This window comes from Trachypithecus francoisi, unplaced genomic scaffold, assembly GCF_009764315.1.
Source record: "Trachypithecus francoisi isolate TF-2019V2 unplaced genomic scaffold, Tfra_2.0 Lachesis_group10, whole genome shotgun sequence".
NCBI classification, from domain to species: Eukaryota; Metazoa; Chordata; class Mammalia; order Primates; family Cercopithecidae; genus Trachypithecus; species Trachypithecus francoisi.
This window is the reverse complement of record NW_022681455.1, coordinates 82,947,701-83,063,453: the sequence shown is the minus strand read 5'-3', so window position 1 is coordinate 83,063,453 and position 115,753 is coordinate 82,947,701. Positions and strand designations below refer to the sequence as shown.

Here is a 115,753-nt window from a genome sequence, read left to right as displayed (position 1 = left end):
CCAAAAATGCCCGCGACAAGCTTCTAGGGCAGTTCTCGCCAGTCTCTCTGGAGGGAGCCTGCGGGCTTCTGCGACGTTTCTCGCACTTGCTCCCTGGCCTTGCTCCCGTTTCCACCCTTCCCGCGGAGGTTTTCCTTCCCTGTGGCCCCTTCCTTGGGTGTACCTTTGGTACGCCCCCACCCTGGCGGGGAGCTGCGTGGCGGGCGCCCGCTTGGCCACTGCGCATGCGGACCCGTCCGCGGGGCGGGGCCGCGCGGGGAGGAGGGTCGGGGACGAAAGCGCGGAGCACGGACCCCGCCCCTTCGCGGCCCCGCAGGTGACGTCGCGGGGGGCGCCGGCCTCCGCCCGGCCCGGAGTGGTAAGAGCGAGCGGCTGGCGGATCCGACGCGCGAGACCGGGAGGGGACGAGGGTGTTGCAGTCGTTCGGGGCGGGAGCTTTCCGGGGAGGGGGTGCTCAGGTGCACCAGCGGCCGCGGACCCCCAGGCTCTACCCTCCCCTCCCTTTAACCCGCTTCCAGCTGGACGGGAGGCGGGGCAGGGCTGAGCATTTGTGACACCTGCATTTCCGTGGCTCCCTCCTTCTCCCCCCACCGCTGTTTATCTCTTCGCCTTCCAGAAGTTCTTTTCCATCAGGCTGTCGCACCTTGTGTGGGAAGGAGCACCCCACTTGGAAGCAGGAGGCAGGGTTCAGACCTTGGCCCTACCCCTCCTATGTTAAAGTCCGCGAGTATTTTTTGCCTCGCCTTACCCGGTTTTGAGAATCTGTACGAGAAAGAGAAAGGAAATGGACATCTGTTGAATTCTGCATGGCCAAATACCACGCAGATTGCTTCATCCACCACGTTTAATCCTTATTACTTGGTGTTCTTAGAACTCCCATTTCATGGATTCTTAAGCTCACAGAGTCAGTGAGTAACAGAAAGGGATTCAGATCTAGCTGTTTAGCTGCACAGTGGAGTTCTTCTCCAGAATTTTCCCTTGTCTGGGCTATTCCTCAGCCAAACCCTCGCCCCAGAACAGTGCTTCCTGTTTCTCCAGCTGAGAAGTCTCCCTTTCGGGTTCCTTCTAGCACGGAGTGCCCTGCTCTGCCTCCATTTAGATTACTTCAGAAATTAAATGCAGCAAATATTTATCCAGCAGTGCAGGGAGATGAACTTTTGGGGTCGGGAACCTTGGATTCGTGTTCTGGCTCTGCCACTTACTGTGTGGCCTTGGGAAGTCCCTTGTCTTCTCTGAGCTTTCTTTTCTCTGCGTAAAAGAGGTGCTTTTGTCCCATTCTTCCTCCCTGTTCCCCAGCAGGCTCTCTCCGGAGGTTCAGCCCCCTCTGCTCCCCATGGGCAACTGCCAGGCAGGGCACAACCTGCACCTGTGTCTGGCCCACCACCCACCTCTGGTCTGTGCCACCTTGATCCTGCTGCTCCTTGGCCTCTCTGGCCTGGGCCTTGGCAGCTTCCTCCTCACCCACAGGACTGGCCTGCGCAGCCCTGACATCCCTCAGGTAAGTTCCCCACCCCATACCTGCTCTTCCTTCTAACCTAGACAGGCTTTTGCTGCTAATCTCATCTCACCCGTCTCCCACTCTTCTTTTGCTCACAGGACTGGGTCTCTTTTTTGAGATCTTTTGGCCAGCTGACCCTGTGTCCCAGGAATGGGACAGTCACAGGGAAGTGGCGAGGGTCTCACGTCGTGGGCTTACTGACCACCTTGAACTTCGGAGACGGTCCAGACAGGAACAAGACCCGGATATTCCAGGCCACGGTCCTGGGTAGTCAGATGGGATTGAAAGGTGAGATCAGAGGCTGGGCTTGGTGTCTCACACCTGTAATCCCAACACTTTGGGAAGCTGAGGTAGGTGGATCATTTGAGATCAGGAGTTCGAGACCAGCGTGGCCAACATGGTGAAACCCCGTCTCTACTAAAAATACAAAAATTAGCCAGACATGGTGGCAGGTACATCTAATCCCAACTACTTGGGAGGTTGAGGCAGGAGAATCACTTGAACCCAGGAGGCTGAAGTTGCAGTGTACCAAGATTGCACCATTGCACTACAGCCTGGGTGACAGAGCGAGACTCTGTCTCAAAAAAAAAAAAAAAGTTAAGAATAGGACAGGCACGGTGGCTCATGCCTATAATCCCAGCACTTTGGGAGTCTGAGGAGGGCGGATCACAAGGTTAGGAGTTGGAGACCAGCCTGGCCAATATGGTGAAACCCCATCTCTACTAAAAATACAAAAATTAGCCAGACATGGTGGCAGGTACATCTAATCCCAACTACTTGGGAGGCTGAGGCAGGAGAATCGCTTGAACCCAGGAGGCTGAAGTTGCAGTGAACCAAGAATGCACCATTGCACTACAGCCTGGGTGACAGAGCAAGACTCTGTCTCAAAAAAAAAAATTAAGAATAGTACAGGCCCGGTGGCTCATGCCTATAATCCCAGCACTTTGGGAGTCTGAGGAGGGTGAATCACGAGATTAGGAGTTTGAGACCAACCTGGCCAACATGGTGAAACCCCATTTCTTTTTTTTTTTTTTTTTTGAGACGGAGTGTCGCTCTGTTGCCCAGGCTGGAGTGCAGTGGCTGGATCTCAACTCACTGCAAGCTCCGCCTCCTGGGTTTATGCCATTCTCCTGCCTCAGCCTCTAGAGTAGCTGGGACTATAGGCGCCCGCCACCACGCCCGGCTAGTTTTTTGTATTTTTTAGTAGAGACGGGGTTTCACCGTGTTAGCCAGGTTGGTCTCGATCTCCTGACCTCGTGATCCGCCCGTTTCGGCCTCCCAAAGTGCTGGGATTACAGGCTTGGGCCACCGCACCTGGCCATGAAACCCCATTTCTACTAGAAATACAAAAATTAACTGGGTAGGCTGGTCACAGTGGTTCACACCGGTAATCCCAGCACTTTGGGAGGCCGAGGCGGGCAGATCACGAGGTCAGGAGTTCGAGTCCAGCCTGACCAACATGGTGAAACCCCATGTCTAGTAAAAATGCAAAAATTAGCTGGACATGGTGGCACACGCCTGTGATCCCAGCTACTCGGGAGGCTGAGGCAGGAGAATCACTTGAACCTGGAAGGCGGAGGTTGCAGTGAGCTGAGATTGTACCACTGCACTCCAGCCTGGACGACAGAGCAAGACTCAGTCTCAAAAAAAAATTAGCCAGGCTTGGTGGTGCGTGCCTGTAGTCCCAGCTACTCGGGAGGCTGAGCCAGGAGAATTGCTTGAACCCGGGAGGTGGAGGTTGCAGTGAACCAAGATCATGCCACTGCACTGCAGCCTAGGAGACAGAGTGAGACTCCGTCTCAAACAAACAAACAAAAATACAAAAATTAGCCAGGTGTGGTGGCAGGCGCCTGTAGTCCCAGCTACTTGGGAGGCTGAGGCAGAAGAATCTCTTGAACCTGGAAGGCTGAGGTTGCAATAAGCAGAGATCACACCATTGCACTCTAGCCTGCGCGACAGAGAGAGACTGTCCCACCAAAAAAAAGTAAGGTGAGATCACAGAGGACTGTGGGGTCGGTCATCAGAACACTCAGGGCTGGACCCTGCCTCTGACCTCACCAATGATGACCTTGGGCACATCCCTGGACTTTAGTCACTTCTGTGATTCGGGCTTTCAGTGAACATGCTGCCAACAGGGTAGGTTTTCTATGAATGCTTTCTTTCTCTGCCAGTTCTGACGTTCTTTGAGTCTGTCCTTGGAGGTAGGATGAAATGGGCTAGTTTGACCTAATGTTTTCTCATCCTTTAGCCACCTCCTCTTAGAGACCCCTTTTTCCTCAGGGATATCAGAGAAGCATATTCAATTAAACCAGTGTCATAAGGGCCTGCTATGTGCTTAGCATAGTTCTGTATGCCACAAAGGATGCAGAAAAAAATTAGACAACATAAATTTCCAAAGAGCTATAGTGTTCTGGGAAAATGACAAGCGAGAGAGACAGAAAGTGAAAATGTCAGTGAATGCCATTAATCCCTGTGTGACATTTGCCATATCTAAAATATGCTGAGATAAAGAGGGATGGAAGAGGGTGGTATTTTCTGACTTCTGAGGTCCTTTACAACACTATCATTCTAAGATTCTCCTATGAGTATGTATGTGTTGGGGGAGTGGGTCTCTGCCTGTCCAGGTGTACGTGTATGTTAACAAAAATAAGGAATGTGTCTGATATATGCAGACTTGGGACAATTCTTTCTCATTCTTTTTACTTTTAAATAGATATATAATAGTTTTATTGAGATATGATTCATGCCGGGCGCAGTGGCTCAAGCCTGTAATCCCAGCACTTTGGGAGGCCGAGACGGGCGGATCACAAGGTCAGGAGATCGAGACCATCCTGGCTAACCCGGTGAAACTCTGTCTCTACTAAAAAATACAAAAAAACTAGCCAGGTGAGGTGGCGGGCGCCTGCAGTCCCAGCTACTCGGGAGGCTGAGGCAGGAGAATGGCATAAAACCGGGAGGCGGAGCTTGCAGTGAGCTGAGATCCGGCCACTGCACTCCAGCCTGGGTGGCAGAGCAAGACTCCGTCTCAAAAAAAAAAAAAAAAAAAAAAAGATATGATTCATACACAATACAATTCACTCATTGGAAGTGTACAGTTAGGGCCAGACGTGGTGGCTCACGCCTGTAATCCCAGCACTTTGGGAGGCCAAGGCAGGCAGATTGCTTGAGCTCAGGAGTTTGAGATCAGCCTGGACAACATGGCAAGACTCTGTCTCTACTAAAAATACAAAAAAAAAAAAAAATAGCCAGGCATGGTGGCACACGTCTGTGGTCCCAGCTGCTTAGAAGGCTAAGGTAGGAGGATTGTTTATCCCTGGGAGGCAGGACTTGCAGTAAGCATTCTCCCGCCTCAGCCTCCTGAGTAGCTGGGATTACAGGTGCTCACCATCATGCCCAGCTAATTTTTTTTTTTCCCCGAGATGGAGTCTCGCTCTGTCACCCAGACTGGAGGGCAGTGGTGCGATCTCAGCTCACTACAACCTCTGCCTCCCAGTTTCAAGAGATTTTCCTGCCTTAACCTCCCAAGTAGCTGGGATTACAGGCACGTGGCACCATGCCCAGCTAATTTTTGTATTTTTTGTACAGATGGCGTTTCACCATGTTGGCCAGGCTGGTCTTGAACTCCTGACCTTGTGATCCGCCCGCCTCGGCCTCCTGAAGTGCTGGGATTACAGGCGTGAGCCACCGCGCCTGGCCAATTTTTTTATTTTTTGTAGAGATGGGGTCTCACTATGTTGCCCAGGCTAGTTTCAAACTACTGGGCTCAAGTGATACCCCTGCCTCACCTCCCAAAGTGCTGGGATTACAGGCATGAGCTACCAGGTCTGGCCTATTACCCAATTGTTTTAATTTACTTTCTCCTGATTGCTAGTAAGGTTGAACCTCTTCTTATGGTTTATTGTCTGTTTTCATGTTGTCTGTGAATTACCTGTTTGTTTCCTTTGTTCATTTTTCTAAGTTATTTGTCTTTGTCTTCTTGATTTGTAGAAGGTCTTTATTCTGGATAGTAATCCTTTTTGTCATTTAAATATAGGTATTTTCGGCCGGGCGCGGTGGCTCAAGCCTGTAATCCCAGCACTTTGGGAGGCCGAGACGGGCGGATCACGAGGTCAGGAGATCGAGACCATCCTGGCTAACACGGTGAAACCCCGTCTCTACTAAAAAAAAAATACAAAAAATTAGCCGGGCGAGATGGCGGGCGCCTGTAGTCCCAGCTACTCGGGAGGCTGAGGCGAGAGAATGGCGTAAACCCGGGAGGCGGAGCTTGCAGTGAGCTGAGATCCGGCCACTGCACTCCAGCCTGGGCGACAGAGCGAGACTCCGTCTCAACAACAAAAAAAAAATAAATAAATAAAAAAATAAAAATAAATAAATAAATAAATAAATAAATATAGGTATTTTCAATCAATATGTTACTTGTTTTTTTAACTTACCTTTCATTGCATAGAAGTCTTTAATTTTTATGAGGTTAGGTTTGTCACTCTTGTCCTTTAGTAAGACTTTCAGGTTTTGTGTCTTTCATAGGAAGGCCTTCCTCATTTTAAAATTAGAAAATATTCTGGCCAGGCATGGTGGCTCATTGCTGTAATCCCAGCCTTTGGGAGGCTGAGGCAGGTGGATCACCTGAGGTCAGGAGTTCTAGACCGGCCTGGCCAACATGATGAAACCCCGACTCTACTAAAAATACAAAAAATTAGCTGGGGCATGGTGGTGGGTGCCTGTAATCCCAGCTACTCTCAAGGCTGAGGCAGGAGAATCGCTTAAACCTAGGAGGCGGAGGTTGCAGTGAGCCGAGATCGTGCCACTGCACTCCAGCCTGGGCAAAAACAGGAGTGAAACTCTATCTCAAAAATAATAAAATAAAATGGCTGGGCGCGGTGGCTCATGCCTGTAATCCCAGCCTTTGGGAGGCTGAGGCAGGTGGATCACCTGAGGTCAGGAGTTCTAGACCGGCCTGGCCAACATGATGAAACCCCGACTCTACTAAAAATACAAAAAATTAGCCGGGCGTGGTGGCGAGCACCTGTAGTCCCAGCTACTCGGGAGGCTGAGGCAGGAGAATGGTGTGAACCCAGGAGGCGGAGCTTGCAGTGAGCCGAGATTGTGCCACTGCACTCCACCCTGGGGGACAGAGCAAGACTCCATCTCAAAAAAATAATAATAATAATAAAATAAAATATACTGTATTTTCTTTTAATACTTTTTTTTTTTTTAGTTTGTATAGTTCTTTAATACATCTGGACTTTATTTTATATTATAGGATAACAGTTTGACGCTATGTTTTTTTCTACATGGAAATTTTCCCAAGGCCATTTACTGAGGCCATCCTTTCCCCACTAATTTAAAATAGGGCGAGAACCTTTCAGTGGATTTTGGTACCAAGTGAGAAACTGCTTTCTTAAAAAGGATGAGCTAGTTTATGCAAACTGACATGGGCAATGTGTATCTGCCCATTTCACTGCAGCCTTGCGAGTATTGGTATGGTTGTTGTATTGATTGTAATTTAAATTAATTTAAATTACAACTTAATTTGTGTTTATATTGATACAAAGTTATTTTCATTTCTCAGTGATATAAATAATGGTATATGGAATACTTTATTGAATAGAATCAATACCAAAACACCTGGTATTAAAGAAAGCCTTAAAAAATGAATAGGGCCAGGCATGGTGGCTCATTGCTGTAATCCCAGCCTTTGGGAGGCTGAGGCAGGTGGATCACCTGAGGTCAGGAGTTCTAGACCGGCCTGGCCAACATGATGAAACCCCGACTCTACTAAAAATACAAAAAATTAGCCGGGCGTGGTGGCGAGCACCTGTAGTCCCAGCTACTCGGGAGGCTGAGGCAGGAGAATGGTGTGAACCCAGGAGGCGGAGCTTGCAGTGAGCCGAGATTGTGCCACTGCACTCCACCCTGGGGGACAGAGCAAGACTCCATCTCAAAAAAATAATAATAATAATAAAATAAAATATACTGTATTTTCTTTTAATACTTTTTTTTTTTTTAGTTTGTATAGTTCTTTAATACATCTGGACTTTATTTTATATTATAGGATAACAGTTTGACGCTATGTTTTTTTCTACATGGAAATTTTCCCAAGGCCATTTACTGAGGCCATCCTTTCCCCACTAATTTAAAATAGGGCGAGAACCTTTCAGTGGATTTTGGTACCAAGTGAGAAACTGCTTTCTTAAAAAGGATGAGCTAGTTTATGCAAACTGACATGGGCAATGTGTATCTGCCCATTTCACTGCAGCCTTGCGAGTATTGGTATGGTTGTTGTATTGATTGTAATTTAAATTAATTTAAATTACAACTTAATTTGTGTTTATATTGATACAAAGTTATTTTCATTTCTCAGTGATATAAATAATGGTATATGGAATACTTTATTGAATAGAATCAATACCAAAACACCTGGTATTAAAGAAAGCCTTAAAAAATGAATAGGGCCAGGCATGGTGGTTCATGCCTGGAATACCAACATTTTAGGAGGTCAAGATAGCAGGATGACTTAAGCCCAGGAGTTTGAGTCCAGCCCGGGCAATACAGTGATACCCTGTCTCTACAAAAAAATTTTAAAATTAGCGAGGCGGGTGGCGCATGCTTGTAGTCCCACCTACTCGGGAGACTGAGGTGGGAGGATCACTTGAGCCCAGGAGGTTGAGGCTCCAGTGAGCTGGGATCGTGTTACTGCACTCCAACCTGCACGACAAAGTGAGACCCCATCTCAAAAAAATAAAGAAAGAAAAGAAGAGAAGTGTGAAGACAGAGGCTCCCGCGTCACCCCTCATTTTCTTCCATCTTTTGTGCCTTTCACAGGATCTTCTGCAGGACAACTGGTCCTTATCACAGCCAGGGTGACCACAGAAAGGACTGCAGGAACCTGCCTGTATTTTAGTGCTGTTCCAGGAATCCTACCCTCCAGTCAGCCACCCATATCCTGCTCAGAGGAGGGGGCTGGAAATGCCACCCTGAGCCCTAGAATGGGTGAGGAGTGCGTTAGTGTCTGGAGCCACGAAGGCCTTGTGCTGACCAAGCTGCTGACCTCGGTAAGAGCCTCGGATGGGTCGCCAGGGTTTTGTGGACTGCCTGCTGACTGCTGTATCTTGAAGGCCCCTGGAAACAATTCTACATTGTAGAAAAAGCACAGGTTTTATAACCCTGCCTTGGGGGCTGTGTGACTTAGAACAAGTGTCTAAACATCTGAGTGTCAGCTTCCTCATCTGTAAAACAGAAAACATGACCCTATCTCTTAATTCCACCAAATAAGGACTAAATGGGAATGGGATTAAGTGCCCAGCACAATGCCTGGGACATAAAGAGTTGATAAGTGACAGCTATTATTGTTTACTATTGTCTTTAAAACATTCTACCTCAAAGGAGTTCCGAAGCTGTAATAAGAGGCAAATGGGCTAATTGCTATTAGAAAGATGTGAGCAAAGTGTTATGCAAACACAGAGTAAGGAGCCATTAACCCTAACTTGAACATTTGTGGAGAGTGCTTCACACAGAAGGTGGCATTTACCAAAGAGCATTGTGTACAGCAGTTTATAATGCACAAAGTGCTCTTAGGGTTCATTAATTCATTTGATCTTAAAATAGCCTTTTGAGGTAGGTGTTATTATCCCATTTTGCAGATGAGGAAGCAGGTTTAGAGAGAGGGAATGAATTGCCGAAGGCCACACAACTGGTTAAGTGGCAGAGCCAGGATTGCAACCCACACCTTCCGTCAGGTCAGGATGATCCTTGAAAATCCATCTCAAAAAAAAAAAAGGAAGAGAACCCCCATGAGGAACGTAACCTAGGACTTGGAATCAGAGATCTGGTTTCTAGATCTAGCACTGCTTGCACTTTTTTTTTTTTTTTTTTTGAGATGGAGTCTCACTCTGTCACCCAGGCTAAAGTGCAGTGGCGCAATCTCGGCTCACCGCAAGCTCTGCCTGCCAGGTTCATGCCATTCTCCTGCCTCCTCCTTCCAAGTAGCTGGAACTACCAGGCGCCCACCACCACACCCAGCTAATTTTTTGTATTTTTAGTAGAGACGGGGTTTCACCATGTTAGCCAGGATGGTCTCGATCTCCTGACCTCATGATCCACCCGCCTCAGCCTTCCAAAATGCTGGGATTACAGGCGTGAGCCACCACGCCCGGCCGCTTACACATCTTTAAAATGTGGATCATAATGAAGTTTCCTATCTCTTGGAGTCATGATGGGGGTTCAGGTTGATAGCTGGGCAAGAAAGTAGTTTTTAAATCATCAAGACAAATGTTCGAGCCTGGGCAACACGGCGAAACCCTATCTCTACAAAAAATACAAAAAAAATTAGCTGGGCATGGTGGCACATACCTGTGGTCCCAGCTACTCAGGAGGCTGAGGTGGGAAGATCACTGGAGCCCAGGAGGTGGAGGTTGCAGTGAGCCAAGATCGCACCACTGTACTCTAGCCTGGGTGACAGAGTGAGACCCTGTGTAAAAATAAATAAATAAATAAATAAATGTCAACTTATATGAAAATAACATTTTCCCTTTAGTTGCTCCCTAGATATGGAGAGCCCTCTCCCTCATGGAGGCTCCCTCTATAGCCCTTGGGCTGGATTAAGATCTTCTTCTCCTCCCCTCCCTGTACCCCTCTGTAGGAGGAGCTGGCTCTGTGTGGCTCCAGGCTGCTGGTCTTGGGCTCCTTCCTGCTTCTCTTCTGTGGCCTTCTCTGCTGTGTCACTGCTATGTGCTTCCACCCGCGCCGGGAGTCCCACTGGTCTAGAACCCGGCTCTGAGGGCACTGGCCTAGTTCCCGACTTGTTTCTCAGGTGAGGTTCTTTGCTCCAGTCCTGCGGGAGCAGGGAATGAGGTGGGGGTGGAGGTTGTAACTGGGGTAAAGCAGATCCTTGGACTTTTCCTCAAAGACTGCTGCTTCTGAGTCCCCGAGAACCTCTTCAACCACAGCTTTCCCTTAGGGACTGGGAACAATTTGACACTGTCAGCATTCAATATTTTTCTAATTACTTTAACTTTTTTACTCTAAAATATTTAACACTTATGTAGAAAAGTCCAATACCATAAAAGGACAGCTTGGCAAATTATTATAAAGTGGATACTTATAAATACCACTGAGGAAAGGAATAGAATATTACCAGCAGTCCACAAACCCCCATGGTCCCTTCCTTCCTGACTATGCCCTCCCTCTCCCTAGAAATAACTACTGTCCTGCTTTATAATTTATTGCCAAGTATGTATTCCTAAATAATATAGTTTGGTTTTACTTATTTTTGAACCTATGTAGACAGAATCATACACATTCTTTTGTGGCTGACTTCTTTCAAGCAACATTGTGATTTTAAGACTCACCCATAACGAGTTCACATCCAAGCATTTGGGTAACAATGGTGAGTTAAGAGGGTTCGCATTTGATGATTCGTCCTGGATATGAACCATGTTTGTCTTGCTTTTGTCCTGAAATTCCGATACCCAGTTTTATGATGAAAATTTTGTAAAATTCAACTTGAACTGCTCAGAAGAGTCTAATTGATGATACCCATTTACTGGGGACATAGTATGTGCCCAAGAACTTGACATGCACCTTCTCTCTTCCATTTAGTCATCGTTACTTTTAGAAAAAGCTGATTCTGTTAATAAGATCTTTGGAGGGAATCAGCTTCACAAACGTAGCAGTGGGTGGGGGTCATATTGGTTCACATGTCAGCTCACTAAGGGAAAAAATATTTCTGCAAAAAATCTTCACTTGTCAGAGGGAGGGTGCATGTAATCTGAGAGCCATGTTTTATGCATCCAGCTCTTGAACTGGTCTCAGCTTCAGCTGGCTGCGGTGCCCTAGGAAGTTACTATGGGAAAAGTGGAAATAGTTCAGGCTCAGGAAACTGATCGGGCCAGAGGAACTGGAAGCTCAAGATCAACTCTGCTTATTTTGCTGATGGCTGGACCTAAATGCCCCAGCCACCTACTTGGGACAGGAAATGACAGGACCCTCTCAACCTTGGACTGGGAAAGGAGGGCTTCCTGCCCCTGGCAGACCCTGGGGTCCTGAGGCTACCTTAGTTGGGATCAAATGCCTGTATTGGTCTCTAGCTGTCACTCCCTCTGCTCGTTCCTCAATTTCTGCACACATCTCAGAGCTTCCTCTAGCAACTCTCCGACCTGTTTTGTTGTTTTCTTTTCTTTCTCCTTAGGTGTGAATCAACTTCTTGGGCCTTGGCTCTGAGTTGGAAAAGATTTTTAGAAAAAGCGAAGAGCTGGAATGTGGGGGAAAATAAAAAGCTTTTTTGCCCAGTGGCGTGTATGGTGTTTATTGGGGGTTGGATTGAGGTGGGGATTTTAGGGTAGGCAGGCTTACAAGTTTTGGGGGACTCTTTTCTGTTGACTCTTTAATTTGGACACAGGTTGCCATAGGGCATAGGTTACTTGAGCTCTCCCCATGGTTAACTTGGCTTTGGTAAACACCTGTCTTGTTTTCTTCTACGAAATAAAATGGATATAATTACAGTTAGTTGGGCGGGTGGGGTGTCAGGTCATGGAAATGCTGTGACATAAATGCACCGTGACCTTGGCAAGTCTTGCAACCTACAGCGCCTCAATTTCCGTAAGAGATTTGACCTATTGAGTTTTCCCAGCGTCGACGCGCAAAGATTCCTCGCACTTGGGGGCCCTCGTCCAGGCTAGATGGTCGCTAACCTCGGAGCAGTCTATTTTCCCGCTTTTTCCGTCCCCAGCAGCGGCTTCCCTCGCCCCTCCCAACTTCCACCCTGCGCGCAGGCGCAGATCGCCGCTGCTGTCCGTCCACCCGCGCCCCCTCAAAGCTTCCCCTAGCAACAACCTCGGGCTGAGAGCAAAGGCGGGGCGAACGCATGCGCTGCAGCTTTGTCCACCGCCAGTCGTGGGACAGAGTGCCGGGCTCCTCCCCTTGCAAGCCTAGCCCCTCTCCCCGCCTCCTCCGGCCCGGGGTCCGCGTGGCGGGGCGCGCGCGCACCCGGGCTCGGCGGCTGCTGATCTCCCAGGCCGCGACAGTGAGAGGAGAGGGCGGGGCTGAGTCCTTCGCTGCTCCGCCCCCTTTGGCCCGGCGTCCCTACCGCGCCTGCGCGCTCCCGCCCGGTCTCCATCTTGGAATTGGGAGGAAGAGGGAGAGGGAGACCGGGACGAGAGGTGGGCTGTGGTGCGGAGAGAGGCTGAGACGGAGAAGAGGAGAGGCAGAGAGGGCGCGGGGACCGTCAGCAGCGCCTTAGCTATAATCTTTCAGCTATTCTCGGAAGAGAGAAGGGAGAGAGAGGAGGCCGGGGCGGGAGTGGGGGCTGTCACCCTCGGACCCCGGCGTGAGAGGGGCCGTGCGGCCGGACGTCCTCGGGGTGGGCCCCCAGTCGGTGGCCGAAGACCTAGGGCTCAGGCTCCTGGTCCCAAATTTCCGGGCTTTGCCCCTCGCTTCTCAGATACCCGGGTATCAGTTCTCGTAGTCCAGATATCCGGGACTTGGGTCCCAACCTCTCTAAACCTGGGTCTCTGTTTCATAGAATTTCAAATATCGGGTTCAGGCCCCTGCGTGCACCAGTATCCGGGGTTCATTCCCCAGGCGTTCAAATATCGGATTCAGTCTCCATCCCGTTCAAATATTCGGGGTTCAGACCCCACAATCAGAAATCCGGAATTCGGCAGCTGTCGCCCTCGAGGAGGGGGAGGACTGGACCGCGAGGTCAGATTAGGTTGTCACCCCCTCCCCTCCAGGGGAGGCTTCCCGGGCCCGCCCCTCAGGAAGGGCGAAAGCCGAGGAAGAGGTGGCAAGGGGAAAGGTCTCCTTGCCCCTCTCCCTACTTGGCAGAGCCGCTGGAGGACCCCAGGCGGAAGCGGAGGCGCTGGGGCACCATAGTGACCCCTAACAGGTGAGACACGGGGTGCAGGGGCGCGGGTCCCTGTGTCTAGCTCTGAGAAGAAAGGGTGCGCCTTTCTGAGAAGCTGGACTTGGGTAGGCCGTCTCCTCAGGATGGGGAAGCCTAGCTCAGCCAGTGGTCAGCCTCTGGCTAGCCTTGCCTTCTGTTGCCACCCCCTTCCCCTTCCTCTTCCCTTCATTGTGTCTGGTTGGTGGGGGACCTCAGGTGACAGGGTCTCTGATGTCACCGGGGTTCACACCCTAGGGCGCTTCAGCTAATCAGATGGATTTGCACTTCAGTCTTCTCGCCTTCACTTTGCCCCTCACAGCCGCCTCTCCTCCCTGATATGCCCCTTTCTCCTGCCTGTTCTGCGGTGTTGAATCCCATGCCTCTGATTCCGCTGGTGGGTCTGCTTATCTGCTTTTCAGGTCTGGTCTGGTTGAATTTCTTGTCCTTGCAAGGAAGTGTGTGTATATGTGTTTGTGTGTATGCGTGTGTGTATGCTTGTGTGTGTGCTTGGAGGTGCCTGGCAGTGTTTTCCCCCAGCTGCAGTTACCTTCCAATCTCTTGCTCTGATGGTATCAATAATCTCATCTATTTGTCAAACGATCTGTCTTTTGCAAAGTGCTTTGACAGCCATTCTCTCATGTGACATCCCCGCATTCACCCTGTGGGGGCCTCTTTTATTGGCATCTTCCCATTTTACAGTTGAGAACGTTGAGGCCCAGAGAGGTTGCCCAAGGTCACACAGTGGCAAAGCCAGAATTTGAACTCAAGTCCTCAATCACATCTTTCCCTGATGCATGCCTGTTTCTTGCCATCTCTTTTCCTGGGCTTGGCCAGGGGTCCCCAGGAGACCAGGCTGGGATGAGGTTTAAGAATGAGGGTGAGATGAGCTTCCTTTCCAGGAGGGCTCTACTCAGAAGCTTTTCCTGGTGGGAGGCTCTGGTTTTTGCCACTGCCTCATAGAGTTTTCATCCACTGTGACCTTCATCTTTACCCTGATCCCAGGGTTTGGCCTGGATTCCTGAGCGGGCTCGCTCCTGACAAATGGTAGCACTACTGGCATCTTTTAACTGTTCAAGCCAAGCTGTTGGGGTAGAATGATCCCCCAAAGGATTAAAGCTTTGTGGGGACCTTGGAGGCAGGGAAGGAAAAACCCATATGCTGAGTGTCTGCATGGTGTTCCTAAGTATGAGATCTCGTTAAAATCTTACAACACCTCCATGCTGTAATCCATTTCACTGAAGAGAAGACCAAGAACTAGAAGGAACTTATTCAAAGCCCTGTTGCTGTACATTGCAGATGGGATGTACTGGTAGCATAGCTTAGGAACAGATTGATATGGGTTTCCTCATCTATAGAATGGAGATAACGTTGTCCATTTTGGAAGGTGGTTATGATTTAGCACTGACCTTTGTTATTGTTCAAGTGTTTGTTGTTATTATGGGGAAGGGGACCTGCATGATGTTTTGCCAGTGGGTGGCACCCCTTCCATGTGGCCTTGGGTCCTAGGTTAGCATTCTGGGACCCTGTATTGGTAAAGAGGTCAGGAAGATTCCTTTGGCAAGTTGAGAGCACCTGCCTTTGTGTGTGGGTGTGTGGTGCTGGTGAGGGGTGCTTGGCACTATTGCTGGCAGAAGAGAGAAAAGGGCCTTACTTTGAGCAACCTGGGAGCTGCTGAGGGCTGAGCAGAGAGCAATCAATCAGTCTCCAGGCTATTCTGAGCCCGCACCCTGGGGGCCCACTGGAGAGTCAGGCTCCCTCCTTGTCCTCCAGCTTCCAGTTGGACTGAGGAGACAAAATTAACAACACAACAGGAAACAATGCATGACAGAATAAATTACATGCTAAAATTGTTAGGTGCTTTTAAGTAGCTAGAACTCTGCCCCAGGGGTCCAGCTCTGCTGAAGGCCCCTTTGTGCCCAAATTCTGACAAGTGCTTAGGTTGGAGACTGTTGGGAATCTCCTTGAGGGTTTTGATTCTGGTATCCTGCAGGAACTTTCTCTGGGTGTTTGGCTGGGTGCCCTAGGCACTCTTCCCAATGGCTGGAGTGGTCAGGACAGGCTTCCTGCAAGAGGGAAGCTGAACTTGGGGTGACAACTGAGAGAGTAATGGGCAGGCCTAACCAGGGAGCAGAAGGTTCTATTCTCTGACCTTGGAGAAGTCCTTTTTCTTCTCTGTGCCTCAGTGATCTCACCTAGGAAATGGTGATCATGATTCTGCCCTGTCTGTTTTGAAGGGCTCTGAAATCATAATGATGGAGGACCAGCTTTGGACAAGGCACTTAACCTTGCTGAGCCTGTTTCTTTATCTGTAATGTAGGGGAAATCCTAATACTTGCTTCATAAGGTTGTGGTGAGGACTGAATAAGAGATAATGCATGTAAGATGCTCAATAAATGTTATTTGTACCCTGCAAATGTACCTGTGTGTGATGCTTATGCAATTGGACAGGACAAGTAAGGTGGCCCAGACCACAGAGAGGCCCTCACAGCCAGATGCCATTTATATCCCTATTCTTCCTATTCTAGATCTCCCCCTGCCCTTTTTGAGAGTGACTCTGCGGGCCCCTCTGGGCCAGTACCCACTTCTAACAATGGACGGATTTCCACCGCCTCCGGCCTGGCCATTTCCTGTTCTCTTCCAGGGTGTGAGAGGTTGAGGGAGGAGGGGGCCTCAGCGCCAAGGGGAACAGAAAGGTGCCTGGAAACAGTTGGGGTATGGGACTTATGGGACAGGAAGGACACTTGGGGCTCTGGAGTGCTGCCTGGGAGGCAGAATGTTTTATCCTTGAGGGGAGATACAGGGGCTATAGGGAAATGAGAACTTGTTGAGTGCTGAAGGGGGTGGTGAGGATGCTTAGCTTCCCAGAATCTTCCTAGCAGTTTTAGGGACTCCAGGGACCTATCCCGCGTGATCTGGTTGCCAGGGCAACTTCATTTTTTGGAGCTTTGATGTCGTTCCTAATCTCCCCCTCCCCTTCCTCAGCAGTGCCTCCCCCTCATCAGGGAATGAGGGGAGGAGATGGCAGAAACTTGATGGGTCCCTTCCTCTCCCTGAAGGCTCAGTCCTTGCTCTAAGGGTCCCATTTCCATTCCCCAGGCCAGGCCCCACTCTCAGGGCCCCCAGGGGCCACCATGCCAGCTGGGGGCCGGGCCGGGAGCCTGAAGGACCCAGATGTGGCTGAGCTCTTCTTCAAAGATGACCCAGAAAAGCTCTTCTCTGACCTCCGGGAAATTGGCCATGGCAGCTTTGGAGCCGTATACTTTGTGAGTTGGGTCCTGGGACGGTATAATAGAGATGGGGACTCTTCCTACCCCTGTGGACCTCCCAACAGCCCTTGCACACTACTCCATCACACTGGTCTTTCCTGCCTTCTTCTGCTGGGCCAGCAAGTCTTCCCATGCCTGGCTCTCACTGGGGCCTTCAACACCTTCTGGTCTGGTCCTCTAGGCCCGGGATGTCCGGAATAGTGAGGTGGTGGCCATCAAGAAGATGTCCTACAGTGGAAAGCAGTCCAATGAGGTAGGCCAGGTGCAATACAGCCAGGTTGGGGACAGGGGACCCCTGTCTCAAGGTGCAGGCTGAGTAACCTCTCCGTACCCTGACCCCCTAGAAATGGCAAGACATCATCAAGGAGGTGCGGTTTTTACAGAAGCTCCGGCATCCCAACACCATTCAGTACCGGGGCTGTTACCTGAGGGAGCACACGGCTTGGGTGAGCTGGTGCCAGACTCCGACCTGATCTTTACCCCATTCATGCCGGTCCTTATCCTGGTCCAGTGTCTTAGGTGGGCCCTGTTCATGGTGCTGTTGTGGGATCTTGGAAAGGAGGAAGTCTCTTTTGACTGCTTTAGTCCTCAGACATAGCCACTGAGCAGAAGCCTGGCTCAGAGTGACATAGGCTATTAGCAGTTGGGACAGGTCACTGTGGGTTGGAGGAGGCGGAGATTGAATGGGAGTTTGAAGGGATTCAGATGGGTGGTGGTGAATGTCTTGGGCCTGGACTCTGAAACTCTCCCACCACCCCCTCATTGTCTCCAGTTGCCCTTCCTCCCTGTTATCACCCCGGGGACATAGCTTGAGTGCAGGACACTCGAGGAAGCTCTGTTTTGAGTCCCTGCCCAGGAGACTCTGATCTCTGACCCTTGTCTCTTCCTTAGCTGGTGATGGAGTATTGCCTGGGCTCAGCTTCTGACCTTCTAGAAGGTAAGTGACTCATGGGCCAATAAGTGGAGAAGGGAGAAGAGCAGGGGAGTCATAGGGAAGGGTTAAGGGGAACTTATTCCAGTCCCACCCTTGCGCTCCCTCGGGTTGATGTTCTTCCTCACTCTCCAGTGCACAAGAAACCCCTTCAGGAGGTAGAGATCGCAGCCGTGACCCACGGGGCGCTTCAGGGCCTGGCGTATCTGCACTCCCACAACATGATCCATAGGTACAAGCAGCACCGGCAATGTCTGGGAGGGGATTGCTATCTGCACCACCTGTCACTTAACTGGGCTGCCTCTGCCTGGCTTTCCTGAGACACATGTCTCATCCCTCTACTTTGCCTCTGGCAGGGATGTGAAGGCTGGAAACATCCTGCTGTCAGAGCCAGGGTTAGTGAAGCTGGGGGACTTTGGTTCTGCGTCCATCATGGCACCTGCCAACTCCTTCGTGGGCACCCCATACTGGTGAGTGAGTGAGTGGTGGTGACTGGAGAGAGCTCCCAGGATGTTTGGAGTACGAGTGACAGGGTCTCGGCGGGTGATTTGCCTCTCTCTCCTGACCATTCTCCCAGGATGGCACCCGAGGTGATCCTGGCCATGGATGAGGGGCAGTATGATGGCAAAGTGGACGTCTGGTCCTTGGGGATAACCTGCATTGAGCTGGGTAAGAACATCCTCTCTGTTCCCTCATCTTCTTTTCCGTTCTCTTCTGTTACTTCCCAGACTACCCCATTCTCCTAGGGATAGGATCCCACGCCTCCAAGTTCCTGTCCATTGTGACCCTACCCTGGAGCCCCAATACAGGCAGCTGGCAAATTCTGCCAGCTCTTAGGCCTAGAGATTTTGTAGCATTCATCTCTTCCTGTCCACTATCCTGGTTCTAAATCTTTTCTTAGTGCCCATCATGTGTAGTGCCATGGACTGTGATTCTGGAGGGATAGCAGTGAATGAGTATCCTGCCCTCATGGAACTTACATTTGATTTAGGGAAACCAGGCAGGCATGTTTTCTTTCAATGTGATGAATGCTGTCTGTAGAAGTTACAGGAGCGGTTCAAATGTAAAACAAGGGACTTGACCTAGTTTAAGGGCTGAAGAAGGCCTCCTTGTAGCAGAATGTTGAAGCCAATCTACAAGATAAATAATAGCTGTTTGCAGAATGCAGGGAGAGCTTTCCAGGCAGAGAGAACAGCATGTGAGAGGCGTAGAGGTAAGAGCAGGCCTGGGGAACTGGGACTAGCTTCAGTTATTTGGAACCTAGCATGTAATGCAGAGAATAAGGCCAGAGAGTTAGGCCCAAGTGAGTTCCTAAGGCCTTGAGGCCATGTCAAGGTTCTTATCTCTGTCAGCCAGCACTATTGAAACAATTCTTTAATGAGGTAGATAACCTTTATAAAGCTTTCAACATAATGTCAGGCACAAAATAGTTGCCTAAGAAAGAGCTGCTGTTAGTTTCTCTTACAACAACCTCCTGCAATGATCTCTCCAGTCTCTTCTCCCTTCCAGTGTGTCTTAAGTACTGATGCCAGAGAGGTCTACATAAGCTCAGTGCTGTCATTTCACTCCCTGTTTGGAGCCATGATTGGCCCCCTGTTACCTTCAAGACTGAAGCCATCCCCATCCTTCCTCGCACCAACCTAGAGGCTTTGTTTCCTAAAGGCTGGCCCTTTCCTTCATGGGCCCCACGCTTTGAGTGTGTCATGAACTTTTCCACTTCCTTGCCTTGGTTCGTATTAGGTCCTCTGCCCGAAGTCAGAGATTTGGACAAGCCCTTTTCCTCCATCTTCACTGTCTCCATTTACCATTTGATGCCAGGCCCAGACAGTTGATGAAAAATGTAAGAAACAGACCCAAGTATAAGAAAAAACTAGATCTGTCCATTTTATTTCTAGTTTTTGGAAGAGATGTGAATACTAAGAAATATTACTCTACTATTTGAAAAAAAAAAAGCAAGTCTGATTATAAATGTCAACTCATACTAAGTATCAGGGAAGCAATGTGGAGGAGGCTGTGGCAAACTGGAGATTGCTGTTTCCATAGAAAGAGGGCAGCTAATGCTTATCTCAGACCATTGTTATGCAGTAATGTAGACTCCATTTCAACAGATCTAATTCTTAAGGAGAAACTGGAAATTTATATTATTATTTGATTATTACTGTTGGCAGTTAATTTAAAAAATCACCATTTAGGCTAAAACAACATGACGTTTGTCTGGGCTACAAGGGACTCTTAGGGACTCGTAGCTTGCATTTTCCTTTCTAATCTCAGGGCTTTTTACAAAGCCCTTCTCTGAATTCCCTGAAGATATACTAGCTTGAAGGCCCACTGCATACTCTCAACTTCCCAGCCACTTCCCTGTTTCCCTCTTATACCAGTTAATACTTTGATGTTATTTTTTCAGTCCTATTTAATCTTCTTTTTTAGACTGAAAGTTCCTTGAGGGCAGGGCCTAATTCTTGTTTTTATCTTCTCCATAGCAATTATCAAGTTATCTGCTCGCTTTGGTACCTAAGAAGTATTAGTTGGGGTGATAACTGAATGGCTGTCCTTCTGGCTTCATTACTGCTTTGGTGGATGTTATTTTCTTTGACCCCTGTTCCACCTGTGTGCAGTGGAGAGGATGGGTGTTGTATTTTACAGAGGAAGGAATTAATTGACATGCAAGAGGATGACGGGAACTTTTCAAGGTCATGTAGCAAGGAAGTCAAGGAACTGGGGTTTGAACCCAAGTCGTCTCAGTTTCATTCCATTGTCCTCTACCCCCTGCCACCTCTCACCTTCTTCCCTTTCACCTTTTTCTGTAGCGGAACGGAAACCACCGCTGTTTAATATGAATGCGATGAGTGCCTTATACCACATTGCACAGAACGAATCCCCCGTGCTCCAGTCAGGACACTGGTGAGGACTGAGATTCCGAATCTGGGCCCAGGGGTTAGGCCATGGGGTACAGATGCCTGGCTCATGCCTTCCCCACCCCTCTCCCACCCCCTGTGACTTTCAGGTCTGAGTACTTCCGGAATTTTGTCGACTCCTGTCTTCAGAAAATCCCTCAAGACAGACCAACCTCAGAGGTCCTCCTGAAGGTGAGGGCCTGCTGGCCTAGCATTCTCTTGGAACTGTAGCTTGTTAAAGCCACAAGAACCCCTAGGGAAATTAGTGGTTCCCAGTTCCTCCTCCACCAAGAGCTTCGTTGATTAATTCCCACCCCATCCCCAATGCCCAGTGGACTCTGTGTTTTATGAGATTTTATCTACCAGACTGCCTTAATTTATTAAGTAATAATCTGTTTTCCCATCTTTTATTAATCAAAGACTTACGTAATTGCCAGCCAGAGCTTCTGGTCAGCGTGCGATAACCAGGGTTGCCCCACTGATCTGATGTAATGCAAGCCAAAAGCCTGTGTAGCCTTATCATGGGTAAATGTATGATTTCCCTTAGGTGTTTTTTGAGTTGTCAAAAATAGAGGGGCCCCATTCGCTTCACAGACCCATAGGGACCTGAGGAGCCTTAGTTGGAAACTTCAGATTATGTAGTTGGACCTACTTGTTTTATAATTGTAGGATACTGTATGAAGCCCAGAGGGGCTTCATGACATGTCCAAGGTCACATAGCCCTTTAGTAGAGGAGCTGGACAAGAATCCAGATCTCCTGACTGTTCCTGCCTGTCAGCCATGCTTAGAGGAAGAAGAGTCTGGGGAGTAGGTACTAGGTGGTACAGAAAATTATTGTGGGAGAAGGGCTTGGGACAAGGCCAGCATCAACCCATGGTGGGCATGGGCCCCAGAAGAGTGCCTCAGGCTGGAGGGAATGCCAAGGGCTGTGGGTTGTAGGGGGAAGGGGAGTTGGCAGCAGGCCTCAGTGTCCTCTTCCCCCAGCACCGCTTTGTGCTCCGGGAACGGCCACCCACAGTCATCATGGACCTGATCCAGAGGACCAAGGATGCCGTGCGGGAGCTGGACAACCTGCAGTACCGCAAGATGAAGAAGATCCTGTTCCAAGAGGCACCCAACGGCCCTGGTGCTGAGGCCCCAGAAGAGGAAGAGGTGACCCAGCTTGCCCTGACACCCCTCCTTATGCCCCCTGTGTGCCTACCTCCTGCAGCTGCTTGGCCCCTTCCCCAGCCCTACTCACACCACCATCTCCCCATGCTACCTCCATGCATATGCCCCAGGGCTTCCCCTTCCCTGCCCAGCAGCCTATGCCCTATTTGCAGGAGGCCGAGCCCTACATGCACCGGGCCGGGACTCTGACCAGTCTAGAGAGTAGCCACTCAGTGCCCAGCATGTCCATCAGCGCCTCCAGCCAGAGCAGCTCTGTCAACAGCCTAGCAGATGCCTCCGACAACGAGGAAGAGGAGGAGGAGGAGGAGGAAGAGGAGGAGGAGGAAGAAGGCCCCGAAGCCCGGGAGATGGCCATGATGCAGGAGGGGGAGCACACGGTCACCTCTCACAGCTCCATTATTCACCGGCTGCCGGTACACAGCTCACCCTTGGGGGGCCTGAGCCACCTGCTCTAGAACCACCTGGGTCCTCGCCCTTGCTCCCTAAGCACAGCACTCCTCTGAGTCTGAGTGGCTCTCCTTAGGCCACTCTCTTTGGACCCAGTGGCCTCTGAGCCTTGAGTGTTCCTTCTGTCTCCCTCTAGGGCTCTGACAATCTATATGATGACCCCTACCAGCCAGAGATAACCCCCAGCCCTCTCCAGCCGCCTGCAGCCCCAGCTCCCACCTCCACCACCTCTTCTGCCCGCCGCCGGGCCTACTGCCGAAACCGGGACCACTTTGCCACCATCCGAACTGCCTCCCTGGTGAGTGTAGCCATCCTCACTCGTCCTGCTTGCTGTCTGTTTTTTAAGTCTAGAAATGATTTCCTCCCTGTGGCATGGGATCGAGTCCGAATTCTACCCTCATTTTCTGTTGCTGGCTCCTGCCTGCTCCCCTTAACCCTCCAGCTTCCCTCCTCTTCCCAGTGGACTGTTTTGGTCACATGGCCCAATCTGGGTGTTTCTAGCTTGGCAAACTCTTACTCCATTTTTGTGGCCTGACCTAACTGACATCTCCTGGGTTGCCTGCCCAGGCTCCTCTGGCAAGTCAGGTACTTCACAGTTGTGTGCTGGGGGAGCCCAGTGCGGGGGGAGCCTGTGCTTGTGTAGCCCTGTGCCAGGGGTGTCCAGTGCCGGGGGTGCCCTGTGCTTGGGTGGTCCTGAACAGCATCATGATAGGTTTGCCGGATTCTGTGCCCCAGAGGGCAGGGATGGTGTTCAGGTGTCTGTCTCATGCCAGCAGTTAACTCTCAGGCTTACACACAGGCCTATGTTAATCCTCCCAGCTCCCCTGGGAGGGAGAGGGTAGGATCCCATTGGAGAAAGGAGGCACCTGTGGCTCAGAGAGGCCACTTGCCCCAGTGCCTTTGGTGGCTCCGCTCCTATAAGTAGGCCCTTAGTCCTCTCCTAAAATCAACTCAGGCCGGGCGCGGTGGCTCAAGCCTGTAATCCCAGCACTTTGGGAGGTCGAGACGGGCGGATCACGAGGTCAGGAGATCGAGACCATCCTGGCTAACACGGTGAAACCCCCGTCTCTACTAAAATATACAAAAAATTAGCCGGGCGAGATGGCGGGCGCCTGTAGTCCCAGCTACTCGGGAGGCTGAGGCGAGAGAATGGCCTAAACCCGGGAGGCGGAGCTTGCAGTGAGCTGAGATCCGGCCACTGCACTCCAGCCTGGGCGACAGAGCGAGACTCCGTCTCAAAAAAAAAAAAAAAAAAAAAAAAAAATCAACTCATGGCAATCTTTTTCTCAGTTCACAGGTTAGGCTTATCATAAAACATAGCTTTTCATCCATGTTTTTAATAAGCCTTTAGATCACATTCCTGCTCAGCTGCATTTGAGCGTCAGCAATCCCCTTAGAGGCCACTGATTCAGTCTAGTATGTTCTTATGGCCTTTGCTTGGGGCTGGTTGTGTTCCAACAACTCTTCAGATCCCATGGCGTTTTGCGGTACTGTGCAGAGAGGTCTTGACTGCCAGGAGCTTGGCTGCCGGGACTAGTTTAAGAGCCACACATAGAGTCAATTGAGATTGAGACCTGAGATCAGACTTTGGATGAAGGTGTCCAAGCCCAGTGTTCTTGTTATTCCAGCATCTTGTGGCCCCGATCCCAGCTCAATACCTGGGGAGTGATAGGCCCACCATGTTTGCTAAAAGGGAAGGAAGCCAACACTTATTAGATAGAGTCTGAACTTACCCCACAGCCTCTATGAGGAGGTATTATTTCCCGTTTAACAGATGAGGGAACTGGTGCTTTGAGAAGTTAACTTACTTGAGATCACGTGATTGTTAAGTGGCAAAGCTGGGATTTGATCCTAGGTCTGTCTGACTCACTGTTTCAAATTAGTATGGATTGTTCCTACTTTTGTGCCAGGCCCTGTGCTTGCCACCTTTTATCATTCAGTCACACCAATTTGTGAAGTAGATAATACCACCATTATCCAGTTGAGGAAACAGGCTAGAGAGGCTGTGTGTGAGGAAGGTGCTAAATGAGAATGAAACTCATGAGTTGAAAACCCATGTTATTCCCCATGGAAGACCCTTTGTGTTAATTAACTAGGGGCCAAGCTGAGCCCCAGCTCTCACCCTCTCTCCTGCCCCAGGTTAGCCGTCAGATCCAGGAGCATGAGCAGGACTCTGCACTGCGGGAGCAGCTGAGTGGTTATAAGCGGATGCGACGACAGCACCAGAAGCAGCTGCTGGCCCTGGAGTCGCGTCTGAGGGGTGAACGGGAGGAGCACAGTGCACGGCTGCAGCGGGAGCTTGAGGCGCAGCGGGCTGGCTTTGGGGCGGAGGCAGAAAAGCTGGCCCGGCGGCACCAGGCCATCGGTGAGAAGGAGGCACGAGCTGCCCAGGCCGAGGAGCGGAAGTTCCAGCAGCACATCCTTGGTCAACAGAAGAAGGAGCTGGCTGCTCTGCTGGAGGCGCAGAAGCGGACCTACAAACTTCGCAAGGAGCAGCTGAAGGAGGTGAGCTAGGGCTGCTCGGGGGTGGGACCAATGGCGGGCCAGGTGGGCCCTGACCCTGCTCCCCTCTACCCTCACCCAGGAGCTCCAGGAGAACCCCAGCACTCCCAAGCGGGAGAAGGCCGAGTGGCTGCTGCGGCAGAAGGAGCAGCTCCAGCAGTGCCAGGCGGAGGAGGAGGCAGGGCTGCTGCGGCGGCAGCGCCAGTACTTTGAGCTGCAGTGTCGCCAGTACAAGCGCAAGATGTTGCTGGCTCGGCACAGCCTGGACCAGGACCTGCTGCGGGAGGTAGGCATCCCAGTCTCCATTCTCCTCCCGCTCACTCATGGATCCCAGGGACCCAGCCTTTTCCATTGGCCTCATTCTTGTCTTCTTTCCCCTTGGCCCTCGAGTGTTAGAGTTCATCTTTACTTCAGTGCCCCTTTTACTTCTCATCCCCAACAGATCCTGCCAGAATTTCCTTAGGCCTCTCTGTTCCCAAGACAGGCAGGAGCTTGCCTCCCCTACACCCTCATCTCCTGCCATCCCCAGCTCCCTCTGCCAAGGAGCCCTGGCCCCTCACTTTGTTGATACTGACCAGGCCCCGGGTCCTGCATTTCTTCTGCCTCAGGACCTGAACAAGAAGCAGACCCAGAAAGACTTGGAGTGTGCACTGCTGCTTCGGCAGCACGAGGCCACGCGGGAGCTGGAGCTGCGGCAGCTCCAGGCCGTGCAGCGCACGCGGGCTGAGCTCACCCGCCTGCAGCACCAGACGGAGCTGGGCAACCAGCTGGAGTACAACAAGCGGCGTGAGCAAGAGTTGCGGCAGAAGCACGCGGCCCAGGTTCGCCAGCAGCCCAAGAGCCTCAAAGTACGTGCAGGCCAGCGCCCCCCGGGCCTCCCACTCCCCATTCCTGGGGCTCTGGACCCACCTAGCACAGGCACCCCTATAGAAGAGCAGCCCTGCTCACCTGGCCAGGAGGCAGTCCTGTACCAAAGAATGCTGGGCAAGGAGGAGGAAGCAGTTGGAGAGAGAAGGATTCTGGGAAAGGAAGGGGCCACTTTGGAGCCCAAGCAGCAGAGAATTCTGGGGGAAGAATCAGGAGCCCCTAGTCCCAGTCCACAAAAACATGGGAGCCTGGTTGATGAGGAAGTTTGGGGTCTGCCTGAGGAGGAGATAGAGGAGCTTAGGGTGCCCTCCCTTGTACCCCAGGAGAGGAGCATTGTTGGCCAGGAGGAGGCTGGGACGTGGAGCTTGTGGGGGAAGGAGGATGGGAGTCTTCTGGATGAGGAGTTTGAGCTTGGCTGGGTCCAGGGCCCAGCACTGACTCCAGTCCCCGAGGAGGAGGAAGAGGAGGAACAGGGGGCTCCGATTGGGACCCCTAGGGATCCTGGAGATGGTTGTCCTTCCCCCGACATCCCTCCTGAACCCCCTCCAACCCACCTGAGGCCCGGCCCTGCCAGCCAGCTCCCTGGACTCCTGTCCCATGGCCTCCTGGCTGGCCTCTCCTTTGCAGTGGGGTCCTCCTCTGGCCTCCTGCCCCTCCTGCTGCTGCTGCTGCTTCCATTGCTGGCAGCCCAGGGTGGGGGTGGCCTGCAGGCAGCGCTGCTGGCCCTGGAGGTGGGGCTGGTGGGTCTGGGGGCCTCCTACCTGCTCCTTTGTACAGCCCTGCACCTGCCCTCCAGTCTTTTCCTACTCCTGGCCCAGGGTACCGCACTAGGGGCCGTCCTGGGCCTGAGCTGGCGCCGAGGCCTCATGGGTGTTCCCCTGGGCCTTGGAGCTGCCTGGCTCCTAGCTTGGCCAGGCCTGGCTCTACCTCTGGTGGCTATGGCAGCGGGGGGCAGATGGGTGCGGCAGCAGGGCCCCCGGGTGCGCCGGGGCATATCTCGACTCTGGTTGCGGGTTCTGCTGCGCCTGTCACCCATGGCCTTCCGGGCCCTGCAGGGCTGTGGGGCTGTGGGGGACCGGGGTCTGTTTGCACTCTACCCCAAAACCAACAAGGATGGCTTCCGCAGCCGCCTGCCCATCCCTGGGCCCCGGCGGCGTAATCCCCGCACCACCCAACACCCACTAGCCTTGTTGGCAAGGGTCTGGGCCCTGTGCAAGGGCTGGAACTGGCGTCTGGCACGGGCCAGCCAGGGTTTAGCATCCCACTTGCCCCCATGGGCCATCCACACACTGGCCAGCTGGGGCCTGCTTCGGGGTGAACGGCCCACCCGAATCCCCCGGCTACTACCACGCAGCCAGCGCCAGCTAGGGTCCCCTGTCTCCCGCCAGCCACTGCCAGGGACTCTAGCCGGGCGGAGATCCCGCACCCGCCAGTCCCGGGCCCTGCCTCCCTGGAGGTAGCTGACTACAACCCTTCCAGCCCAAATCTAGAGCATTGAGCACTTTATCTCCCACGACTCAGTGAAGTTTCTCCAGTCCCTAGTCCTTTCTTTTCACCCACCTTCCTCAGTTTGCTCACTCACCCCAGGCCCAGTCCTTCAGACCTGTAGACAGGCAGTCTCCTCGGCCGTGGAGTCCAGCAGTCACTCTGTGCTCTCCTGGCGCTCCTCCCCTAAGTTATTGCTGTTCCCCGGCTGTGTGTGCTCATCCTCACCTTCATTGACTCAGACCTGGGGCCAGGGGTGGTGGAGGGTGGGAAGAGTCATGTTTTTTTTTCTCCTCTTTGATTTTGTTTTTCTGTCTCCCTTCCAACCTGTCCCCTTCCCCCCACCAAAAAAAGAAAAAGACAAACACAAATAAAATATCTGAGCGGAACTGTGCCTTTGGCCCAGGCTGCCTCTGTCTGCTTTGTCCTGCCGCCTAGCCTCCCCGGTATGCCCCCAGGCTGACCCTCGGCCCGGCTCCATGACCTCTTCACCCCATCTCCGTTATCTCAGCCCCTCTCACTCCTCAGCCTCATGCTCTCTGCCTTCATAGCTTCATTGCACCATGACCACCACCGGCTCTGGGGTCTGGGCCCCTGTAGAACTTCACCGAACTTGTTGGTCCCTCAGAGCCCCTGTTGGCGGGTTCCTTCCAGAGTTCTTAGTTTCCAGGCCCTTGGTCTCCTCATGCCCTGCATTTTCTCCCAACCCGTTCCCTCCATGGTACCCGGCTACAGGGGGCCAAATTGCTCTCCTGCATCAGGCATTACCCTAGTGGGTTGGGGGATGGGGCTGCAGACCCTCCACAGTAGGGGGTGCTGAGCTGGGGGCAACCAGGCGGAGTATGAGGGCTGTGGCAGCAGGACTGGGTGTGGGCCTGGAGTGGGAGCTGAGTGTGTGAGGGGCCGGGCTGGAATGTGCATCTGGTCAGGGTGGCAGCTGCTGGCCGGTTGAACTTGTCAGGCCCTTTCTGGCCACCTCCTTTGCCCCTTTCTCCTCTGTGGCCCAAAATGGGGCAGCCCCTTCTTACCCATTTCTCAGCTCGGTGCTTCTCCTCCTTCCCTGCCTTCCTCCCTGAGCTGCTGGACCTGGGACTTCCTGTGTCTGTCCTTAATTGTGTTGCTTTTTCTTCACGGCTGTTTTGTGTGACTGGTTCTTCTCGCTTGTTCTTATGCACGTTCTCATATTTGCTCACGTGCTTCTATCTCTAGGTCACAGTCTCTCCCTCTTTGCCTGGTCAGAGCTTCCAAGATCCTCAGTTCCCTGTCCAGTAACTCTGATGTTTTCTCGTGGGTATCCCACCCACCCAACTCCGTGCACGTGCTTTGGAACCTCTTGTCTTCTCCGCATCTCTTGCCCATCGAGACCTTCCTGATCTCTCTCAACACGATCCCACCTCTCCATGTCTGTCTGTATACAGCTCCCCCAACCCCCTCTGTCTAACATGTTTTCTGTTTCTCTCCCTCTCCCTGTCTCTGCTTCTGTCTCCTCTCCTCTTCTCTCTCTTCTCCCCGTTTTCCCTGGTTGTTCCTCCTCCTCCTCCTTTTCCTCTTCCTCTTCCCCGCTGCCCCCATCTCCCCTTGATCCGTCCACTGCATAGTCTAAGGAGCTGCAGATCAAGAAGCAGTTCCAGGAGACGTGTAAGATCCAGACTCGGCAGTACAAGGCTCTGCGAGCACACTTGCTGGAGACCACGCCCAAAGCTCAGCACAAGAGCCTCCTTAAGCGGCTCAAGGAAGAGCAGACCCGCAAGCTGGCGATCTTGGCCGAGCAGTATGACCAGTCCATCTCAGAGATGCTCAGCTCACAGGCGGTGAGGCCTGGGGTCCAGGGAGGGAGCGCGCTAGAGGCCGGGCTCTGTACTTCGCTTTAGAGAATTGGATGGTGTAGGGCATGCACAGAGCTAGGGCTTTTGTACTTGGGAAACTCACATACTCTCCTTCTGTTCGTGTTCTCCACAATGATTTATTTCATATTCTCCTCAGTGATTTTATTCTTTCTGTTAGTATTTTCTTAAGGTCTTGACAAAGCCATGTGCCTATTCCCTAGAACCACCAAGGAAAAGAGTGGCTATTATTTTTTCCTGGCCCTGAGTTAGTTTAATGGATAAACAGGGTGCAGATTAAAGTGAGTGTGGCCCTCAAGCCCATTTACTCAGACTTCTGGAGGATTTTGAAAGTTGCTGTTCTAAAAAATGATCACACTAACACTGGAATGGGCCACTTAAAATGTGCAGAGAGGGTAGAGAGTGGAAATGCCCCACCCAAGGCCGTTCTCTCACCCAGTCCCACTTTTCCTAGGCAACTTGTTAATAATTACCTGTATTTTGTATTTTTTCAGTGCACATTTTGAAAGAATATATGAATTTTAAACACAGATGGAATCATACTTTACATTTACTATTCTCTAACTTCCTTTTTCCACTTAATACTTCCTGGACATCTTCCCCTGTCAGTACTCCTGTCTCATTTTTTTTACAGCGTAGAATTTTCCACGATATAGCTGTACCATAATTTATTTAACCCATCCCTTATTGGTGGACATCTAGGTTGTTTCCAGTATTTTGCTATCACAACGCTTCCGTGAACACCTCGAGCACATGTGCAAGTATACGTGGGGGATAGATTCTGCAGTGTAATTGCTGTGCCACAGGGTATGACCATCTTCCATTCTGATAGATGTTGAGACCGCTGCTTCTTGAAACCTTAGGGCCCAGCCCTACCTGGGGCAGGGGAGGATAGTGGGGGTGGGGGAGGAGATTCCTACAACTGGTTGTTCATCTTCCCCAGCTACGACTTGATGAGACCCAGGAGGCAGAGTTCCAGGCCCTTCGGCAGCAGCTTCAACAGGAGCTGGAGCTGCTCAACGCTTACCAGAGCAAGATCAAGATCCGCACAGAGAGCCAGCATGAGAGGGAACTGCGGGAGCTGGAGCAGAGGGTCGCGCTGCGGCGGGCACTGCTGGAGCAGCGGGTAAGGGGCCCAGCCTCCAAGACTGGGGAGGGAGAGTGGGCTCCCGCCCCTGACTCTAACCTCTGTTCCGGATGCCCCAGGTGGAAGAGGAGCTGCTGGCCCTGCAGACAGGGCGCTCTGAGCGAATCCGGAGTCTGCTTGAGCGGCAGGCCCGTGAGATTGAGGCCTTTGATGCAGAAAGCATGAGGCTGGGCTTCTCCAGCATGGCTCTGGGGGGCATCCCGGCCGAGGCTGCTGCCCAGGGCTATCCCGCTCCACCCCCTGCCCCAGCCTGGCCCTCCCGTCCCGTTCCCCGTTCCGGGGCACACTGGAGTCATGGCCCTCCTCCACCAGGCATGCCCCCTCCAGCCTGGCGTCAGCCGTCTCTGCTGGCCCCCCCAGGCCCCCCAAACTGGCTGGGGCCCCCCACACAGAGTGGGACACCCCGTGGCGGAGCCCTGCTGCTGCTAAGAAACAGCCCCCAGCCCCTGCGGCGGGCAGCCTCAGGGGGCAGTGGCAGTGAGAACGTGGGCCCCCCTGCTGCCGCAGTGCCTGGGCCCCTGAGTCGCAGCACCAGTGTTGCTTCCCACATCCTCAATGGTTCTTCCCACTTCTATTCCTGAAGTGCAGTGGGGAGGAGCAGATAAGCTGGGCAGGGCAGGGGTGGGTGGAGCCTGACGCTGGAGGGCACTGAGCTGGAGGCCCCCACAAGGGTAGAGGACAGGATGTTGGCTCCAGCTCCCCTCACACCTCCTCATCTCATGAGCTTCTTGGGGCTGGCCAGTGGCCCAGGGCTAGCTTGGGGATAGGTGCCTCAAGGCTGCCTGGGAGCCCCGCCTCCCCACCATGGTGCCAGGGTCTCCCTCCGCCACCTGGGAAAGGAGGGAGATGTGCGTGTCAAATATTCATCTAGTCCCCTGGGGGAGGGGAAGGGTGGGTCTAGACATACTATATTCAGAGAACTATACTACCCTCACAGTGGGGCCCTCAGACCTGCCACTGGGCAGAGCAGATCTGGGGCCTGAGGTGGGGAGAATGAGAGGCCACCTTACTGGCAAGAAGGATCAGGATGGGGTCTTGGGGTCAGGATGCCTGGGTCTCCCCATTCCCCTGTTACTGTCTGACGTCCTGTGCCGTCTTGTTCTTTTTTTTTTTTTTTTTTTTTTAATTGGGATCAGGGCTGGGGCGGGGAAACAAGGGAAGGACCTTGGGGAAGGGTCTGCTCCTGGGCCTAGGGGCAGTCGTGGGAGCCCCTCTCAGCTGTGGGGCTGGCACAGAGCCCCAGGCAAGCTTTTAATAAACTGTTGGTTATTCTAACAGACCTCAGGATTCACCCTTTCTGTCTTTGGTGTGCGTGAAGGACTTGCTCAGTGGCTGGTGAATAGTACTGCTTGTACTTTTTTAAAAAAGAGAATTTATTGGGCTGTGTATCTAAACATTTCAGTGATTTTAATGACTTCAGGTGTGACCAGATCAGATCTCAAAGGTGGTCTTCAATCCCTTGACCTCTAATTCCTGTTTTCTTTGCTTTGGCTTCAAAGATTCTTAGGTTTGCTTTCCACACAGACCCCGGGCAGCTCTATGCTTACATCTTCCCGCAAGCCTCAGCAGCCAGAGTTCAGTGGAGACCTCATGTGACTGCTGTAGGCAGAGGCCTAGAGGGCTGAGACTGGCCCAGGAAGTCAGGGCTTTTCCCCACCCCTTCGAGGCTAACAGCCCCTGGACAAAGTGGCTGTTTGCAGAAGAAGGGGGAAGGGTTAAGCACCGGCTGCCCTCAAGTCATTCTATCCCCCTCCCAAGTGGGCATTAGGTTATCAGACCAGGCTAAAAGCAGAGGGGCCACTGGGCAGGCTGGCAGCACAGGAGCCACACACCCTTCTCCAGTGGGTCTGGAGGCAGGGACTTCTTCCAGGAACCCGGGAGAAATTAAAGGGAACCACGCCAGGGGAGGAGGTGGAGGCAGTGACTCCTCAGTTTCCTGGCCCAAAATACAGGAGGTGAGAATGGGGGACCAGATTTGATGAGGTGATTATGAACACTCCTTTATTGATTCTTAAAAAAGAAACACCTTAAATGGAGAGCGTGAAGCTGAGAAGTAGCATCCCAACTGCTTGCGTCCTCAGGAGCGGCAGTCTTCTCTGAAGAAAGCTGCTTCTGTTCCACAGACACCGGGCAAGGGGTGTTATGTATGCTTTGTACATGGATCAAGGGTCCCTCCTGGGGGTGGCAGAGCTCAGTTACTCTCGCCATCACTGCTGATGATGCCACGCATATGTGACCAGTCCGGGGGTGCAGGACGGTGCCGCTCTTCGTCTGAGTCCAGGGTCCGACGGTACAGCTCCCCTGGGGGTGCTGCTTCTCCTAAAGGGTTCCAGGCTGTACGTCTGCGTGGCCGGCCTAGGGGAAAGGGGAAATGAGAGATCAGATATCTGAGAACGTCCAACCTCACCTATCTGCTCCCGGGCAACGAGAGGAAATCCCTTACCCGAGCCACTGATGATGTTCGCAACATCCAAGGAGGCTACCTCAGCTGCCTCCTCCCTCTGCTCTTTCAGGGCCCGACACTTCTCTAGGGAAGGGGTACCTGGGGCAGAAGAAGCTGGTGATCCTCTCCTCCCCAGCAGCAAGGCCCTCTACTGCAGCCCCCAGGGCACGCCGGGCCTCACCCTTCATGCCTAGGGCTTCCAGTTCTGCCCGGAGGATACTCAGGCGCTCCTTGTGTGAGCAACAGGAGCCCAATAGCTTCTTGTAGTTTCGATGGGCACCACAGGCCCGAATGTAGCGCTTTAGCCTCATCACAGCTGGGTGGTCCTCTCCACGGCGACCTGAGCCAGCCTAGCAAGGAAAGACAGCAGCTGAAGGCGAAGCCTGCTGAGCCTGAGGCAGGGTCTCCCTCTTCCCTAATGGTGGCCTCCCACCCCTCCTCACCCTCACCTTCCCTCCTTTGGCCTCTGGACTTCCGTCTGAGGAGGAAGAGGAGCTTCGTGTCCTGCCTTTCCTGGAGCTCTTCTTGGAAGAGCGGTTCTTCCTCTCTCCCTGGGGGTCGCCTCCTGCCTCGATGTCACTCACTTCCCTCTCCAAGTCACTCTCCTCACCACTGGTGCTGCCCAGTGTGGCCGTCTTTCTAGAGCCTTTAGCTGTGGGTTCCCCCTTCCCACTGTCTTCCTCGTCCTCGCTGCTTCCACTCAACCCCTTCCCATCCTTAAGCTGGGTCCTGTCCTTGCTCTTCTGCACTGGGGGTTCTCCATCTCTCCCACTGTCATCCCCACTGCCTGCTGCCTCTTTCTGCTCTTCCTTGCTGTCTGAGTCTCCCATGAGCCTCTTTGCCTGGCTTTTCGGCTTACAGCTCCTCTCCTCCCTAGCTGACTTTCTCCTGCCATTGCTCCTGGCTCTGGGTTTCCAATCCTCCTTTTTCTCCTCCCCTTCTTTCTCTTCCTCCCTTGCTTCCTCCTCTCTGTGCTCTTTCTTCCCAGCTAGGATCTCCTCCTCCTCTTCACTTAGCTGTTCACTTTCCTTCAGGCTTTTAGTTCCTTTATTTCCCTCCACCTTCTTTGCTGTCCTCTGAACGGGTTCTTCCTCGCTCTCCTCGCTTTCTTCCCTGGTCTGCTTCCTGCTGACTGAGGCCTTGCCTGGTGCCTGCTTCTTTGCCACAGGTTTCTTCTTCCTAGTCTTCCCCTTGTCCCCCTTTTCCTCCTCCTCACTGCTCTCCTCTCCCCTCTGTGCGGGCAGGTCCCTCTGCCGTTCCTCATCACTGCTCTCCTCAACTGCCTTCTTTGAGGCTCGCCTTGGATTCTCCTCCTTGGCTGGGCTGACTTCTGCTGCCACCCCATTCTTTGCTGGGGGTCCAAAGTAGTCTGGGCTGGAGGCTTCAGAGCCGGACTCTGGAATATGGACAGGAGAGAGGGTTGAGACAGGCTCCTCCTGTCCCTTCTCCCTTCACTTCGGATAGGTTGTCTCGAGCCCTGCCCTGACAGTTGGAGGGGCAGCAGGAAACAGCTATCTGTCCTCACTGTTCCCGGTTCCTGCCTCACTGGCCTCGCTCCCTCATCTAAGGCCTGGGGACATAAGAGATGCGCAGTGAATGCTTCTTGAGTGAACCAACGATGCAGAAGTCCCCCATAGCAGGTAGGAAGCACTAACCCGACTCTGAATTGAAGCGGAACCTTTTTCTCTCCGGGTCGCTACAAGGGGTGGGAGGCCTCTTGCCCTTCTTGGTAAGGTCCAGTTTCTCCTCCCTGGAAGCGGCTTCATCCACCTGTGTGTGCGCCAAGAGGGCGAACTATGCACCAAGGCGGCGTTCACCGCGCCCCGTCAGGCCCCTCCTCCTCGGCAGCAAGCCCCGCCTCCGCCTCCCGCGGCCCAGGCTCCGGCCCGGCACACCTGCATCTTCAGCAGCTCCTCCTCCACCAGCCGCTTCAGTGCCTGCTTCTCCTCTGGCTCTAAGTGGTCGCGGCCCGAGTGAGCCAGGTACCTCCGCCGCACGATGGAATGCGTGAGTGTGCTGCGGGGACAGGGTGTCAGGACGGAGTCCCGTCCCACCCGCGCCCTTTCCAACCCCGTCTCCAACTCCCTGGGCACCTGAGGTCCGGGCGGCCTCGGAAGAAGCTACGGGTGAACTCCTGCATCTCCTTCTCCCGCGCCATTTTGCTCAACCCAGGATTGGCGGCTCCCGCCTTTTTTTCTTCTCGGCCTCCGTCAGCGCGTTTGACAGCGGTTCGCGCACGCGCAGTGCTGCGGCACCATGGGGCAAGAAACCGTTGGCCTTTGGCCGCGGACCGCGTGGGCTGATAACTTCGCCAGACGAGACTTGTTTTCCCTGGGCAGTTGGAGGGTCTCGCGGCTCCTACCCTTTCTTGGAACGAATCATTTTTAAATTTCTCGTTAGAAACCCATTCGGAGCCGGCAACCTTTGGGTGAAACGTAATCAGCCCGCGACGCTGCCTTCCTTCCTGGTCACCAGCACCAGCTAGGCCGCTATTATTTCGCAAGGCAGAAGAGAAAAGGCATCCTTGCGAGGAGACGAGGAACCTCGAGGGAAAATCCTTTTGTGGCTTCAAGTGTCTAAGCACATTAGAGTCAGGAACGGCGCCCTCCAGCGTCCGCCATTTTTGTGGCGTCACTGCGTCACTGCTACGCCATCCCCAGCGCAGCCACTCGCCACCGCGCTCTTTTCCCAGTATTCCCCGGCAGGGCGGCCCTTGCGGTGACGCCGCCTGGGCGCCCGGTATGCCGGGAGTTGTAGTCCCAGCGGCATAGCCTTGCAGAGTGTCCGGAAGTGGAGGCGTGAGCGACGGGGCAGCGCCTGCTTGGGGTAGCGGGACTGCAGAAGCTGGGCGCCACTGCCAGGCCGGTCATGAACGGGCCGGCGGACGGCGAAGTGGACTACAAAAAGAAATACCGGAATCTGAAACGGAAGCTCAAGTTCCTCATCTACGTGAGTGCTGCCGCGGGAAGGCTATAGAGGGGGGAGGCCTGGCGCGGACAAAATCTCAGTTTACCCAGGTGTAAAGTGGGTGGGGCGAGCGGCTGCCGGTTCCCGGGCCCTTCACGGAGGACCGTTGGCCCAGCGCACCCCTTGTCCGTGATACAGGAGCACGAGTGCTTCCAGGAGGAGCTGAGGAAAGCGCAAAGGAAATTACTGAAGGTGTCCCGGGACAAGAGGTGAGGCACGTTGCAGGGGCGGAGGGCGATGTGGTTCCTAGGCAATCTGCATTCGGATCCCATCCCCGAGTAGGGCCACAAGTGCATGGGCTCTTTCAAGGATCCGATGGGCCTGCTGGGAGGGTCGGGCCCGGGGGACATTGCTGCGCTGGGAAATCACTGTCCATCTCTCCTCTCTCCTCAGTTTCCTCCTAGACCGACTTCTGCAGTACGAGAACGTGGATGAAGACTCTTCGGGTGAGCAAGGTCTTGAAAAATTGGTGGAGGGCGTGGTTCCTGGCACTTAGCAAGCTTCCTGGGCCCCTGCCTTTTAGGCAGTGGCAGCTCATGCAGCCCCCAGTGGTCCTTAAGCCTAGTTGCTTGCCTTTCAACTCCACCGTTCTTTTATTCAGGCACTTACTGAGCACCTATTGTGTTTCAGGCACTGTGCTTGGCACGGGGGATACAGCAGAGGCAGAGACAGGCAAAGCCCTTGGTCTCTTGTAATTTATATTCTAGTTGGGAAGAATGAGTAAATGAAGACAATACACTAGAATTTTAGGTCATAGTAAGGACTTGAAGGTAATGAAAGCAGTTACGTGGTAATGATTATAGTAGAACCGGGGTTGATGAATTGTTTCTGCAACGGGCCAGATGGTAAGTAAGCTTTCTGCAACATACAATCTTTGAAGCACCTACTGAACTCTGCCATTGTCGTAGCAGCCATACCCCATAGGCAAATGAATGAGTATGGCTATGTTTCCATAAAACTTTATAGGTATCGAAATTTGAATTTCGTATTATTTCCATACGAAAAATTTTTCTTTAGTTTTTTTTTTTTTTTTTTCAAACATTTAAAAGCTTAAAAGCCATTCTTGGCCGGGCACGATGGCTCACGCCTGTAATCCCAGCACTTTGGTAGGCCGAAGTGGGTGGATCACAAGGTCGAGAGTTCAAGACCAGCCTGACCAACATGGTGAAACCCCGTCTCTACTAAAGATACAAAAATTAGCTGAGTGTGGTGGCGTGTGCCTGTAATCCCAGCTGCTGGGGAGGCTGAGGCAGGAGAATCATTTGAACCCTGGAGGCAGAGGTTGCAGTGAGCCGAGATCGCCGCCACTGCATTCCACAGGGCAAGACTCCGTCTCAAAAAAAGAAAAAAAAAGCCATTCTTAGCTTGCAGGCAGCAGGCAACGTCTGAATAGAGTACTCAAGAAAGGCCTTTCACGGAGTAACGTTTGAGTTGGGACCAGATAAGAAACCAGCCTTCCATCCTGGGCAACATAATGAGACCCCATCTCAATTAAACAACAAAAAAAGCCATGTATAGTGGTGTATACATGTGGTCCCAGCTACTTGGGAGGCAGAACCAGGAGGATCCCTTGCCTGAAAGGTCAAGGCTGCAGTGAGTCATGATAGCACCACTGTGCTCCAGCCTGGGTGACAGAGCAAGACTGTCTCAAAAAAAAAAAAGAAAGAAACCCCATCCTGGCTAACACGGTGAAACCCCATCTCTACTAAAAATACAAAAAATTAGCCGGGCATGGCAGGAGGCACCTGTAGTCCCAGCTACTCGGGAGGCTGAGGCAGGAGAATGGGCTTGAGAACCTGGGAGGCGGAGCTTGTGGTGAGCTGAGATTGCGCCACTGCACTCCAGCCTGGGCAACCAAGTGAGACTCCATCCAAAAAAAAAAAAAAAAACCAATCTTGTGAAGAAGTGAGCTGGAGCTGCCCCAGCAGAATAATAAATGCAGCTACCCTGAGGTAAGAACAGGCCAGGCTTGGTTGAAAAGCAGAGGGATGAAAAAGACAGAACACTGTTTTCATCCCTTTATTTGAATATTGTCTGCAGTTAACTCTATTTTCCATCATAACCCGAGCCCCACATGCATACCTACACAGCAAAGTTTAATGAAACATTTTTAAGATCACTGTGTCCAATTCATCCTGATACTTTTTAGATTGCTTTTTTTCCCTTCTTTTAGTGCTGGTTGCACACCAGTAAATTGATTTCATGACTCACTAATGGATTGAGACCCACAGTTTGAAAAAACCCTAAGGTGAGCATTTGTGGGCCTCTTCCTGGGTGGGGCCCTCATAAGCCATGTCATGTAGAATCACCTCTCTCCAAGGTGCCTTTAAACACTGGTCTGAGGCAGGGATCGGCATGTAGTAGCCAGCCAAGTTTTGGGACATACTGTTTTGTCAGAACGCATGATACCCATTCGCTTGCTATGATAGGAGGATTGTAGATAAGGTTAGGGAAATAGGAGCTTACTCAGGTAGGTCATAGTAGGAGGTTTGGCTTTTATTGTAGCCTCTCATCCCCTGCCTCTCCCTTCCCTAGGGTCTTCCAGTTAACATCCTGTTTGAGGGGAATTCAGGGCAGGAGGTGGGAGAGGACCCAGCATGTTCATGGCTAGAGTGGGTTGCATCTGAGGAGCAAAGGCCAGCAATATCAGCCCCACTCCTGTCATGGGGGCCCACACCCTGGCCAGGGAGACACGTGCAAATGACACTTTTCAGCACAGTGTGAGCGCAGCCATGATGAGTAAGAGTAGAGGGTTCCAGGAGAGCCTGCAGCTAATTGGGCTTGAGGGATTCTGGAAGACTTCCCAGAGGCGGTGGCATTTGATCTGCTTCTTAAAGGGTCTCTTTGAGCAGAGACATTGGTAATGGCTTCTATAGGTGTATCAGTCATTTGTTCCATGAAAGATGGCCCTTCTAGGCAGAGGCACTGAACTAGGAAATACATTTCTTTTTTGACGAAATAGGTCAGTGTGCTGTAAAGAATACAGTTACGTTAATTGATCGGAAAGGTGTGTTGAAGCCAGATTAAGCAGCACCATGAATTCGTGCAGGTAGTAGGGGATGTCATCAAGAAGGATGTGACCAGGTTTGTTTTAGCTCACTGTGGGGTTGAGGGTGGACAGTGGATGGCAGGGTGATGTGAGACTGCTTAGCAGGTAATTTTGACATGCTGGTGGCCTGACCTGTGTTAGTTGCCGTGGGGAGCAGTGGATGAAGGGGAGGACTTCAGGGGTGGATGAACAGGACGCTGGTTATGGGGAGTGGGGCAGAGGCAGGAGCTGAAGACAGCTTAGCTCAGAGGCAAGGAACCAGTGGCATCAAATAGCCAAGGAGTCAGAGTCTCAGCCTCACGCCTTACTTTCTGAGCCTCGGTGACCTCATGTGACAAGTGGAGGTGCTGCCCTTCCCATCTTTCCTTGGATCTGATGACAAGGAGAGGTGGTGAGTGGGAAGGAGCCCGGCACCCTGGCCATGCATGGCAGGTGTGTTACGGAGAATCAGAGCGGGAGGGGCGCTGGGGAGGCTGGAGAGGCTATGGGCCTCCCTGGGACAGCTCAGGTGTGTGGTGCATGTGCGTGCCCACTAGCTGGTGAGTCAGAATCCCCCCTGGGAGCCCTTCTGTTGGGTTTTTGGTTTGTTTTGTTTTTTTGAGGCAGGGTCTTGCTCTGTCACCCGGGCTAGTGTGCAGTGTTACAATCACAGCTCACTGCAGCTTCAATCTCCAAGCAATTCTCCTGCCTCAGCCTCCTGAGTAGCTGGGACTACAGGCACACGCCACCATGCTCGGATAATTGCTTTTGTTTTTAATAGAGATGAGGTCTCGCTAGGTTGTCCAGGCTGCTCTTGAACTCCTGGCCTCAAGCGATCTGGCCACCTCAGCCTCTCACAGTGCTGGGATTCCGGGCGTGAGCCCCGCACCTGGTCCTCCGGTGCCCTTCTGTAGTGTGGAGGAGGTTATACCCTTCTGGGATGGACTGGGATCCCCCCACCCCCACTGACCATCTGTCCCCGTCACAGACTCAGATGCCACTGCATCATCAGATAACAGCGAGACCGAGGGGACACCCAAGTTGTCTGACACACCGGCCCCTAAGAGGTGAGAAGAAGATGCATTCCTCTCGCTGGGGAGGGTCAGGTGGGGCGCCTGGGCTCCTAGCCACCTCTGACGCCACCCTGTCCTTTCTCCAGGAAGAGAAGCCCTCCGCTGGGGGGGGCCCCCTCTCCCTCCAGCCTCTCCCTGCCTCCTTCAACAGGGTTTCCCCTTCAGGCCTCCGGGGTCCCCTCCCCATACCTGAGCTCGGTGAGTTGGGGTCAGGGGCGGGAAGTGGTGAACTAATATGCCTAGGAGTAAGGTGGGCGTCGTTTGGGCAGAAGGGCTGGGCTTCCGGGCAAGGCCTGCCCAACTTTGGGGACATCTGTCTGGGTGTGGCCCAAGTGTCCCGTGGAGGGTGTGAGTGGGGGCTGCCCCCTTCTCTCTGGTATAGGAATGGGGCCAGGCGTGACTGAGGAGAGCAAAGCCCAGGACAGCATCCTGCTGGCCCTTCTGTGTTCGGGAGCCCCGGGAGCCGCACTCATCACCATCTCTTTTGTTTTTCCATCTTCCTCCTGTTTGCATTTCTTTCCCCACCCTCACCCCGGTCCACTCCACCTCCCATCTCCATCCCTGCTCCCGCCCGCAGCTGGCCTCCCCCCGCTATCCCCCATTCCCTTCTGACTACCTGGCCCTGCAGCTGCCCGAGCCCAGCCCCTTGAGGCCCAAGCGGGAGAAACGGCCCCGCCTGCCCCGGAAACTCAAGGTACCCTGACGTGGGGGCGCTAGGGAGGGGCAGGACGGCAGGAGGACAGCCACCTGAGGGAGGCTCAAGGCGGGGGCCTGTCAGAGAATCATGAATGATTTGGGGACCCAGTCAGCACTTAGCACTGAGGGGTGGATCAGAGAAATCTCGGCTCACAGGCTTGTATGGAGACAAATCAGGGCAGAACCAGCCTTGGGGGACCTGGCGTGCGGATGCCAGGGGTCCCACCCTTTCACGGCTGCAGTGTAGCGGGGCCAGGCTCATTTTCCCAGGGGGGGCGTGTTTTGTGATGCCAGGTAGCCCCAGAAGAGGGCAGGATTACTGGATCTAGTCAAGTCAAGACTGCCTATTAGAAACCACGTGGCCTTCAGCAAGTCTTTGTTACCCTCTAGGCCTCCTAGGCTTGGCACCTATAAGGCTAGTGGTCCTACTCGATATGACCAGCAAGCGCCCCTGGAGCACCTCCTGTTACACGGCAGTGCACAAAGCAGACCAGTGCCTGCCCTCACAGAGCTCACATTCTAGCAAGATAGGTAGAAAACATACTAGAAAAATAGGTACTTGTGGAGAAGAACAGAGTGAGGTCCAGAGCACGGGGACGCCAGGGGGACGAGGCTGACACTTAGGGCCCAACAGTTTGGAATGTTCTTTGAGCAGAGACTTACAGGAAGTGGCAGCAAACCGTGTGGCTCCTGGGCAGTGTTTCTGTCAGGCAGAGACCCTGGGAGGGTGTGAGCTGGGCTTGTTCGAGGGTCTGGAAGGAGTCGGTGTCGGGAAGGAAAGTAAGCAGGGAAGTGGGTCCTGGAGCAGGTCAGAGGGGAGCTCCTGAGGCGCCAGTGTGCAGGATTCGCTGTGAATGAAGCCTTGGAGAAGGCAGTTCCCTGGCGGGGCACAGGTTGCAAGCATGAAGCAGGAGTGATCTAATTGCATCTTAACAAAATTGCAGACACTGGTGGTCAGAGAACAGACTGGGTGGGCGGTGGGGTGAGTTGGGATGGGAGTGAGGAGGCCACCGCGGTAAACCAGGCCGAGGGCAGAGGGTCCAGAGGGGGCTGCAGACCCATTTCGGAGAATGAGGGTGGGAGTTCCTGGAGGACCCTGTGTGGGCTGTGCGGGAGAGAGGCCAGGATGCCTCCAGGGCTTTAGTCTGAGCAAGAGTGGAGTCTCCCTCCCTCGAGATGGGAGGGCTGTGGGAGCACAGGCTTGGAGGGAAGCTGAGTCTGACCGCGGATGTGTCAGGTGCCACCTGGAAAGGAAGCTAGACAGCAGCCCGTGAGGGGCTGCGCGTTTGGAAGCCACCAGGCTGGTGGTAGATGCGAGCCTTGGGAGAGATGGGGGATGGGCTGAGGGGCAAAGCGGCATGGGGACCAGCTGGGTGGCTCCCAGGGTTCTGGAGCCGGAAGCAGAATGAGAGTCCGCATTTGCGGTGGCCTGGAGTACAGGATCTGGAGCTTCAATCCCAACTCTGCCATTTTCTCCGTGGGACCTTGGCCCTGTGAGGCTTCACCTCTTGAGTCTGAGTAGCAGAGGTGACAGTACTGGCCCTGGTCCTTAGCAGGGGGGTGGCGGGCAGGGTGGGGAGTGGCGCAGCATGGAGGGGCACTTGGAAGCTTTCTTGCCGGGTGCTGAGTCCTGAAGCAGAGTTGTGTCTGGGAGCAAAGTTCTAGACATTCTGGAGAGAAGATTTGGGAGGGCGGCCCAGGTCCATAGCTGTCGGGGAAGGTGGGGAGAAGCCAGGAAAGGCCTCAGTGAGGAGAACGTGTGAGCCCAGGGTGAGCAGATTTGGATATTCCTGGCTGAAGTCATGGTGGGAAGGGAGCCAGGGCCACAGTGAAAGCACTCTCTGGGCCAGAGCAGGAGTGGTAAGAAATTGACAAGAAGAACCAGGTGGGGCGGCGTCATGGAAGGCCTGGACGCTGGCCTGAAGTGGGAGTTTGTTACTGTCAGGGGAGCGAGGAGATGGAAGGAAGGGAGTCCAAGCAGAGAAGGGATAACTGTGAAGACAGAAGCAGGTTGGTTCTGTCAGGCCTGAGTCAGACTTGGCCGACTTTGAATCCCAGCTCTTCCAGTACTCACCATGCGACCTCAGCGTGTCATTTCACGCTTGGAGCCACAGCTCTCTTTCTCTGTTCAGTGGCGTCCTTGTGTGGAGAATGTGAGTGAAGGGATGAAAATCGCTTGGCCCATGCCTGGCCCCTAGTAAGCCACAGAGAAACGTGAGCCACTGCCAGTCAGGCTGAGAGGATGCCACTGAGGAAGTCCAGGCCAGGGTGGGACATGCTGCGCACAGTGGGGAAGGAGAGGGGGTGGCCAGAGAAAGGGATAGTGCTTTCCAGTCATACACACATGTCTGCTCCCGTGTGTACATGTGGGGGCCTGGTGCAGGGCGCGGGGGTGCTGTTCAGAGTTGGACCCCCTGTTACCCATCCTACCAGCCTCCTATACCCTGAGGCCTGACCCACCCTGGCCCCCACGCCACCCCAGCAGCAGAGATGAGGGTGAGGGCTCCTTAGAAAGCAGAGAGGAGGCCACAGGGCCAAATGTGACACTCAGAAGGGCCACTGGAGACCACACATGGCGTTTCCTGCCAGCCCACCCAGCATCTAGCCCAGGGCCAGACTGGACACTGCCACTGCCCCGCAGGACCCAGCGGGCCTGTGCCTCAGGACCTCCATGTCCACACCAGGTTCAGCCTCCTCCGCTGGCACGTGACCTCTCCCCGCTCCCCAGTGTCCTGGGGCTGGGAGGGCATTCACAGAAACCACCTGGCACATAGCCTGTGCCCAGTTTGTGCCCACAGACAAAGCATGGGGACTGCGGAGGAGACCCACAGAGCTCTCTGGGGAGGGTTTGTGAGGATCTGGCAGCTGAGGGTGCTGAAGGGTTGGGCAGGGCAGAGGCCACTTCCCAGCCTCAGAGGACAAAGCAGGACTTCTGACAAATAGAGCAGGATGCCCAGGTGGAGGGGCCGCCTGTCATCCGGCAGGCAGCACTCCCGTCCCGAGGCCCTGAGTAGCGCGGTGACGCGCTCAGGTCTGTGTTTTAGAGCGCGCGCTCTGGCTGCAGTGCGGAGGAGCTGGATCTGGGAGAGGCTGCAGGCAGGGAGTCCAGTTAGGAGGCTGGGACGGCAGCCCAGGTGAGCTGAGAGGAGGGCTGGGCCTAGGTAACGGCTGCGGGGATACCGAGGAGGGGCCCATCCAAGACATAATAGAAGCTTCTGGGGGGCAGAGAAGCCACCGGGGCTCTTGGCTCAGGCAGCCTGCAATACCCCCTGCCGAACCAGTGAGTTCCGCAGAAGAGGGAGAGGAGGAGGAGGGAGAGGAAGCCAGTGGCGGCAGGTGGCACCTTCGGGGCCCAGTGGCAGGCAGGCAAGCACTCCAGGCTGACTCCGCCTCTGGCTTAACCCCTGGCTCAGGGCAGCCCAGGCACCTCCCTGGAGAGGGCAGGGCCGGACCTTTCCCTCCCGGTTTCCTGTGAGGCACCCCATCCCCTCATCTCACCTCCATCACCACCCCCAGGCACTTGCTGGTTTGAGGCTCTCGAGGGGCTGGGGGCGGGCAGGCCCTGAGTGCAGCATAGGTTGGCCTGGCTGTGCCCAGGGCCCCTTCCCCATCCCCAGAGCTGCCCTGGGGGGCAGGGCCTGGTCTCCTGAGGTCCCAGTGCCTCCCTGACTAGCCCCCCTGTGTTTCTTCCCCTGCTGCAGATGGCGGTGGGGCCCCCTGACTGCCCTGTGGGAGGACCGCTGACCTTCCCTGGCCGGGGTTCTGGGGCTGGGGTCGGGACAGCCCTGACCCCCCTCCCACCCCCCAAGATGCCCCCCCCAACGATCCTGAGCACGGTCCCTCGGCAGATGTTCAGCGACACAGGTAGCGGGGATGATGCCCTGGATGGGGACGATGACCTGGTGATCGACATCCCGGAGTGACCGCGACATCATGCCATGCCCACCACAGCCCTGCCCAGCACCCTCCCCGTGCCAGCACACACGAGCCCAGCTTCCTCGGAGGTGTTTATTGATGCCCAGCTGCCATGCTCCGGCCACTGACACAACCAGAAAAGGCGTAAACATGCACGGGTGTCCCCCAGGAGGGTGGCAAGGGCCCTGCCTTCAAACTCTGGCCCCCTCCAGGGGACAGTTATTTAAACGAGTGGCCGGGAGCATCTGCCACCTTCTGGGGAGGCAGAGACCCTGCGATGGCCACCCCTTTAAAAGGGCAGCTGTACAGGGCTAGGTTTTTTCAATGAAGTTTCTGTATTAAAGGAGTGGCTCTGGGTGTGTTTTTTGTCCTTTTCTTTTTTTGAGGCATTCTCCTCCTCTGAACCTCCCCTAATCCGACCTCCTCCCTGTGGGGGGAGAGGGACGGGGCAGCGTGGAGAGGCAGGAGCGAGGAGCGTGGGGGCCTGGGGCCGGGCTCTGAGCACTGCCCGGGTGTGCAGAGGATGGGGGCTTTGCATATTTGCAGGGACTAGCGAGTCAGGCAGGAGGTTTGCATATATGAATATAGAACTCCACAGCCCCTCACGAGCAGACAGACCTAGGTCACGGAGATTCACAGAAATAAGACAGGTAGTGCAGGGTGGGGGCAGCCCACCCCATGTAAACGTGCAACACACTCGTGCGAAGGTTGGGTACTGCACCTGGCCCGATGGGCCTGTGCCAGGACACTGCTGTCCACTCAGGCTGAGGACAGAGTCCCGGCCGCGGGGGGCAGCTCGCTGGTCAGGGTGTGCCAGCGCTCCAGGGCCGCGTCCGGCTGCTGCAGGCAGTCACTCCAGTGCTTCCGAGCCTCGCCTCGGGCACCTGACCCCAGGGACACGCCACCTGGGGGAGCAAGTGGCAGGGTCAGGGCCACCTCCCTGCCACTCACCCTCCCTCAGCACCCTCAGCCAGCTCCTCCCTCACCGATGAAGTCATTGGATTTGCCAATGTCATAGTCCCAGACGGTGACTTCCAGGGTCTTGGTGGCCAGAGTGGAGAGCTCTATCTCGTAGAAAAACTCCTGAGAACAAGGCCAGCCACCCATTCGTGAGCCGACTCCCCAGCCCCTCCCTGGCCTCCCTCTGCATCCCGTCCCCACCCGGGTACCTCGTTAAATTCTGGGTTGAGAGTCTTCTTCTTCACGCATGTCTTATGCTTGGATTTCTTGTCCACATCAGGCCTCAGGTACCTAGAGGTGGGGTGGAGGGAGAGGAACTGAGGGGTCAGGGACAGGCCAGGCCCAACTCGGGCCAGGGCAGGCTCCCTGGGGAGGAGAGGGTCAGGGTGAGGGCTCACGTCTTGACGTAGGGGTCCGAGTAACCGTTGACGTCCATGGCAGCCAGATGGGCGCAGCGCAAGATGCCTACCAGCAGTCCCCGGCGCCGCGAGCTGTAGCTGAGACTCAGCAGGATGCGGCCGCGCTCCTCCAGCAGCCCCGGCCCCTGCTCCGCCTGCTCCAACTGCGGGGCACGGACGCAGGGTCAGCCTGGGCCCCTGCCGCCTTCCACCCACATGCATCCCCATCCCTGTGAGATGCCTCACCTCCTTCAGGTAACAGGAGATGCCCCTCAGCGCAGCCGACATGGAAGAGGGGGACGCCAGCTGAGGGGGCAAAGAGAAGGTTCTGGAAGCCTGGCCTCCCCAGGGTCCCCTCCCCCGGCGCCCCTGCAGCTCCCCGCACACACCGGGACCTGGCGCTCGAGGCAGATGTTAAAATGTTTCTTCTGCGAAGGCTTCAGGCGGCGGAGGGGCACGCGGATCTCCCCAATAAACTCATTGTGACTCAGCTTGTCCTCATCACAGACGGCAATCCTGGTGGGGAACTGCAGCGTCAGGGTCCCTGGGGTACCTGAGCCCCGTTCTGGGGTGTAGGAAGGGCCTTGAACCAGCCCAGCTCTGCCCTACACACTACGTCTCATCTGGAAGACAGGCTGGCACTTGAGAAGGACAAGCGGATTTGCCCATTCCTCTGTCCCTCCCTGTGCAGCCAACCGGCTGTCCCTGGTCCATCAGAACGTGCTCGGCCATTGTAGGAAGCCCTCAGAAATCTTGGAGCACCCCGATCACTGCCTCCATTCAGGGCCTGGGGGCAGGAGCCAAACACCACAGTGGATGTGGCCATAGACACAGGCCGTGAGAGCCTTGGACAGCCAGACGAGGACCCCATGCCTCCTCGGGAACCCCCGTCCTTTTCCTGCATGCAGCAGAGAGCCAGCCCCACAGGGACTCGCTAAGAAATGATTGCTCTCCGGCCACCTGTCCTCCTGCAGCCCCTGTCCTGCCTCTGCAGTGACCCACTACCAGATTGGGCATCTGTGGCATGGAGGATGGGCAGATCCCCAACCCTGCAACTTCTGAGCCACCTCTGTGACCTTGGGCAAGTCACTTGATCACCCTACGCCTCAATTCCCATCTGTAAATGGAGATGGTCAAGGGAAAGAAAGAAATGTGAACATACTAAGCCCAGGCTGGGCCCTGGTGAGCGCTGATTTTTAGGTCTCATTCTGGTTTTGGCCTCTTGGCCTCCCCTCCATTCCACCCGCACACCCGACACCAAGGTGGCCTCCCTGCTACACAGCCCTGACCATCAGGGAAGGTCCCAAATGCAAATCCAAGCACAAAGGCAGAGGTCTCTCTAGAGCCTGGGTCTCGCTGCCCGCTACCTGACTTGAGGGAATACTCTCCTCATATCTCCATCTCCTGGGATGACCGAGCAAGTTCCCTGTCCCTGAAGACTTCACTCCTTAAGAGATTTTAGGGGAACTCAAGGCACGGAAGGGGCAGACCAAAGCTGCAGAGGTCTGACTTCAGCCAAGGCTCTGAGAAGGAGTCTCGGCAACCCAGGAACGCTTTTGGGAGGGGCCGGAGCTTGGACTGAGCCTCAAATGAGCGGAATTTAGGCTGGCAGGAAGGAGCTCTCCAGATAGAAAACAAGAAGATAAGTTCAGGAGTTGTTGAACTGGCCAGTTGGAAGAAGGGAGTCCTCTGTTTGAGGGGCAGGAGATATTTTTGTTTTTGAGACAGTCTCCCTCTATCATCCAGACTGGAGTGCAGTGGTGCAATCTCGGCTCACTGCAACCTCTGTCTCCTGGGTTCAAGCGACCCTCCTGCCTCAGCCTCCCAAGTAGCTGGGATTTACAGGCACATGCCACCATGCCCAGCTAATTTTTGTATTTTTAGTACAGACGGTGTTTCACCAAGTTGGCCAGGCTGGTCTCAAACTCCTGACCTCAAGTGATCCCGCCCACCTTGGCCTCCCAAAGTGCTGGGATTACAGGTGTGGCAGGAGAGATTGGGGGGCAGGAATGGCAGGGAAATATTTTGGCCTGCTGCCAGAGGGGCTAGGGAGCTGCTGATGGTTCTTGAGCATCAGAGAGGTACAGGCTTAATGGAACATAGATCGACCAACCAGCAGTTACAATGTCAGCTGTCCCTGAGCTGCTGCTGGACCTGGGTGGTGTGGAGGGGGGCCCTCACCTGAGCACCTTGTGCGTGATGTCATCATCCGTGATCCCGCTGTACGTCAGGTCCTCATTCCACACGGGATTCAGCGTGTTCCTCTGAGTCTTCGTTTTTAGCTTATTAGCCTGGGGTGTGGGGATGAAAGGTTCTCAATACCTGTCCTCCAGCCCCACAGGCTGGAGGCATGGGCTGGGCGGAGCAGGGCCAGGAGGCTGTTACCTTACAGGCTCCAGGCAGCAGGTGCAGCTTGACGTAGGGGTCGGCGAGGCCATTGAAATCCATGGGCTTGAGGCCCTGGAGAGGAGGGCAGGGGAGAGGGCTGGAGGCTCCCGGCACCTTTCTCCCTCTTGTAGAGCTGGACCCTGGAGGAGCCCAGAAGGGGGTTGCAAGGGCAGGAGGAAGGAGCAGGCCTGGGAAGGGAAGGAGGAATGGGCCCCCTCTGGGGCCTGCACGCAAACCGGCCCGGGCTGGGGCAGCAGGGAGTGCCCACCTTGGCCCTGAGGATGCTACAGTGCAGAGTGCAGGAGGCCCGGTCATAGAGCAGGTCAAACTCCAGCATGCCCAGGGCGGCTGCAGAGAGAGGAAAGGCAGCAGGGGTCGGTTTGGAGACAGGTGTGTGTGAGAGGCCAGCAGGTGGGCACTGGCTGTGTCTCTCTCTCTCTCTCTCTTGCCAGCCGGCGAGTGTGAGTGCAAGAGGCTGAGTGGGCCCATGTGTGTGTGCGTCTGGGTCCCTAGCTCGGCCGCAACTGGGGCTGTGTGGGTGGTGGAGTGTCTCAGCAGAAATACTGAATATTGAGCCTTGCTGAAGCTGTAATCTCCACACCGACTGCAGCTGTGGCAGCCATCCCTGCCACCCCCCCCACCACTGCCCTCCTCCCCTACCTACATGCACAGCCAGCAGGGCCCGTCCCCCTCCCCCTGCACGGCAAGCCTGGAGACCCCCACCAGCACATGGGGCCTCCAAGCCCACAGACTCACTGGCATCATCCGAGTCATAGCTGTCCACTTCCGCACCATCCTCAGGCGTGGTGGCCCCAAGGAGGGCTGCAGGGGGGGCCAGAGCCAGGGGGGCCAGATGGGTGGGGGCCTCCCCGCTGCCCCCTTCAGGTCCTGGTCCCCGGCGGGGGAAGTAGTCAGAGATCTGGCGGATGGGCCGGATGGGCCCGGGGCACACGTTGATGGCCATGTGCTCCTGGATGTTGATGGTCATGCGGTCGCCCCTGCGGCCCCTCATGCAGCACCCCTGGCTGGGAGAGGGCGTGTGAGCCAGTGAGCCCATCATACCTAGCCATTCTGGCTGAGGGCCAGGCGACAGCCTCCTCGGTCTGCAGGGCCCTCACTAGCCTCCCTTCCTAGGTGTCGAGGGAGAGGGTGGCCTGTGCCAGCCGGTGGCAGGCAGGAGGCCTGGGCCCTGCAGACCCCACGCTGGCTCCACAGGGGCTGGGCTGCCAACCCACTCCCCGCAGAAGTCGAAGTTGCACCACCCCGTCCTCATCCACCCACCTCCAAGTTGTCCCTGTATCATCTTGCCAGCTCCTTCCTCTCCTCCCGGGCTCCCCTCTGCTCCTGAGCCTGCCTGTTCCCCAAGGGACCCTGCAGAGCCCCGCCTCTGTTTCTCGTAGGCTCTGTCCTCCTCTGCACCAGGCGCTGGTCTAGTCAAGGTGTCACCCAACCCTCTAGGCTCCCACTGCCCACTGTCCCTTCATTCAGCCCCAGGACCTGTCTGCCTGCCTGGTTCCCCCGCTCGCTCACCACAGCCCCCGGTGGAGACCCCAGCCTCAGATGCCACCCCTGGCTCCCCAGGGGAGCCAGAAATTGCAGCCGCAGGAGAGCCGAACACCCCGTAGCGCACACAGGCTGGCACTCTCCCCCGCACTCTCACGCCCCCGGCCTGCCCAGCCCCCTGCACCTGCCTCTGCCTCCAACAGGTGCCCAGGCAATGGGGGGACGGCGGGCGCAGGCTGGGCGGCGGCGGCCGGCTAGAAGAGCGCGGAGTCCGGCTGTGCGAGCCGAGAGGGAGGGAGCGCCGAGAAAGTGCGGGGAGGTGGGGGTGAGCGAGGTGGAGGCGAGGATGCAGCCGGCGCCGGCAGCGGGGAGGGGGGGGTGCCGGGAGGGGCGCCGGGGCTGGGGAGGGGGCGGGATCTCGGACTCCCACCCGGGGCCCGCTCGGGAGCGCACGCGAGCGCACACACAGGCACGTGTGCTCGCGCGCGCACACTTACGCAGGGGCACGCGGGCCGGAACACACTGTTGTGCACACATCCAGCCGGGCACCCCCACGCGCACACGCCCGTGCCCACGTGTGCACGCTCACACCCTTGCACACCCCCAGGCGCGCGCTGGCACACTTACCCGGAGAACTTCGCACGCACACGCACTCGCAAACACGCGGGCTCCCTGCGCCACCAGGAAGCAGCCGCCAGAATCGCCGGGTGTTCCCCAACTACTCCTGGGAGACCCGGGCCCCCGCTCCCGCCAGCGCGTGCGGCCACTACTCCTCCTTCCCTCCCGGGTCCCCAGGGCCGGACCACCGGCCTCGTCGTCATGGCGACACCGGCTCATCTCCCCCCAACCTCGCGCGTCTTCACGCCCCTCCCCCGCAGGGAGCTGGGGCTTCCGTCCTCCCCTCCCCATGTCTGTAGGGACCCAGAGGCGGACAGGAGCAGGGGGTCTGATCCGCCTGCTGTCGCCGGCCGGGGATCTCCGGGTCCCCCGAGCCGGGCTGGGGAGCCTCACGATCTGATGGAGGAGGCAGAGGTCTGACGCTGCGGCTTCCCGCACGCCTCCTCCCTTTGGCCATTCAGGCCTCTCTCCCTGTGGCCCAACCCAACTCCCAGGGGCCCATGTCCCCTTACCAGGGACCGCATCTCCTTTAGGAACCAACCTCCCTCACCTTTCCCCCTGCCATCTCCAGTTCTGCCCCGCAGGTGGGAAGGGGCGTCGGGGCTTGGCTCTGAAGGCTCCCGAGCCCTGCGTTCGTTCCCCATGGGCTGCCATTTCTCACCCAAACCCTGCCACCCCCAAGCCGCGCCCCTGCCCTGCCCTGCGCCTGCCACGAAGTGTCAGCCCACCCCTGGCTTTCCGTCTTCACTCACCTGTGCCCCAAACTTACCATCCTGAAAACAGGAAAGGCCTTAACACCCCCGCTGCCCACCACTGACTCACCCAACCGTTTCCTGCAGTTCCTGGGACACACCTAGACGGCTCAGGCCTAAGGATCTTGGCTCACATGCGCTCCTCTACCAGGGACCGGCGTTTCCTTAGGGAGTCACCCTGGGTCCCCTCTTCCTAGGAACCTTCCTGGGGCATCCCACACTGCCCCTCAGCTCCAGCGCCGTCAGGACTCCGCTCAGCACCGTTTCGCCAGTGCCTCCCCCACCAGCAGGGAGTTCCACGGGAGCGGCTGATTCATCTGGGAGTCCCTGGTGTCCCAAACTGGGCCTGGCACGAAGTTGGCATCTCTAAGTGCTGTTATTTAAAAGAGAAATATGGTTGCACGACAAAGTGAACATACCGAACACCACCTAATCTTACCCTTAAAAATGGTGAAGATGGTACATATCGATGTGTGTATTTCACTGCAGTTTTTTTTTCTAAGTCAGAGAAATGGGGTCCAGCCTGGTGGCAGATGCCTGTAATCCCAGCTACTCCAGGGACTGCCACGAGAGGATCACTTGAGTGAAGCCAGCCTGGGCAACACGGTGAGACACAGTCTCTTAAAAATAAAAAAAAAGAATAGGCCGGGCGCGGTGGCTCAAGCCTGTAATCCCAGCACTTTGGGAGGCCGAGACGGGCGGATCACGAGGTCAGGAGATCGAGACCATCCTGGCTAATACGGTGAAACCCCGTCTCTACTAAAAAAATACAAAAAACTAGCCGGGCGACGAGGCGGGCGCCTGTAGTCCTAGCTACTCGGGAGGCTGAGACAGGAGAATGGCGTGAACCCGGGAGGCGGAGCTTGCAGTGAGCTGAGAGCCGGCACTGCACTCCAGCCGGGCGGCAGAGCAAGACTCCGTCTCAAAAAAAAAAAAAAAAAAAAAAAAAAAAAAAAAAAAAAAGAATAAAATAAAAGTAAGAGAAATGTAAAGTCAACAACACTGAGGGGGTGAGGCACTGTGGCTCACACCTATAATCCCAACGCTTTGGGAGGCCGAGGCAGGTGGATCACCTGAGGTCAGGAGTTTGAGACCAGCCTGGCCAACATGGTGAAACCCCATCTCTGCTAAAAATACAAAAAATTAGCCAAGCGTGGTGGCATGTGCCTTGGGAGACTGAGGCAGGAAGATCACTTGAACCTGGGAGGTAGAGGTTGCAGTGAGCTGAGATCATACCACTGTACTCCAACCTGGGCTGTAAGAGCAAAACTCAGTCTCAAAACAAACAAAAACCCCTGAGAAATCACTTATTACCCGTAAAATGGGCAAAATCAAAGTGTTTGGGCCAGTGGTGGTGGCTCACACCTGTAATCCCAGCACTTTGGGAGGCTGAGGTGGGCTGATCCCTTGAGCTTAGAAGTTCAAGACCAGCCTGGGCAACATGGTGAGGCCCTGTCTCTACAAAAAAAAAAAAAAAAAAAGCCAGGCATAGTGGTGTGTGCCTGTGGTCCCAGCTACTGAAGAGGCTGAGGTGGGAGGATCTCTCCTTTTTTTTTTTTTGAGATGGAGTCTTGCTCTGTCGCCCAGGCTGGAGTGCAGTGGCACGATCTCGGCTCACTGCAAGCTCCGCCCCCCGGGTTCACACCGTTCTCCTGCCTCAGCCTCCCAAGTAGCTGAGACTGCAGGTGCCCGCCACCATGCCCGGCTAAATTTTGTATTTTTAGTAGAGATGGGGTTTCACCTTGTTAGCCAGGATGGTCTTGATCTCCTGACCTCGTGATGATGGGAGGATCTCTTGAGACCAGGAGGTCAAGGCTGTAGTAAGCTATAATCACTCCACTGCACTCCAGCCTGGGTAACAGTGAGACCCTGTCTCAAAAAAAAAAAAAAAAGTGTGTATATATATATATACACACACACACACACACACACATATCCTTAGACCCAGAAATTCCACTTTTAGAATTTTATCTTATAGATATGCTGACCCATGAGCCAAATAATAGAAGTTCAAATTCTTTTTTTTTTTTTTTGAGACAGAGTTTCGCCCTTGTTGCCCAGGCTGGAGTGCAATGGCGCAATCTTGGCTCACCGCAACCTCTACCTCCCGGGTTCAAGCAATTCTCCTACCTCAGCTTCCCAAGTAGCTGGGATTACAGGGGCGCGCGCCACCACACCTGGCTAAATTTTTGTGTTTTTAGTAGAGACAGCATTTCACCATCTTGGCCACACTTGTCTTGAACTCCTGACCTCATGATCCATCTGCTTCAGCCTCTCAAAGTCCTGGGATTACAGCCGTGAGCCACCGCGCCCTGCCAAGAAGTTCAAGATTCTTAAATGTAACATGTTCCAGAAGATTGGAAACAACTGAGATACCCAGAAGTAGAAGACCAGTTAAATCAGTCATGATGTAATTCCATACAGTGAAATAGTGTGCAGCCACAAGAGGCTATTTGGCTCTTGCTTAGAATCATCTTTTTTTTTTTTTTAAACATACAAGGTCTTTGAGGTCTCACTACTTTGCCCAAGCTGGTCTAAAATTCCTGGACTCAAGCAATCCTCCCGCCTCGGCCTCCCAAAGTCCTGGGATTACAGGCGTGAGCCGCTGTGCCTGGCTCTAGAATCATTTCACAGTTTCATTTTAACTTAGAAAAGCAAAGTGCAGGCTGGGCGCGGTGGCTCACACCTGTAATCCCAGCACTTTGGGAGGCCAAAGCAGGTGGATCACGAAGTCAGGAGATCAAGACCATCCTGGCTAACACAGTGAAACCCCATCTCTACTAAAAATACAAAAAATTAGCCGGGCATGGCAGCAGGCGCCTGTAGTCCCAGCTACTCGGGAGGCTGAGGCAAGAGAATGGCGTGAACCCGGGAAGCGGAGCTTGCAGTGAGCTGAGATCATGCCACTGCACTCCAGCCTGGGCAACAGAGCAAGACTCCATCTCAGAAGAAAAGAGAAAAAAGAAATCAAAAAAGAAAAGCAAGTGCAGAGAAGCATGGTTGGAATACTGCCGTTTGAGAGGGAAAGAGTTTAGCCGTGTTTGCTTAGTTGTTCACATATTGTTTCTGGAGGCCTGCACAAGAAAATGGTAACTGTGTCCCTTGACAAGCTGAGTGAAAAAAATAATAAAAAAGAATAATAAATACACAAAAGAAAACATAACTATGGTGACCTCTGGGGAGACAGGGCAGGAAGAGGAAAGACTTACTTTTCTTTTTTCTTTCTTTTTTTTTTTTTTTGAGACGGAGTCTAGTTCTGTCGCCCAGGCTGGAGTGCAGTGGCCAGATCTCAGCTCACTGCAAGCTCCGCCTCCCGGGTTTAGGCCATTCTCCTGCCTCAGCCTCCCGAGTAGCTGGGACTACAGGCACCCGCCACCTCGTCCGGCTAGTTTTTTGTATTTTTTAGTAGAGACGGGGTTTCACCGTGTTAGCCAGGATGGTCTCGATCTCCTGACCTCCTGATCTGCCCGTCTCGGCCTCCCAAAGTGCTGGGATTACAGGCGTGAGCCACCACACCAGGCCAATATTTCTAAAGTAAAGGCAACCATTAGGTTTCCTTCGTGGCTCTCCAGGATAAGAAAGGAGGCAGAACTAAGGGAGATGCTGTGCAGTGTGACAATCGGTGAGTTTAGCAAGAGGGTGTCCATGACCTGGGCGCAGGGGGCCTGCAGTGAAGGGAGGGGGACACTCTGGCCAAGGAGCCTGCTGAGTCCTGTCTCCTGTGCTCTCTTCCCACGGTGCTTGCTCAACCCCAGCCCTGCCTGCCTCCAGAAGAACTTGCTGAAGGCAGGTGAGGATGAGGCTGGAGTTCAAGCCAATTTCAGAGGAAAATGATGGACAGTGTTGAGCCCTGCTTTGTCCAGAGTGGGGAGGCTTTTGCACCAGTCACCCAGTCATTCAGTAAATATTGGCTGAATATCGACTATAGATTGTGGGATACAACCAGGACCAAGGTCAATGAGCTGTGACTTCACAGCCTCATAGGGAAGACAGACAAATATACAGACAACCCTCATCCAGGGAAACTGACGTGGGGACAGGGGATGGTCAGAAAGCCATGGGAACTCCGGGTCCTATGAGGCAGGAGGAAACAAAGATTAACACCTTACTTCCCAGAAGAGGAGCTATCTCAGCTGAAACCCGAAAGATGAGGAGGAGTTAGCCAGGTCAAGCATGGGGGCAAGTGTATTCCAGGCAGAGGTGTGTGCCAAGGCTGGGAGGCAGTCCAGAGCATGGCATATTCAGAAATCATTCTACCAGCCTGGTCAACAGGAAGAAACCCTGTCTAAAAAAAAAAAATTAACCAGGAGTGGCCGCACGCACCCGTAGTCTCAGCTACTCGGGAGGCCGAGGCAGGACGATCCCTTGAGCCCAGGAGTGTGAGGCTTCAGTGAGCAGAGATCAAGCCACTATACTCCAGCCTGAGTGACAGAGTGAGGCCCTGCCTCAAAAAAAAAAAAAAAGAAAAAGAAAAAGAAAGAAAAAAATCATTCTACCAAGAAGACGCCTGCACTGTGTGTTTATTGCAGCACTATTCACAATAGCAAAGACACAGAATCAACCTAGGTGCCCACCAACAGTGGACTGGATAAAGAAACTGTGATACGTATATGCCATGGAATAGTATGCAGCCACAAAAAAGATGAAATTATATCCCTTGCAGCAACATGGATGCAGCTGGAGGCCATTATCCTACCTGAATTAATGCAGAAACAGAAAATCAAATACCACATGTTATCGTAAGTGGGAGCTAAACATTGGGTACCTATGGACATAAAGATGAGAATAATAGACACTGGGGACTCCTAAAAAGAGGAGGGAGGGAAAAGGTCGAAAAACTACCTATTGCTGGCACAGTGGCTCACGCCTGTAATCCCAGCACTTCAGGAGGCCGAGGTGGGAGAATTGCTTGAGGCCAGGAGTTCAAGAGCAGCCTGGCCAACATGGCGAAACCCCATCTCTACTAAAAATACAAAAATAATTAGGTGGGCTTGGTGGCACGCATCTGTAATTCCAGCTACTCAGAAGGCTGAGGCACAAGAATCAGTTGAACCTGGGAGGCAGAGGTTGCAATGAGCTGAGATCACGCCACTGCACTCCAGCCTGGGCAACAGAGTGAAACTCCATCTTGGAAGAAAAAAAAAAGAAAATTGAGGCTGGGTGCTATAATCCCAGCACTTTGGGAGGCCAAGGCAGGAGGATCCCTTGAGCCCTGGAGTTCAAGACCAGCCTGGGCAACATAGTGAAATCCTATTTCTACCAACACAAAAAACAAAAAAAGGCCGGGCGCGGTGGCTCAAGCCTGTAATCCCAGCACTTTGGGAGGCTGAGACGGGCGGATCACGAGGTCAGGAGATCGAGACCATCCTGGCTAACATGGTGAAACCCCATCTCTACTAAAAAAACTACAAAAAACTAGCCGGGCGAGGTGGCGGGCGCCTGTAGTCCCAGCTACTCCGGAGGCTAAGGCAGGAGAATGGCGTGAACCCGGGAGGTGGAGCTTGCAGTGAACCGAGATCGCGCCACTGCACTCCAGCCTGGGTGACAGAGCAAGACTCCGTCTCAAAAAAAAAAAAAAAAAAAAAAAAAAATTAGTTGGGCGTGGTGACTTGATCATGCAGTTCCAGCTACTTGGGAGGCTGAGGTGAGAGGATCGCTTGAGCCTGGGAGGTCGATGCTGCACTGAGCTATGATTGCACCACTGCACTCCAGCCTAGGCAACAGAGTGAAATGCTGTCTCAAAAAAAAAGAAAGAAAGAAAGAAAGAAAAGAACATTAAACCAACAGATCTTTTTATTCTTATTTTTTTACAGATGTGATTCTCTGTCACCGAGGTTGGAGTGTAGCAGCACAATCATGGCTCACTTGAACCTTGAACTCCTGGCCTCCAGTGATCCTCCCACCTTGGCTTCCCAAATTGCTGGGATTACAGGCATGAGCCCACAAACCTGGCCTAACAGGTCTCAATTTGGGGCTCATTAGGTGAGAGATAAGGATTCAGGATGATTCCTAGGTTTCTGTGTTGAGCAGACCATCTAGAGGAATGATGGGACCATCCACTGAGATGAAAAGATGGGAGCAGAGCAGGTCTGGAGTAAGACTCCATTTATGATCCATTGCCTTGGAGATGTATTTGGACATCACAAACAGACATCTCAGAGTCTGGAGCTCCGAGGAGAGGTCTGGGCTGGAAATATACATTTGTGAGTCACTGGCATATAGATGGTATTTAAAGCCACGAGTATGGATGAGATCACCTAAGCAGAGAATATAGATAGCAAGACAAGGCCCCAAGCTGAGTTGGCTGGAGAAGGAGTCCTAAGAATTGGTGAGTGTGGCTCCGGGGCTCTGAGTCAGGGACAGGTGCACCTGCTGGGAGGCAGACAGAATGGAAAGAGAGAGAACCATTTGATTTGACAGATTATGAGCTCTTTCATGGACTTGATCAAAGCGGCTTCAGTGGATCGGTGGGAACAAAGCCAGATTAGAAGAGGTCAAAGATTGGCCAGGCGCGGTGGCTCACGCCTGTAATCCCAGCACTTTGGGAGGCAGAGGCAGGCAGATCACCTGAGGTCAGGAGTTTGAAACCAGCTTGGCCAACGTGGCGAAACCCCATCTCTACCAAAAATACAAAAATTAGCTGGGCGTGGTGGTGGGTGCCTATAATCCCAGCTACTCAGGAGGCCAAAGTGGGAGAATCATTTGAACCCGGGAGACAGAGGTTGCGGTGAGCCGAGATCACGCCACTGCACTCTAGCCTGCGTGACTGAATGAGACTCCATCTCAAAAAAAGAAGAGATCGAAGAGTCCATTAAAGGTGAGGGAGTGGAGACAGCAGGTGTAGATGACCCAGAGTTGCCCGTCTACTCTAGAATGATGCGCATCTATGAGCTCTCTCCCTTGTCACTCTTGAGGGCAAGGACCATGCCCTGGTGATTTCTGAGCCATAAATGGAGTCCGGCCAGTGCATAGCAGGAGCTCAGCACATTTATGTCATGGATGGATAAATGGATGAATGGATAATGCATTGTTTGGGTCGAAACGGCCTTTTCTGGTAGAGATAGTAGCTGTATGTTTTTGAAGCATTTAAGAAAACAAAAAAAAGTCAACCCCAAAGGCCATAGGCTCTGTGTCCCTCCTCCCAGCTAACCTCAAGGAGCAGTTGCATGTGGGCCTGGGGCACAAGCCCTGACCCAGCATCAGGAACCAGGTTATTTATTTATTTATTGAGATAGAGTCTCGAGTGTCAACCAGGCTGGAGTGCAGTGGCATGATCTCGGCTCACTGCAACCTCCACCTACTGGGCTCAAGTGATTCTCCTGCCTTAGAGTCCTGATTAGCTGGGACTATAGGCGCGCATCACCACGCCTGGCTAATTTTTTTTTTTTTTTTTTGAGATGAAGTTTCACTCTGTCACCCAGGCTGGAGTGCAGTGGTACAATTTAGGCTCACTGCAACCTCTCTCTCCTGGGTTCAAGCAGTTCTCCTGTCTCAGCCTCCCGAGTAACTGGGACTACAGGCACATGCTACCATGCCTGGCTAATTTTTGTATTTTTAGTAAAGACGGGGTTTCACCATATTGGTCAGTCTGGTCTTGAACTCCTGACCTCAGGTGATCCACCCGCCTTGGCCTCCCAAAGTGCTGGGATTATAGGTGTGAGCCACCACGCCCAGCCTTTTTTTGGATTGTTAGACAGGATTTCATCATGTTGGGCAGGCTGGTCTTGAACTCCTGGCCTCAAGTGATCCACCCATCTCGGCCTCCCAAAGTGCTGGGATCATAGGCGTGAGCACCGCGCCTGACCCAAAAACCACGTTACTCAGTCCCTTCTGCCGCCTCTCATATGCCCTGCGGCTTTGGATAAATCGCTTCCTCTTTCTTATAAGTGACCTGCGTGGCGGCTCACAACTGTCATCCCAGCATTTTGGGAGGCGAGAGTGGGAGGATCACTTATGCCCAGAAGTTTGAGACCAGCCTGGGCAACATAGCAAGACCCCGTCTCTACAAAGAAAAAGTAAGTAGGCTGGGCACAGTCGCTCATGCCTGTAATCCCAGCATTGTAAGAGACCGCCAAGGGTAGATCACTTGAAATCAGGAGTTTGAGACCAGACTGGCCAACATGATGAAACCCCGTCTCTACTAAAAAAACTACAAAAATCAGCCAGGTATGGTGGCACATGCTTTTAATCCCAGCTACTCGGGAGACTGACGCAGGAGAATCGCTTGAACCAAGGAGGCTGAGCTTGCAGTGAGCCAAGATCGCGCCACTGCACTCCAGGATGGCCAACAGAGCGAAACTCCATCTCAAAAAAACAAAACAAAAAATAAGCAGGTGTGGTGGTGCACGCCCATCGTGCCAGCTACTTGGGAGGCTGAGGTGAGAGGATCACTTGAGCCCAGGAGGTCGAGGCTGCACTCCAGCCTGGGTGGCAGACAGAGCAATATCCTGTCTCAAAAAAAAAAAAAAAAAAAAGGAAGCCATCAGCGCAGCACAGGGGAAGCAGCCTACGTGAGCCAGTCCCATAGATATTGGTTTCCCTCCTTCCCCACCCCTGCCCCGCCGCCCCCTTTTTTTTCTCTCTCTCTGGGCTTTTTACTTGTTTAGGAACTCGAAGCGGTTCATGGCAAGTACCCCGAGTCCTAGCCCACCTGTTCTCTGCATAGAGTTGCTGCAGAGCACCTCACACGCGCACAGATACACGCCTGGCTTTGGGGGAAGTCGCGACACTGGGTCTGCAGAGTCCGCTGAGCACGCGTCTTCGTCATGAAACTAAGGAGACCCTGGAGTGTCCTTGGGCTTGGGTGGGATGGAACATGCCCGTGACAGACAGGCCCACCTGCCAATCAGAAGGGAGCTCTCCTTAGCCGATATGGGACCGCAGGAGTGGAAATGGCTGTTGGGAGGTGGCAGAGACGGGAGATGGGGTGGCCACAGGGGAGCTGCCGGCCACAGAAGAGGAAACGGAGGTGCAGGGAGCGGAGTCTGCGAAAGATGCGTGAATGGCCGAGATGTGCCTCGGAAAGGGCCTAGAGACTTCCTCTGACCAACCCCCGACGGCCATTCCCAGCCATCCGTTTTCCTGCAGCCTCAGATGCAACCTGTGGAAGACGCGGGAGGAAGCCCGGGAGTCCGCCCGGCTACGCCTTCCCTAGGGTGGGAGCGGGGACTCAGGCGCGGACGCTGCTGCCACCTAGTGGGAGAAGCCTGCTACTCCTCTCGGTTCCTAACCCCAGGGTAGTTCCTAGCTGAGCACTGAGGCAGGATCGGGGGAGGATGGTGAGAGCCCTGTGCCCCTTGATCTGCGGACACGATGCGAGGGGGAGCCTCAGAGAGGAACCCCAGGCCCCAGGAAGTGTGCATTGCCCACACTACATTTCCCCTCTGGGCCATGATTTCCTCCCGTGTATAAGGGAGGCAAGAGTACCTGATTCTGGGCTGGGCTTGGTGGCTCATGCCTGTAATCCCAACACTTTGGGAGGCCGAAGCGGACGGATCATCTGAGTTCAGGAGTTCAAGACCAGCCCGGCCAACATGGTGAAACCCCATCTCTACTAAAAATACAAAAATTGGCCGGACAGTGGTGGTGCGTGTCTATAATCCCACTATTCAGGAGGCTGAGGCAGGAGAATCGCTTGAACCCAAGAGGCGGAGGTTGCAGTGAGCTGAGATTGTGCCTCTGCCCTCCAGCCTGGCCAACAGAGTGAAACTTCATCTCAAAAAAAAAACAAAACAAACAAACAAAAAAGGCCGGGCGCAGTGGCTCACGCCTGTAATCTCAGTACTTTGGAAGGTCGAGGCCGGCGGATCACGATGTCAGGAGATCGAGACCATACTGGCTAAGACGGTGAAACGCCGTCTCTACTAAAAATACAAAAAAATTAGCGGGGCGTTTTGGTGGGTGCCTGTAGTCTCAGTTATTCGGGAGGTTGAGGCAGGAGAATGGCGTGAACCTGGGAGGCAGAGTTTGCAGTGAGCCGAGATCATGCCACTGCACTCTAGCCTGGGCGACTGAGCAAGACCCTGTCTCAAAAAAAAAAAAAAAAAAAGAGTACCTGCCTCTGAGGGTCAGTGCAAGGGTAAATTAACCAATTTGTGCAAGGAACTTGGCCATAAATGGGGTCCAGCCAGCATAGTAATAGGTGTCAAATAAATGCTACCCACTGGGCATGGTGGCTCACGCTTGTAATCCCAGCACTTTGGGAGGCTGAAGCTGAAAGATCATCTGAGGCCAGGAGTTCGACACTAGCCTGGGCAACATAACAAGACCTCATCTCTACAAAAAATGCAAAGATTAGCCAGGCATGGTGGCACATGCTTGTGGTCCCAGCTACTCAGGAGGCTGACTTGAGAGGATCACTTGAGGCCAAGAGTTCCAGGCTGCAGTGATCATACCACTGTACTCCAGCCTGGGTGACAGAGTGAGACCCTGTCTCTGAAAAGACATAAAATAGGCTGGGCACTCTGGGAGGCCGAGGCGAGCAGATCACCTGAGGTAAGTAGTTCGAGACCAGCCTGACCAACATAGTGAAACCCTGGGTGGCTCAAGCCTGTAATCCCAGCACTTTGGGAGGCCGAGATGGGCGGATCACGAGGTCAGGAGATCGAGACCATCCTGGCTAACACGGTGAAACCCCGTCTTTACTAAAAAAAATACAAAAAACTAGCCGGGCGAGGTGGCGGGCACCTGTAGTCCCAGCTACTTGGAGGCTGAGGCAGGAGAATGGCATAAACCCGGGAGGCGGAGCTTGCAGTGAGCTGAGAACCGGCCACTGCACTCCAGCCCGGGCGACAGAGCGAGACTCCGTCTGAAAAAAAAAAAAAAAGAAACCCTGTCTCTACTAAAACTACAAAAATTAGCCGGGTGTGGTGGCAGGCAGGCAGCTATAATCCTAGCTACTCAGGAGGTTGAGGCGTGAGAATCACTTGAACCCGGGAGGCGGAGGCTGTAGTGAGCCAAGATCGTGCCACTGCACTCCTGCCTGGGTGACAGACGGAGACCCTGTCTCCAAAAAAATGAAAATAAAACAAATGCTACCTGTGGTTGATCCAAGGGGTAACTGGAGGTGTGTGGCCCGGTGCCGCCACCCCAAATTGTGCCTGTTGTCTAAACACATCTTCCTTTAGTTCTGGCTTTCAGCAAGATGGCCCTGCCACATCTCTCCTCTTTGTAAACGCTGGGGCTGCCACCATTATGGTTTTATCATCAGCGACATTCCAGAGGATGAAGACTCCCCTGGTCCCAAACTGTCCTCTCCTCTCCTCTTCTGATGAGGGTGAGGGATGGGGAAGGGGTCCCAGCTCCTAGCACTTTCTCCCCTCACCCCAGAGCGCCATCAGAACAGCTCTGGGCTGTGACATCACAGAGCCCCCACCTCATGATAGGAGTCATGAAGTTGTGGCCATGGGTGCTGGTGTGGGTGTGGCTGGCTGCAATAGGGGCCATAGACACTGGTGAGAAGCTGTCTTGGGAGCATCAGGAAGTCAGGCAGCTCTGGGGGCATAAAGGGTGATGCCCACTTAGGGACTGGGAAGCCAACCCTGCACCCTCTCGTTTTCTCTCCACTCTTCTTTCCCATCCTGCTGGTCCCACCCACCCCCCGACAACCATGGGCCTTGTCATGGTGCACCCAGCTGACCCTGAGGGAAATCAAGACCCTCCACAGCCTCCACAATGAGGCTGGGTGGTCTCACAGGGTCCCAAGCCAGCTTCAGCCTTCAGAGATAAAGGCAGGGGTCAGCTTGGCTGTTGTCACAGACTTTGCTTGGATCCTAGCACCCAGACCCAAGCGTGCCACGGTGTCAGCCCTGGGGACAGAGTCTCCGCGCTTCTTAGACAGGCCTGACTTCTTTGATTATCCAGACTCGGACCAAGCCAGGCTCCTGGCTGTGGCCCAGTTTATTGGAGAGAAACCCATGATGTTCGTTAACTCAGGTATGAACCAGCTAGAGAAGGGACCTCCCTCCCCGTCAGGGCCTGGAGGAGAACAGCCCCCCGACCCTTCCATTGGGCCATCAGAAGGGAATTAAGGGTCCCGCTTGTCTAGCAGGTTCCAGCCCTGGGCTCTTCCATCACATCCTGGTAGGCTTCCTGGTGGTGGTGTTCTTCTTTCTCCTTTTCCAGTTCTGCACCCACATGTAAGGCCTGCCCCCTTCCTCCAACCCCACCCACCACCACCTTCCTTGGGAGCAGCTGAAGACCCCAGTTCTAGTGGGGCAGGGTGTGACCTCTCCCCTCTGATCTCCATGCCCCACAGAAACTTCCACAAAGGGGCCTAAAGAGCCGGACAGGGGCCCCAGACTCAACCTGAGCACCCACACCCACCTCCTCTCCTGTCGATGAGCAAAAGTTCCCCACTTTTCTCCTCCCGGACTGCCCAGCGAGGAGCTGGGGATCCCGCTCCCTGTGCGTTTCCCACAGCCCAAGCCCCCCACCTCCTCCCTTCCCAGCCCCAAAGAACTTGATGGTGAGGGCCTTGGTGGCGTTCACGCAGATCGTCTTTTATTAGCGGTCTGTAAAGCACCTCCCAGGGTCCCCCGACCCCAGATTGGAGGAAGCCTTGAGAGGTCAGTAGCACCAGGGACATGGCAGGGCCCGAGGGCGCGATGTGCAGCCGATGGTGAGGGACTGGGCGCCCTCGCCTGCCCCCGGGGTTGTCAGCACTGGGAAGGCTTAGGGGTAGCAGCCACCTCTCTCCCTCAACCCAACAGACTAGTTCAAATTTGGGTAAATAAATAAAATAAATAAGATTCCTCAAGCTGGCCTACCCTGGAGAGGAGCCATGGTTGCAGCCGGCCACTCGGGAGGCCCGAGGGCCAGCCGGGTTAGTTGGGGCGTCCTCTCCTCTTGGGTGATGGGGAGCCCTGGGGGGTGGCAGCAGAGGGGCTGGGATGGCCTTGGCAGAGGCACCTCCCCACATTCTGACTCCTGGTCCCCTTGGAACCCTGTCGGTCTCCCTCCCCACAAGCCCTCCTGCCCTCAGTGGGTGGGAGGTGGTGCTCCCTCCCCTCCTCCAGCGCAGGGGTGTGCAGGAAGGGGGCACAGTAAGGAGAAGAGGTTCCCTCTCTCCCCCAGCTCAGTCCCCGTGGTATGGGGCCTCTTCCCTTTCAGGGTCATCGTCAGTCCTGGGGTTGTCCGGGCAAGAGGATCCTGGCTCCCACACCCAGCCATCAGCCCCAGAGCCCTGTCTCCACCGGGGTGGGGGTGGGGAGGGGGAGGGTCCTGGACCCCGGGCCTCAGTCCTGGGCCTGGCAGGCCGGGGGTGGCCGGGAGCGGGGCCAGAAGAGGCGGCAGGCCCCACGGCAGATGAGGAAGAACCAGTAGAGCTGAGGGGCCAGGAGCAGCGCAGCGCCCAGGTTGACGTGGGCAGGGATGGCCAGGGGCACGGCCAGCAGAGGCAGGCCAGCGTGGCGCCCGTAGGCCCAGTACAGGTAGGGGAAGAGCAGCACCCGGCAGCACAGGAAGCTGAGCAGCATCAGGGCCCCGTTCACCTTGTGCAGCAGCGTGTGCTGCTGCTTGTACTGAGGGGACATGGACACCGTGGCCGCGGCGGCAGGAGGGCTCAGCCCCCCTGGCTCTCTCCCTGCCTCCTGCAACCCTGGCAGGCAGCTCCTCCCAGACAAGACGCTTTGCCAGGACACAAGCACCAGCTCAAAAGGCAAGGGGTGAGGGGGGATGACGAAGGGGCCAGAGCCCTTGGCAGCAACCCTGAAGGTCCCTCCCCTTCCCGTACTCTCCCCATCGGGCTCCCGCACCCTCCCGTGCTCACTCACCTGGATGAGGATCTTGCCAAGGCAGACGAAGGGTGTGCTGACCTCTGCCATCAACATGCAACCCAGAAAGAAGTCTCCCTTCCCCTGTCGCCACACCTGAGCACACAGACAGGAAGGTGAGGAGCTGGGGCTCCCCCTGGGTTCTTAGGCAGCCCCCACCCTTCCTCTTTCCCCTCTGTCACTTTTGGAGATGCTTGACTCTGAATGTCAAAACAGCTGGGTGCAGGGCTGGGCACAGTGGTTCACACCTGTAATCCCAGCACTTCGGGAGGCCGAGGTGGGCGGATCACGAGGTGAGGAGTTTGAGACTAGCCTGGCCAACATGGTGAAACTCCGTCTCTACTAAAAACACCAAAAAAATGAGCCCGGCATGTTGGCAGGCACCTGTAATCCCCACTACTGGGGCGGCTGAGGTGGGAGAATCACTTGAACTCAGGAGGCGGAGGTTGCAGTGAGCCGAGATCACACCACTGCACTCCAGCCTGAGCGACACAGAGAGACTCCGTCTTGGAAAGAGAAAATAGAGAAAGAACACCTGGGTGCAGGAGCAGGTACATGACTTGGCTGCATCCCTCTCACAGTCCTGCAGAAAGACTGTGCTCCTTATGTAACAGGTGAGGAAACTGAGGCTCAGAGATGTGCAACCACAGATCCAAAGTGCTGCAGCCGGGCATTGTCCAGCCCGGGGCCAGGCTGCCCCCACACCCTGGTGCCCCTGGGCTGGTGCTCAGTGAACTCTGCCTGTCCACAGCTTTCTCTGGAAACATGCTGAGTCTACTTGGCTGCCAGTACCCAGACCCAGGGCTTCCCAGGTTCCTGCCAGCACCAGTGGGACCAAGGAGCAGGCCACCCACACCCCGCCCTCCCAGCTCCCCGGGACTCACCACCGAGAGCGGGAAGCACACCAGCACCATGGCGGCATGGTGGAGCACCATGAGGAACTCCTTGTGCAGGTAGCCACGTGCTATGGCCCATGTGCTGCCCGGGGCTCTGGCCACTCCGTCATCCCCTCCATGCCCTTTGACCTGGTGCTTGTGCCAGTGACAGAGAAACATGGCGTAGATGTCGTAGATGAAGTAGGGCACAGCAAACTGCGTGTAGGCAGAGGACAGCCAGTGTCTGTTGGGCAGAGAGACAGGAGGGGGAAGGGGTGGGTGGGTGTGAGGAGCAAGGAGGAAAAGGGACACCAGTGAGCGAGGGCAGATCTCAGGGGTTGGCACGGCAGCCCTGGACAGCAGTGGAGTCTCGGGTACAGATGAGGGATCCAGAGGGTAGAGGGTGAGAAACTTGCCCGAGCTCACGCAGTCACGCAGCTAGTAAGCGATGGTGCTGGCATTCAAACCTGTGGCCTCAGAACCCACCCATGTTCTTCTCTCTCTGCAGTACAGTGGGGAGAAAAGAAAAGAACAGAAGATGCCCACAGACCAAAAGGCACAGATAGAGTGCCAAAATAAGCCCAGGCCAGGCAGGTGGGACCTTCCTTGCCATGGTTATTTGTCCTAACCTTACCATGAAGTTAGGACCAGCACTAGCTGAATGGGTGAGAGTGCTGGAGAGGGAGGTCACAGGGGTGGACCCCCATTCCTGCCTGCTGAGGCAGGCGCTCTTCCAAACTTCCCATGCATGCACTTATTTACCCCTCCCAAAACCCTGTAAAAGGTAGGTGTGGCCATAACCCCCACCGTACAGGTGAGGAAGTGAGTCACAGACGGGCTAGGTAACCTGGCCAAGGAAGGGACATGGGCAGTGGCTCCACAGCCCTCACTGTCATCCCCACTGTCCCCAGAAGATCCAAGAGGCATCAGAGACAGGCCCTGCTGGCAAGTGAGGGGTCTTGTCAGCGCTGTTCGCCCTGCCCCAAAGGGACCCCATCTCTTTTCTGTTTTGTGTTGTTTCTCAGGGACAGCCAAGCATTAAGGGGAAAATGCAGAACAAAAGGAGCCAAGGACAGAGAAAGTTCCATGTACTTGGAGAGTAAACAAAAATGAGAAATGGATGAATAGACAAGACAGCATTTTTCTTCTGGAGTCAGCACATTGGCAGTTTCTTTCAAATCCTGTAGTCCCGAGACTGGTCTGGGGTGGGGGCAGAAGGTCCTCGCCCCACACAGAGGAGGAGGGATGAAAGCAGAGTCAGCCAGAAGTTATCACCAAACATGAGGCATGTGGAGGGAGCTGTGGAGAAGTTGGGGCTGAGGCCTCTGAGGTTGGGGAGCCTGAGGCAGGCAGCCTGTGAGTGGAGCCAGCCCATTCTCCAGCAGGGACGGTACCAGGGAAAAGGGAACCTGAGACTGTGATGCAGTGGTGTGGAGCTGCGGCCCAGAGGCAGGGAAAGATGAGAGGGGAGGAGCAGCTGCAGAGAATGCGAGGCAAGAACACAGGGAGAAAAGGTCCAAGTGGCCTGGAGGAGTCAGGGAAGGAAGCTGCCCACAATGCAGGCCCAGCAGAGGTGATGGGAGATGGGGCCCGCTGGCTGGTGCAGGAGACCAGGAGGGGCCACCAGGCCCTGGGCTGTCATGTGAGGTGTTAAATCCCATCCCCACCCTCTTGGCAATTAGGTGCTCAGAAGTAGGAACAGCTGTTGCCCTGGATTAACCCGGATCCTCCCCACCTACCTGAGGATTAAAGCAGGGAGGAAGGACAGGAACAGACACAGAGGGCCTGGGGAGCAGGCGGGGTGCAGAAGCCAAAAGGTGACCTCTGCATGTGAAGGCTGGGGAGGAAGTGCTGGATCCCAGGCTCAGCTTGGAGAAGGGGTGGGGAGGGGCAGGCCGAGGCCAAGAAGCAGCCAAGTCCCTGGGCAGGGTGTGAAGAAAGAGTTAAGCCAAGACCTGTCCTCTGCAGCTGCCACTTAACTCAATTCCTCTCGATGAAGCCCTTCCAGGAAGGGCCGCTGCCTCACCACAGAAGAGGCAACTCATCTTCGGAAAAAGAGGAGGCGAACAGAAACAGGGCACCCCCCGTCAGGGGTGTCCAGAGAATGTCCCCTGGGACTCAGGGACTGCCACAGAAGGGAAGTGGCACTGAAAGCTACGAAGGGGGTGTTGTGGGCACCTCCAAGGCAACTTGCAATGGGCCACCCATGAGTCACCTAGGGCAGTCGTCAGCACCACGGACAGGGCCCCTCTCCTCTCCGTCCTCCGCCTCCTGCCTGCACACCTCTGGGCCTTTTTGGCAAGCACCAGACACTGCAGCAGCTGCCTGGCCACATTTTGGCCTCTTCGCGCTCATCCCCTCCTGCACTGCCTGGCCGTGTGTGGCCTTGTGCGTGTCATCTTTCCCCTCTCCTCTCCCTCACGCATGGACTGGGTGCCGGATGCCTGGATTCTGGGAGGGCCTGAGGGGTGAGCCCGGCATGAGGAGGGGGCACTCCATCTGGGAGCTGGAAGGAAATGGGATCTGCCTCCTGGGGCGGAAGGCAGGGAAGAGGTGGGGAACCCACGACAACACGGGAGACCTGGAGGCCAATTAGGAAGCGCTTTGAGGATCCTCTGTGATCTCCGCTCCTTCTCCCCCTGGTTCTGACCTTTAAGGACAGGACGGGATAAATTTATCCCCAGGTGTTGAGTTGCAGTTATTGCAGTGAACTTGCTCGTCCAAGTTAAGGGCTTGGGGACCATGGACAGAGTTCCCTCCAAGATGTGGGGTCTTCCAGGGTTATGTGTACACACCAACCACTGGCACCTGGGCAAGGGGGTTCTTGCGGCACTTACTGGTCATCGATGATGTGCTTGCAGGAGGTGGAAACGATGTAGCCAGCAGTGGAGGCCATGATGGCCTGGACAGAGGACACCAGCCTAGGAGAGAGAGGGAGGCGTGCTAGAAGGGCAGAAGGGAAGAGGTGTGTGCCTTGATTTCTCCTCGTTGCTAGTCTAGCGACTGCGCTTTGCATTCAGCCACTTCTCGGACCAGTCCTTGCCCGCCTTCTCCCAAGGCTGGGCTGTCTGAAATGTGCCCCACCACAGGCACCTCACGGCTCTCTGGTCCATTCGGCTGCTGTTCCTCAGTCCACCCCACTCCTTGCCACCTTCTCCCTTCCCCACTTGTGGAAACTGAGTCTCCCTCTTCTCGGGGTGGCAGGGTGTCTGTCCTGAGGTGAGACCCCACTGAGAGTGAGCTGCTGGCCTGGACCTCTCCCCACGAGGGGAGCCTGGGCCAGTTCTTGCCCCATTCCCCTGCCCAGTCATGACGCAGGCCTCACTCTGGACTCTTTGTGACCCCAAGCTCCCCAGTCACTCTCCCACTGTCTCCTGACTGCCACTAGCCTCCACTCTGCACTCTGGCCCTGATCTAGGGGTATACAGTTGCACCACCCACTCCTCCATCCCTGGCCCGTAAACACTCGCCCTGAATGACACCTAGCTGTCTGGCCCTGGCCTCGGTCCCTACTGTCTTATAGGAGTGTCTCCACTGCATGCCGGCCCTGTTTTGGAGGGTGGGAGGGTGTACCGGGAAGAAGAGACAGGCAGGCTGAACACTAGTAGACCAGATGGCAGGGCTGGATGAGGTCTCCCAGGACAGTGAGCAAGGCAGGCAGTGAGAAGAGAGGAAGCCTGGGGGTAAAGCCTCCAACCCCCATAGGAACTCCCAATACCCACCCACTGAGGGTCCAGAGAAGTGCCAGGTCCCTTCCGTTCCCTGAGAAGCAGAGAGGGGCTGAGGGGAAGGAAAGTGGTTTACCTGGCTGAGACAATGACCGCGTCGGCCTCCTCCCAGCGCAGCTGGGGCAGCCGCTGGAGCGTATTCTTGGAGAGGAGGAAGAGTCCGGGGAACACCACCCCCCCGGCCACCATCGGGGTCAGCATGGTGGCTGAGGACTTGGGCAGGGAGGCAGGCGGGCCGTGAAGGGTCAGGGAGGCTGAGCGGAAGGAGTTAGGGGTGGAGAAGGGACGCCAAGCCCAGGAAGGAGGGAGAAAATGATGGGAAGGGGCACAAAGGGGACAGGGCGGCGACGGGATGGGGCCAGAGAGTCCAATGAAACTGGGGAGTCAGGAGGGGGCCAGTTGGGCAGAGACGGGGGAGGGGAGGATGGAGAAGGGGAGCAGGAGCAGGCCAGTGAGGGATGGGGAGAGGCAAGGAGGGGATGGCTTGGTGAGGGACAGAGAGGAAGAGGGGACAGGAGGAGGATGCAAATGGGGGAGGGGAGGGAGCCACCAGGCAGGTGGGGAGGGGAGGCTTACGTGAGAGGCTGGGAGGGCTCGAGGAGGCGGGGAGGGGGTGGGAGTGGGTCTGGGTGCCAGCCCCAAAGGAAGGAGACAGGCAGGAGGGAGCGGAGGAGCAGGCAGGAGGGAGCGGAGGAGTAGCCGGGCAAGCGGTCAGCGGTTACCACCGCTCTCCCAGCTCCACTGCCTCCTCTCGCTGCCGCCCCGGTCCCCGCCACCCGGCACAGACACCGCACATGGCATCATAGAGACTCCGTGCCCAGCCCCCTGCCCCCTCGGTGGGGAGGGGGAGGGGGAGGGGAAGTGACCACCTTGGGGAGGGCGGGGGAGGGGCAGGGAAATGATGGCACCGACCAGACACCGAGAAACCGGACCTGCAGCGGCGTCTCCCCATGCAGCTCTGAGCCACAGCCTCGGCTGCGACAGAGATGGGGGGAGCAGAGAAAGAGGGAGGGGGAGGCCCTTAAAGGAACAGCAGCTGCGGCGGCACAGGGGGCTGCTAGGGACAGGGGCCGGCTCTTCTCTTGGGGAGGAAGGGGGCTTAGGGCTCCTTAGCCAGCTGGGAGGGGGCCCTGAGCCCCTACAGGGGCCTGACCCTGTTCCCCATCAGCACTTTGCAAATGCCTGGCATCTCCTCCCTCGCCAAGCCATCCCTCTGTGGCCTGCCCCGGGTCCCAGCTTTGGGTGCCCACTCCAGCGAAAGACAGGCTTCCCCAGGAGAGGGAGCAGGAGCAAGTGGTGCTTTCTCAGAGGGAAGAGCTGAAGGAGGGGATGGGAGGAAAAATATCTCAACACAGTATCCTCAGACCCAGAGGCTCCCTCACCCTATGGCCAGGAAGGAAGCTGACATTGGCCAGAGGGGGCACCTGACTGTGCTGCAGGGCTGCCCATGTTCCGTCTGCTGCAGGAGCTCCGAGGGCGCTGTGCCTGTCCTTCCCACAGGGCCAGCAACGATCCTGAGGCTCCCTGAGGTCACCCAGTTCAGAAGTGGCAGAGCCCTCTCATTGCAGGTGTCGGAGGGGCAGAGAGTGGAAGAAGGGGGGAGTGGGGGGGCAGGGGGCCTCTGCCTCTCAGGAAGCCCCAGGGAGCCCTAGGATGCCCAGGCCCTATTCTTCAGACAGCCAGCCCCTCCTGACCGCCCCTAAATTCCTACCCCTCTCTTTTTCGTCAGTTTCCTTAATGCTCCTAGCTCCCCTTCCTCTGCAACTTCCACAAACAGCCTAGTTTCAGAGTAGGAAAGGACAGCGGGGTGGGCTGGTGCAAGCTCCTCACTGGCCCATAAGGAAAGTGAGGCCTGGGGACTGGGCCAGGGTCGCGCTGTGGGACCGGAGCCAGAGGCACTGCCTTCTTTGACTTCTGCCCTCCCATCCTGATCCCAACTGTCTTGTGGACTTCGGCATGACAAGGGCCTGTTATGCAAACTCCTTTGGTCTCCAAGCTCAATAATCAACCCTGTGGTTTGCCTTTCTCTGCCAGAGCCCACTCCTCGCCTCCCCAAAAGAAAGGCCGGGGACTGGGATTTGCTGTTTTGTGCTGCCCTCTAGCGGCGATCTGTAGGAAAGCACCCAGGAAGTCTCGGGCCGATTTAGAGCCGGTTTTAGAGACAATAGCGGACCTAGCTCCCGCCGCCCTCAGCCCTTCACTGGACAGGGAAAGGGGATCCAGCTCCCTGAGTTTTTACTACATGCTGGGCATAGTACCAGGTGATTTCTACTGATTCTTATTTGGTATCCCTGTTTTATAGAAGAAACAGGTTTAGAAATCTTGTGGGTTTTATTTTGTTTTGTTTTGTTTTTTTGAGATACGGTCTCATTCTCTCCCCCAGGCTGGAGCACAGTGGCACGATCATGGCTCCCTGCAACCTCAACCTCCCCAGGCTCAAATGATCCTCATGCCTCAGCCTCCCGAGTAGCTGGGACTACAAGCGCACACCACCATGCCCAGGTAATTTTTGTATTTTTTGTAGAGATGAAGTTCCGCCATGTTGGCCAGGCTGGTCTCAAACTCCTGGGCTCAAGCAATCCATCCACCTCTGCCTCCCAACATGCTGATATTACAGGTGGGAGCCACCACGCCCAGAGGAAAGCTGGGTTTCAAACCCATGGTTGTGGCCGGGCGCGGTATCTCACGCCTGTAATCCCAGCACTTTGGGAGGCCAAGGCTGACGGACCATGAGATCAGGAGATGGAGACCATCCTGGCTAACACAGTGAAACCCCATCTCTTCTAAAAATACAAAAAATTAGTCGGGCGTGGTGGCAGGCGCCTGTAGTCCCAGCTACTTGGGAGGCTGAGGCAGGAGAATTGCTTGAACCCGGGAGGCGGAGGTTGCAGTGAGCTGAGATCGCGCCATTGCACTCCAGCCTGGGAGACAGAGTGAGACTCCATCTCAAAAGAAAACAAAAAACAAAAAAATCATAGTTGCATAACCCCAAAGCCACACATGAGCAAAACTGCAAAAAGGACTGGGGTTGAGGAGGCTGGGTGATGGGCGGCCACCGTAGCTACACGAGATTGAGGACCACAAGGCTGGTCACGGAACTGTGGTTTCACTTCAGATGAGTAGAGACAGGCTTTTTTTGTCTGCCAGGGAATCCATGTAGACACCCTAGTAAAATCTGTGTTCCGTGGACCCCCTCCCGCTCCTATGGTTTGCTGATAGTGCGCTTTTATGGTAAGCTTTGTCACACAGGTCATAGATCTGCAGCCCAAGGGCCCAACCCAGCCCACAGACATGTTTTGTTTGGCCAGTATGCAGTTGTCAGTATAGTAGTTCTTAAATAAGTTCTTAGTTACTTATCAATATTCAAGAATTGGGAGAGGCTGAGCGTGGTGGCTCACGCCTATAATCCTAGCACTTTGGGAGGCCGAGGTGGGCAGATCACCTGAGATCAGGAGTTTGAGACCAGCCTGGCCAACATGGTGAAACCCCGTCTCTACTAAAAATACAAAAATTAGCCGGATGTAGTGGTGCACACCTGTAATACCATCTACTCGGGAGGCTGAAGCAGGAATGTTGCTTGAACTTGGGAGGTGGAGGTTACAGTGAGCCACGAGAGAGCCACTGAACTCCAGCCTGGGCAACAGAGTGAGATTCTGTCTCAAAAAATAAAAAGAAAAAGAATTGGGAGGGAGCCCACTACAATGACATGCACCTGTAGTCTCAGCTACTCAGGAGGCCGAGGCAGGAGGATCACTTGAGCCCAGGAGTTCAAGACCAGCCTGGGCAACATGGAGAAACCCCGTCTCTACTAAAAGTACAAAAATTAGCCAGGCATGGTGGTGCACATCTGTAGTCCCAGCAACTTGGGAGTCAGCCTGATTCTCAGGGTGAATCACTTGTCAGGGAGGTCAAGGCTGCAGTGAGTCATGGTGGTGTCACTGCACTTCAGCCTGGGTGACAGAGTGAGACCCTGTCTCAAAACAAAAGAAGAGGCCGGGTACAGTGGCTCATGACTGTTATCCCAGCATTTCGGAGGCTGAGAAGGGAGGATCCTGTGAGCCCAGGAGTTCAAGACCAGCTTGGGCAACATAGTGAGACCCTGTTTCTACCAAAAAAAAAAAAAAAATTAGCCAGGTGTGGTGGTGCATTTCCTATAGTCCCAGCTATGGCAGGAGGATTGGTTGAGCCTGGAAGTTCAAGGCTGCAGTGAGCCATGATGGTGCCACTCCACTCCAGCCTAGGCAACAGAGTAAGACCTGTCTCAACAACAATGACAAAGAATCATAACTGAAAACATTGGCCCATGTTCTAACCGTATAACTTTATCAGTGGCTGGAGCCGAGCAGCACAGGCCCTCAGCAGTGGTGAGTCCTCCTGCCTACATCCTCCCCGCAGAGCCCACATCCCTCATATTATCTGCAGGAGTTTGCAGCCCCTGCTCTACAGGCCCGGATTCACATGATCTTCATACACCATCTCCATGAAGGAGGAGAGTGGGGGTTATTATTAAGCCCATTTACCAGTGAGGGATCTGAAGTTCAGAGAAATTAAATGATTCACAAAAGACCCCACTGTTGGTGTCTTTTTTTTTTTTTTTTTTTTAAGACAGAGTCTCACTCTGTCGCCTACGCTGGAGTACAGTGGCGTGGTCTCAGCTCACTGCAACCTCCACCTCCCGAGTTAAAGTGATTCTCCTGTCTCAGCCTCCGGAGCAGCTGGGATTACAGGCACCTGCCACCATACCTGGCTAATTTTTGTATTTTTAGTTCAGACAGGGTTTCACCATGTTGGCCAGACTGGTCTTGAACTGCTGACCTCAGGTGATCCACCTGCCTCATCCTCCCAAAGTGCTGGGATTACAGGTGTGAGCCACCGTGCCCAGCCTGCTGGTGTCTTTTGACTCCAAATCCCAGCTCCACCCAACACTCTGCTTCTGTTTTCACCACGAACTCATCCTGAAAGTAAGAGGTCAGTTCCACCAGCCGTGGCCCCAGGAAGGACACCCTCACCCTGGTCCTCTTACTTGGATGCTACCAGGATAGCCTCTTGTTTTTCCATCTGCAGGCTGGCGTGGTTCTGCAAGCCCCAGCGCAGGACAGTGAAGCACAACGGGAAGAAGACGCAACCCCCTGCGAATAGCAGGGCCATGCCTGCCTGCAGCCAAGAAGGCAGAAAAAGACGGCCATGAGAACACCTCAACACAACACCCTCAGACCCCCCGGCAGCCTTCTTCACCCCCAATGAGGCAAGGCCCAAGAGACCCATCAATCTGTGGCCATCCAAAGCCACCAGGCAAACCTCTTCTCTAAGCTCTTTTGCATCCTTATTACTCTTTTAATATTCGTCATCCGGGGCAATTTGATATCCTAATTATCCTAATTTTTTGTTTTACACACCCAATTTAGACAGTTTCTTTCTTTTCTTCTTCTTCTTTTTTTTTGAGACGCAGTCTTGCTCTTGTTACCCAGGTTGGAGTGTGGTGGAGTGATCCTGGCTCACTGCAACCTCCACCTCCCGGGTTCAAGCAATTCTCGTGTCTCAGCCTCCTGAGTAGCTGGGATTACAGGCGCCCGCCACCATGCCTGGCTAATATTTGTATTTTTAAGAGAGACAGGACTTTACCATGTTGGTCAGGATGATCTCGAATTCCTGACCTTAGGTGATCTGCCCGCCTTGGCCTCCCAAAGTGCTGGGATTACAGGCATGAGCCACTGCACCCAGCCCCTCCTACTCTTAAACTCCACCCTTTTCCATCTTCTGCATGTCCTGCCTGCCGCCCACCTTATGTCACCTCTCCCTTCTCCCCAGGCCTCACCTCTAAGGGACAGGTTGGAAGACAGAAAGGAAGGTTGATGTTTCTCCTCAGCACCGAAAACTTTGAAAAAGGAAGGGAGGGGGTTGTCAAGATACTTGGAACTTTAAAATGACATTCCTTGAAAAAACAAAATAAAGCCAAAGCGATTGTTGTTCCATTAAAAAAGAAAACAAAGAAATAACAGGTGCAAGGCTGAAACTACATATATTTACATAGATATCATTTTTGTTTAGAAAGACCTCCCCTCCCATCTACTCTGGGGAGCAGAGGTTTGGGGCAGGCACAGGCAGGATGAAGGGAATCAGGCCCTGTCATCCTGCCTTCCTGAAGTGGCTTCCAAGGGACCTTCTTGGGATAAAAGGAAGGTGTCAAACTGCAAAGGCACGAGGCTACTCTGCCGAGGCAGTTGGGGAGGGCAGGAGTATGCTCTCCCGTTGGTGAACTGGCTAGAAGATGCCATCCTCCCATTGGCCAGCCAATTGATACATGTGCCCTATCATTTGCTTCCTATGGCGGCTGGGGGGGCGGTTCCAGCAAGCCTTGCCTAGAATTGGCCAGTTAGAATCCATTGGTGACTTGATGGACAGCTACTTTTCAGGGACGTGCTCAAAGAAGGAAAAGGAGGGAGGGGAAATCAGAGCAGCTGCACAGGCCGGCGTGGTGGCTCATGCCTGTAATCCCAGCACTTTGGGAGGCCGAGGCGGGTGGATCATCTGAGGTCAGGAGTTCAAGACCCTGCTGGCCAACACGGGGAAACCCCGTCTCTAATAAAAATACAAAAATTAACCAGGCGTGATGGCGGGTACCTGCAATCACAGCTACTTGGGAGGCTGAGGCAGGAGAATCACTTGAATCCGGGAGGCAGAGGTTGCAGTGAGCCAAGATCTCCTCACTGCACTCCAGCCTGGGCGACAGAGAGAGACTGTTTCAAAAAAAACAAAACAAACAAACAAACAAAAACACCAGCAGGTGCGGTGGCTCAGGCCTGAAATCCTAGCACTTTGGGAGGCCGAGGTGGGAGGATCACTTGAGGTCAGGAGTTCAAGACCAGCTTGGGCAATATAGTGGAACCCCTCTCTACAAAAAATAAGAATAATAGGCCAGGCGCGGTGGCTCATGCCTGTAATCCCAACACTTTGGGAGGCCGGGGCGGGCAGATCACGAAGTCAGGAGATCGAGACCATCCTGGCTAACACGGTGAAACCCCGTCTCTACTAAAAATACAAAAAATTAGCCAGGCATGGTGGCAGGCACCTGTAGTCCCAGCTACTGGGGAGGCTGAGGCAGGAGAATGGCGTGAACCCGGGAGGCGGAGCTTGCAGTGAGCCAAGATCGCGCCACTGCACTCCAGCCTGGGGCGACAGAGCGAGACTGTGTCTCAAAAATAATAATAATAAAATAGTCCAGTGCAATGACACATACCTGTGGTCCCAGGTACTTGAAAGGATGAAGCGAAAGAATGGAAAAATTGCTTGAGTGCAGGAGTTCAAGGCTGTAATGAGCTATGATCATACCACTACACTCCATCCTGGGCAACAGAGCAAGACCTGCCCCCCCAAAAAAAGCAGTCCTAAGTAGTTATTGTAGGCAGTGTAGGATAAAAGGTAAAGAAGGTCATTTCGGCCGGGTGCGGTGGCTCACGCCTGTAATCCCAGCACTTTGGGAGGCCAAGGTGGGTGGATCACGAGGTCAGGAGTTTAAGACTAGCCTGACCGACGTGGTGAAACCCCATCTCTACTAAAAATAGTGGTGCACACCTGTCATCCCAGCTACTCAGGAGGCTGAGGCAGGAGAACTGCTTGAATCCAGGAGGCGGAGGTTGCAGTGAGCCAAGACTGCGCCACTGCACTCCAGTCTGAGCAACAGAGCGAGACTCTGTCTCAAAAAAAAAAAAAAAGAAGGCCATTTCTACCGTGGGAGTACATGGACTTCAAATTCAGAGTCCACAGATAATCAAAGAAACATTTCATTTCCCTATTGCTGAAATAAAGAAACAAATAAAGAAACACACTGTATGGCTCTGTTTACATCAAATTCAGAAAAGCAAAACACCTGTCATGAAAAATCAGAACAGTGTTTAACTTGGGGAAGATATTGACTGGGAGGAGACCCCAGGGAACCTTCTGAAGTGTTGGAAATGCCCTTATATTGATCACCAGTGTATACATATGTAAAGTTCTTGAGGCATCCTCTTAAAATGTGTGCCCCTAAAGTGAAGCTGCAGTTTTTAAAATGCTAAATTTAGGCTCTTCCTTTCTCTGAATGATCGTGGGCAAAGACTTTATGAGCCTCAATTTCTTCATCTGTGGGGTTGGGTTAATAATAGTGTCAGATCATTAAATGCTGCTTATACTACAGGTATAAGCATTGATCTACATTTTCAGTCTCTAAAAGAAAAAAAAAAAAAGTCCAGTGTGGTGGTGCACACCTGTAGTACCAGCACTTTGGGAGGCCAAGGCAGGAGAATCACTTGAGGACAGGAGGCTGAGGCTGCAGTGAGCTTTCTTTGATCATGAGACTGCACTCCAGCCTTGGGCCACAGAGTGCAACTCCGTCTCTAAAAAAATTAATTAAAAATATCAAGTCATGGCCGGGCGCAGTGGCTCAAGCCTGTAATCCCAGCACTTTGGGAGGCTGAGACGGGTGGATCACGAGGTCAGGAGATCAAGACCATCCTGGCTAACACGGTGAAACCCCGTCTCTACTAAAAAATACAAAAAACTAGCTGGGCGAGGTGGCGGGCGCCTGTAGTCCCAGCTACTCCGGAGGCTGAGGCAGGAGAATGGCCTAAACCCGGGAGGCGGAGCTTGCAGTGAGCTGAGATCCGGACACTGCACTCCAGCCTGGGAGACAGAGCGAGACTCCGTCTCAAAAAAAAAAAAAAAAAAAAAAAATCAAGTCATTTATCCAAAGCAACCTTGTGGGTCGGGATTATTACTGTACCTCTATTTCACAGATCAGAAAACAGAGGCACAGAGAGGTTTGGTACCTTGTCCAAGGTTAAACAGTCAGGAAATGAATAAAAATGTTTAAATCATATTTTCTGAATTTATTTGTCTGTATAATGTTAAGCAGATATAGAAAAAATAAACTCATTTTCCTAAGGAACTGAAAGGCTTTTTTTTTTTTCCTGAGACAGAGTTTCGCTCTTGTTGCCCAGGCTGGAGTGCAATGGCATGATCTCGGCTCACCGCAACCTCCGCCTCCCAGGTTCAAGCGATTCTTCTGCCTCAGCCTCCCAAGTAGCTGGGATTACAGGCATGTGCCACCACACCCAGCTAATTTTGTATTTTTAGTAGAGACGGGGTTTCCCCATGTTGGTCAGGCTGGTCTCAAACTCCCGACCTCAGGTGATCCGCCTACCTCAGCCTCCCAAAGTGCTGGGATTACAGGCGTGAGCCACTGCGCCCGGCCGAAAGGCTTTTTTTAAAAAGGAGGGAAAAATCACCACTGAATACAATTTAGACATCCTCATTCATATTTTCAGAACTTACCCTTCTCCTCTTCCTCCTTCTTCCTCTTATTCTTTTTTTTTTTTTAGATGGAGGTTCACTCTTGTTATCCAGACTGCAGTGCAATGGCGCGATCTCAGCTCACCACAACCTTTGCCTTCCAGGTTCAAGCGATTCTCCTGCCTTAGCCTCCTGAGTAGCTGGGATTACAGTCATGTGCCACCACGCCCGGCTAATTTTGTATTTTTAGTAGAGATGGGGTTTCTCCAGGTTGGTCAGGCTGTCTTGAACTCCTGACCTCAGGTGATCTGCCCACCTCGGCCTCCCAAAGTGCTGGGATTACAGGCGTGAGCCACTGCGCCAGGCTTCGTCCTCTTATTCTTTTGAGACAAGGTCTCACTCTGTTGTCCAGGCTGGAATGCAATGGTGTGATATTACCTCATTGCAGACTCAAACTTCTGGACTCAAGCAATCCTCCTCAGCCTCTGCCTCAGCCTCCAAAGCAGCTGGGACTACAGGTGTGCACACCACACTCAGTTAATTTTTGTATTAAAAAAAAATTAGCTATGTTCTATGGAAAGGAATCTTTTTACTTTCTATAGAGATGGGGTCTTGCTATGTTGCCCAGGCTGGTCTTGAACTCCTGACCTCAAGCAATCCCCCTGCCTTGGCCTCCTAAAGTGCTGGAATTACAGGCATGAGCCACCATGCTCAGCCAGTGTTTGCTTCTTTAGCTATTTTATTTTCTTCCCTCGGGATGGGCCTCTGAAAATTAAAACTTAAACCAAGAGCGGCTAGGCATGGTGGCTCATGACTGTGATCCCAGCACTTTGGGAGGCCAAGCAGGGGGTGGATCATCTGAGGTCAGGAGTTTGAGACCAGCCTGGCCAACATGGTGAAACCCCATCCCTACTAAAAATACAAAAATTAGCCAGGTGTGGTGGTGCGTGTCTGTAATCCCAGTTACTCAGGAGGCTGAGGCAGGAGAATCGCTTGAAACCAGTAGGTGGAGGTTGCAGTGATCTGAGATGGTGCCACTGCACTCCAGCCCGGGCAACAGAGTGAGACTTTCTCTCAAAAACAAAAACAAAAACAAAACACACAAACAAAAAAAAAACAATGAAAAGATCCTGAGCTGGGATCTGAAACCAGGCAGCCTGCCCTGCTATTTTCCCAGCTCCTGCATAGCTCATTGTAAGGACTAAATCGTGCCAATGCATAGAAGCTACAGTACTTACAGTACTTTACATGGTAGCCGGTAGCCAGCTACTGTCATTACAAGTCAGCTACTGTCATTCTCGGCACCCACCGCATGCCAGGCACCGGGCTGAAATACTTTATATACATGCTCCCATTTAATCATCTATGCCACCTTACAAATAACTTCCCCATTTTACTGCTGAGAAATCTGAGTCTGAGAAAAGTTGAATGACATGCTTCAGATCATACAGTACATGACAAACTCAGTCAATGTGACTGCTGCCTTCCAAGTCTGATGAAAAGGAGATGAAGAGAGGGGAAGGTGGGAGGGGAGGAGAGAAGATGGGAGAAGGAAAAAGGGGAAGAGAACAGATGAGAGGAGGAGAGGCAGAAGGAGTGAAGAGGAGCAGCACCCCTCCGGGGTTATTTTCTTTTCCTTTTATTTTTTTTTTTTCTATTTGAGACAAGGTCTCACTCTGTTGCCCAGACTGGAGTACAGTGACACAGTAACAGCTCACTGCAGCCTCCACCTCCCGGGCTCAAGTGATCCTTCCACCTCAGCCTCCTGAGTAGCTGGGACAACAGGCGTGCACCACCACACCTGGCTAATTTGGGGAGGTTTTTTTTTCTAGAGATGGGGTCTTGCTATGTTGCCTAGGCTGGTCTTCAACTCCTGGGCTCAAGCGATCCTCCTGCTTCAGTCTCCCAAAGTGCTGAGATTACAGGCGTGAGCCACTGCGTGTGACCAGGGATGGTCATTTTCCTCTGCACCTGTGCTTACCCTGAACAAGAAAATGTGGAAGGGAGGAAAGTTTCCAGGCCATGAGCTGGTTAGAGTCAGGCCCGAGTCTCACTGGAATCTGGACTCTCTCCTACATTTCTTCCTTTCCTTGTAGATTTCTTCTTGCTTAGAGCAAAACAGTCCAAGGCTGCACAGGCTTGTCTGAGAAAGAAAATATGAGAGGAGAAAATTGTGGTTTTGAGCAATGGCTGTAAATTTTTTTTAAAATAGTGACCCACAAGAGATATATTTTATTTTGTTTGTTTATGTATCTATGTATTTATTTGTTTATTTTTGAGACAGCATCTCGATCTGTTGCCCAGGCTGGAGTGCAGTGGCATGATCTTGGCTCACTGCAACCTCTGCCTCCCAGGTAAGTGATTATCCTGCCTCAGCCTCCTGAGTAGCTGGGATTACAGGCACATGCCACCATACCCGGCTAATTTCTGTATTCTTAGTAGAGACACCATATTGGCCAGGCTGGTCTGAACTCCTGACCTCAAGTGAACCACTCGCCTCAGCCTCCCAAAGTGTTGGGATTACAGAGGTGAGCCACTGCACCCAGCCGAGATATCTTTTATTTTGTGACTGCAGTTCATGCACCCACGCATTTAATGGAAAACCTTTGCACAACACATTCTGACTCATTATATGCAGTGCCCTGTGGAATTTTCTAGATCATTTTTCCAGGAAATACTGATCATGACCCATTAAGCCAATTTCACTGCCCACTAGTGGCTAAACAAGCCAAGCGAGAAAAACCTTGGTTTGGAAAGCAGTGTTTCCCAACTTTTCTTTCATTATCGTTCCCCTGAGGAGCCCTTTTCAGACTTTTTTTTCTAATCGCTGCCTAGCATGAAAGTTTAATAACACAGATATACTGTATGTCTATTCACGCATATCTTTTCCATATTAAAAAGAGTAAGCTTTTTTGTCCCCTTGGGGTTGATATTATCCCGGTTGAGATAATATCATTGTCCTAATGCTCATTTTCTGAGCCGCCTTTATTTATGTATTTATTCACTTATTTACTTATTTTTTTTATTTTTTTATTTTTTTCAGATGGCGCTTTACTCTTTTGCACAGGCTGGTGTGCAGTGGCACGATCTTGGCTCACTGCAATCTCCGCCCCCCCCAGGTTCAAGCGATTCTCCTGCCTCAGCCTCCCAAATAGCTGGGATTACAGGCGCCCATCACCACACCCAGCTAATTTTTGTATTTTTAGTACAGACGGGGTTTCACCATGTTGACCAGGCTGGTCTCAAACTCCTGACCTCAAGCGATCCACCTGCTTTGGCCTCCCAAAGTGTTGGAATTACAGGCATGAACCACTGTGCCCAGCCTCTGACCCGCCTTTATACACACCAATCCTAACATCCGATGAGATAGGATTAGTCCCATTTTGCAGGTGATTAAGTGGAAGTTGAGAGATTATATTAATTATTGAAGATTGAAATGGCTGGCAATTAGACTGGGAATCCAGAAACTTACCAAGATCCTAACTCAGCCTCTAGCTTCTCCAAACCTTTGTTTCCCCATGTAAAAAAAACCCTCAGTTATGGTCAGTTATGGGTGTTTTTGTTATTGTTGTTGTTGTTTTACTCTATTTGACCTAATAAGAGCAAACACTAGGCCAGGCACAGTGGCTCACATCTGTAATCTCAACACTTTGGGAGGCTGAGGTAGGTGGATCATGAGGTCAGGAGTTTGAGACCAGCCTGACCAACATGGTGAAACCCTGTCCCTACTAAAAAATACAAACAAAACAAAACAAAACTAGCCAGGCGAGGTGGCGGGCACCTGTAGTCCCAGCTACTCGGGAGGCTGAGGCAGGAGAATTGCTTGAAACTGAAAGGTAGAGGTTGCAGTGAGCCGAGATCAGGCCACTGCACTCCAGCCTGGTGACAGAGTAAAACTCTGTCTCCAAAAGAAAAAAAAAAAAGCAAACATTTATAGAGCATTTACTAGATATCCGGCAGCAATCTAAGCCCTTTACATATATTAACTAATACAATCTCCACAATAATCTTCAGACAGACATACTGGGGTTTTTGTTTTGTTTTGATTTTTGAGACGGTTCTCAAAATCAATCAGTGTACTTTGATGGAGTACACTGGCATGATTAGCTCACTGTAACTCAAACTCCTGTGCTCAGGGGATCCTCCTGCCTCAGCCTCCCAAGTGGCTGGGACTACAGGCTCTCAGACTCATCACTCCCAGCTTATTTTTAAAATATTTTCTACAGATGGAGGTCTCGATTTGTTGCCTAGGTTGGTCTCGAACTCCTGGCCTCAAGCATTCTCCTACAGTGGCCTCCCAAAGTGCTGGGATTATAGGCACAAGTCACTGTGTCAGGTGAGACACACTCTCAGTCACTGTTCAGATGAGGAAATTGAGGCACAGAGAGGTTGTGTGACTTGCTCAAGGTCATGCAGGTAGAAAGTGGCACAAGTGGGGATTTGAACCAAGTCATGTGATTTTCAGAGCACCAGCCGTGGGGTTTTTTTCTTTTTTTTTCACCGTGTATTATTTTTTGAGATGGGGTTGTCACTCCGTTGTCCAGGCTGGAAAGCAGTGGCGCCATCTCAGCTCCCTGCAACCTCTGTTTGCCAGGCTCAAGCGATCCTCCTGCCTCAAACTCCTGAGTAGCTGGAACCACAGGCACACCACCATCATGCACGGCTAATTTTTTGTATTTTTGGTGGAGACAGGATTTCGCCATGTTGCTCATGCTGGTCTCAAACTCCTGAGCTCCAGCAATACACCCGAACTTCCCACCTCGGCCTCCCAGAGTGCTGGGATTACAGGCGTGAGCCACCATGGTTAGCATGACCTAACCATGTCCTTTTTTTTTTTTAAAACTCTGTCTGCCAGGCTAAAGTGCAGTGGTGCAATCTTGGCTCACTGCAGCCTCCGCCTCCCAGGTTCAAGCAATCCTCCTGCCTCAGCCTCCCGAGTAGCTGGGATTACAGGTGTGCACCACCACACCTGGCTAATTATTGTATTTTTAGTGGAGACGGGGTTTCACCATTTTGGCCAGGGTGGTCTCAAACTCCTGACCTCAAGTGATCTGCCTGCCTCGCTTCCCAGAGTGCTGGGATTACAGGCATGAGCCACTGTGCTAAACTAACCATGTACTTTATTTTCTTTAATTTGAGACGAAGTTTTGCTCTTGTTGCCCAGGCTGGAGGGCAATAGTGCGATCTTGGCTCACTGCAACCTCCGCCTCCTGGGTTCAAGCGATTCTCCTGCCTCAGCCTTCCGAGTAGCTGGGATTACAGGTGCCTGCCACCACACACTTGGCTAATTGTTTGTATTTTTTTAGTAAAGACAGGGTTTCATCATGTTGCCCAGGCTCGTCTCAAACTCCTGACCTCGGGTGATCTGTGTGCCGTGGCCTCCCTAAGTGCTGGGATTATAGGAGAGAGCCACTGGGGCTACCATGTACTTCAAAAGGAAACTTTTTATCACTCTGGAAAATAGAAAACCAGTACCACCTGTGATAAACAGAAGGTAACAAAAAATACAAAAATGAAAACTCATTTTATAACATTCTAGCTAGATACTATCGGCAGCTGCTCATTCTGAACTGAAGGCTGGCTCTCTCCTTGTTAAAAAAAGAAAGATCAGGTCTGGCACAGTGGCTCATGTCTGTAATCCCAGCACTCTGGGAGGCCGAGGGGGGGGCAGATAAACTAAGGTTAAGGGTTCGAGACCAGCATGGCCAATATGGTGAAACCCCATCTCCACTAAAAATATAAAAATTAACCAGGCGTGGTGACGTGTGCCTGTAGTCCCAGCTACTCAGGAGGTCGAGGCAGAAGAATCAGTTCAACCGAGGAGGTGGAGATTGCAGTGAGCCGAGATTGCACCATTGTACTCCAGCCTGGGCGACAAAGCAAGACGCCATCTCAAAAAAAAAGAAGAAGAAAGAACAAAAAGATAAGCATAGATAGGTTTTAAAGGGTTTCTGGCAGCGAATTGAGACTTTCTCCTGCAGTAATCAGAAGTGCTGAAAGGGAATTGGAAAGAGAAAGAGAGTAGCTTGTTCAGGGTGTGTGGTGTGTGTGTGTGTGTGGTGTGTGTGGTGGGGTGTGTGGGGGTGGTTGTATGGGGTGTGTGTGGTGTGGGGTGTGTGTGTGGTGGAGTGTGTGGGGGTGGGTGTATGGGTGTGTGTGTGGTGTGTGTGGTGTGTGTGTGGTGGGGTGTGTGCATGGTGTGTGTGTGTGTGGTGTGTGTGTGGGGTGTGGGGTGTGTGTGTGCGTGGTGTGTGTGCATGGTGTGTGTGGGGTGTGGGGTGTGTGTGTGCGTGGTGTGTGTGCGTGGTGTGTGTGTGGTGTGTGTGGTGGTGTGGGGGTGGGTGTATGGTGTGTGTGTGGTGTGTGTGGTGTGTGTGCATGGTGTGTGCATGGTGTGTGTGTGGTGTGTGTGGTGGGGTGTTGTGGGGGTGGGTGTATGGGGTGTGTGTGGTGTGTGTGGTGTGTGTGCATGGTGTGTGTGTGGTGTGTGTGGTGGGGTGTGTGGGGGTGGGTGTATGGGGTGTGTGTGTGGTGTTTGTGTGTGGTGTGTGGTTTGTGTGTGGTATGTGGTGTGTTTGTGTGGTGTGTGTGGTGTGTGGGGTGTGTGTGTGGTGGAGTGTGTGGGGGTGGGTGTATGGTGTGTGTGGTGTGTGTGTGGTGTGTATGGTGTGTGTGTGGTGTGTGTGTGGTGGAGTGTGTGGGGGTGGGTGTATGGTGTGTGTGTGGTGTGTGTGGTGTGTGTGTGGTGTGTATGGTGTGTGTGTGGTGTGTGTGTGGGGTGTGTGGGGGTGGGTGTATGGTGTGTGTGTGGTGTGTGTGGTGTGTGTGTGGTGTGTATGGTGTGTGTGTGGTGTGTGTGTGGGGTGTGTGGGGGTGGGTGTATGGGGTGTGTGTGTGGTGTTTGTGTGTGGTGTGTGGTTTGTGTGTGGTATGTGGTGTGTTTGTGTGGTGTGTGGTGTGTGTGTGGCGTGTGTGTGGTGGAGTGTGTGTGGTGTGTGTGTGGTGTGTGCATGGTGTGTGTGTGGTGTGTGTGTGGGGTGTGTGGGGGTGGGTGTATGGGGTGTGTGTGTGGTGTTTGTGTGTGGTGTGTGGTTTGTGTGTGGTATGTGGTGTGTTTGTGTGGTGTGTGGTGTGTGTGTGGCGTGTGTGTGGTGGAGTGTGTGGGAGTGGGCGTATGGGATGTGTGTGTGGTGTGTTTGTGTGGTGTGTATGGTGTGTGTGTGGTGTGTGTGGTGTGTGTGTGGGGTGTGTGGGGGTGGGTGTATGGGGTGTGTGTGTGGTGTTTGTGCGTGGTGTGTGGTATGTGGTGTGTTTGTGTGGTGTGTGTGGTGTGTAGTGTGTGGTGTGTGGCGTGTGTGTGGTGGAGTGTGTGTGGTGGTGTGGTGTGTGGTGTGTATTTGTGTGTGGTGTGGTGTGTGTGTGTGGGGTGTGGTGTGTGTGGCGTGGTGTGTGTGTGAGTGTGTGGGGGTGGGTGTATGGTGTGTGTGTGGTGTGTGTGGTGTGTGTGTGGAGTGTGTGGGGGTGGGTGTATGGGGTGTGTGTGTGGTGTTTGTGTGTGGTGTGTGGTTTGTGTGTGGTATGTGGTGTGTTTGTGTGGTGTGTGTGGTGTGTAGTGTGTGGTGTGTGTGGCGTGTGTGTGGTGGAGTGTGTGGGGGTGGGTGTATGGGGTGTATGTGTGGTGTTTGTGTGTGGTGTTTGTGGTGTGTGTGTGCGTAGTGTGTGCGTGGTGTGTGTGATATGTGTGTGGTGGGATGTGTGGGGGTGGGTGTATGGGGTGTGTGTGTGGTGTTTGTGTGTGGTGTGTGGTGTGTTTGTGTGGTGTGCGTGGTGTGTGGTGTGTGTGTGTCGTGTGTGGGGGGGTGGGTGTATGGGGTGTATGTGTGGTGTTTGTGTGTGTGGTGTGTGTGTATTTATGTGTGATGTGTTTGTGTGGTGTGTGTATGGTGTGTGTGTTGTGTGTGGTGTGTGTGTGTGAGCTGTATGTGTATTTGTGTGTGTGGTGTGTGTGTGGTGTGTGTGTTTGTGTGGTGTGTATTTGTGTGAGGTGTGTGTATTTGTGTGCGGTGTGTGTGTGGTGTGTGTGGTGTGTGAGTGTTGGTGTGTGTGGTGTGTGTGTTGGTGTGTGGTGTGTGTATTTGTGTGTGGTGTGTGTGTGATGTGTGTGGTGTGTGTTGGTGTGTGGTGTGTGTGGGGGGTGTGTGTTTATGTGGTGCATGTGTGGTGTGTGTGTATTTGTGTATGGTGTGTTTGTGTGGGATGTGTATGATGTGTGTGTTGGTGTGTGTGGTGTGTGTGTATTTGTGTGTGGTATGTGTGTTTGTGTGGTGTGTGTATGGTGTGTTTGTGTGGTGTGTTTATGGTGTGTGAGTGTTGGTGTGTGGTGTGTTTGTGTGGTGTATGTATGATGTGTGTGTTGGTGTGTGGTGTGTGTGTTTGTGTGAGGTGTGTATTTGTGTGTGGTGTATGTGTTTGTGTGGTGTGTGTGTGTTGGTGTTGGTGTGTGGTGTGTGTGTTTGTGTGTGTGGTGTGTGTGTGTGTGGTGTATGTGTTTGTGTGGTATGTGTATGGTGTGTGTGTGTTGGTGTGTGTGTGGTGCGTGTGTGTGGTGTGTGTGTGTGTGTGTTTTCTTGCTGCCATGCCACCTAAAATAAACCCAAGATGGGATGCACCCCACCCTCTGAACCCTTGGGTGGTCAATGGGTGTTCAGGACATCCCAGCCCAGGAAGGGAGACACACCAGCCTGTCCTGGCCTGGGTGTGCAGCCAGAAAGCACTGGGCCAGCCTGGGCAACACAGTGAGACCTCCTCTCTACAAAAAGTCAAAAAAATTAGCTGGGTGTGGTGCCGTGTGCCTGTAGTCCTAGCTACTCAGGAGGCTGAGGTGAGAGGATCGCTTGAGCTAGGGAGGTGGAGGCCACAGTGAGCCATGATCGCGCCACCGCACTCCAGCCTGGGTGACAGAGGGAGACCCTGTCTCAAAAACAAAACAAAAACAAACAAAACAGAAAGCATTAGGCAGTCCACACGTGGAGCAGCAGTGCAGGGCAGGGGTACGGGAGGGCCCATCCAGGCTTCTGTGACTTTAGCCACAGTCTTTCCTTCCCCTAGCCTGTCTCCCCAGGCGAGTCTCACCCCCACGCAGTCCTCAGAGACCCACCACCCAATTTACCCTTGGCCTTGAGTTTACCGTTCTCTGTTCTTCCAGGCTCTGCTGCCCACAGGCTATTTCACTCATCCTCTCCACTGGGTTCCTTGCAGAGGTGTGCAGGTGTGATATCATCGAAGGCTGTGAATAAGTAAACAATAAGCGGCCAGAAGTAGCCTGTTTCCCACGTGATACCCAGGGAAGGGTCCGATTCCCCCTGCCTGGGCTCTGGGGTGAGTCCTGGCCAGGGTGCCAGGCCATTTATTATTTAGTACTTTTACTCACCTGTCCCAGGTTAGGGACTGTCTCAGGCAATGCCAGTCCCACCCTCTATCTGCACACCAGAAAAAGCTGAGGGCACACCAGGTGAGTTGCAACCAGACAGCTAAGGGTCCAATCCCTTTCTTCTCACATCGACTGGCTGTTGAGACATTGGCCAAATTTCACAACCTCTCTGAGCCTCCACTGAGCACACACCAAGTCCCATTGCCAGGCCTAAGTCCTGCTTCTGCCAGTCACTAGCCTGGCGTTCTTGTGCAAGGGATTCAACCCCTCTGAGCCTTGGGCTCCTCGTCTATGAAACAGCAGCATCTCTCATTAATCAAAATGAGATCTGTGTAAAGCACAGTTGCTAAACACATATGTATTGTGATATTCATTAATAGTCATTAAAAATGTATGTATTTAGAGATGAGATCTCTCTCTGTCATCCAGGCTGGAGTACAGTGTCATGATCATGGCTCCCTGTAGCCTTCAACTCCTGGGTTCTACTGATCCTCCCTCTTCAGCCCCCTAAGTAGCTGGGATTGCAGGCGTGAGCACCAAGCCTGGCCTGTTGTATCATTTATCTATCTGTCTGTCTATCCATCTGTCTATCCATCCATCTGTCTATCCATCTATCCATCTATCTATCTATCTATCTATCTATCGATTGATCAATCGATCTATCAATCAATCAATCTATCTATCAATCACAATCTCGGCTCATTGCAACCTCCGCCCCCAGGGGTCAAGTAATCTTCCCACCTCAGCCTCCTGAGTAGCTGGGGCTACAGGCATGTGCCACCATGCCTGGCTAATTTTTGCTTTTTGGTTTTGGTTTTTTGTTTGTTTGTTTGTTTTTGAGACAGAGTCTTGCTCTGTCACCCAGGCTGGAGTCCAGTGGTAAAATCTCAGCTCACTGAAACCTCTGCCTCCCAGGTTCAAGCAATTCTCCTGCCTCAGCTTCGTGAGTATCTGGGATTGCAGATACGTGCCACCACGCTTGGCTAATTTGTGTATTTTTACTGGAGACAGGGTTTTACCATGTTGGCCAGGCTGGTCACAAACTCCTGACCTCAAGTGATCCACCTGCCTCGGCCTCTCTAAGTGCTGGGATTACAGGTGAGAGCCACCACACCCAGCCTAATTTTTGTATTTTTTGTAGAGGCTGGGTTTCACCATGTTGGCCAGGCTGGTCTCAAACTACTGACCTCAGGTGATCCACCCGCCTTGGCCTCCCAAAATGCAGGGATTACAGGTGTGAGCCACCATCCATGGCCTATAATTGTTGTTGTTGTTGTTGTTGTTGTTGTTGTTGTTTTTGAGACAGTGTCTCACTCTGTTGCCCAGGCTGGAGTGGAGTGGTGCAATCATAGCTCACTGTAGTCTCAAACTCTTGGGCTCAGGCCTGGCACGGTGGCTCACGCCTATCTATAATCCCAGACCTTTGGGAGGCCAAGATAGGTGGATCACCTGAGGTCAGAAATTCAAGACCAGCCTGGTCAACATGGTGAAACCCCGTCTCTACTAAATATACAAAAATTAGCCAGGCGTGGTGGCAGGTGCCTGTAATCCCAGCTACTCAGGAGACAGACGCAGGAGAATCGCTTGAACCCAGGAGGCAGAGGTTGCAGTGAGGTGAGATCTCACGACTGCACTCCAGCCCGGGCAACAAGAGTGAAACTTTGTCTCCAAAAGAAAAGAAAAAAACCACCACCACCACCAACAAACAAACAAAAAAACTCCTGGGCTCAAGAGATTCTCCCACCTCAGCTTCCCAAGTAGTTGGGCCATAAATGCACACAAAAATTAGAAAACATGACTGGCTAATTTTTCTTATTTTTTTGTAGAGATGGGGTTCACTATGTTTCTGAGGCTGGTGTCAAACTCCTGGGTTCAACCGATCCTTCCACATCAGCTTCCCAAAGTGCTGGGGGATTGCAGGCATGAACCACTGCACCTGGCTATATATTTTAATGAGCCTTTGTTCTATACCATGTACCTTGCATACATTTTCTCAAATAATCACAGGAAGCCCTGCCAGTCCCTGAGGGTCATCCCCACTTTCCACATGAAGACAACTGAGGCTCAGTGAGGTCAGTTGACTTGGCCAGGGTTGCACAGATACACTGTGGCAGAACCAGAATTCAAATCCAGATCTTTCCTGGTTCTAAAGGCTTTTTTTTTTTTCTCGCCCAGGCTGGAGTTCAGTGACTCGATCTCAGCTCACTGCACCCTCTGCCCTCTACCTCCTGGGTTTGAGAGATTCTCCTGCCTCAGCCTCCCGAGTAGCTGAGATTATAGGCACGCACCACCATGCCCAGCTAATTTTTGTTTGTTTTTGTTTTTTTGTATTTTTAGTAGAGACAGGGTTTCACCATGTTAGCCAGGATTGTCTTGATCTCCTCGCCTTGTGATCCACCTGCCTCGGCCTCCCAGTACTGGGATTACAGGTGTGAGCCACCGCGCCTGGCCTTTGTGGTTTTTTTTTTTTGAGGCAGTCTCTCTCTGTCACCCAGGCTGGAGTGCAGTGGTGCGATCTCGGCTCACTGCAACCTTCGCCTTCTGGGTTCCAGCAATTCTCCTGTCTCAGCCTCCCAAGTAGCTGGGATTATAGGCACCCACCACTATGCCCAGCTAATTTTTGTATTTTTAGTAGAGATGGGGTTTTGCCATGCTGGCTAAGCTGATCTCAAACTCCTGACCTCAGGTGATCCACCTGCCTTGGCTTCCCAAAGTGCTGGGATTACAGGCGTGAGCCACCGCGCCCGGCCTAAAGCTTTGTTTCATTTTGTTTCCAACGGGGCCATTATTATTTCCAACCTATAAAATGGAAGTAATTGTTTCTGCCACTCATGCCTCCTGTAAGGATTAAGTAAGATAAAGTCTATTGACACCAGCTCTAGCTCGGCACAGCTTCATTCCCCCAGGGTAATTACCTAAACACAAACCTTTCATTTTCATACTAAGGAGGCTGCTGAACCTCTTCTTAATCTCTGGGAGATGATATCATTGGATGTCCATTGGAGGCTGCTAAAATTATTAGATCAGAATCAGAACTGCCAGGTCCCTTCCCATGCTCAAGCCTGCTGAAGCTTCTTTCATCTTCTGGGATTCTCTGCATCTCTGGTCTCACACCCACCCCACCATGATTGGAAGTATACAGTCCTGTCTGCCCTTTCCCAGGGGAAGTGAGGAACTACATATGATACTATCTGACCTCTCCAGCTTCCAACTTCAGGGAGAGGAGACCTTGTGGTTACCTGGCTATTGTGAAGTCAGTTTCTCTCTGCCCCCAGCAAATGGTGTGATGTGGATAGAAGTGGGGCCTTGGCACAGCCAGGCACCGTGGCTCACACCTGTAATCCCAGCACTTTGGGAGGCCGACACAGAAAAATCACGAGGTCAGGAGTTTGAGACTAGCCTGGCCAACATGGTGAAACCCTGTCTCTACTAAAAATACAAAAATTACCTGGGCATGGTGGCATGTGTCTGTAATCACAACTACACGGGAGGCTGATATAGGAGAATTACTCAACTTGGGAGGCAGAGGTTGCAGTGAGCTGAGATGGCGCCACTGCACTCTAGTGTGGGCAACAGAGCAAGATTCCATCTCAAAAAAAAAAAAAAGAAGAAAGAAATGGGGCCTTGGCAAAGTAGGGTGTATACATCATCCCTTGTCTTGGCTTGCCTGGCAACACAGGCCTGGGGCACTGCCCATACTCTTGCATAATGTATGAGCCCATGGTAGGAACAAAACACCAGCACCAGCAGGTCTGGGCACTGCAGGCCACGGACGTGTCCAGGGGCCTCGCCAAGGCTGATGTCTCTCTGTTGGCAGAATATGCAGAATATGTGTTCCCGGAGGCCTTTTCTAGGGCTGAGGTGGGAACTGGCCTCATCTTGGTCCTCAGGATTCCGTCAGACAATAAGACAGCCCAAGGCCTGTTACAAGTATGAACAGGCTGGGCGCGGTGGCTCAAGCCTGTAATCCCAGCACTTTGGGAGGCCGAGACGGGCGGATCACAAGGTCAGGAGATCGAGACCATACTGGCTAACACGGTGAAACCCCGTCTCTACTAAAAATACAAAAACTAGCCGGGCGAGGTGGTGGGCGCCTGTAGTCCCAGCTACTCGGGAGGCTGAGGCAGGAGAATGGCGTGAACCCGGGAGGTGGAGCTTGCAGTGAGCTGAGATCCGGCCACTGCACTCCAGCCTGGGCGACAGAGCGAGACTCCGTCTCAAAAAAAAAAAAAAAAAACAAGTATGAACAGTGGTTCATGCTTGTAATCCCAGCACTTCGGGAGGCTGAGGCAGGAGGATCACCTGAGCCCAGGAGTTCAAGGACAGCCTGAGCAATATAGTGAGACCTCGTCTCTATAAAAATTTAAAAATTAGCTGGGTGTGGTAGCATGCACCTGTAGTCTCAGCTATTTGGGAGACTGAGGTGGAAGGATCCCTTGAGCCAGGAGGTTGAAGCTGTTGTGGTGAGCCATGATTGTGCCATTGCATTCCAGCCTGGGCTACTGAGTGAGACTCTGTCTCAAAAAAAAAAAAAACACCAAAAAACAGAAGACAGCCTAAGAAGGCAGTCTTCTTTAGGATCAATAATAGTGACATTAAAGACAGCTAGATTTCTGTTTTCTGGGCTTGAAACGCCCTCTGAAACGCCAGGGGTAGCCAAGAGGGTGGCTGAGACCATCTCAATATGGTTGACAGTGGGAGGGAAGATTTGGGATCCAGGGACACAGCCCCTGGCGATTTCCGTGGCTGCCTCATGGTGTAGGAAACGCCGGGGGCAGCAGCTGTGGTGAGGTATGTTGGAGTGGAGAATGTGGACAAAAATAGGCATATGGTGGCATTGTTTTTAGGGGAAAATGCCAGGATTCAGCCATCGTGTAGGAAGTCGGAGGCCTCCATGGAGGGGGTGCTTGTGTGAGCATGCATGTGTGGGTGTGTGCAAGTGTGTGTGTGTGTGTGTGTGTGAGATCTAAAAAGGTTAGGAATGAAATGCGGAGGGCTGAGTGCCTTGAAAGCCAAGGGAATTAGGACATGTGGAAATCAATGCTTCATTCGTGGATAGTGTTTGGTTTCAATTCATTCAGAGAATCAGTGCGTATCGGCTGAGCACAATGGCTCTGGCCTGTAATACCAGCAACTTGGGAGGCCAAGGTGGGAGGATCATTTGAGGCAGGAGTTGGGAGACCAGCCTAGTCAACATAGCGAGACCCCATGTCTACTTTTTTAAAAGAAAAAAATAGGCCGGGCGCAGTGGCTCATGCCTGTAATCCCAGCACTTTGGGAGGCCAAGGCGGGCGGATCACCTAAGGTCGGGAGTTCGAGCAGCCTGACCAACTTGGAGAAACCCCGTCTCTACTAAAAATACAAAATTAGCTGGGCATGGTGGCACATGCCTGTAATCCCAGCTACTCCAGAGGCGGAGGCAGGCAGAAGAATTTCTTGAATCCAGGAGGCGGAGGTTGCAGTGAGCCGAGATCGCACCATTGCACTCCAGCCTGGGCGACAAGAGCAAAGCTTCGTCTCAAAAAAAAAGAAAAGAAAAAAGAAAGAGGCTGGGGGCGGTAGCTCACGCCTGTAATCCCAGCACTTTGGGAGGCCGAGGTGGACGGATCACGAGGTCAGGAGATCAAGACCATCCTGGCTAACATGGTGAAACCCCGTCTCTACTAAAAATACAAAAAACTAGCTGGGCGTGGTGGCGGGCGCCTGTAGTCCCAGCTACTCGGAGGCTGAGGCGGGAGAATGGCGTGAACCCGGGAGGCGGAGCTTGCAGTGAGCCAAGATCGAGCCACTGCACTCCAGCCTGGGCGACACAGCAAGACTCCGTCTCAAAAAAAAAAAAAAAAAAAAAAAGAAAAAAGAAAGAAAGAAGGAAAGAAAGGAAAGAAAGGAAAGGAAGGAAGGAAGGAGGAAGGAAGGAAGGAAGGAAGGAAGGAAGGAAGGAAGGAAGGAAGGAAGGAAGGAAGAAGAAAGAAAGAAAAGAATCAGTGAATATTCACCAAGGCTCCCAGGGCTAGACCAAGTACTAGAGCTCAGGATAAGGAGATGACTCAGACCAGGCCCCAGATACTTGCAGTCTAATTGTGGAGCCAGACACGGAAGTGAGGAATTCAAGTATCTTGTGAGAAGTGCTAGAACAACAGTATCTGTATGATGCTGTGGGAATTCACAGCCCAAAGCAGCCACCTCTGCCTGAGGTTGGTAGGGAGACCGCACAGAGGTGAAACTGAGCACATGCTTGAGGCATGAGGAAGAGGTTTGAGGGGAAGACAGAGGGTGTCCCAAGTAGACGGATCAGCATCTGCAAAGCTGTGGAAATGTGAGACCCTACACACTGGTTCAGGAAGCTTCAGTAAATCCTATTGAAAGAACCAATGGGAAGTCAGGCATGGTGGCTCATGCCTGTAATCCCAGCTACCTGGGAGGCTGAGGCTAGAGGATCGCTTGAGCCCAGGAGTTCAAGACCAGCCTGAGCAACAAAGCAAGACCACATCTCTAAAAATTCAGAAAAAAAGGTTGGGCACGGTGGCTCATGCCAGTAATCCCAGCACTTTGGGAGGCCAAAGCAGGCGGGATTGCCTGAGGTTAGGAGTTCGAGACTAGCCTGGCCAACATGGTGAAACCCTGTCTCTACAAAAAATACAAAAATTAGGTGTGTGTGGTGGCAGTTGCCTGTAATCTCAGCTACTCAGGAGGCTGAGGCAGGAGAATCGCTTGAACCCGGGAGGCAGAGGTTGTAGTGAGCCAAGATCGTGCCATTGCACTCCAGCCTGGGAGACAAGAGCGAAACTCCATCTCAAAAAATAAAAATAAAAAATAAATCAGAAAAAAAGAACCAAGGGGGTACAAAATTTAATTTGTTTACATATATTTAATACCTGATCTCCCTCCTCTGGTAAAATGTCAGCAACATGAGGGTAGGAAGTTTGCCTTACTCTCTGCTAGATACTACAGCAGTGCCTGTTACCCACTGAATATGTTGTGAATGAATAAAAGGAAGGTAGGCAGGGCACACAGTGGATGGTGTTGACAGTCTGCTAAAGCATTTGGGCTTTCTCCTGGAGTAAGTGGGAAGCCTTTGGAAGTTTTAAAGTGGAAAAGAAGCAAGATTTGATGTGGGTGGTAGGAAATCACTGACAGTGACGTGAAGGCTGTCAAAATGGAGTAAAAATGGAGCAGTGGGAGCAGATTGAAAAAAATATTGATAATTCCACACAATTAACAAGTAGCTTTGGTGGGGCGCGGTGGCTCACACCTGTAATCCTAGCACTTTGGGAGGCTGAGGATGGAGGATTGCTTGAGGACAGGAGTCCAAGACAGCCTGGGCAACATAGTGAGACCTCCTCTACAAAAAATGTAAAATAAATAAATAAATAAATAAAAATTAGCCGGGCACAGAGGCATGCATCTGTGGTCCTAGCTACTTGAGAGGCTGAAGAAGGAGGATCACTTAAGGCCAGGAGTTTGAGACCAGCCTGGGCAACATAGCAAAACACCGTCACTACTTTTTTATTTTTATTTTTTATTTATGTATTTTTTGAGACAAAGTCTCACTCTGTCGCCCAGGCTGGAGTACAGTGGCACGATCTCAGCTCACTGCAGCCTCCGCTTCTCGTGTTCAAGCAATTCTCTTGCCTCAGCCTCCCAAGTAGCGGGGACTACAGACGCCTGCCACCACAACCGGCTAATTTTGTATTTTTTTACTAGAGACAGGGTTTTGCCATGTTGGCCAGGCGGGTCTTGAACTCCAGACCTCGGGTGATCCACTTCCAAAGTGCTGGGATTACAGGTGTGAGACACCGTGCCCGGTATTCAAGGCTACTTTTTTTTTTTTTTGAGACGGAGTCTCGCTTTGCTGCCCAGGCTGGAGTGCAGTGGTAGGATCTTGGCTCACCGCAAGCTCAGCCTCCCGGATTCACGCCATTCTCCAGCCTCAGCCTCCCAAGTAGCTGGGACTACAGGTGCCCGCCCCCATGCCTGGCTTTTTTTTTTTTTTTTTTGTATTTTTAGTAGAGACGCGGTTTCACCGTGTTAGCCAGGATGGTCTCAATCTCCTGACCTCGTGATCCACCAGCCTTGGCCTCCCAAAGTACTGGAATTACATTCGTGAGCCACCGCGCCCGGCCCAAAGCTACATTTTAAAAAATAAAAATAGGCTGGGTGCAGTGGCTCACGCCTGTAATCCCACCACTTTGGGAGGCCGAAGTGGGCAGATCACCTGAGGTCAGGAGTTCGAGACCAGCCTGGTCAACATTGTGAAATCCCGTCTTTACTGAAAATACAAAAATTAGCCGGGTGTGGTGGTGCGCGCCTGTAATCGCAGCTACTCGGGAGGCTGAGGCAGGTGAATCGCTCGAACCCGGGAGGCGGAGGTTGCAGTGAGCCGAAATCACACCACTGCACTGCAGCCTGGGCGACAGAGCGAGACTCGGTCTCAAAAACAAATAAACAAACAAATAAATAAATAAATATAAAATATAAAAAGTAGCTTTGATTTTTACAATATTCCTGAGCGGCAGGCTTTTCTCTCTTTTGCAGATGCGCAATGGCTTGGCCAGAGATACATCCAAGTCTTCGGTGTAGCCTGGGGGTTCAATCCTCCTGTGGCGCCCCACAACCCGGTGCCTCCTCCAACATCCAGCATCTGATGAGGATCCGACCTAGGCTGGCGGCGGCGGGATTCACTCTTCCCCTTGGGTCCTCTCAAGAAAGCCCCTAGGGCCGCGGCGGCGCAGAGCTGGTATCAGCGGAAGCTCAGGCGGGAGGCGGGAGGCGGGAGGCGCGAGGCGGCGGGAGGGAGTTTGGGCCTCGGCGGCCGCCGTAAAACGCGCCGCTCTGGTTACCATGGCAACAGCTGGATGCGGCGAACGGTTTCTGGGCGGAGCCGGCGCCTCGGCCTATTGGACCCAGCTCGGCGCGGAATCCGGGAATTGCCCGCGGCCGGAGGGTGCAGGTGATGGGGGTGGACCGACCGGGGAAGCCCGGGGTGTAGGGACTGAAGAGGGGAGTGGTCTGGGGCGCGCTGGAGCCTGCGAGGAAGGCGCCGCCTCGGATCCCCCGCCTCCCATTCCCCTTCCCGAATTCCACCCTCCGGCCCAGCGATGGCCTCAGTTTCCCCAAACAGGAAAGGGAAGGAGGGTGGGCACCCCCGTCTAACGGTGCCTCTCAGCCCCTGAGACCCAGAACCTTCCTTCTGCAGCTCCTGGATTGACTGGCTCTGCCCTGCCCCATGGACGTAAGTCCGGGCCCCTTCCCCTCTCTGAGCCCCCTCAGCGCCCTGTCCTCACCCCGACTGGGCCTGCCTTCAAGCACGGACTGGGGAGGGGGCTTCTACCCAAAACAGACTACACCCTGCCAGCTCAGGACGAGAGCTGTGAGGAAGAGTGCCAGGAATGGACTTCCCACGGGAGAGCACATTTCTGGTATTCCTGGCAAGATGAGGAGGTTGACCAAGTAATCCAGGAGAAAAGGCATTTCCGGCAGAGGAAACAGCCTGGGGGTGAGAGGGAGGCTACAGCATTTGGGGAATTGCTAGGGCTATCATGTGTTTGGAAGAGAAGGAGGGAGAGAGGTAGGCAGGACTAAACTGGGAATTTTGTCGCTGACATAAGTTTTAAGTGCCAGGTGTGGTGGCTGTCGCCTGTAATTCTAGCTACTGAGGAGGCTGAGGTGGGGGGATCGTTTAAGCCCAGGAGCTCGAAGCTGCAGCGAGCCATGATCTCGCCGCTGCATTCCAGCCTGGGTGACAGAGTGAGACACTGTCTCTAGGAAAAATGGCCAGGTGCGGTGGCTCATGCTTGGAATCCCAGCACTTTGGGAGGCTAAGGTGGATGGATCACCTGAGATTAGGAGTTCAAGACCAGCCTGGCCAACGTGGCGAAACCCCCTCTGTACTAAAAATACAAACATTAGCTGGGCGTGGTGGCGTGCACCTTTTATCCCAGCTACTTGGGAGGCTGAAGTAGGAGAATCCCTTGAACCCGGGTGGCAGAAGTTGCATGAGCCGGGATCGCCCCACTGCCCTCCAGCCTGGGTGACAGAGTGAGACTCCATCTCAATAATAATAATAAAATAAATAAAGAAAAGAAAAAGTTTTAAGTGAGTTACTGGGAGCCATTGATGGATTGTAAGGGAGGGAGGGATACACAAGGACATCTGGTATGGAAAAGGGGAAAAATTGCAGGTTGGATGACGGGCCGGTAATGTGGGCTGAGGGATGGTAAAAGAGTGGCAGGGGAGTCAGAGACAAGAGATCTCTTTGGAGAGGCATTCCAGAAGGAAAATCAGTAAGCGCTCGAAGACTCTAGAATGCAGAAGTGCTTGATAGTGCTAAACTGCAAATGATAGGGAAAAAGGCAGACTCAGGGCACAAGATAATGAGTCAGGGTGTAGTCCCATTGACGCTCTCCCCACCATCTGGTGGCCGTTCCTCTCCCACCTACCTCCGCATCCCTCATGGTATTCCCATGTTCCTGCAACCCCTCTCCACCTCCTTGTCACCCCTTCCTCCTGTGCTCGTCCAGGCCTCCTCTAGTCCATGGAATCCAACCCCGGCTCCCGTCAGCAGCCCTCCCCTGCTGCTCCCCATCCCTGCCATCGTCTTCATCGCTGTGGGCATCTATTTGTTGCTGCTGGGTCTAGTCCTGCTGACTAGGCACTGCCTGCTGGTGAGGGGTCTGGTGGGGGATAAAGGGTGGGCTCTGGGGAAGAGGAATTCCGGTAACCTGTCCCTTCATCTGCAGGCTCTTACCCTGAGACACTTGACATTTAGCCCTTGCATCTATCCGTTTTGTAGTACCAGGGGGTCCCTCCTCTCCTGTCCCCAGCCAAACCTTTTCCTGCCCCCTCGGGAAAGCTGGCTTGGCTGTCACTATCTGCTGCCTGTTCCACATCCTGAACCCTGTGATCTAGGCCCAGGGCTGCTGCGCAGATGGTAGCTCCCCCTGCAGGAAGCAAGGTGCCTCCCGGCCCCCAGACTGCTGCTGGACCTGTGCAGAAGCCTGCGACTTTCCTCTGCCTAGCCCGGCCCACTTCCTGGATGCCTGCTGCCCCCAGTCCACCGGAGCTGTGAGTTCCATTCCTACCCCCTGCCCCGCTGAGCCCTGATCTAGGTATGATCAGTGCATTCATTTTTTTGCTCAACAACATTTATTACTGAGCACCTTCTCAAGGCCAGGCACGGTTCCGGGGTGTGAGTCACGTGGAGACAGGTAAAAACAACCTATCAGATAATGTCTGGTGAAAGCTACTTGAAGAAAATAAAATAGGGTGCCAGCCGGAGAAAGGTGATGTGGGTAACAAAAAACAGCTCACACAGCTCCTTTCCGTTCACCGAATGAACTATGTTCCAGGTATAGGGCCTCTTTACTGACCTCATTGTTTTTCCCAACAACCCTGAAAACTGAGTTTTGTTTTTTTTTTTTTTTTACTTTCCTCCTTCCAGAGCTGAGTTTTTTCTCTCTTTCTTTTCTTTTCTTTATTTTTGTTGTTATTGTTTGAGACAGGGCCTCACTCTCTTACCCAGGCTGGAGTGCTGTAACGCAATCTTGGCTCACTGCAACCTCCACCTCCCAGGCTCAAGCGATTCTCCTGCCTCAGCCTCCTGAGTAGCTGGGATTACAGGCACACACAACTACCATACAGCTAATTTTTGTCTTTTTAGTATAGATGGGGTTTCACCATGTTGGCCAGGCTGGTCTCAAACTCCTGACCTCAAATGATCCACCCACCTTGGCTGCCCAAAGTGCTGGGATTACAGGTGTGAGCCACCATGGCCCAGCCATGTTTGTTTTTTTTTTTTTGAGACAGAGTCTAGCTCTGTCACCCAGGCTGGAGTGCAGTGGTGTAATCTCAGCTCACTGCAACTTCCAACTCCTGGGTTCAAGCAGTTCTCCTGCCTCAGCCTCCTGAGTAGCTAAAATTACAGGCGTGTGCCACCACGCCCAGCTAATTTTTGTTATTTTTAGTAGAGATGGGGTTTCACCATCTTGGCCAGGCTGGTCTTGAACACCTGACCTGGTGATCTGCCCGCCTCAGCCTCCCAAAGCAAAGTGCTAAGATTACAGGCGTAAGCCACTAAGCCCGGCCTTTTTCTTTTTTTTTTTTGTTTTAGAAATAGAGTCTTGGTCTGTCACCCAGGCTAGAGTGCAGTGGCATAATCACAGTTCATTGCAGCCTTGAACTCCTGGAGAGCTGGGTATTTTTTAAAACCTATATGTTTTTTCTGATTACAGAAAGTATTATTTACAAAGTATACATATAGAAATACATGGAAAGTACCAATCACTTTACAAACCTGCTGTCTATCCCAAAGTTGCTGTTTTATGTTATCTCTCATATACTAATATACAGTACTATCACTGCTGTATTTTACTATTATTTGGCAAAAATGGGATGCTATCACGTAGGTTATTTCATCATACCTGCTACTGTCCCCCTATCCCCCGCCTTTTTTGAGATATGATCTTGCTTTGTCACCCAGGCTGGAGTCCGGTAGTGCAATCATAGCTCACTGCAGCCTCTACCTCCTGGGCTCAAGCAATCCTCGCACCTCAGCCTCAGCCTACTGAGTAGCTGAGACTACAGGTGCATGCCACCACACCCAGTTAATGTTTATATCTTTCACAGAGACGGGGTTTCATGATGTTTCCCAGGCTGGTGTTGAACTTCTGGGCTCAAGTGATCCGCCATCCTTAGCCTCCCAAAGTACTGGGATTACAGGTGTAAGCCACCATGCCTATGCCCAGCCTCTACTTGCCCTTTTTTTTTTTTTTTTTTTTTTTGAGACGAATCTTGCTCTTGTTGCCCAGGCTAGAGTGCAATGGTGCCATCTCGACTCACTGCAATCGCCACCTGCTGGGTTCAAGTGATTCTCCTGCCTCAGCCTCCCGAGTAGCCGGGATTACAGCGATGCGCCACCACACCCGGCTAATTTTGTATTGTTAGTAGAGACGGGGTTTCTCCATGTTGGTCAGGCTGGTCTCCAACTCCTGACCTCAGGTGATCTGCCTGCCTCAGCCTCCTAAAGTGCTGGAATTACAAATGTGAGCCACCCGGCTCAGCCTCTACTTGCCCTTTTTAACCTGACATCACACTTGGCCACCTATCCCTGCCTGTGCATGCAGACACATAGGGGTTACTGTCCCCCTCCTGCAGCGGGGAGTAAGCTGGCTTAGGGAAGTTTAGTGGCTTCTCCAGAGTGTTACGCAGGAGAGTCTTGCATCACAAATAGCTCCACAGCGTTAGCTGAAGTAGAATCCTCAGGGGAGAAGCCTGGCTTGCAGACAGGCCTGTTTGCATTTGTGGGTTTAAAGATGTTAAATGTAATTGACCACCTTCCTGAGGAATGATTATTTTGGGCTCAGAGATTCAGACAGCAAAGTGCCTGCCCTTGGAGTGGTGACCTTCCTTCCCTAGGACGGAAGGGGAGGATAAAAGCAAATTCATAACCTAGGCACACGATGACTGGTGCTAATCCCTGGCGTGTTTTCAGTTTTGAAGTAAATTGTGGAGCAAGGAGCACTTTTTCAGAAAATCGGCTTCTGGTTTCCCAGGGGCAGTCAGGAGAGGGGTCCCAGGGTTGGAGCTGAGGGGCAGAAGGGCAAAAGGAGGAGACCTTGGGTTCTGAAAACTCCTGTGGTGGCATAGTGGTACTCGCCTGTAATCCCAGCTACTGGAAAGGCTGAGGCAGGAGAATTGCTTGAACCTGGGAGGTAGAGATTGCAGTGAGCTGAGATCATGCCACTGCACTCCAGCCTGGGTGACAGAGTGAGACTCCGTCTCAAAAACAAAACAAAACAAAACAAAACAACCTCCTGTCTTATAGGAGATGCTCCATTATAAAATGATTTCTGGCCCCCTGTCCTGGGGATGCCGCCTCCTACTCCTTCTGTCTACTTGAAGTGAATAGCCAGGGACTCATCGCCTCGTTGGGAGAGAGGATGGGTGAGGTGCATTGTAAGGATGGACTGGGCCCTCCCACCTTCCCCAGGAACTTTAAAACCTGGAGACATCAGGGCCTGATCCTCTCCGGTTTCTGCTGGAGCTAGGAAGGGATTTAGCAGGGTGGAGGGCGGGGCAGATTCTTTCTGTCCTTGAGCTGCCTTTCCACAAAGTACATTTAAGTCCCTCCCTCTTCAGTTTCGTTGTAATAACAGCCAGGAAGGTTACAAATGTCTTGCCACGTGGCAGCTGTAGACACTGAGGCTTATGGAGGCTGGAGTGACTTGGAGGTTATATGACTGGACCAGCCGGAACAGAAACCCAGGTTTCTCTTCGTTACTGAGGGAGAAACCTGCCTGCTCGCCTGCTCTGCTTCTGTGCGTTATTTTTTTTTTGAGACGGAGTCTCGTTCCGTCACCCACGCTGCAGTGCAGTGGTGCGATCTTGGCTCACTTCAACCTCCGCCTCCTGGGTTCAAGCGATTCTCCTGTCTCAGCCTCCCGAGTAGCTAGGATTACAGGCTTGTGCCACCACAACTGGCTGATTTTTTGTATTTTTAGTAGAGATGGGTTTTCATCGTGTTAGCCAGGATGGTCTTAATCTCCTAACCTCGTGATCCACCCGCCTTGGCCTCACAAAGTGCTAGGATTACAGGCGTGAGCCACCGTGCCTGGCCTCCTCTGCTTCTTTCATGTGCACGTTGCAAGGTTCTCATTCATTCATTCATTCATTGACTCACTCACCAAAGATTTATGGAGTTACTATTGAATTGACGCACTGTCTAGGGCCCTGGGGACTCAGCAGAAACAAGACAGAGAAGGTCCCCATCCTCGTAGGGCTTCCATTCTGGTGATGGAGAGAGAAATAACTAGGCCATTACAACAGAGGGTGAGAAATGGCGTGCTCTGGAGCAGCGGTTGCTTAGCCCTGCATGTGGTCAGAAACAGGTATGGGACTTGAAAGCCAGGCATCTTAGGCCCCACACTCAGGTCTGGGCTGGGGCTAGAGTTTGTGAATCTTTTACAAGTTCTCACATGATTCTGATGCACTGCACACCAGGTTAAGAACCACTGCTGAGGGAAGAAGCTATGATAAGAATAGCTCTCTTTCTTTTTCTTTCTTTCTTTTTTTTTTTTTTTTTCCAGACAGGGTCTCCCTCTGTTGCCCAGGCTGGAGTGCGGTGCTCCCTCTGTCACCCAGGCTGGAATGCAGTGGTGCGATCTCGGCTCACTGCAGCCTCTGCCTCCCAGGTTCAAGTGATTCTCCTGACTCAGCCTCCCAAGTAGCTGAGATTACAGGCACTTGCCACCATGCCTGGCTACATTTTGTGTTTTTAGTAGAGACAGGGTTTCACCATGTTGACCAGGTTGGTCATGAACTCCTGACCTCAGGCGATCCCCCTGCCTTGGCCTTACAAAGTGCTGGGATTATAGGCGTGAGCCGCCACTCCCGGCCAAGAACAGCTCTCTTTCATCCAGCACTCACTACTTACCAGGCATCATGCTTAGTTCTTTCCACCAATTCCCCAAAATGACCTTATGAAGTAGGTGTTATATTTGTTCATTTTATTTTATTCTTTTTTTTTTTTTTTTGAGAGAGTCTTGCCCTGTCGCCCAGGCTGGAGTGCAGTGGAGAGATCTCGGCTCACTGCAAGCTCTGCCTCCCGGGTTCACGCCATTCTCCTGCCTCGGCCTCCCCAATAGCTGGGACTATAGGTGCCCACCACCACGCCCAACTAATTTTTTGTATTTTTAGTAGAGACGGGGTTTCACCGTGTTAGCCAGGATGCTCTCGATCTGACCTTGTGATCCGCCTGCCTCAGCCTCCCAAAGTGCTGGAATTACAGGCGTGAGACACTGCGCCCAGCCTATTTTATTCTTTTGAGATGGAGTCTCACTCTGTTGCCCGGGCTGGAGTGCAGTAAAACAATCTTGGCTCACTGCAATCTCCACCTTCCAGGTTTAAGCAAGTCTCCCACCTCAGCCTCCCGAGTAGCTGGGACCACAGGCATGTGCCACCATGCCCAGCTAATTTTCGTTTGTTTGTTTTTTAGACAGTCTCGCTTTGTTGCCAGGCTGCAGTGCAGTGACATGATCTCTGCTCACTGCAACCTCCGCCTCCTGGGTTCAAGCGATTCTCCTGCCTTAGCTTCCTGAGTAGCTGGGATTACAGGTGTCTGCCACCACACCCTGCTAATTTTTTGTATTTTTAGTAGAGACGAGGTTTTGCCATGTTGCCCAGGCTGGTTTCGAACTCCCAAGCTCAGGCACTCCACCTGCCTCGGCCTCCCAAAGTGCTGGGATTACAGGCGTGAGCCACTGCACCCGGCAATTTTTGTATTTTTAATAGAGATGATGTTTCACCATGTTGGCCAGGCTAATCTTAAACTCCTGATCTCAGGTGGTCCGCCCGCTTCGGCCTCCCAAAGTGCTGGGATTACAGGTGTGAGCCACTGCACCCAGCCTTAGGTGTTATATTTGTTGCAGAAATGAGGAAACCGAGAGCTGAAAACATGAATTAGCCAAGCTGAGGTTCAAACCGAGGCCTTACTGACTCTAGGGCCTGAGCTTTAACCATCTCTATGATGATGGCTGGCTGTCAGAGTCAACGGGAAAAATTCAAGTGAAAAACTCTCCTGAGAGCCAGGAGAGACACAAGGGTTAACAGTCTTGCGGAGTCCTTGTTAAATGTACTTAAACAGCAGATTCCTTCCAGAAGCCACATGGCTGCTTGTAACAGTTGAGAAATCCATTAGCCAGTTATTAATGACAAGATCTAAACCCTTCCAAGGAAGAGAGCCAAGAAATGCTTTTAATACCCTCTTTTCTGAGGTAATGGCAGCAGAGCCTCTCTCAGCCACGGAATGATGGTGTGGTCCTTCAAAAACCCACAGAAGCGATTTCATCCCCACACTGGGACTCCCTAGAGACACCCCAAATCACACCCTCATCAAACACAGGAAAATCAGTTCTCTCTCCCTTCTACCATGACAGTTCTAGCCTCCCACCAGGAGGCAGTTCTGTTGACAGTAACACAGCCCACTTCAGACCCCTGTCCCTGCAGGTGGCAGGTCCCCTCCCCTCACTGCAGCCCCTAGTGACATCTGATCTCAGCAGCCATCTGACACTGCACCCCGAAACCTCAGCTATTGGAAAGGTCATTCCCCTATTCCTGGCTTGGCCAAGTTTCTGATTGAACTGTACAACTGTGACTGTCACTACCTCTGCCTCTGGCCTCAAGGAGCCAGTCTTCTGTCACACAGCCATCCTGGGCCACTTCAGCCATTTGGCCTGACTCCAGCCCATGCCTAAGGCAGCTGCAGGTCATCCCTGTCCCAGGGGAGGACAGCAGTGCACTGGATAGACCAGTTCTCCCTTCTTGCCTCTAAGTACATGCTGTTCCTATTCCCCAAGAGACAGACCTTGTTTCCTTCAGGAGCTGAGAAGCCCTCTTCTTTCTTCTTTGCCTAAAGAAGGCAAATGATATGCTTAGATTCATCCATTCATTCAGCATTCATTTATATCTCAGACGCCTGCTGAGCATGAGTCCTGTGCTAGCTCAGTGGAGAATATGGGATGAGCTGCCCCCGCCCTGGCAGACCCAGAGAGAGGCTGATGCTCGTGGCACTGGGAGGCAGAGGGCTCAAGGGGGATTGCAGGCAGGACTGTACATCCCAGCTCCAGTCTCATCACTTGCCTGTCTATGCCTCCATTTCCTTTTTTTTTTCTTCTGAGACCAAGTCTCGCTCTGTCGCCCAATTGCTTGGGTTCAAGCAATTCTCCTGTCTCGCCCTCCCGAGTAGCTGGGACTCCAGGCGCAGGCCACCACACCCGGCTGATTTTTTTTTCTTTTTAGTAGAGACGGGGTTTCACCATCTTAGCCAGGATGGTCTCGATCTACTGACCTCATGATCTGCCCGCCTCAGCCTCCCTAAGTGCTGGGATTACAGGCGTGAGCCACCACACCCAGCTTCTTTTTTTTGAGGCAGAGTCTTGTTCTGTTGCCCAGGCTGGAGTGCAGTGGGTCGATCTCGGCTCACTGCAACCTCTGCCTCCCAAGCTCAAGCGATTCTCCTGCTTCAGGCTTCTGAGTAGCTGGGATTACAGGTGCACGCCACCACGCCCAGCTAATTTTTGTGTTTTTAGTCGAGAAGAGGTTTCGCCATGTTAGCCCAGCTGGTCTTGAATTCCTGACCTCAAGTGATCCGCCCACCTTGGCCTCCCAAGTTGTTGGGATTACAGGCGTGAGCCACCTTGTCCAGCCATCCATTTTCTCTTTTGTAAAGAAGCCCATTACTCAGGATTCTGATAATTAAAAGATATAAGGCCGGGCGCGGTGGCTTACACCTGTAATGCCAGCACTTTGGGAGGCCAAGGTGGGTGGATCACCTGAGGTCAGGAGTTCAAGACCAGCCTGACTAACATGGTGAAACCCTGTTTCTACTAAAAATACAAAAATTAGCTGGGTGTACTGGCGGGCACCTGTAATTCAGCTACTCAGGAGGCTGAGACAGGAGAATCACTTGAACCCGGGAGGCAGAGGTTGCAGTGAGCTGAGATCCTGCTATTGCACTCCAGCCTGGGTGACAGAGCAAGACTCTGTCTCAAAGAAAAAAAAAAAAAAAAAAAAAAAAACCAAACCAAAAACAAACAGATCTAATTATTTTGAAAACATTAAAATTGGTTAGGTGCAGTGGTGCATGCCTGTAATCCCAGCATGTTGGCAGACCGAGGTGGGTTTAGCCTAGGAGTTTGAAACTAGCCTGGGCAACATGATGAAACCCTGTCTCTACAAAAAAATACAAAAAATGGGCCAACCATGGTGGTTCATGCCTGTAATCCCAGCACTTTGGGAGGCTGAGGCGGGCAGATCACCTGAGGTCAGGAGTTCAAGACCAGCCTGGTCAACATGGCAAAGCCCCGTCTCTACTAAAAATACAAAATTAGCCAGGTGTGGTGGCGCATGCCTGTAATCCCACCTACTTGAGACACTGAGGCAGGAGAACCACTTGAACCTGGAGGTGGAGGTTGCAGTGGGCCAAGATTGCGCCATTGAGCTCCAGCCTGGGCAACAAGAACGAAACTCTGTTTCGAAAAATATATATATATATGGCAGGGCACAGTTGCTCACTCCTGTAATCCCAACACTTTGGGAGGCCATGGCAGGTGGATCACCTGAGGTCAGGAGTTCGAGACCAGCCTGACCAACATGGTGAAACCCCCATCTCTACTACAAATACAAAAATTAGCTGGGTGTGGTGGCTCACACCTGTAGTTCCAGCTACTTGGGAGGCTGAGGCAGAAGAATTGCTTGAACCCAGGAGGCGGAGGTTGCAGTGAGCTGAGATCGCATCATTGCACTCCACCCTGGGCAACAGAGTGAGACCGTGTCTCAAAAAAAAAAAAGAAAAGAAAAGAAAAGAAAAATATGCAAAGTGCCATTTTCAGAGATACCTGGAAAGATTTTTTAAATCATTCATGAATGTGGTCTGTTCCTTGCAGAGATCAGATGCACAAAAATAGTGAATGAGACCCTATAGTTTGGTCTCATGCTAAAGAAGTCCATAAAGCCCACAAGTCATTTTCATGATGGACAGAAGAATGTATGTGCTTTCTCTGTCTACTGCCTCAACTGCACAGACCCCGGGACTGTAGCAGAACCATCTTTTGAGCTTGACACTGGGAGGCCCAAATTCTAGCATGGGACCCAGGGCCAGTTGATCTCTGGTCCTCAGTCGTCTCACCCATAAAATGGGAAGGAGAGAACCCCGAATCGTTGCTTCTAGCTCCTGAACTCAGTTGTTCAGAACAAGGACTCACTGCTGATTTTTCAACAGCACAGGGAATTGCTCTTGTTTCTGGGAATGATGGACAGTACCCTCTGTTCCACTGGGCAAGTGGAACTTCCCAGGCCTCTCTGTTCCCTTCTCCCCTTAGAGAGCAACAGGCTTGGCCCCATCCCACCTCCCTCACCCCTCTCTCTCCTCCCTCAGGACTGGGCACCTCGCTGCCCCCGCTGCTGCCCACTCTGTGACTGTGCCTGTACATGCCAGCTCCCCGACTGCCAGAGCCTCAACTGTCTCTGCTTTGAGATCAAGCTCGGATGAGAACCCAGGGCCCCTGCCCTCTGGGGAGCGGCCAGCCCCCAGGGCCCAGTGTGGGCCCTCCTCCCTGAAGAGCCTTTCTCCAGGCCACTGGAACCACAAATGGCCTGCCCAGCACCCAGGCCTGGGAACTGGAAGTGGCAGTGCGGGGCCTGGCTCCCTGCAGCGCAGGACTCTTGGCCAACTGGAAGGCAGCTCCTCTGGAGGGCCAGAAGAGAGAGGGGCTACTGCTCGGGCAGGTGTCCCGGCTCCCCTTCCCCTCCCCAGGTCAACGATTCTGTTTGAAGGTGGGCAGGGGGGTGGCGCTGCTCACCACACACAAGTGTTATAGGAGGAGCCTGGCCCTTGAGTACCGGGTACACAAGGGTGCCCGACCACCCTCCGTCCACGGACTCTCGGTTATTTTAGGAGGCGAGTGTAGTGCCAGTATCTGCTCTCCTTCCTAAAAAAAACCAGAGCTCCAGAGAATCAGAACAGCCACCATCACGGCAGGGAGTCGGGGGAGGAGAGAGATTAGGAGTCAGGGAGGGTGGCAGGAGGCCACGTGATCTGAGTCCCCTCACCCCTTTCCCTCCCACAGGTCCCTGGCCAAAGATTTATTTCTCTTGACAATCAAGGGCCTCCGTCTGGATTTCCAAAGAAGAAATTTCCTCTGAAGCACCGGTGAGTGGGCAAGGGCTCCCTCCCCGTCAATAGGGCCGACCCAAGGCTTCCTCTCCCTTCCTCCATGCCGGGCCCCAGGCTGGTGTGAATGTCAGGGGCTTCAGGTTTCCCTAAATATAGGTCCCTGCCAGAGAATCTGTGGCGGGAAAAGGGCAGGGGTCATCGGAGAAGGTCGGGGACACGTGTGGGGCCGGCAGGAGCCGCCTTATAACCCAGCCCGGGCACCCCTGGCTCACTCGCTGCTGACCAGGCTCTGCCGGCTCCTTCAGCCTTGCCGCAGGTGGGCCCCTTGCCGGACCGGGCCGGGGTGGGGATGGGGTTGGGCCGACAGGGTCCAGATGGGTCCGGGTGAGGAGGGAAGACTTGGACGGTAGGAGCAGGGGGCTAAGCATCTGGGAGACAGATCAGTTCGGGAATGGAGTTTATTTTGGAGAAGGAAGTCAGGCGCAAGGAGGGCGTTTGGCAGGAACTATGGCCCCGCATGCCCGAGGCCGAGCAGCCGCCGGTCCATAGCCGCGCATTCTGGTTTTCGGTGGCGCAGAAGACTACCAGCCTGGCTGCGGCGGCCCGGGCGGAGAGCGCGCACGCATGCGCGACCCAGCCCGGCCGGCCCGCCCGCCCGGAGCTCGCACCAGGAGGCCTCGCCTCTGCGCTGCGCCAGCTCCGCTGCCCTCTCGCGCTCCCTGCGCGTCCTCTCGCTGCCCTTTCCTCCGCCTCTGTTACGCCTGGGCCAGTGACTGGGGATCGGCTCCGCGCGGATCCAGCCCGCGGGCGAGGCAGGCTGACGCACGACTGCGCGATGTGGCCCCGATGGTGGCACGCGCTGCAGCCGCGAGGCCCGAAGGGCCGCGGGCCTGGCCTGGGCGACGAAACTCAGCCTCCTTCGTTTCCGACTCTTCCATTCGCATCCCCCACTTCCCGGTCTCCCCCTTCTCTAGTGCCAACATTCTGGCTGAGTCACGGCGCCCCAGAGCGCGCCGGGCTCGGGGGAAAGGAGCGGAGGGGCGGGCCCTGGCGACCCGCGGGATGTGGCCCGAGTCACGTCCGAGGGGGGTGGGGAAGGATCGTGTTCTCGGCGCCCGCCCCTTCCTACTGCGGCCTCTGGGCTGTGCCTCTCAGGGGCGGCCCGTAGCCCAGTCTATCGCCTGCAATTGGACGCCACCCGCTCCTCATAAAGGAAAATGCTCGGCGGAGGGCGGAGTGGTGCCTTTAAAAGGCCAGGCGCTGCCTTCCTCCTTCCCGCCCCCTGCGCCGCCCCCTCCGAGGCCGAATCTGCTGCGTTCCTCTCGGAACGCGCCGCAGAAGGGGTCCTGGTGACGAGTTCCGCGTTCGCACCCTGAGTCCACTCGCCAGCCCGCCGCCCTCTGCCGCCGCACCCTGCACACCCGCCCCTCTCCTGTGCCAGGTGAGCGCCCCTCTTCACGTGTAGGGACCAGGGACCTTGGAGAGGGATCTTGGGGGCATTGGCGGGTTGGGCGTCCTCGTGGAGCACCCCCACCCCATGCCAGCGTCTCCCTACTACCAGCCACACACAGGCTCTCCGGCTCCTCCAGCCTGAGGTCCCATAACTGCGCAGTGCAGCGGCAGCGCGTGCTGAGTCATGGCGGGGGAGGAAGCCGGATGAGATGAAGGACCATTCCCCTCCCCTTTTCTTGCAGGGACCCCTGTGGCAAAGGATTAGGGCCCCTTAGCCCTGGCGGGGATCCTAAGAGCCACTGAGGGGTGGGGGCTGGCTCGTGTACAGCCCCAGGGTTCTCGCAAGCTGGAGGTTGGTTTCTGCCCTGGGAAACGGGGCGCCCCTCGTGAGGAGGGGAAACCCCTCGACGGTGCTTGATGCCCCATTAACACTTTCCCTGTCTCTCCTTATCGGGCGACCTTGATTCTGAGCCCGGAACAGCTGCAGCCGTGCGAAGCGACAGGAGCATTTTTCAGGGGAAGGCGCTTGCCCCGTAGGAACAGTGACGACGGCAAAGCTTACCGCTTTCCTTGCCTCGGGCTAGGGCTTCTTCGGCCGCCCTTTCCTGGGCTTCTCGTTGCTCTCTTATCTTTTTCCTAATACCCCTTTCCTACCACCCGCCCCCTCCCTTGTGAGGAAAAGCCTGACCTTGGGATGTCCTTGAAGACTTGGAGCCCGGGCCAGCCCTGGGATCTTGGGTGGATTGGAAGAAACACCCCAGTGGCAGTCAGAAGAGCTGGGTTCTAATCTCAGATCTGGCTCCGGGGTTGCTGTGTGGCTTGAAGCACAGACCTTTCCCTTATCTGGGCCCTTTCCCACGAGGGTGTTGGGCCCTCTGCTCGATTCAATCTTTACATTCTAAAATACTCCGGTTCGGTTTTGTTTTCAGGCAAGCTGATCCCATGGCAAGGCGCAAGCCAGAAGGGTCCAGCTTCAACGTGACCCACCTGGCTATGGCTATGGCCTTTTCCTTTCCCCCAGTTGCCAGTGCGCAACTCCACCCTCAGCTGGGCAACAGCCAGCACCAGACAGAGTTAGGAAAGGTACAGGGGCAGGCCTAGCATAGGGAAGTTGGGCCTACCGGAGAGCTGGGGACCAGAAGCGCCCCAGGGCCTGCTGGGTGTGGGGCAGGGGAGGTTGGGAATGTTTCCCTGACCTCCAGGCGAGGAGCCCTGCTCATTGGGAGATGATGGGAAACCCCAGCTAACTAGTCCTTCCCCTGTTTCCTGTACCCAGGAACTTGCTACCACCAGCACCATGCCCTACCAATATCCAGCGCTGACCCCGGAGCAGAAGAAGGAGCTGTCTGACATCGCTCACCGCATCGTGGCACCCGGCAAGGGCATCCTGGCTGCAGATGAGTCCACTGGTGCGGGCAGGAGACAGAATGGGTGGAGGGTGCAGGGTTAGGAGTGACAGGCTGGTCCCCTAATTCCCATGTGGCACTCCCAGGGAGCATTGCCAAGAGGCTGCAGTCCATTGGCACCGAGAACACCGAGGAGAACCGGCGCTTCTACCGCCAGCTGCTGCTGACAGCTGACGACCGCGTGAACCCCTGCATTGGGGGTGTCATCCTCTTCCACGAGACACTCTACCAGAAGGCGGATGATGGTCGTCCCTTCCCCCAAGTTATAAAATCCAAGGGCGGTGTTGTGGGCATCAAGGTGAGGGGCAGGGCCTCAGGACGTGAGGTTTGAGATGGAAATGGAGGAAGGAAATCCAGGTTAGTGAGGCAGGGAATGAATGCTGGATTGGAGGCCTAGAGACTTGCATGGAGCCTGCTTCAGGCTTAGGACATTTACTCGACATTTTTAATCCTCACAATTCTAAGAGAACAGTATTATTCCCCTTTTACAGATGAAAATCTCAGAAGCTCAGGGAAGTGAAGTGTTTTGTTCAGAGTAAGTGGCAGAGCCCCAGTCTCCTGACACCCAATTCACTCAACATTTCTGTTGTCAAGTAACATCCCAGTGTATCCTGTCTCAGAGGATTGTTACTAAATGAACTAAGTGAAAATATTTTAATTTAATTGTAACTAAGTATTTTAGTAACTAAATATTTTAAGTAGGTTTTTTGTTTTTTTTTTTGAGACAGCCTGGCTCTGTTGCCCAGGCTGGAGTGCAGTGGTGCGATCTCAGCTCACTGCAAGCTCTGCCTTCCGGGTTCACACCATTCTCCTGCCTCAGCCTCCCGAGTAGCTGGGACTACAGGCGCCTGCCACAACGCCCAGCTAATTTTTTTGTGTGTGTTTTTAGTAGAGACGGGGTTTCACCATGTTAGCTAGGATGGTCTCGATCTCCTGATGTCGTGATCCGCTTTTCTCGGCCTCCCAAAGTGCTGAAATTACAGGCGTGAGCCACCGCGCCCGGCTTAAGTAACTAAATACTTTAATTGTAACTAAGTGAAAATACTTGCCAGCCCTGAGATGCAATTTAAGAGATTAAGTAAATTTGGGGGAAGACTGGGGCTAAAGAAGAGGAAAGAGGTTCATGCCCAGCTACTTAGGCTGAGGCAGGAGGATCACTTGAGCCCAGGAAGTGGAGGCTTCAGTGAGCTGAGATCCCACCACTGTATTCCACCCGGGGCAACGGTGGGAAGGGTACTGGAGGTCATTTCCTGTGTATTGATGCTGTTACCCTGACCCCAACAGGTAGACAAGGGCGTGGTTCCCCTGGCAGGGACAAATGGCGAAACTACCACCCAAGGTGAGAACTGTTTGATTCTCTGCCCTACGAACCCAACCAGAGTAGGTTTGGGTGCCAAGAGGAGTGGAAACCACATGCCCCTCCGCACTGTGCTCTGACCCCTCCATCTTCTCTTAGGGTTGGATGGGCTGTCTGAGCGCTGTGCCCAGTACAAGAAGGATGGAGCTGACTTCGCCAAGTGGCGTTGTGTGCTGAAGATTGGGGAACACACCCCCTCAGCCCTCGCCATCATGGAAAATGCCAATGTCCTGGCCCGTTATGCCAGCATCTGCCAGCAGGTGGGCCTGCAGGTCCCCAATAGGCCACCTCCCACCTCATTTGGTTCCAGTGTCGTTAACTTGCCACTCACCTGCCATGATGCCTATCTCCCCTAAAGCAAGCATCAGCTTTGGCCCATGGAGGACACTCAAGGGCTGTTCGAGGCAGAGGGGCTAAGGAGGGATTGTGGGTGAATCTGAGGAGGCCCCTGTCTCCTGTAATCTGCTGAGGGCTTTGAAGCCTGAGTCCCTGGCATCATCAAGATACGGTTTTCAACAGTGACTATGGAGAGCTGTAGGTGGGACTCCAGGTTAGGAGGCCTCAGTGACCCTGTCTCTCACCCTGCAGAATGGCATTGTGCCCATCGTGGAGCCTGAGATCCTCCCTGATGGGGACCATGACTTGAAGCGCTGCCAGTATGTGACCGAGAAGGTAAGTGACTGCCTGCCTGACCAGTGCAAGGTGACTGGGCGGGGACCCTGAGGCTAACCCCTATCCTCCCCTCCACCCCACTACTCCCCCATGCCCCTGCTCTGCTCCAGGTGCTGGCTGCTGTCTACAAGGCTCTGAGCGACCACCACATCTACCTGGAAGGCACCTTGCTGAAGCCCAATATGGTCACCCCAGGCCACGCTTGCACCCAGAAGTTTTCTCATGAGGAGATTGCCATGGCGACCGTCACAGCGCTGCGCCGCACAGTCCCCCCGGCTGTCACTGGTGAGGCCCACACTCTCATCTTGACCGCTAGGCAGTAGATGAGCTCTACCCACAACCCTATGCCCATTTGGACGGATTTCCATGGCAGCTTCTACCAGCTCCTGCCAGCTTCCTGGGTCTCTGACCACAGCCTCTCGCCCCTGCTCTACAGGGATCACCTTCCTGTCTGGAGGCCAGAGTGAGGAGGAGGCATCCATCAACCTCAATGCCATTAACAAGTGCCCCCTGCTGAAGCCCTGGGCCCTGACCTTCTCTTATGGCCGAGCCCTGCAGGCCTCTGCCCTGAAGGCCTGGGGTGGGAAGAAGGAGAACCTGAAGGCTGCACAGGAGGAGTACGTCAAGCGAGCCCTGGTAAGGATAGGCAGGAGCTGGGCAGGGTCTCTGGGTGGACGGGACTTGGAGAAGAGCCCTTCTCACTCCACCCCTCTCCCCACTTAGGCCAACAGCCTTGCCTGTCAAGGAAAGTACACCCCGAGCGGCCAGGCCGGGGCTGCTGCCAGCGAGTCCCTCTTCGTCTCTAACCACGCCTATTAAGCGGAGGTGTTCCCAGGCTGCCCCCAACACTCCAGGCCCCGCCCCCTCCCACTCTTGAAGAGGGGGCCTCCTCCTCGGGGCTCCAGACTGGCTTGCCCGCGCTCTTGCCTCCCTCGTGACAGTGGTGTATGGTGTCGTCTGTGAATGCTAAGTCCATCACCCTTTCCAGCACACTGCCAAATAAACAGCTATTTAAGGGGGAGTCGGCCATCCGTGTCTTGTGTCTAATGCAGGGGAGGGCCTGGGGAGGCAACAGAGCCCAGAAGAAGAAAGAGCCCCTGTTCTCTGTTCTTCCTTTCGGGGCAGTAAAGGGGTGAAAGGGGAAAGGACCTTCCTGCTCTGTTTTATACTTGGCCAGGGCTTTGAGAGAGGCTGAGAGCTTGTGACATTTTCTTCCAGCCACTACAGGCTCTGACCCTTCACCTAGCAGCATCAGATAGGGCTCACAGCTGGGGAGTAGGGTTGTAACTGCTCATGTCTTAGGAGGCTGCAGCCTCAGCCTCACTTTTAGGCCCAGAACTCAAGGGGGGCAGAAGACCCCTGTGACAGAAACCCACTAATTAGCTCACTTTTCCTGAGTGACATGAGCTAGGCAACATAATGGGTGTTCTATATGAGTAGATGCTGTTATTTTCAACTTATACCTAAGGCTCTTTTGCCCAAGATTGAACTGTTTCTTGGTGGAAAGGATGCTCAATGCATATCTCTTGTTTTTTCTTTTTCTTGTTTGAGACAGTCTCACTCTGTCACCCAGACTGGAATGCAGTGGCACGATCTTGGCTCACTGCAACGTCTGCCTCCCAGGCTCAAGCAATTGTCCTGCCTCAGCCTCCTGAGTAGCTGGGATTACAGGCGCATGCCACTATCACCTGGCTAATCTTTGTATTTTTTAGTAGAGGCGGGATTTCACCATGTTGGCCAGACTAGTCTCCAACTCCTGACATCACATGGTTCTCCACCTCAGCCTCCCAAAGTGCTAGGACTACAGGCGCCCGCCACCGCACCCGGTTAGTTTTTTTGTAGTTTCAGTAGAGACGGGGTTTCACCGTGTTAGCCAGGATGGTCTCGATCTCCTGACCTCGTGATCCGCCAGCCTCGGCCTCCCAAAATACTGGAATTACAGGTGTGAGCCACCGTGCCCGGCCATCTTTTTTCTTTTTGAGACAGTTTCGCTTGTCACCCAGGCTGGAGTGAGATGACACGGTCTATGCTCACTGCAACCTCCCCCTCCCGGGTTCAAGTGATTCTCCTGCCTCAGCCTACATAGTAGCTGGCATTACAGGCGCACGTCACCACACCCAGCTAATTTTTGTGTTTTTAGTAGAGACGAGGTTTTGCCATGTTGGTCAGGCTGGTCTTGAACTGACCTCAGGTAATCCACCCGCCTTGGCCTCCCAAAGTGCCGGGATGATAGGTGTGAACCACCGCGCATGGCCTGTTTTCCCATTTTAACAGGAGATGGAATTAGAGAGGGCTTTTTAGTCTCCTTTGGGTTATGGAATCCCATAAAAACCTTGAATTGTTTCCAACACCCCCTTGATAATGCAGATACAGAAGTTCAGCTGTAGAGCTCAGGCACCAGGTCAAGAACTGAGCCTTTGCAGCTGCTGCTTTCCACGAAGCTAGAATGAGCA

General features: G+C 53.4%; 9 protein-coding genes across 34 annotated transcripts; 6 read left to right on the top strand and 3 right to left on the bottom strand.

The window, feature by feature from the left end:
* The first annotated feature begins 208 nt into the window (after positions 1 to 208).
* Positions 209 to 11,784, top strand: TMEM219 (transmembrane protein 219). Of its 5 annotated transcripts, none has more exons than XM_033218038.1 (6): positions 209 to 358; positions 1,297 to 1,498; positions 1,597 to 1,786; positions 8,321 to 8,550; positions 10,137 to 10,307; positions 11,685 to 11,784. In XM_033218038.1, the coding sequence occupies exons 2-5, from the start codon at positions 1,334 to 1,336 to the stop codon at positions 10,272 to 10,274; spliced, it is 723 nt and encodes a 240-aa protein (XP_033073929.1). In that variant the 5' UTR covers positions 209 to 358; positions 1,297 to 1,333; the 3' UTR covers positions 10,275 to 10,307; positions 11,685 to 11,784. The 5 variants fall into 5 exon arrangements, with proteins under 5 accessions (XP_033073929.1, XP_033073930.1, XP_033073931.1 ...); XM_033218039.1 differs by having other exon boundaries at positions 217 to 358; positions 1,300 to 1,498; XM_033218040.1 differs by lacking the exon at positions 11,685 to 11,784 and adding an exon at positions 10,781 to 11,264 and having other exon boundaries at positions 217 to 358; positions 1,300 to 1,498.
* A 599-nt stretch (positions 11,785 to 12,383) lies between these two features.
* TAOK2 (TAO kinase 2) lies at positions 12,384 to 31,211 on the top strand. Of its 6 annotated transcripts, none has more exons than XR_004438866.1 (19): positions 12,384 to 13,382; positions 16,476 to 16,642; positions 16,827 to 16,898; positions 16,990 to 17,091; positions 17,537 to 17,582; positions 17,712 to 17,808; positions 17,933 to 18,046; positions 18,154 to 18,245; positions 20,384 to 20,477; positions 20,581 to 20,662; positions 21,455 to 21,622; positions 21,793 to 22,053; positions 22,224 to 22,385; positions 24,227 to 24,592; positions 24,672 to 24,875; positions 25,198 to 25,437; positions 28,540 to 28,752; positions 29,488 to 29,911; positions 29,992 to 30,173. XR_004438866.1 is itself a non-coding variant. In XM_033218024.1 (19 exons), the coding sequence occupies exons 2-19, from the start codon at positions 16,511 to 16,513 to the stop codon at positions 30,511 to 30,513; spliced, it is 3,150 nt and encodes a 1,049-aa protein (XP_033073915.1). In that variant the 5' UTR covers positions 12,384 to 13,382; positions 16,476 to 16,510; the 3' UTR covers positions 30,514 to 31,211. The 6 variants fall into 6 exon arrangements, 5 of the variants coding, with proteins under 5 accessions (XP_033073915.1, XP_033073916.1, XP_033073913.1 ...); XM_033218024.1 differs by having other exon boundaries at positions 29,729 to 29,911; positions 29,992 to 31,211; XM_033218025.1 differs by lacking the exon at positions 29,992 to 30,173 and having other exon boundaries at positions 29,488 to 29,592; positions 29,729 to 29,866.
* A 79-nt stretch (positions 31,212 to 31,290) lies between these two features.
* Positions 31,291 to 35,018, bottom strand: HIRIP3 (HIRA interacting protein 3). 4 transcript variants are annotated; one of them, XM_033218026.1, is made up of 7 exons: positions 34,469 to 34,988; positions 34,271 to 34,391; positions 34,031 to 34,145; positions 32,825 to 33,771; positions 32,557 to 32,725; positions 32,376 to 32,474; positions 31,907 to 32,287 (listed from the first exon to the last, which is right to left on the bottom strand). In XM_033218026.1, the coding sequence occupies exons 1-7, from the start codon at positions 34,531 to 34,533 to the stop codon at positions 32,124 to 32,126; spliced, it is 1,680 nt and encodes a 559-aa protein (XP_033073917.1). In that variant the 5' UTR covers positions 34,534 to 34,988; the 3' UTR covers positions 31,907 to 32,123. The 4 variants fall into 4 exon arrangements, with proteins under 4 accessions (XP_033073920.1, XP_033073918.1, XP_033073917.1 ...); XM_033218028.1 differs by having other exon boundaries at positions 34,031 to 34,169; positions 34,469 to 34,605; XM_033218029.1 differs by lacking the exon at positions 32,825 to 33,771 and having other exon boundaries at positions 31,291 to 32,287; positions 34,469 to 35,018.
* Positions 35,019 to 35,144: 126 nt separating this feature from the next.
* INO80E (INO80 complex subunit E) lies at positions 35,145 to 44,412 on the top strand. 4 transcript variants are annotated; one of them, XM_033218054.1, is made up of 8 exons: positions 35,156 to 35,324; positions 35,481 to 35,551; positions 35,736 to 35,788; positions 39,359 to 39,437; positions 39,530 to 39,641; positions 40,021 to 40,137; positions 43,184 to 43,273; positions 43,841 to 44,410. In XM_033218054.1, the coding sequence occupies exons 1-7, from the start codon at positions 35,244 to 35,246 to the stop codon at positions 43,250 to 43,252; spliced, it is 582 nt and encodes a 193-aa protein (XP_033073945.1). In that variant the 5' UTR covers positions 35,156 to 35,243; the 3' UTR covers positions 43,253 to 43,273; positions 43,841 to 44,410. The 4 variants fall into 4 exon arrangements, with proteins under 4 accessions (XP_033073942.1, XP_033073944.1, XP_033073945.1 ...); XM_033218052.1 differs by having other exon boundaries at positions 43,171 to 43,273; XM_033218051.1 differs by lacking the exon at positions 43,184 to 43,273 and having other exon boundaries at positions 35,145 to 35,324; positions 43,841 to 44,412.
* Positions 44,134 to 50,832, bottom strand: DOC2A (double C2 domain alpha). Of its 3 annotated transcripts, XM_033218035.1 has the most exons (12): positions 50,744 to 50,816; positions 49,492 to 49,578; positions 48,557 to 48,825; positions 48,069 to 48,148; positions 47,798 to 47,872; positions 47,594 to 47,703; positions 45,802 to 45,928; positions 45,659 to 45,718; positions 45,413 to 45,576; positions 45,224 to 45,305; positions 45,041 to 45,137; positions 44,134 to 44,959 (listed from the first exon to the last, which is right to left on the bottom strand). In XM_033218035.1, exons 3-12 carry the CDS (start codon positions 48,810 to 48,812, stop codon positions 44,814 to 44,816), a joined length of 1,197 nt encoding a protein of 398 aa, XP_033073926.1. In that variant the 5' UTR covers positions 48,813 to 48,825; positions 49,492 to 49,578; positions 50,744 to 50,816; the 3' UTR covers positions 44,134 to 44,813. The 3 variants fall into 3 exon arrangements, with proteins under 3 accessions (XP_033073926.1, XP_033073927.1, XP_033073925.1); XM_033218036.1 differs by lacking the exon at positions 49,492 to 49,578 and having other exon boundaries at positions 44,431 to 44,959; positions 50,744 to 50,832; XM_033218034.1 differs by lacking the exons at positions 49,492 to 49,578; positions 50,744 to 50,816 and having other exon boundaries at positions 44,431 to 44,959; positions 48,557 to 49,477.
* Positions 50,833 to 61,932: 11,100 nt separating this feature from the next.
* Positions 61,933 to 66,440, top strand: CUNH16orf92 (chromosome unknown C16orf92 homolog). Of its 2 annotated transcripts, none has more exons than XM_033218056.1 (3): positions 61,933 to 62,126; positions 62,449 to 62,607; positions 66,346 to 66,440. In XM_033218056.1, exons 1-3 carry the CDS (start codon positions 61,943 to 61,945, stop codon positions 66,360 to 66,362), a joined length of 360 nt encoding a protein of 119 aa, XP_033073947.1. In that variant the 5' UTR covers positions 61,933 to 61,942; the 3' UTR covers positions 66,363 to 66,440. The 2 variants fall into 2 exon arrangements, with proteins under 2 accessions (XP_033073947.1, XP_033073946.1); XM_033218055.1 differs by lacking the exon at positions 66,346 to 66,440 and adding an exon at positions 62,723 to 63,404.
* On the bottom strand, positions 63,152 to 96,505 carry TLCD3B (TLC domain containing 3B). Of its 5 annotated transcripts, XM_033218045.1 has the most exons (8): positions 96,244 to 96,505; positions 87,746 to 87,881; positions 87,503 to 87,601; positions 74,072 to 74,202; positions 68,158 to 68,241; positions 65,330 to 65,564; positions 64,446 to 64,541; positions 63,152 to 64,193 (listed from the first exon to the last, which is right to left on the bottom strand). In XM_033218045.1, the coding sequence occupies exons 3-8, from the start codon at positions 87,593 to 87,595 to the stop codon at positions 63,909 to 63,911; spliced, it is 924 nt and encodes a 307-aa protein (XP_033073936.1). In that variant the 5' UTR covers positions 87,596 to 87,601; positions 87,746 to 87,881; positions 96,244 to 96,505; the 3' UTR covers positions 63,152 to 63,908. The 5 variants fall into 5 exon arrangements, with proteins under 5 accessions (XP_033073936.1, XP_033073938.1, XP_033073937.1 ...); XM_033218047.1 differs by lacking the exons at positions 87,746 to 87,881; positions 96,244 to 96,505 and adding an exon at positions 80,297 to 80,458; XM_033218046.1 differs by lacking the exons at positions 87,503 to 87,601; positions 87,746 to 87,881; positions 96,244 to 96,505 and adding an exon at positions 74,864 to 75,294.
* Positions 96,506 to 96,569: 64 nt separating this feature from the next.
* Positions 96,570 to 111,386, top strand: LOC117087620 (keratin-associated protein 10-12). Its single transcript, XM_033218057.1, has 8 exons — positions 96,570 to 96,695; positions 96,942 to 96,977; positions 98,266 to 98,409; positions 98,654 to 98,809; positions 107,676 to 108,197; positions 108,367 to 108,449; positions 111,142 to 111,274; positions 111,358 to 111,386. Exons 2-5 carry the CDS (start codon positions 96,972 to 96,974, stop codon positions 107,787 to 107,789), a joined length of 420 nt encoding a protein of 139 aa, XP_033073948.1. The 5' UTR covers positions 96,570 to 96,695; positions 96,942 to 96,971; the 3' UTR covers positions 107,790 to 108,197; positions 108,367 to 108,449; positions 111,142 to 111,274; positions 111,358 to 111,386.
* ALDOA (aldolase, fructose-bisphosphate A) lies at positions 108,071 to 114,321 on the top strand. Of its 4 annotated transcripts, none has more exons than XM_033218033.1 (10): positions 108,071 to 108,197; positions 108,367 to 108,449; positions 111,142 to 111,274; positions 111,358 to 111,569; positions 112,556 to 112,610; positions 112,728 to 112,888; positions 113,217 to 113,300; positions 113,411 to 113,585; positions 113,737 to 113,936; positions 114,024 to 114,321. In XM_033218033.1, exons 3-10 carry the CDS (start codon positions 111,163 to 111,165, stop codon positions 114,117 to 114,119), a joined length of 1,095 nt encoding a protein of 364 aa, XP_033073924.1. In that variant the 5' UTR covers positions 108,071 to 108,197; positions 108,367 to 108,449; positions 111,142 to 111,162; the 3' UTR covers positions 114,120 to 114,321. The 4 variants fall into 4 exon arrangements, with proteins under 4 accessions (XP_033073924.1, XP_033073923.1, XP_033073921.1 ...); XM_033218030.1 differs by lacking the exons at positions 108,071 to 108,197; positions 108,367 to 108,449 and adding exons at positions 109,111 to 109,854; positions 110,795 to 110,948 and having other exon boundaries at positions 114,024 to 114,315; XM_033218032.1 differs by lacking the exon at positions 108,071 to 108,197 and having other exon boundaries at positions 108,441 to 108,729.
* Positions 114,322 to 115,753: the final 1,432 nt, after the last annotated feature.

Bases quoted from the DNA above. Each gene is read 5' to 3' on its own strand.
- INO80E (XM_033218051.1), top strand. From the start codon at position 35,244: ATGAACGGGCCGGCGGACGGCGAAGTGGACTACAAAAAGAAATACCGG. The intron at 39,438-39,529 runs GTGAGAAGAAGA...TCCTTTCTCCAG, and splicing joins GACACACCGGCCCCTAAGAG to GAAGAGAAGCCCTCCGCTGG. The intron at 40,138-43,840 runs GTACCCTGACGT...CCCCTGCTGCAG, and splicing joins GCCTGCCCCGGAAACTCAAG to ATGGCGGTGGGGCCCCCTGA.
- HIRIP3 (XM_033218028.1), bottom strand. From the start codon at position 34,533: ATGGCGCGGGAGAAGGAGATGCAGGAGTTCACCCGTAGCTTCTTCCGA. The intron at 34,392-34,468 runs GTGCCCAGGGAG...CTGTCCCCGCAG, and splicing joins CGAGGCCGCCCGGACCTCAG to CACACTCACGCATTCCATCG. The intron at 32,726-32,824 runs GTGAGGGTGAGG...TTTCCTTGCTAG, and splicing joins CAGAGGCCAAAGGAGGGAAG to GCTGGCTCAGGTCGCCGTGG.
- TAOK2 (XM_033218021.1), top strand. From the start codon at position 16,511: ATGCCAGCTGGGGGCCGGGCCGGGAGCCTGAAGGACCCAGATGTGGCT. The intron at 17,583-17,711 runs GTAAGTGACTCA...CTCACTCTCCAG, and splicing joins AGCTTCTGACCTTCTAGAAG to TGCACAAGAAACCCCTTCAG. The intron at 20,478-20,580 runs GTGAGGACTGAG...TGTGACTTTCAG, and splicing joins GTGCTCCAGTCAGGACACTG to GTCTGAGTACTTCCGGAATT.
- TLCD3B (XM_033218045.1), bottom strand. From the start codon at position 87,595: ATGATATCACACCTGCACACCTCTGCAAGGAACCCAGTGGAGAGGATG. The intron at 74,203-87,502 runs GTAAACTCAAGG...TCTTGGCTGCAG, and splicing joins GCCTGGAAGAACAGAGAACG to GCAGGCATGGCCCTGCTATT. The intron at 64,542-65,329 runs GTGAGTCCCGGG...CTGTGTGCTCAG, and splicing joins TGTGCTTCCCGCTCTCGGTG to GTGTGGCGACAGGGGAAGGG.
- CUNH16orf92 (XM_033218055.1), top strand. From the start codon at position 61,943: ATGAGGGTGAGGGATGGGGAAGGGGTCCCAGCTCCTAGCACTTTCTCC. The intron at 62,127-62,448 runs GTGAGAAGCTGT...CTTGGATCCTAG, and splicing joins AATAGGGGCCATAGACACTG to CACCCAGACCCAAGCGTGCC. The intron at 62,608-62,722 runs GTATGAACCAGC...CTTGTCTAGCAG, and splicing joins CATGATGTTCGTTAACTCAG to GTTCCAGCCCTGGGCTCTTC.
- DOC2A (XM_033218034.1), bottom strand. From the start codon at position 48,860: ATGATGGGCTCACTGGCTCACACGCCCTCTCCCAGCCAGGGGTGCTGC. The intron at 47,704-47,797 runs GTAACAGCCTCC...CCCACACCCCAG, and splicing joins TGCTGCCTGGAGCCTGTAAG to GCTAATAAGCTAAAAACGAA. The intron at 45,577-45,658 runs GTGAGGCATCTC...CGTGCCCCGCAG, and splicing joins TCTCCTGTTACCTGAAGGAG to TTGGAGCAGGCGGAGCAGGG.
- ALDOA (XM_033218030.1), top strand. From the start codon at position 110,808: ATGGCAAGGCGCAAGCCAGAAGGGTCCAGCTTCAACGTGACCCACCTG. The intron at 112,611-112,727 runs GTGAGAACTGTT...ATCTTCTCTTAG, and splicing joins TGGCGAAACTACCACCCAAG to GGTTGGATGGGCTGTCTGAG. The intron at 113,937-114,023 runs GTAAGGATAGGC...CTCCCCACTTAG, and splicing joins AGTACGTCAAGCGAGCCCTG to GCCAACAGCCTTGCCTGTCA.
- LOC117087620 (XM_033218057.1), top strand. The intron at 98,410-98,653 runs GTGAGGGGTCTG...CCTGTGATCTAG, and splicing joins TGACTAGGCACTGCCTGCTG to GCCCAGGGCTGCTGCGCAGA. The intron at 98,810-107,675 runs GTGAGTTCCATT...CTCCTCCCTCAG, and splicing joins GCCCCCAGTCCACCGGAGCT to GACTGGGCACCTCGCTGCCC.
- TMEM219 (XM_033218038.1), top strand. From the start codon at position 1,334: ATGGGCAACTGCCAGGCAGGGCACAACCTGCACCTGTGTCTGGCCCAC. The intron at 1,499-1,596 runs GTAAGTTCCCCA...TTTTGCTCACAG, and splicing joins GCAGCCCTGACATCCCTCAG to GACTGGGTCTCTTTTTTGAG. The intron at 8,551-10,136 runs GTAAGAGCCTCG...ACCCCTCTGTAG, and splicing joins TGACCAAGCTGCTGACCTCG to GAGGAGCTGGCTCTGTGTGG.